This window comes from Apus apus, chromosome 3 (genome assembly GCF_020740795.1).
Source record: "Apus apus isolate bApuApu2 chromosome 3, bApuApu2.pri.cur, whole genome shotgun sequence".
Lineage (NCBI taxonomy): Eukaryota > Metazoa > Chordata > Aves > Apodiformes > Apodidae > Apus > Apus apus.
This window is the reverse complement of record NC_067284.1, coordinates 40182204-40326382: the sequence shown is the minus strand read 5'-3', so window position 1 is coordinate 40326382 and position 144179 is coordinate 40182204. Positions and strand designations below refer to the sequence as shown.

Here is a 144179-nt window from a genome sequence, read left to right as displayed (position 1 = left end):
CCTTGAGAAGTGCTAGAAAGACTACTTCAGGGTTGCACCAACTTTTCGCCTTGTTTTATACAACTAGAAAAGGTAGAAAGGACAAATTGGACAGTCAGTCTTAAGTGTACAGATTTAAACTATGAACCCCTTAATTGAATCTCCATTAATTTGTTTCTGACCTCACCATCTAATTCTCATTGTTAGCCTCTCCTGGCATATGTCAATATGCATGATAAAAAATTGTATGCGGACATTTGCAGATATATCAGGAGGTAACTCTGCCGTAAAGGTTGTAATAAGCTTCTCAATTAAAACAGACATAAATTTCTCTATTTCACACTTTAATGATCAAATGTAATCTTCAAACTTTCTAATAGCTGTTAAATTTTTCTAGAATGTTTTTAAGCTAAAACAAACTGTTCTATTAGTAGCAGAACTAATGAAACTTGCTTTCCTATTGTCATCAGTCCTTGCACAGCAGCCCACATTTGTATATTTTGTCATGCAACCACCACAGCAGGCAGGGTAGTTTGTCTGGAGCTGTGTACATGGATAAAATATTTTTTTTTATTTTTATTTTCCTTGTGTGCTGGATGCTGCCTCTTGGAACAGATTTGGACTGAGCTCTTTCTGATTTTTCATTATTAAGGGGAAAAATAGCATCTTTCTCTTCTCCCTAGAAGTAAATTTCTACCATTAAAAAAACCCAAAGAAACAACAAAACCAAAAAACACTTTAATATACTTAAAGTGTTGTCCCCTTTCAAATGTAAATGTAATCAATGTATTGAGAGAACAACAATAAACAGTATAATTACTTGAGTTTTATTTTTTAGGAAAGGTCACTAAAATCTGATATGCTCTGTAAAATAAATTAATTGAGCAAACACCTGGTTTTGAAGTGCATTGTTAAGGGCATCACTTCACACATAAGCTAAAAAGTTCTAAGAGAAAATCCTTGCTGTATGGAACTTGATGTAATTTTTCTGTTCATCATAAAGTGGAGAGAGTTGGGTACTTTACAAGGACATTCAATTCAGCTGGTTTTAACATTGTGGAACATCATCTTTGTAATGGAACTATCTGACTATCTTGCTTCTGGCTCAAAAGGGGTCTGTGTTGAATTATGCAGATACTGACATTTAGTCAAACAAACCCTTCCACAGCCATCTATCATCTGCTGCTTGCTTCATATATAAAAAAAATAATAAAATTCCCATCTTCATGCTTTAGGCTTGATCCAGAAAGTTAAGAGTTACAAATCTGTTATGGTTAGGGCCAAAGATGAGTTCTGAATTTGGGAGATATAGTTGGGGCACTGTTTGAGAATGGATCTGCAAGTGAAGTTTTATCCCTGTTTAAGCTGATGGGATTTTACTGTAGATAATTTTGTTGAGAGGAATTAATGTGAAATGGGTAATGCAGCTGTGAGCTCCCTGTCTGTGTTAGGGTTGCATGATGCTTGGTAGTCCTTTCTAGCTCAGGTTGGTGGGGCAGCATCAGTGGTTATTCTGTCTTATCTGTTTTTAAGTGGAAACTTAACCAACTTTTTACACAGTAAGGTATTCTCATAGTTCTTCTCTAACTGTCTAATTGAGTGTTCTTCCAAAACACTCTGAAAGGTGAGAAAAGACTTTACAGTGTCTGTTATCTCTTATTTCCTGTGGCTTAGAGAGCCCAAAATGACCTATCAAAATTAAGGAAAATTGACAATGTGAAATTTCCATTTGACTGTCTAGGTTTGTGTTTTACAAAGCCAAATTCTAGGAAAGAATCACTTATTAAAAAAAAATGCATAAAATCTTATTTTCTGTGACATTTGAGGCAAAATAGGGATGTAATTGACCTGAAGGAGTTACTTTTATTTCACACTTCGATTCTGGGTTCTTGATTTGACAAGGAAGGATTTTAAATTAACTGGGTTATAAAATTACAGTGGTATTTCATTTTTTATGGGGATAATTATTAATTTACAATGATAATATTTGCAAATAAACCAGATGCTAACACCCTTCCTTTCTGCTAATGAGTGCTGTCTTCCAGAATAGTAACACTTGGGTTTTTTTTTGTTTGGTCATGTATCCATGTCCTGTACTGTCTCCTGTCGTGTTATGTCCCACCTACACCTCTCCCACCCCGCTTGCCCCCCAAATTTAGTAATAACTGAAGAGAAGTTACAGAAGTTTATCCCAGTTGCTTGTTGAAACGACAGGTGAGAGGGGTTGTGGTCTGCACCAAGGTGATGAGGGGGCAGCTGTCACATCAGGTGCTTGGCAGCACAGACAGCACCAAGCCACAGAGGTATGTATGTTCTTGCAACTTTGGTTTCCCTGAGTAATGTGTTTCTGTCTGAAACAGTGACTCTTCTGTTTCAGAGAACAATTTGTGCTGCAGTAGCTACTTAAAAGCAAGAATCAGTACATGCAAAGTAAACTGATAAGGAAACCAAAGATTCAAAAACCAGAAAGATGAAAGAATTAGTTTTTCCTGAGGCCTCTACTCTGTGAAATATGAGTGTTGGAACAACTGCCTCAGACTTGTTGCAATTAGCTTCCAACAATTTATAAATACACAGTGTTATGTAGGGAGTTGCTATTTTTTCTGTGAGTTTTTGTTTCTCGAAACAATACAGCAATTAGTACTGGTATAATCGGAATCCAAACCACTGAATATTGAAACCTTTACTATCCAAAGTATAATGTGCTTGAACTTAAGCAAGTAGAGCATGTGGTGCAAAACTGTTATTACCCCTAAAAGACTTCCTACTGGCTTAAAGTCTCATCTTCTTTATAAACTTCAGTGCTTCACTGCTAACAATAAAAAGCTAAGTTAGACTTTCAGAAAAGGTAACTGAATACAGGTGATATATTTATATATACAGAAGAAGATCCAAACATGGATCCTGAAGGGAAGTTTTAAACTTTTTTTTTTTTTTTTTTTTTTTTTTTAAGATATCCAAAGTTAGAACTTCAAACAACAGTGATAATGAGATTCATGGTGCATGACATCTGATGATAAGGATCCTGTCTGTTCATTCATGTGTGACAGGTCACTGACTGACAGAAATTCACTAAGATCAGTAACCAGTATTTGATAGGCATGTCTGATCAAGGTGGTATAAATTATTGATGTGAAGATGTTAAGAAATCAACAATTACCACTTCTTTGGTTAGCTTGTTTCAAGCACTATCCATCTTCTGATTTAAAATATTCTTTCTTTTTACTTGGTATGTTCTTCCAGACTATAACAACATTGAATGCTTGCAGCACAAATAAAGTAAAGGATCTTTCTCAAAGTCATTAGTAGAAAAGAGAGTAGGATATATGGAATTTTTGAGGGCTAGGTCTGCATGGATGTAGCATATCTTTATTGCAAAACAAGGCATCAAAACTTGACCCTGAATTGTGGCACTGAAAGAGTGTGCAAATACCTAAACAAGTTGTTTTTTGAAAGAGTTTTGAAATGTTCTTATGCAATTTTTAGATGATACCACATTGGAAATCCTTTTTCTTTTAGTGTAGATATACCTTTTTGTGTGTGGACTAAGAAATATTTTGCCTCTAGTTCTAACACAGTATTGCATGTTCTAATGTTTTTACCAGTGTTAAAAAAGTGTGCCTGATTCCCAGCTGGATCAAAGGAATCCTTATCAAAATCACTAGAACCATCTGATCTCACAGAGAACTAAAACCATTCAATTTGAAAATCTGGCTGAGAGTTTAACCTGGTGAATTGTTTCATTTTCTTCTTTTGAGACTTCAATTTTTATCTGATTACTTCTGTCTATCTTATCCTCTAAGTGTAGTAGAACCTCTCGGAAAAAAAAAAAAAAAAAAAAAAGGCAGCAAAAAAACAAAGGAAAAAAGCACCAAAACAACAAAAAACCAACAACTCCAACACTGTTTATGTGAAAATATTTTTTTGTTCAGATTAATTTCACAGAGTGATTTATTGTCTTCTAGTTCTGATTATGATAACACTTATGTGGGAAAGGGGACAACTGATTTAATATAGCTGAACACAGCTGTATGACTCAGTGCTATTTGAAAAGGAGGCACAAGCACTTGACCAGTATAAAAAAAGGAATGTAGTTAATGTGTGTTGGATCCCAGCTTCACTGAAGGTTCTGAGCAGGAAAGGACTTTTGCTTTTATTCATGCTATGGAAGTTAGACAGGAGAGGACTGAACTGTTACATGAATCAGCAGATGAAATGAGCTTTGTTAGAGTGTTACCATTTTTTTCCAGCATGTGCTTAGCATGTGCTCAGCTACTGTCAGAAAATTCTTACTAGTAGTTAACAATTTAGAGATTAGACAAATGATCTATTTGAAATCCATCAGACAAGCGAGATCACCTTTCACAAGGAATTTAAAGCCTATTGTTTTACTTGATGAACAGTCAAATACGAAGTATTAGAAGGTGTATTCATAGAACTAATATTTATAACATATACACATATAATTTTATTGATACAGGAATCAGGATCAAGAAAAAAATACCATTGTTTATTTTCTACAGTATATACTTCCTGTTCTAGATTTTCTACCTCCTCCATGCAAACATGGACATATTGGTGTACGCTAAATAGATGGCCTGGAACAAGTTTTATTTGAGCCTGTGTGGTATTACTGCCACGCATTTTTTTGCTCTAATGTTGTGTTGGACTTATTAAAAAATGTGTGTCATGTGAGGGGCCAGCCCTCAGGACCTATACTTGCTGGAACTGGTGTTGAAACCCCATTGTAACCCCTAAACAAAGTCTAATTTTCATCCCAAAATGCCTGACTGAGGGGATGGAGACTGCACTGATGGTCTGCATATGGCTGCATATGGCCTGAGGCTGCATGTGCAGTGATTTAGATAAGGATCAGGGGGCAGAGGTCCACACACTTGCTCATCCTTGAGGAACAAGAAATCTAGGCCTACAAAACAGGGGGCTGCAATGGTGGGCTTCGGGAGCCTCACTAACAGCAACTCTCCCCCCGTTGGCTGGCCCAACGCTGGATCCAGGACTGGATCTATTTTCTATTATCTATCTCTCTAAATTCTTCTCCTGCTCTCTCTCTTTCTACCTTCCTAACATCATTAACTAATGCAAGGCCTAACCATGATTTTTTTCTCAGGTTGTGCAGCTTAAACATATATGTATTGTACTCTTATGATCTAATTGTTAGCCTTTATGATTGTGCCGCCTAAGATAATAATTGAAGAATTCATATTCTTTCTATAGCTTTAAGTATACCTAATATTCAAATCCAGACTTTAAGTGTCATTTCACCTTAATCTGATCAAGGGTTATCAGACAGTCGAGCATTTCCTCAGACTGTGACATTTTAATCACTCTCCCTGGAAGGTCCTGGTCTGAGACAAAGGTTGGATCCAGCCGCACTGAGGCTCCTCTCTGAGAAGCAGTTCAGAAAGCAAGGGGGTCCAGTCTGAATCTCCCTGGGTTGTCCTACTCGGATCGTGACAGTATCACAATTGACAATGAGCTAATACTTCAAAGAAATTTAATTAGGTAAGTAGTAATGTAACTATGGGAATATAAGGAGTTAAAAATTTTGAAATAATATTTATTTACAGTAGCACTGGAAAGGTCCCCTCATATATTGCCTTGCCTTATTGTTTAGGCTAGCAAACAGTACACTGAAATTTTGTTGTGAAATAACAAGCCAGATGATTAATTCAGAATCAATTCTTCATAACATCTTTTTTCCCACTACTGTAAAGTTCAATATGTGTGCTTTCAGGACATTTTTTGCATGGTCCTAAAGAACTCTTAATGCACTGAATCAGAGAACCTTTAAAAAATATCCTATCCCCATTTTTAAGATGCTGAGTAAGCAGCCATTTTGGAGAAGTATCTGCAAATGGTGTTCATGTAGAGCTTCTCTTGTTTCCTAAAAGACTATGATTCAGAAGAATTCTTGGAAGTTGTGTAAGTCATCATTATACCTGATATCCTCACGAACAAAGTAAAATAGAAGTAAATATAAGTTAAAAATATTAGTAAATAATAGCATTTTGCCCTCTGTTAAACCAGAAATTTGGTTATTTGGTGTTTACATTTTTCTGTGTGTGCCTGTGAATGTGTATCTGTGTATCTCCATTTATTTTACACTCAGTGTTTGAATTGTGGGCAGGATTCTTATAGGCCTTGGTCTACTCCCCTTTAAGGAACTCTAACCTTGGTAATTATGATGAACAGACTCCCTAGCTCTGGTCCTGTTTGTTTGCCAGCTGAACTGTATATCCTGGAAGTCCTTGTAGGGCCATATTCCTGAATTCCCACCATGCTACTTCAGATTTTACCAAAGGACCAGGCAAGCACAGAAGGATTAAACCATCGTTAACACTGGTAGTATATTCATATTTCTGAAGCCAGCTTTGATGAGGTAATGTGCGTTATCAACCTGAAAATCCCGGTGCTTGTTTCCACCAAGATGAGTGGAGTGGTCTTTGAAACAAGATTTCAGTGACGCTTGTAGTTGTGTGTCCAGATCAATACACGAAGCACACATGCTACCATGTTTATTTATTTTTTTTTCACCAAAAAAGAAAAGTGTTGCTAAGCTCTTGGCAGGTAAAAGAGATAGGGCAGCTGCTCTGTAAAGCTGGGATTCTAGCTCAAACATTTTGCTTCTCTCTTTAATACTCTCCTCTCAAAATGAACAACAGGAATTTGCCATCTATGAGGTGTATGCGACTGTGGGAAGGGATTTACACCTGGACCTCAAAAAGTAAGCTATTCCTTGCATAATTGCAGTTCCTAGGCTTGTATTATGGACTACAATGGTCTGCAAATAAGCAGCTAAACCGTGTATTTCCTAATGGGTGCAGCTGCAAAACCAACTAGGTATTAAGCTGGGCAGCAGGTATTCCTAGGTGACAGCGTGTGTGTCCACCTTCTTTTGTGTGACCCTAGGCTAATCATTTTACCTCACTGCATCCGTGCTTAGAATGTGGGTAATATATTACATACTCCCTTTCCTAATAATGTTGCTTGGAGAAATAATTACCCAGAGTGTACACAGAGTTCTGGAAATATAAAATTCTGTGTGAATGCACAGATGGTATTTTATTCCTAATCTAGAGAGACAGCTGTGTTTCTTACTATGCTACTTCGTTACTTATTATCAACAATTCAACAACATGAGTAATACACTAGAAAATGTTTAGGTAAATACCAAAGGGACTGTTACAAGGGAAAAGACAAAAATGACTGCAAAATCATTAGTTGGAAAGGATTTTATAACTTATTGCAAATAACGGAAAAGGTTAATCTACAAATTACAAATAATAAGGTACTGAATATTGCTTCTAATTTAGTAACAGATTTTTCAGTCTGGGATGTTAGACAATAACAATTCCTGCTTTCACTGCTAAGAAACAGATTGTTCTTCTCATGCATTCAAGCTATAAAATTGCCCTTTGTATAGCACAGGTTAAGCAGTTTTGTGGTTTCGAGGGCTCCATAAATCTTTCAAGCCAAAGTGCTGATGAGTTAGGGTCCTTACACGATTGTCTTAAAGGGACTGCCTGTTGCTCACTGTAGTTCTTCCATTACACTGAGAATTAAAGATTAAGGAAGCTTGTTTAAAGAATGCTTACTGCTGTTTTTTAGCACAGAGTACTAATTTTCCATTGTGAAAAGGTTTAAAAGTACTGTGATTCTTCATCATTTCAGGGTCTACAGTGAAATAAACTCTTGTGAGACGACAAAGGAATTTGGGGACACTTCTGGAACAGCATTAAAGGGCCCATAAAGTAATCAAGAGTGGCAGCTATATACAAGACTGACTGGGAACTGTAAAGGAGAGTGAGAATAATCTGTTATTCTCACATGGAGCATCAGGAGTTATTAACAATGCAATGGTGTCTTAACTCCCCAAAGATGCATCAATGAAAGAATGGAAAAGAAGCCTGAGATATCTTATTTAGCTAAAGGTATAAAAGAAATCCTTTTATAAGGAATTCTGTTTTTTTTGCAAGCTGAGTAATTTCAGAAAAAGGAGCAATATGTCCACAGGCACAGGTTTCCCTGCTTGTCTACAGCTTTGCTGAGAGGCTAGAGAGGGGCCATTGTCAGCTTTTTTTCTAGACTTCTTTCCCCAGGTCTGCTAGGGACTTAGAGCCGAGAAGATCCTCATTCTCAGATTCTGCTGTTCCCATATACCATTTCAGGAGGTAGTTTAATGTTTTACATTACTCTTCAGAAAAAAGAAAAGTAAAAACTTCATCTATATTATATTTTTCAAAGTTTAAATTAAAGGCAGCAAGAGAGATATGTTTAGAACCATTTCAGAAATTTTAACATTTTGCTCTTGCATTTCCTATCCTTGAACTTTTACTGACAAAATAATTTTGTCTTTTATCACCCCACACCAATAAAGCTAGTCAGGCATACAGGAAATTGTCATGCTACTCAGATAATTGATTCCTTAGATCAGGGCAGTTGAACTGAAGGATGCTTTGGCTGTCTTTTTAGGTTTTTTTCCCTGGAATTTTCTGATTTTCCTCTGGAATACCTTAGTTTCTATTAAATTAAACACAGCTCTAAAGCTTTTTGTGTCTACTTTGTTTCTGTCAATGTTCATCATCTGTTGATAAAGACCTGTTCACTAGTTTCAACAGGTGTTCTAAGAAATTTCTGCTTCTTTTTAAGGTTTACTGAGCCACTTGCAAATTAATTCGACAGTCTGATTTCTCCTTGTGTATCCCAATTCTTGATTCTTATTTTGACAATTTTTTACAGAACCTTAGTTGAAAAGAAAAATATAGAATGATTTTATATTTAGACATATCAGGACAGGTTCTCTAAAATAGAGGAAACAGGGCTTGTGGACATGTTGCTTGTCTTTTTCTTCCAGAAGGCTTTTCTTTTTGATTTAGCCCTAAGATGTGATTTAAGTTGGACAGCTGAAATGCTTTAAATCAGCTGCTTCATTTAAATGCCACACTCTGGAAATTCTGACAACATCCAAAAGACAGAGCCTTTTTGGCCTGAAAGCTAGCACGTAATATTTTATTTGTTGGCCCAGTAAAAAAGGTATTGCATTATCTACCTTGTCAGTACATCCTGACATTCACAGTGCTTGGCCTTTACCCTGGGACTCATAAAACACCCTTGGTAAATTACTTATGAAAAGGCTGCGTAGACAACAGGCACAATGACAGTAGCATATCTCTCTTCCCTACCTAATTCTGATAGAAGAGACAGTGTGTTTAGTTTTTCCAGCATGAGCTTTTTCAGAACAATTACAGTAATTGAATCTAGTAATAGACACTTTTGGGGCTTTGCAGAACTATAGCAATGTCATAAAATAGCATTGTTTTCTGTCTTCAGTCTCCTGCAACAGCCCCCTCCTCTTCCCACAGAGAATATAGACTAAGATAATAGCTTTTGTATCATTTAAGGGGTTAGTCGTTAAAGTGCACATCAGATCAGCTTTTTTAAGTGCATATTGGCTTCCTTCTGCATTTTAAGACAAAATCAGAGATTCAGCATCATCCAGACTGTGTTTTCAAAGCTATTCCTTGACACTTGGAGTTTCAAAATGGAAATCTTGTCCAAAAGTCGGCTCGAGTGAAACAAAGGTTTCTATAGGAGAGTAGAGTTTGACCATGAGGAAGGTAGAGCTCACCTGCTGCTGGGCCAACGCAGGGCAGGAATAGTCTGAACTGGTCAGCATCTTTCACTATGGAAAACCCAAATCCTGGCCCCACTAAAATAAAACATCATGCAGACATTCCTCTGGAAAGTGGATGAAGGAGTGGACATTGTTTATGCAGCTGATGGTCTATACATTCAGAGACTGTGGAAAATGCTTGAATGCTACAGTGAAAAGTATTTCTGGAGGTCTGTGGAGGTGTTTCATTATAGGCTTAAGAACCTATGTAGATTTGAACTGATATATGGAACTACTCCAACCTCATCCCTGAAGATTTATGCTCTAACCTGCAAAGTCTGACTGTATAGAATTATATAAAAGAAAATTCATTAGCTGCTAAGTAATCATACATTTCCTTAGGTTAGAAAGCATAGTTCTCCTAGGGAAAAATATCTACCTTTTTATTGTTTCAGGTTTTTAAGGATACGTATGGATGACAAACTTGTTATTCAGAAGTCACTAATATTCTAGGAAAATATTTATGGCATGTTTTGTGGGGGTTGGTTTGTTTGTTTTTCTGAAGAGGCTTTTGTTCATTTCCCCCCTCTACATATTTTAATTAAACAAACAAAAATTGTGCAGAACAACTTGTCTTGTGTCCACAGAGGCTGGCTGAGTAGGAATTCTGTGGGCCTTTCAGGTTGGAAATGCAAAATATACATTATTCTTTTAATACCCAAATGTTCATCTAAATTACACAGTTCAGTCTATAAAATAAGACAAGGGCTGTGTAAATTATTTGTATGTACTAAAGTTCTGGAATATTGAATTTTAGGAAGAAGTATGTATAAGGGATCTGGGTGTTGAAAGGAATGAGAATTACTGAAAAGTGGTACTCAGAAAACATGACAGAGTGAATTATTATAACAGTTATTTGAAATAGTCTCTTTAGGTCCTACAGAGACATTTATGACCTTTCAAAAAACTTCTGATCTAATTGAGCTTTGTAGGTTGGAAAGTGAAACTCCTTAAAAAGGGTACCTGTAATCTATGAATGAAAGTATTTGAATACAAAAGGTTGCATTTGGATTGTGACTTTCCTTTTATCTTCTCTTTCTGGTCTTTCAGGCCTTGCCCAAGAACTGTGCAAGGATGCAGGATGAATCACAACATAGTAACTTATTTTTAATGTGAATGCAGGTACTATGTTTTGTGCTAAAGCCTTGGACTTAAGTGAAAATACTACACAGAAAGTCCAAGCCTGCAATAAGCAGTGATTATAAAATATACTTCTACTTGCCTCTTCTTCAGCCCAATTTGTTTTCCACCTCTTGCAAATGGAGGGGACAGTCTCAGCTGATCTCTAAGAGAGAAGTAAAATATTAGCTGTTACTCCTGTTTCCTTGGTGCAAGTAATGTTCTAGGGAGAATTCCTATATGTTGTTTAGTAGACCAAAATGTTAGGGAAGAATGTTTCTTGCAGAAAGTTTTGTCAAGAAAAAAAATCCTTAACTGTACTGCATAAAATGCCTCTCTCTGGTAAGCTGCTGGGAAATATTCACTATTTGGGGGGAAAAAAAAAAAAAAAGCAGCTTTCTAATACATTGTTTTGTTTTGTTTTCCCCTGGAAATACTTGCACTTATCTGAAAGGTCTTTGCATTAATTTAGTAGAGTAGTCCAACCTTTCTGATACCTGAGTAGGAATAAGAACAAGTTATGTGCAGAATGAGTGCTCTTCTCATATAGGATTTCTGCTAGTGTTGGGATTAAAAAATCAGTAGAAGTTTGAGCATTGATTGCCATTTTACGTTATTACATTTAACTGATTTAACAGTTGCATGTTAAAGCTCTTCTGTTCCAAGTTCATGTATCTATAAATATATTTTAAAAAGAAGGTTACATGTGCAAAATGCAGCCAAGGTGAGAATGAGTGATGGTAGGTTATCAGCTTACTGTGAATCGGTGGCTTTCTCTTATGCTAGAATAAGTATGGTCCACGGATGCAAGAGCAGGAATCTATAAATGAGATGTCCACAATGGAGCACAATGAAAATTTGGAAAGGGTTTAATAAAGAAATTAGGTGATTTTAGCTCTTAGAGAAAGAAAAAATTAAAAAAAATTAAAAAGGGGGAGGGGAAGAAAAAAAAACAGCAGCAATTAAAAACCACTTATGACTCTTTCTCAGTAAGAGATCCAAGAAACCCAGACAACTTATTGTTTACTTTAAAGCAACTTAAAAGGTGAATTGAATCGGTTACAGCACAGAGGTTGGGATTGCTGTTGGGACTGCTACTGGGATTTCTGAAAGTGAGGAATTAACTCAAGTAGCAGAAAAATGCAAATCACTAAGAAGGGCTGACTTCAACCAAGTATGTTTCCATAACAAGGAATATACTTCTATTTTTCACTATTCCTAAGGATGGCAATTCAATATGGGCATCAAGCAGCATGACAATCCTTTATTACTTGAGCCTAATGTCTGTCTATATATAGATCAAACAGAAGTTATGGGTTGGGTTAAATGTGTGGCTTGTTATAGGGAAAGTCAGTAGTTGATCATAAATTATTTGTTTGTCCTGGAAATTTGAGAGTTTTCTGTAAAAGCAGTTTTCTTATTAGCACTTTAATCCATATTTCCAAGGAAAACAACTTTTTCCTTTCATCTTCAATATACACAGCTACATTTCTTTAAAGCATTTATGTTGTCTTTTTTGGAATGCTCTCGATCACACACACATCCTAATTCCCTCAAAATTATTCATCCATCCATCTATCCATCCATCCATCCATCCATCCTTCTAATTAGTGCCTTTAGAGATAGGAGTGTATTCTGTGTATTACTAGGTGGATTTGGGATGGATTGGGAATCAAATTGCACGGCTCTTTGACTGTGCACCAGTTTGTTCCTTGGGGCAGAAATGAGAAAGTTCGTAAAGAGACAAGTAAACAGTTGCCTGAATGTCCAAATCCAGTGTTATGTTCCCCTTACCAGACATTTGCAGTCAGGGTATTTTATGTCACATCTACTACTTTGATCTAGGGTAACAGTAAGCAGATCTTTTTTTCTATTCATATTAACTTTTGTTGGCCAGATGTGAAAGTAAATGTATCATAGTCCAAATCTTAGCTATTACCATGGAACAGAATGTGAACCTTGGCGGGCGGGGGGGTTGGGACTGTGTAATCACAACGCAGAGCATGTGGACTGACAAGCGATGCTAACACAGGGCCTGTTGTCCTCTTATTCCACATTTTGTCCATTCAGATACAGATATAGATGCCTGTTTGTTTGTCATTGACTAAGCAGGGCAAGATCATATCCTACAATTGATGCATTTATTATTCAACTGCAACAACAAAAATGGAGACCACGCACTTCTGTTTAAGTGGATTTGTGTCACACTCGGTATCAAAGATTTCATCTTAGCAAAAACATTGCCAGACTTCTATACACAGCCAGTATGTGTAAGTCCATCAGTGAAGGCAGTGAGGGCTTGGCAGTTCACAGATTAAGTGACAGCTGAAACACAGTATGTATATCATAATTTAATTTAGCTCCTGACTGATGAGATTTGGCTAGTTGTCCTTTCCTTCCAAGCTGAAAATCTTTTAAGTGCATTTAAAATAGAAGAAAACTTCTGACTTTATTTCTGACTGAAAACCAATAGGAAAGAATAGTTTTTGAAGTGGTAAGAAAAAAACAGTCTGTGTCATCTTTATTCACCCTAGTAGGATAAATTTCTTGCAGATCTATGCATTACATACACAGAGACTGAACATTGGTTCCAAAAGAAACTTGATGCAATGACTAAGTCGGCTTCACTTCTTTACAATGCTATTATCATCTGGGTTTATGCCCTCATTAGTCAAATCAGAAATGCCACATAATTCTAAAGTTATGCTGTCTCTTCCCCAAAAAACAGGAGGAAATTACTTGTTTTTATAATGAAATATCATTTGTGACATGGACTGTGCTTTCTAGGTGTGGCCTGAAACAATTTTCATAGTGGTATAAATCTCCTGTATTTTTGAGAGTAAGGGAACTAGAGGCCAAATACACTACATCTTTTCAGCTGAATTCAATTTGTGATTCTAGAATGGAGACTAGGCCTTTACTAATAAATCTTGTAGTTAGGCTAAGAACAGAAAAAATAAGCCCTTTCGTCTTCTTGCTACTCATTTCAGGTACTGAAATGTGGAGTTTGTACTTGTGCAAAGGTGAAGAGCAGCACTTCAGGATTCCTTGAATACCCTATACTTTTTAATGGCCTTTTAAAAATCCTGTTCTGAGTGGTTTCTTAAATTGTAACCTATTTCAGCTTTTATCTAGCACTTCTACCTTTACTCCACGCTAATCCTCACTGTGATAGCCAGAGACTGTCTGCATTTTATATCTATTTTTCCTGTGAAGACAGGTAGTATTTTTGTTTTGCTTTGTTTTTTAACAAAGGCTTCACATTTTTTGTTAGAATACTGAGGTATTTACTGGCTTATGCATGTTTACATTGCTTATTGCTAAAACCAGGGTCCAAGTTTAATCCTCATTCTAGGAGCACATCCTTAAATGGCTTAATTTTTGTAGCTGCAGAAACTTTGGTGAAGGACTGACCACTTTATGTCAACAGAACATTGTCTCTGCTCAGATTTAATGTTCCATCCATCTTGCTGGGAGTTTTCTCATGTCTTCTTGAAGGAAGAATGGAATTATAGGAAAGAGACAATATTCTCCGAAACTGTAAATCTTTCTAGGATTGATTTTGGAGGGAGAAGGAGATGGGGTGACAAAGGTATAATGGTTTGTATGGGTTGAGATATCTGGCCATAATAGGCAGATGAAAAAAGAATTAATTTCTGTGCAGTAACATATATTCCTTCAGGAAGGATCTTTCTCACACAAAGGTGGCATCTCTGTGAGTTTGTAACGTGTCCAGACTACATGTACTGAAGTGGGTAAGGAAACTGGGGAGGAATTGCTCTTAGCCCTACCTGCCACCTGTATTCTGCCCACAGATTTGGCCCTGTGAGGACAGTGGGAGCTCAATTCGCTACAAAAAGGCGAATGAACTGAATTGAAGTCAGTAAAGGGTGATTTCCTCATCAAAGTGTGCTAGCCTGAACAGAAAAGCATCAGTATTCAGTATGAGCTGACAACAGGTTTAAAAGATGTAGTATAACCACCACTGCCAGGAGACAGCATAGGCAAATCATTCCTTGTCAGCTGTTGTAGAATAGAAATTCCATTGTCCCAAAAGGCTGTCTTGAAATAGAACTTTGTACCTGTGCTTTGTGCTTTATAAAGAGTTGTGGTGCTTGAAGATGGCTGAATCAAAAGTGCTGGGTTGTTTTTTTGTTTGGTTTTTTGTTTGTTTGTGTTTGTTTGTTTGTTTGTTTGTTTGTTTTTCCCATACATATCTGAGAAAGTGGGAGAAGTTTTAGTACAGTAATACTTGCTAACAGCAGTTGTTGAAGGTGTCAGCATACTCTAATGCCTAGAGCAGAAAGGAACAACTTAAACAGCCCCAGACAAAGCTTTCAAATGGGCTCCAGGATACCCAATAAGCTCTGTATTGAGGGTTGCTCTTGATTTTACTAAAGGAAGAAAAGAACGAAAGGAAATATTTTCTCAGCAAGTGTCTTTCTGGGTTGACCTTATAAATGTCATACTCTCCAGACTCTGCTGAATGAATAGCGAGGGGATCAACACTGAAAGAGAAACAATTTTGCTTAGTTGAGAACCATGAATGTTACAGAATTATGTGAGGCATGTAGAAAGTTGCATAGTTTCTTGAATGGAGAAACATAGGTCAGGACCCTATTTCATCAGGTCTGTTTTTACATCTAACTAGCTTTTAAGAGTACAACAGCCTAGAATTTGAAACCCACAACCACCTCATAGTGCTGTGCTACTGTAGAACATCATTTTTGCATAAGTGATGTAGACTGAGATGAGCATTGCAAATTTGGGAAAGGTCTCAGCTATACAAAATTCAGATTCTGAAATAGTGGTTCATGAAGATTTTTTAAAGCCTAGGAGTCTTTTTACTTTTGCACAGAATCAGTTCTTGTAATGACAGAAACAGTGATCCATAATTTAACTTCATTGTTATTACAGAAATAAATCACAACATCCTTAATAATAATGAAAAAAGGCACGATTACTTGTTCATCCTAAGATCAAAAAAATGCACAGAAATTTTCACTTTTCACTTCTGTTAGAATTGAGGAGGGGAAATTTTAAAATTTTTGAGACTTTTATCCATGTATTGTAAAGGTTTCCACGTGTGCTGCTGATGTTAAGAATCATAACTTTGATTTACACAAATGTAAGCTTTATATATTTGGTAAAGACCAGTTTGATTCTGAGCGAGGATAAAGAAGGTTGATCTAACAAAAGCCAGTTATGTTCACAGCAAATAACAGACAATTTGTAAATGAAAGCTACCTGAAGCGTGCCATCAGGTCCTACGTGAACCAGAAAAACAGTATGAACTCCTCTGCTTTTTTGACTGTCTGCATTATTTTTTGCAGACAACTCAATTCATCAGTGGTGACATTCTCTAAGAAGAGTCTCACTGCCTGTCAGTCCTGCATTAAAAAAACCTGTTGTTCAAGACCACAATGTCAGGCAAAATGGACATATGCTATTTTAATCCTATCTCAAAGATTGAGCTTCTGATAATGGCTGTTACTTTCTTAAAAGGGATTATGTTTCAGGCATTTCTGAGAGCACAAAAAATTATCCTGAGTACCTCAAAGAGGCTAAGGCACCCAGTCAATCTCTATCAGTTGAAGAATGATCAATTCTTGTAATCAACAAGAACCAGATGTCAATTTTCCCTGACACACTGCACATCCAGCATTGATTTATTGCTCATGAAGTCCCTACTAGGCATCCTCACAAAAGAGTAGACCATTTTATTCTACATCACGGTGTGTAGTAAACTCAAGTAGGGTGACATTAAAAAGCCTGGGATGAACTAACCATCTGGGACCTTCAAAAATAAAAATAGAAACCTCTTGGCACAGCTGACCTTGGTCTGGGTGCAGGTATGCCATGCTAATGTCTGATTCAGAGCTTAAGATTGAATTAGAGCTAATCATTGCAAACAGCATTGCAAGGCAGAGTGAACAAAGAGTGACATTCAAATAACGCAAAATAAATTTGTGCTAAATAAGGAAAGATTGAATGAGTGGCTGGCTTTTTATTATTTTGAAATTAAAGTTTTGGGCTTGTTACTGACCTATTGCTAAAGCCAGTACCATTAAAGTGGAACTAGAACGTTAAAACCCTAAGTATTTCTTGCTGATGATTCAGGCTTAATGTACCTTTAATTAAATTTATTGGAACAAGTGCTTTGCTTTTCTTGGAAAGGTGAAAAAATGTTGATAATGATCCATTGCTAATTTAGGGATTGCATTTTTGTAACAATCAATGCAATTAGTGAAGGTTGCATGGATAGTTTGAAGTAAGATGAAATGTTAGAGCTTTGAAATGTTTTCTGTAATCTTTTTACATGTGTAACTCTTAGCAGGCTGCTAAAATTGGAAGGATAGTGATAACAGTAAGATGATTACTTCTTTTTGTTAATTTTCTCAGTGCTTTCCCTGCAGCAAGTACTGCCAATAGAATTTAAAAAGAAAAAAAAATTAACAACGGGAAACCAAAAGCATCTTTATTCTTTCTACTTCATTGCTGAGCAAGTGAATGATATGGCACTAAATCTTAACTTTTACTTATAAAGAAAGGTGGAAAACCAAAAAGTGAATTATCAGTGTGGTTGAAGTTGATGGGAAAACTACCTTGACTTCATCAGAGGCCAGTGTGAAATCAGAATGAACTCTAAATGGCTGAAAGTTCAGTTCTGGCAATAGATACTGAAAGCATGGCTGGCTGGCTGACATACCTCAGCATGTCACTAGTGCCTATTCACTTGTGTTTAACCTGCAATCACAGCAATAGTGGCAGGGCAGTGGGCTTGGGTGGAATCTGCTCCAGAGGAGGTATATCCCCCTCATTTGCTATTTGTGTCGGACAGTGGGGAATGGAAAGCAGAAGAAAAATGGAGGAATTGAAACCTTCATCTGTATTTTCTTTTTTTTTCTAAGAGGGAAGAAGGTATATAATGCTTAATGGGTGGTAGTAGACTCCTTATGTGGTCTAACAGAAGAATGTATCTTTTTCTATTCAAGAATATAACTGGGGAAGTTATACCACTGCTCTGATATCCATGGGGAAAGAGAAAAAATTGCTAGGCATACTGCTAGTGCAAAGGAGCTTCTCTTCTCATTAAAGTCTCCCCCATGCTGGCAAATAGTGCCATTTGCTGCTACTCAGTGTTATTTCAATACCTGACATGATACATCAACAGGGAGAGAAACCTCGTGAACTGTGAGCACTGGGGTATGGCAAGGAATGGTGGTAATGACTGCCTTGGGGCTGTGTTTGTAGACAGCACTGAGGTCTGCTGTGGTATACCCACTGTTGCTTTACTTAAGACAGAAGACTTTGTACCAATAAGATACCTTTAAAGCAGAAGAATTGGTATCCAATAAGATACATTTTTTAAGATACTTTTATTTTTTTCCAGACTAGATATTATTGCCAAATAATCTCAGTAACAGGGTGTGTCCTCCTCTGAAACACCCATTTGGTTAAGATTACTGAGTGGTTTGTGAAAGAAATACCAATGCCACATTTGCTTTCCAGGTACTCTTTGGTCAGAGAAATCAGATGTTGCTGAATGTCATTAACTGCTCATGAACTGGGAAAGTTTTTAGCTTTGGGATTCTGCATGATTATATATGACAATATACATTATTACAAATACATGCTCATTAAAGTGAACTATAGTGAATCTGTTTTTCAAAAATGCATAAAGTAGCCTCCAGAATGAGTAAAGAAACCTTGTAAGTTCCTATTTACAGCCATGCATGGTGAGAAGGAGAGGGCTTGGACCAGCGGCAGAAGTACACCTAAGTGCATTCTGCTGATGTAGCAACAAACATTGCTAACCAAAACATCTCAAAACTAGTTTTACTTTCCAAACAGAATACTACACATGTATGAGCAGCCATTTCAGGAAGAGAGGAGTGTTATAAACTGAAAAGAACCAAATTAAAACACATACTAATAAAGCTGACATACATATTTATAATGAGTGGTTGAGGAAATGTTATGTATAAGGATTCTTTCAATGAATCACTGCTATACAGAATGAATTTTCAGCTGCTCTGTAACAACCATGTATACCAGCAATCCATAAGGTGTGCTGAAGTCGACAGAAACCACCTCAGAGGAAAAGTAATTTAAAATCGTTAAGGATGTCAAATGATAATCCTGGGATGATAACAAAAGCCTTGAAAGTATAGACCACAGAGAGACCCTCAGACTACAAACACAGATTACTACTTATTGATCAGTCTGGATGCAACTTGGAGATAAACTAGTTTTAGAGTATAACAAAAACCATATTGTTTGGCTTACCTCTGTTGATTGAAGGCACTGCTGAAAACAGGAATCTCCTGCCGGAATAAAATGTATGTTGTGAAAAATAGTAAGGCTAAACAGCAAATTTCTGCTAAATCTTTTGCCAAGCACTGTATGCAGGGTTCAGGTAGCATTAACATTAATAGAATTGCGTATTAGTCTGTGAAAATTTACTGCAACTCATTATATAGGTGGAGGTGTCTTTAGATAGTTTTTGCAAGACTGCAAGACAAATTGCTGCATTCACTGTTACCTAACAGAAATTAACATGCAGAATTGATCAGTCTGATATCATCTAGCTTAGTAATAATAAACATGCAACTATCATCACTGAAGAAAAATTAATCTGAGTATTTGGTTAAGATTTGTTTGATTATGCTCTGATCAATTAGTTTGCTTATATGTCTTTAAGGACTGGTTATTAAATCTGAATGCAACAGGACTTCGGGAAGTGCTTCAGAGTTCAAAATGTCAGTGTGTTGCCCTTCTTTACACAGGCTTTCCCTGAGGTGATGCCATTTTGTCTGCTCTGCCGCGCCCTGCAGTGGGGCGGTTGGAACTGGCTGTGTTCAGCACGTGGCATCTCCAGCTGCTCTGCAGCCTCCCATCTGGCACCCAGGCACCTGCACCCAGTACAGACACAAAAAGAGATGTTGGAAGGAACAAAGATGAAAACAAGAACTTTTAGCATACGCTGTAGCAGAGGGGAGGAAAAGTAGGCAGAAAAAAAATGTAGTATTTATTTATACGGGTATTTGGAAGGGGTGGCCAAAATATTCTCACGGCTTTTGTTCTTGATGTGGTTTCCACAGTGGGCTACTGGAATGCCTTCCTTGCTGCTTTCCAGTTTTTGAAATAGTAGCTTTGAATGCTGAGTTTTGGCAAAGGTTCAGAAAGACATTTAATTAAAAACTAAGGTATTTTATGTTTCAGTGATCTGCTTGAAACTCAGCAGGCTGGAACCTATGTGGGAAGCAGCATATGCTGTCATGGAGCCCCTTACAAATTGGGGCCTCAAGCAGCCTGCAGCTCTGCACTCTCATGCCTGGATCCTAGAGGTTAAGCAGAAAAAGAATGAGCAGAAATGATACACAAGTAAGTGTTTATCTAAGTGTTAATTGTTGTGGTTTAGCCCCAGCTGGCAACTAAGGACCACACAGCTGCTCTCTCACTTCCCCTGCAGTGAGGGGGAGAGGATGAGGGAGAGAAATGGAAGAGTAAAACTGAGAAGACTCGTGGGTTGAGATAAAGACAGTTAAAGCAAAAGCTGTGCGAGCAAGCAAAGCAAAACAAGGAATTCATTCACTGCTTCCCGTCAGCAGGTGGGTGTTTAGCCATCTCTGGGAAAGCTGGGCTCCCTTGGGCCTGACAGTTACTTAGGAAGACAACTGTCATAACTGTGAATGTCTCCCCTTCCTTCTTCTTCTTCCTCCAGCTGTATATGCTGAGCCTGGCCTCCTATGGTGTGGAATATCCTTTTGGCCAATTGGGGTCAGCTGTCCTGGCTATGCACCCTCCCAGCTCCTTGTGCACTTACATGTAGCAAACTATGGGAAGTTGAAAAGTCCTTGATTCCTTAGCAACAACTAAAACCATCAGTATATTATCAACATTCTTCTCATATTAAACCCCGTACTAAATCCAAAACACAATGCTATTCTAGCTACTAAGAAGAAAATTATCTCTATTCCACCTGAAACCAGGACGATAATATAATACTGGGTGCGTCATTAGTTACAAAGCTTACATCAGAGAACTCTGGCCTATAATAAATGAATCTCTATTGCTTTAAATTGCAGGTATTCATGAGCCTACTGCAGCCCTGATGTTATGTGCAAAATGAGCTTGAGGGCAACTGAGGCAATACAAACTAGGATCAGTGCCATATGCACAAGCACTACAGTAAAAGAGGTAAAGTTGAAAAAGTAACCATAGTAAACACAGGAAGAGTGTTATCAGTGGCCTTAGGCTGTGTTGGGGGGAAAAGGTCCTTAGAGGTTCTTTACAAATGTTACACATTTAGTGGTATAAATTTTATTTTACAGTCTGCTTTTGTACACAGGCAGGCTGGGATTGCACCCAAGAGTCAGGTATTACATGGTATACATTTAGGAATTATAGAAGAGCTAAATGTAAATTCTAGAGTTATAGTAAATGCAAAATCTCCCTATCTTTAATTTCAGGGGTTGAAGTGTTTACGGGGTTAGATCAGAGATCCGCAGTGATTGTACAATATCAAAGACAGTTTAACCAAGGGATTCATAGGTATTTGTGTCTTAATTATTTTGGTACTGTGGAAAGTGTCCTTTTTTATAAAGTTAACACAATCAAGAAGTATAAAAACCTGTCTTCTATTTGCATTAGACTGTTATGTGGAACAGAAAATCAAAGCTATATCAGAAGAGAATAAAATCATTGTCTATCCCCATGTTTATTTATTCTTAATGATTGGAGGGCTTTTTTGTTTGTTTGTTTGTTTGTTTTTCTTTCACTTCTTCCTTCTCCAATTAACTTTTGGTGTTTACTGGGAAATTTGACAAACTAAGACTTTTTTAATTAATTCATCTGTAATTCCCTTTTTGCAAATATCTCATCTACGTAAGTGTTTTGCTTTCAGACTAATATACAACAAGGAAGATATTCCCTATCAAATTGGGCATGGGCTTAAACCCTACTTTTCTGGATGAAGTGGGTTATTTTATTTTTTTTTTCCAGTCTGAAATCCTTCTCTTTGATGAGTGGCCCATGCTGCTTAAGAGCTTTTGTACCTTTCGTCTCTAGACCAGGTGGAGTGCTACATTGCTGCATTGAAGAGCAGGTTTTCTTCAGCTGTGTTCCCTATTCACACAGAAATAAATGGCTCTTGCAGAGTCACAGCAAAGTAGAGTTGGGAGATGGAGTTAGTCACAATTGGGAAACAGTCTGAAAGGAAGCAGTCTCCTGAATGAATACTTCCCTACTGCATGTGGTTAATTAAAATCAGTTACTACCTTCTGCTTTTCAAAAAGCAGTTGAGATAGATTATTGGTGGCTTGTGGATAAAACCTGAAGAAGAATGTATATTGAAAAGCAGTGACCTATTTGCAGGTAGATTTTGGATGGCAATGTACCGGTGATGTCTATCTGAAACTGACTGTGAATGATCAAATATTTGAAAGAAATGCAGAAGATTCTTAGGATACACAACCATAGTTGGCAGTAGGACATCTGAACACCAGTTTTAAAGCTGTAGATCCTTCAAAAATGTGAAAAATATCTTCAGAAGGATTTAAGTACATATGGTGATATAAATGCCTATACAAAGAATTGAATGCCAAATATTAAGTGTTCCAAACTTCTAAACAGGTATGTTTCTTGAAGCTAGTTTCCAGGTTTTGTTAACTGCTGTAGTGCTGCTGGAATACATTTACCTAAAGGAATGTGTAGAGCTGGGACTTCCAGGTGATATTTTGTATCTGTTTTTTGATTAAAACCTGGAACTATTTAAGCGCTTTCATATAATAAGAAGCTGTTTAGAACTTGCAAGTGTCCTGGTGAGATTGGAACTGGCTAGGCTGGCATGGAGATGTGCAATTACATACTAACTCAAAGGTGATTGGTCACTCTTGCCTGGAAGCTGTATGGACATACCATGAGCACATGTGCATCCATGTCTCTAATGGTGTTACAAGTACTTTCTTGTTTGCTTCTGATGAGGTTGTGAGCACTTCCAGAGCAGTCAGGTGTAAGGTAAGTCAAACAGTATTTTTTAAATACTTGCCATGGGTTTATGGAAAACTCTTCACTGCAAGATGTTTCAATAGAGCTGCCTGAGGCCACTGGCAGGTTTAACAAAATGTTTCTGTCAAGAAATTGTCAGCAGTGTAAACAGAGGACAACACTGCACAGAAGACACCATTTTACAGTAGGGTGAAAGCTCTGCTGATTTTGTATACCTGTTGGGGCTGATTTATGTTGCAAGAGGATGATACTTTAATATCCATTGGAACTGCAATTTTAAATTCAGACGATCTCTGTTGTGCTCTGATTATTTCAAGAAGGGCCTTTCTTTCCAGCTCCATGCTGACATACTAATTTGATAGTTATTTCTTTTCTAATTTCTTAGTCTCAGAACAAATGTTTACACTTCTTCTAATTGTTTTTTTATTATTACATTTACTGCTTTATATTCTAGTTTCTCTCTGTACCTTAAGTAGCTTGCTGCCAGTGCAGCATCTTTGCTACACCACTGTGCACACAGTGTTCACTGGGTGCATTTACATAATGAGCTAATCTTTGTTGGCTGATTACTTTGTGGAAAGTATTGAACATTTAACTGATAATAATTGCAATCTATCAAACTGCACAGTCACCTCACAAATCATCACAGTATGTTTGCTAAAACCTCTGTTGAATTTTATGAGCTCTCACTGTCCATATTGACAACTGACTAGAAACTGCCTAATATTCAGATCTATCAGAAGAAAGCCTGGGATCTTTTCCGGTCAGTTGCTCTGGAATTAATAAAAGCAAGAGATTTCTAAAAAAAACCCCAAACCTGTTCTTTGTTAAAGTCTAGGTTGTATCTTAATATAATATTAGTTTGAGGCCAACAGAGAAAAAGTATATACTAAGGTACTGTTTTAAATTGGCTGCTCTGCCTTGTTGTTCACTGATATTTCTAAGATTTTGTTTGCAATCAGAACACCTAAAGCTTTAATGTATTTGGCCAGGTTAAAAAACTCTGAAGTTACATATTAAATTAACCATCACATCTAGCCTAAATTCCTCAATCTACCTTTTTGCAGAAAAATTACTTTCTGTATTCAGAGATGAAACTCTTGAAGTTGAATTTACAAACAACCTAATATAATCTCAATGAATTTGTCACTGGGATTAAATAAAAGACAGATACATGTACATTGGCCTCTACTACAGGGCAGACTGTCATGTTTTTTTAAAGTGGTAATTTGCAGCTAGGTCCCTTGACCTTTGTGAGCAGTACATTATTTTTGTGACATTGACTTCTTCATAAACATAGACCATGAGACTGTTATTGTAAGTCAAGGAATTTTTTATACCTTCCTGTCCCATGCCCTGAAATGTTTTGAAATTGCAATAGAAATGTTTAGTACAAATACTAAGGAGGAGGCTCTTTCCTGAAAATCTTGCAGGAGATAAAGTGGAGAGAGACCAAGTATTATTATCCATGTTGGACAGTTGTGGATCTGCAGGATTGCTGCATACCACTGCCTATGAAGAGGGATGTAAAGTCAGGAACTAAACACGTTTTGTCTTCAGTGTCTACTGACAAAAGACCTTTGAAGGTGTATATGTGGAATTTCCCGTATTGCTCATACTTTTAAGTAACTAACACTCAGTCAGAGACTATATTTTGAACGTTCACTTTGGGAAAAGCTTCTAGACAGAAGCTGTTAGGAGTTGTGACAACTTTTAAGTAGTAGCAGGCTGAGCAAAGCCTTGTGCAAGCAGCCCACGGCTGCAGTCAGGGTAGCTGGAGAAGTGCTAAACCTGGCTGATCCACAAAAAACATTGTGAGACCCCAAAAACATTAAGAATTGACTGTCTTGTTATCAACCTGGAATTTGCAAGTATTAGTTCAAGTACGTCTTTCAGATACTGGTTTTGATTGAAGATCACAAATTAAAATTAATTCCTCATCATATACTGTGGCAGACATTGTATAACTTTGTTATTGGCTTTTTCAAAAATGTAAGTGGTGGGTGTACAAGAACTGTAGGAGTAGACACTGGCAACTGTGACAGATGGTGGAGGAAAAGCAAAGTTCAATCAACACGCTGAAGTGAAAGCTATGTGGCAAAGAATATTTACTGTGGGTCTCGGCTAGAATTTTCCCAAAGGAAAACATTTGCTGGGATGTAGGTGCCAAGCTTGTTTTCTTGGTCAGAATAGGAGAGAACACTTGACTTTTTCTACTTTCTTGCCCATTCATACCTTCTGAAAGGCTCGTTTGAAATACTAGGTTCTGACATGGACTCCTCTGCTCTTTAAAGGCAAGTCAAACTGGCTACTTACAGTCCAGATCATGCTATACCATAAAGTATGTTAATGTATTTTTATACATCTTTCAAAATTCGTCTTCAATATCTCAAGTTTGTAGTAGAAATATGTCCATGTGGGGGGAAAAGAAACTATTCTTACATTGGAGTTTTGGCAGTTTCACCTTCTCTACGATAACAAATGACAGTTTAACTGTACATGACACAAGTGGAGGAGAGAGGTTTCCATGTGTGCACTATTACTCATGTTACAGGTTCAGCTTGCAACACTCATGGGGCTTCTGCTTCCCATCTAAGCATCTTGAAAAAAAAAAAACCCAAAACGAAACACCACAAAATAAGATGATGCATTAAAACAACTTATGCTGTTTTAATGATATAAACCATCTAGTGGGAGGATCTAGTAAGAATCAGAGTGGTGCAAGCTGTGGGAGTATTTAACATAGGAACAGGGATTATAGAAAGTAGCTGGTTGTTACATTGTTTTAGCTGCATGTAAGAGCATGTCCTGGAAGTTCTTGATTACTGCCTTTCTCCAAGGATTATTATATTTTAATTAACTAATTGTTATTTTGGGGGGCAGTGCTGATGGAGAAGATGGCTATTTTTATGGAAGGCATTTAAGAATGCTTCCTGCTCTGAAAGAATCACTGTGCTCTTGGAAAATAATTGATGAAATCTCATGTCAAAATTCTGTTGCAGCAAAAAATTTCCATTATTATTCACAACAGATAATGAGCTATCAGCTTGCAGGTGGAAGATGATACTGTGTTCCTCAGCACAGCATGCTAGTATTGCATGATATTGTCAACAGCTGTTTAAAGCTCTAGCCTCACAGATGAAAAGCAGCTGGCAGTAAGAATAGCCAGAGTGGTTGTCTGCAGCAGCATTGCAGAATAAATCCAGGATACCCAGTGCACTGAGATTCTCCCACTTACTGCAATTCAGGCTGCTTTGGAAGCTTCAAGTCTACTGCATGTTGAAGGTGAAGGCATTTTTCTTGATATAAAATTAGTTTCTTTAAGGGATTTTCTCTATCAGGAAGCTGTTTGGCTATAAGTGATTTGGCTGATAATTCATTAAATTTAATGTTCATGGAAATCTGAAAGGGTTGAGGGATATAGAGGCCATGGTTTCCCCTTATCTCCAGGATCTGTACAAAATGAATTTCCTACAAGTATCTAAATTATTCCAAAGTGATTTAGACAGATGGTCAAACTGTCTTCATGGGTCTGTAATTTCTCTCAGAAGGAATTTCTTGCCAAAATTGTATTTCTTCCAAAGCTTGGTTTTCTGTTTTCTAGCAAGAGGCTTTTCTTTGTTGCTTTAGAGCTGGAGAAAATAACATTATAACTAAAACCCATCCTGAATCAAAATGGGCAATAAGTTCTTTTGGACCTGAAAGCTTCACCTAGAAGGTCCACGACAGAATTTCTGACAGTATATTTCACTGTTCACAACATTAGGTTTTACAAACCAATAAAATACTGATCTGGAAAAAAATACTTGCAGTTTGCCTTCTACGTGAAAATTGTGCTGCAGGAGGTAGTCTTAAAATTGTACCTTATCTACACCATCAAGACTTTGGAGGAAAGGGAAGTTCAAATAGATGAATGCAAATATGAGACAAGGATTATTTTTTTTTTTATCACTTTTACTGCTTTCCTTGAAATTTCATCTACTCTAGAGAACTGCTGACAAATGGATTTTGGTATTAGGCTCCTTCCCTTTTTCAATTAATGATTATCAACATGGTGAGACCTTCAGCCTCCTGGTTTTATTAGGAATATTGCTTACTTTCAGCAGCAACCTTACCAGCAGCTGTGATGCAAAGGAATGCTGCAGAACAAATGGATTGATGTGCTGGCTTATGAATGTCTATATTAATTTAACATTTTAAAAGTCAAGTCCATTTTTAAAGCAAATAATTCCCACCTGATGGTTGAGTCTGATATTATGATAGGCTTTGTGTGACAGCACAGGAGCTACCAAGAGGAGGTGAAATATTTTTAGAGGGTAAACACTGATACATTTCAAATGGTTAATTTCTCTTGGAGTTGTTTTTTTGTGTGTGTGTGTTTCTTTTAAAATCTACTGTGGAAAAGCCTGCTTTCCCTGTTCACCAGTCTAAGCAAATTTGGTGTGGTCTTTCTCATTCTATTTCTGAGCAGGAAACTGACTTGATGAAATGTTAGTCAAGTGTCAGTTCCCAATTTAACCCCATCTAAAGAATTTTTCAGACAATATTGATACCTTGATATTGATGTGTATCACTGCATTAATGTTATGCTTTAACACCTCTTTTTTGTGATGAAATGGAATCAAACAGCATTATGCTCTGGAGTTGCGAAGGGTTTTTTTAATTTACTCATGATTTGGTATCAGAGCAACAGTGAAGGTGTTTTTTCCCTGTTACTCTGCTGAGTATCCAAAACTTTTTGAACCAGTTCTTGTTAGGTGAAGAAATAAAGCTGGTACCTCATTCACAATCTGAAATTGAAATATTTGCTGTGCTTTAGATTAAATTTTGAACAGAAGTGAAATCTGAAAGGACATGGTCTGTGTATCTGGAAAGAGTATTTTAAATTATTGGAAACCAGGCTGAATAATCTTGCTTTGAAGCAAGAGTCATACCTCTTCCTACCTATGTGTAATCAGTTACTAAGCAAAATGCCAGAAGAGGTGTCATGAATATTCTCCACTGATTTGCAGAAGCGGTAGAAACATTGCAGCTCTCCAGAAGCCTTCCTTCCAGGAAATAAATACTGGTTACTTCTTCAGACAAAAGTATAATATTATGTGTAAAAAAAATTTTTATTTTCTATCTGCTCAAACTACTCAGAATTTTATCTTCAGTTCTACGCCAATATGGTATATAAGAATATGTTATAATTTGAAAGGGAAAAGGTATGCTGTCATTACCATCTATTCTTTAATTCTATATGCAATTTTTTGCAGTTCCATCTCAGATTTATCCATCTCTAACTCCTTGTGTTAGTTTTGTTTGTTTTGTGGAGGTAGTGGTGTTTTTTTTTTTTGTCTGGGTTTTTTTTTTTATGATTTGCCTAAAATACATCAAAGAGAACTGGAAAAGATCATAACCCATTAATACTAACTAAATTTTTATTTTTTGAAAAATATATTTAGGGGACAGAAAGGTCATATATCACAAAGTTAACTCTCTGTATCTTTTGGGCTGTGAAACTTCGAATAAAATATTTTAGAATGGCATGTGCTCTAGAATAACATCTCAAAAATTCAGGTCATGACTGAAAATATTGATCTGGTAATTTATTATTTTAAAGTACCTTTGTTTGACCGGGTAGTTATCTTAATTGTAAAAAGACAACCTCTTCCAGTCTGTTTCCATAGCTCCTGACTCCTAGCTCTCACACATTGTTGTTGGCAATGTGCTTTTCTTCTTTGTGAGGTGGGGTAGAAGACATTTCTCTAGATTAAAGAGATGCTGTCAGAAATCTCTTCTCCCCATGGGCAATCACAGTGAAAAAATAATCTTCTAGCACTTTCACCTAACAGTCTTCCCTTGAATGGACTAATTAGACTATGCCTCGTAGATCCTTAACTGTATGATTGTTATTTAGTATGACACATAGCTTTTTTCTCAGCCTTCTAGTTTTTACACATGCTTGCTGGAAATGCTGAGAATGGAATAGAAGATTATTTACTTAATAGCCTCTGATGTTGTTAACAGAGGAACATAGTCTCTTAATTTACAAATTAGGATTTCTTTCGTAGCCATAACTCATAAATTTCTCTGTTGCCAGAGCATGGGATTCTTTTGGATAGCAAATTTACTTGTCTTTGTCACTGTTCCTTCATAACAAATTCCTTCATGTGGAAAACATGATGTTTGGCCTCTATTGAGATATAAGTGGTCATTGGCTGTATCAAAATGCATGCCTTCTAATTTTCCCACTTCATCAACTGACCCAGACCCATTTCCACCACGTATTTATCCCAGTCTTTACATACCTCTCCATCAGTTTTATGGTCATCTGGAAATGTTCTGAGAGAGGATGTTACAGTTCTACCCATGTAAACTGGTTTTGTTGCAGTTTCTGCTGATCCCAATTCCTGTCAGGTGTGCAGCCCTGATGTGTGGATAAGCCTGATGAACCTGTCTGTTTCCTTGGGAAATGCAGCCTAAAGTAATTGCTTCTAGTAGCTGATTTTCAGTAATGTACCTCTTTTCTAAAAGGCTGACAGACTCCCATTTTCCTTCCTTGGGAAGCTGCTGCTGTAACTCGCTAGTGAGTTAAGAAGCTGCTGGAATCTGAGCATCACTCTTAGTAGGGACAGAGAACACACTCTACCTGTGCTAATTCAATTCTTTTTTGCCATCCTTGACACATCATCCCCATATCAAAAATGCAAAAGGACTGAACTGAATACATGTTCATTACTGTTGCCACCTGGATAAGCAATAAAGGGTGATTCTCATGCCAGAGATGATGAAATGCAAAGATAGGCAACGAAGCATTGTGTCACCACTGCATGATAAGACACCACAGCTTTGCCAGTAGTCTGGCATTTTCTGACTTCCTTCTGAATGTCAACTCAGCAGTGCTTCTGCTTTTGTTCTGTATTTTGACCTCTTGTCATTAATGATAATACGTAGTACTGAATTTCAGCCTATTTACTGGGGTCATTTAAGGTTAATCAAACTTAGCTCCTTTTGAAATCTCTGGAATATTGCTATGGAATAGCTAGAAGTTCTTGTAGGCCCCCTTTCAGGTATTATTGACGGCACCACTCAGCTTGGTGTCATTGGCAAACTGGATGAGGGTGCTCTCAATGCCACTTTCAACATTGTTACTGAGGATATTTAACAACACTGGTCCCAGTACAGACCCCTGAGGGACACCACTTGTCACTGCTTTCCACCTGGAAATCAAGCCATTGACCACTACCCTCTGGATGCGACCATCCAGCCAATTCCTTATCCCCTGAGCAGTGCACCCATCAAACATGCAGCTCTTCAACTTGGAGAGAAGGATGTTGTGGGGACTGTGTCAAAGGCCTTCCAGAAGTCCAGACAAATGACATCCATAGGTCTTTCCTTGTTCACTGATGCAGTCACTCCATTGTAGAAAGCCACTAGGTTGGTTAGGCAGAATCTGCCCCCAGTAAAGCCACGGTGGCTGTCCTGAATCACCTCCCTCTCCTCCATGGGCCTTAGCATGTCTTCTAGGAGGATCTGTTCCATGTTCTTCCCAGGCACAGAGGTGAGGCTGACAGGTCAGTAGTTTCCAGGGTCTTCTTTCCTACCCTTTTTAAAAATGGGCATAGTATTTCCTTTCTTCCAGTCACCAGGGATTTCAGCTGACTGATGCCAAAGCTGCATCAACCAGTTCCTTCATGGCTCTGGGTTGCACCTCATCAGATCTCATGTGTACGTTCACATTCCTCAGATGGTTGCAAACCTTGTCTTTGCTTATGGTGAATGGGAGGGACTTTATCTCTCTGGTCTCTATCCTGTGGGCCATCAACTTGAGAGCGGTGAGTTTTTACTAGATGACCACTGTTGCTCATCGTTGAGGGGCTTTCTTTAAACTTTCTTTTCTGGTTTACGTACCTGTAGAAGCCCTTCTTGTTTTTCTATACTTCCCTCTTGATTTTCCTTACTTAAAGACAACACACAATAGGTATAGAGAAGATGAAATTGCATATCTGTTGACCTAGTGATTATTTGAGTTGGACATCTTAAAGAAGTGGAAAAGAGCTTTTAGAGTGCAACTATTTAACTTTAATCTATTTTTTCCCTACCAGATCCAGCAGACTCATGTTCCTCATGGGTCAGGAAGACTGGAAAATATTTGGACCAGTAGTGTTTAACATTTTGTTGGAGATGTGGACAGCAGAATTGAGTGCAGTCTCAGAAAGTTTGCTGATGACACCAAACTGTGTGGTGTGGTTGACACCCTGGAGGGAAGGGAGGTCATCTAGAGCACTTGACAGGCTTGAGAGGTGGGCCAATGCCAACCCCATGAAGCTCAAAAAGGTCAAGTGCAAGATCCTGCACACGGACCAGGCCAATCGCAAGCACAAACACAGGCTGGGTGGAGAATGGATTGAGAACAGCCCTAAGGAAAAGCACTTCAGGGTGTTGGCTGATGAGAAGCTCAACATGAACAAGAAATGTGCACTTGCAGGCCAGAAAGCCAAATGTATCCTGGGCTGCATCAAAAGAAGTGTCACCATCAGGTCAAGGGAGGTGATTCTCTCCCTGTATTTAGCTCTCGTAAGACCCTGCCTGGAGTATTGCATCCAGTTGTGGAGCGCCCAACACAAGAAAGACGGGGAGCTTTTGGAGTAAGTCCCGAGAAGAGCCATGAAGATGATCAAAGGGCTGGAGCAGCTCTCCTATGAAGACAGGCTAAGAGAGTTGGGAATGTTCAGCCTGGAGAAAGGAGACCTTACAGTGGCCTTCCAGTACCTGAAGGGTCCTGTTTCAGGACTTCTGACTGCTTATTTTGAGGGTGTCGCATCTTCCTACAACTGGCTTCTCAGTTGTTCCAAGATTTCCCCCCCCCCTTTAATTTAGGTACAAGGAAACATTTGTTAGACTTTAGTGCTTTGACTGTCACTCAGGATTGGGAACAATGAGATAGCCTGACAGGTGACTACAATCAAGATGGAAAGCCAGAGAAAAGGAGCTGGAAGAGGCAAACAGAAAAATACAAATAGTTTTTAGTGATCAAAAATGTCTATATCTCAATAGACTTTAATACCCTGAAAGAAAAGAGGCAGCTGAGTGAAGGGAGAAATTAGTATACAAAACAGCAATCTTCCACCAGAGGTAATATAACATGTGAGCATGTCTTCAAAGATCTGTTGCTAAAATGGTCGGGTTTTTTTAGATTGTCATTGATCCAAAGGTGCCATTGGTTTCCCTGACTACAGTTGCTTCAAGATCTGTTTCAGTCTACTTGGAACATGTGGGAAACTGTTCTTTTCTTCCCCTGGCTTGCGACAGAACATATCAATGTTCTGTTTCTGTCATAGGGCACAATGAAATTTTGTATTATTGTCAGGTATTAAGGTTTAGCATTTACAGAGTTTTCATGCACTAATTAATCATCTCAGCACATACATGGACTGCATGAAATTGTAGCTGTATTGCAGATGGGGAACCTGCAGCCGATTGAATTGCTGGAGGCAATGCAGAAAGTGCTTTTGTCAGTAGCAACACCTGGCAGTCAGGCTATTTGCTTTATATTTGTATTCGACTCATCTTTTTGCTTGTTGTGTACTGTACCTCTTTGCATTGATTTGATGCAATTTTGATTCAAGTAATTGATATTAAGGGTCAGCTCTGCAATGCCTCTGTCTTCTTTGTGGGAGGATGAGGAATGCAAAGTGGCAGCTAGCTAGCTGGCAAGAGTCCCTGGGTTACTGAAATGCCTAGCACAGGAGCTAATTTTCCTGACAAATATTTGCCACTGATAAAATAAGTGATGACTTCATAATTGTGAGCTAAATAAACCATGGTCTCTTTAAAAATGTATAGAACTTGTAGGAACGCAATATGTATTAGTGTTCTAGTGTTATTCACCATCTGGATGTTTGAAATCCATTACTTTCAGATTTATGTTTAAAAAAAAGGTATTTATTTATTTATTTATTTTTAAGACTACTTGTAAGGCTAAAGGAACAGATTTTATGGAGTCAGCATTTTTTTAACCCTGGTGTCACGCAAATACTTGGTTCCATCAGTTCTTGTCATAATTCTTTCCTCATACGTGCCAGCCTCTTTTATTAATGTGAGTCAACACAGTTTACAAAGGTCCATCTTTTTAATTTTCTTTTTTCTTTTTTAATTTTTTCTAGACAGGAAAAAAGCTAAACCCACAAACTTAAATGCAGTCAGGAAAATAGAAATCAGTGTCAAAACCTTTGTCAGTGCTTGCTCTTACAGAAATTTCACTGCAGGTTCTAATATATTTTATAATTTGAATTTGTGCATATGCTCACACATTCATTTTATCTAGTGTAGTTGTTTTTCAGGAACTTTACAGTAACATTACATTTGTCTCATGAGAATATGGCAATGATACTGGACAAGTGTAAATTCAACACTTGTGGGTTTTATAGGTATTCTGAGAGAATACCTAAGCTCTGAACAGAAGATGCCAACAAAACACAGGAGTGAGGAAAAAAACCAACCTTGCAAAATGAATACTATGGGGAATGCCTGAGGGAGCCAGGAGAGGAAGCTTGTCTGGCACTGAGTAGGATGTAACAAACAGACCACAATTTTTTCCTCTTCCATTTCAAGACATTAGTATGACACGTTTGAGACCAATTTTTAATAACTGATTTTAGATTTGCTTTCCACATGACTGTGAATTTCTGCAGTGAGCTACCATGGTAAATGTCTACTTTTCATCTAACCTCATCCCATCCTTACAGCAAATGGGATGCTGCACTCCTCAAGAAAACAATATTCCTTTTGAAACTGGGAATTTCAGTCACAAATTTTGAATTTTACCTATGCTGCACTGCTTTTAGAAAATACCTAGCAGCTTTAATTCTTGCATTGATGATGAAAGGCAAACAGAGATGAAGCTTATTATTTTTTCTGAATGAAACCAGAATCTTTAAAAATGATCATTTTCCAGAGATACAAAGAGCAGGCAAAGAGATGTTTTATGACATAAAATTATTTATTTTATTTTAAAAATAGACAGGAATATCAATCGTTTTTCATTACATGTATTGGAGCACGCCATTTTATCTACCTTATCCACCAAGTCAGAGCAGCTATGTACAGGGAATTTGTTTTTCATTTGCTGAATTGTCATGCACTTGAATACAAACTTAGTAATTTTTTTCCTAAGAAAAATAATTTTGTCAGATCCTAGCAAAACATGAAGTTTTAGAACTGTGCTACAAGGAGATGAAAACAACACAGTGAGTTGGGGAAGGTTCAAGGCATTGTAAGGAAGACTTATGGTCTAAGCAAGACACCTCAGCAACCTACAGGTGGGTTCTGAAGCTGCCTTCTGCTAACAGAAAATGAGGCTGCACTTACAGCTGCCTGGGAAAATGTGGTATTTCAGGTCACTGAAGTCCTTTTGCAAAAACTATATTCTGAAAACCCTCCTTACTTATTTTACTGTAGGTACATTTACACAGCTTGATTTATTTTAGGTGAGATTGATTTATCAATCAACCAGCATCCTTTTAAAGGATGTAACCAAAAGTGGAAAATAAAGAGCTTGTTTGTCTCATCTATTTATTCTGCACTTTTATGTTCCTCATGTCTTTCAGCAGCATAGGTCTGTAGATTGCCTCCAAGCCTCCCATGTATTCTAAATAATCGCTTACTCGAAATCCATGGAGTGCTTCTTCCTGCACAAATACACAATGAAAACATTTATTAGATAGGTAAAAAGATGTGTAATTCAAATTTAAGGAATGCACATTTTGTTCTGCTTGTCTCAGCCTGGGTGTTTCAAATTGACACACTTTATTATATTTCATTTAGAAACAAAGAAATAGGAATATCTGCTTCCAGCAGATTAATATACAGTATTTTTCGTTAATTTAACAGTACTATGTTAAATCTTTTGTCTGTTTATGTTGTAGGTGACAACATATAAATTTTGTTCTATAAATTACATAAACTATCTCAATAATGCTATCAAGACAAAGTAGTTTTTAAGCTACATTGACCAAAACCAGGTCAAACAAAACAATTCACTCAATAGACTGCGTACCAAATATTTTCAAGAAAATTGACTGAGCTGATATATTATTCGTATTTAAGAATATGTAAGTTAGACGCAAACTAGTCAGAACACTGTTGTTAGGACAAACTAAAAGGCTGTAGCACAACGATCCATCTCTCAGTATGCCTGCCTCAGTTTCCTTCTATTCAACTGCTTTTTGTCTTTCAGTTCTGTAGGTCCAGGCCTGAAGTGAAAGATTCTCATGAGAAGGGAAAAGGCCTAGCAAAGCCTGATCTAGTAATAACCTTGAAAGGTAAAAACAGAGGCCAAGTTGACATATATAACACCAGTTGCTCTCTGGTGTTGAAGAACACAAAGCCCAGCCACAGCTAGACCTGAAACAGAGATAACGTAAGAACAAACAGATAAACAACAGAGTTTGCTTGGTGGAATCCAGGCCTTCATCACTAATTCTACTGTTTTCCTTTTATTCTCCAATGAGAGATGTTAGCAGTATGGCTAATGGTTAAATGACAGCAGTCAATACACTTTATTCTATAAAAGCCTGGCCCCAGGATTTGTGTCCATTTTTTTCCTGGAGGTTGCTGGACCTTCTCCCTCTGCTGGGGATGCCTGCCAGAGAGACCGATCCTCAACAATTATGATTCACCCAGGGACATCCAGCTGTGGCCTGGCAAGGGTGAGAAATATTACTCTTTCACTATTTTATTTAGCAAACTTTAAGTAATCTTCATTATTAAGTTTAAGACTGTAGAATCCTTTAAAGGGGATAATTAATATTCTAGGCCTAGTATAGAATTAGATAAGTAAGTTGCCGGCATTTTAGCGGTTAACCTTTGTTGTTTAAGTAGTAAAATTCACTGCTAATATACCCTTTGCATCCAAACTGCACTTCCGTTCCTATCTCCCAATTCCCCTATGCTTCTGCTGTACTTGTGCATCACATCCAATTGTAAAGACCCTGCCATTATATGCAATAAATCTTGATTACTGCATATATACATTTTGTCTGTCATCTGTTCTGTCTGGGACAAAGGGAGATATATAATTCTCAAAAAAATGTTGACTGGATGAAAAAAACAAACAAAAAAAAAAAGAGAAAAAAGCAAAAACATCTTTGGGACAAAGAGTCAAATATTTGTATCTATTCATGACTGCATCTATACCTAAGCAGTGCCCTCCAAAAATAATCCTGTAACCAAATGTTATTTGTAATATGGCAGAGAATATTAAAATGACAGGTTGGTTTTACAGTAATTGTGTCTGTTCAAAAAGGCAGCTCACTGAGCTTTGTGCCACATCTCTTCAAGCTTCAGTAGGAGACCACTGTGTGCAACCGCCTTTCTGGAGATCATCTAGTTTAATGAGATTGGAGCCATGTAGAGAGAACTGAATCAAATGTCGTCTTGACTTAATATGGTTACTTCTTTGCTTATAAAGGGAACTGATCAGTACAAAATGCTGGAAAGCTATTCCCTGGGAAATACTATACCACAGATTCCTGCCACTAAGTAAACAGAACTAAAGTATTCTTTCCCTCACTTAAAATCAATACATGAAATTCAGTAAAAGCTTCAGATTAAGTAACATATTTCAGTATTGAGAGCTTTGCTTCCCTACGGCAATTGAAAAATTAAAAAAGAAACCCTTACTTTGAGAAAAACCTGGAGATCTTGGGCTTCAGTGTGCTTCAGGATGTCATGCTGTAGGTGTCTGAACACAGAAATACACATATATATTTGATAATCGGGACCAAGGAAAGTACATATTGCAATGTAGTGACAGATCTCACTCCAGTCCATGTAATTCCAGAAACACTGAGTTATCCATTGCAGACAAATCTAATGAGAGTGAAATTACATATAATTAAATTGCTGTAAACAGTCAGTCATAATTGATGAGCTTTATGTTTTAACTTTCTATACTACAGTTTTTCCTATAACATTACCCTACTTAGAAAAATAAGAGAAAGTATGTAGGAAGACCAGAATCACCATTTTTTAAATCACAACCTCTGAATAGGCTTCCAGTGAGTTAAGCTAAACACCACACCTCTGTGTGCATATGTCTGTGCATCTCACTTATCTCAGTATATTCTGGCATCTCCTAAGCTTGAGACATAAAACTCAAAGTCCAATGAAAGTGAAGGTGATTTTTCAAGGTGTTTTTTTTTAAATGTCACCTAAAGGGTAACGAGAGAAATGAAGGTGTGTTAAATGGGGATTTTTCTTTAAATTAAAGTAGTTCTTTGCCTTATAAATGAATGTTAGGCTCATCCCTAAGATAGGTTTTCATTTAATGAAGGGAGTATGGAACACGCTTAATGACTCCTTTTTCCAGTTCTAAATCACAATATATAAAGATGTGTACAGAACATTTCATTTAGTTCTAGACCACAAATCTTCCATTAATCAGCCCTTAAAAGTGTTTAAAATTATGCAGCAGCAGAAGTACCAAGTTTCTAATTACACAGCAGGCATACTCGAGCATTAAATCTGTTTTCAGGTATTTATTGATGCACACAAGCACTTAAATACATCAGAGTTGTTTTCACAGTTCGAGGTTTGTTTGCTTTTAATTCTGCAGTAAAAGTGCAAAGTCACACAGAAGATACAGTGGCACCCATCAGTGGCATTTCAATAACATGTTAAATAAAAAAATTTCCAAAACAAACAAAAAAAAATCTTGCCAGCAGTTTAGAACAATAACTAGTCTACTGCTAATTGAGAGCAAGCAATAAAAAGCATACAGTATAACTTAATGCAAGAATAGCTGAGGACGGAGTGGACTGTCCCCATGTGTTTTTTCACCCCAAAACAGGCACCTTATTACCAGCAATTCATTCCTATGCTGAGATAAAGCCTCATATTTGCCACTCTCTCTTCAATGACCAAATCCCAGGCTGACTATTTTAAGCACACTGTACTACACTGGCATCTTGCTGCCATTAAGAAGCTCCTTAAGCTGCAAATCTTGTGGCAAAAAAGAATTCCGAAGGTGTAAGATAAAAATTATTTTTCTTGCCTTGGAAGAGCAGTAAGCTTTCTTACTGTGGTGAGAGCAAGCTAACTCACGGTTGTGTGAAGCTGTTTCAGTTTCATCATGACTGTAGTCTTTACAAGTAATACTTCATACACAGCATTCCATATTAGCAACAAGTTGTAGTAAGTAGGTAAAATGAAAGCTAATATTATGGTTAAATATTCTTTAGTAACACCTCTTTAATACAAAAGAATAGTATTGTTACCTGATTGCAATAGTTAGGGTAGCTCATATAAAATTAATTTCACTCTAATATCACCTGAACTGCTTCCTATTACACGCCTATCCCAAATTACTCATTTCCCTCCTATGTAAAATTTAGAAAATTATTCCAGGGGATAAGATATTCTACTTCTTTTTAATTATAAATCTGAGGTTTTAGTGTACATTACTTTCATCAAGTTTTCTGCATAGATACTTATCAGATGCAGTACACAGTCATTCTTCTACCAAAGTCAGTTGCTTTCTATTTTCAGACACTCCAAGTCACTGTGCATTCAATATTATCTCTTACCCATTTCATAACTACCACACAAGTGCTGTATAGAAAAAACACAGTAGCTCTTGAACGTCCTTGCCCTTAAAATCCACAATTTCCTGGATTTAAGTTAAAAAGCTGATGATACTCTGATACACTTTTATCAGTTACCTGGGATGGGGTGAAACCAGACATCTGGAAGGCTGAAAAGACAAGTGGCATCTCAGCTTTCAGCAACATTTCAATGTAGTGAGCACTGCAAAAATAGACCGGATGGATACCAGATTCCACTGTAGTAATAGGCAGGTGCACCTGATTAACAACAACATCCTCATCAACAACAACAGAATTGAGGAAAAGGATTACAGATTATAATATGTTATTTTAAAATATCTTGCTGAAAACAATATATAAAAATACACACATTTACTTGTAAGATAAGTCATCCCAGCTATTTTAGAGACAGGAAATAGAACAAACACAAGAGCTGGTACTACCATCAGGAAAAACATGTTACACTGAAAAAAATAAAATTAGGAACTATTACTAAACATATCCTGACTATTCCTTTGAATTAGCAATTTAGTTCTTTATTGCATGTAAGCTTTAATTGTCAAAGAAGGCATGGAGAAATGTTTCTGTTTTAAACAAAAGAACAGAAGGGAAAAAATAGACTAACTTCTGTTGGGGCTTTTTTTTTTTTCTGCTTACTGATGGATAGAGTGGAACTTCTATGGTATTGAAGCCAGTTACATGCTTCTTAGACCCAGAGTTCTCTAATAAGGACTACAGATGTTTTATAGTTCATATTAAAAATATTCAAAACAATAAGATAAAGTACAAAGTCAATCTCAAAGGGTTTTATTTTAGATGACCCCTAATGAAAGATGGAAGTGATGTTTTCTATACTATAGACGTGAGCCAAAATACCAATAATTTAAAATTGTCATGCATTCTGTATTTGGGCAATAATGATTTAAAACTAATAGTTTTAGTAAAAAAGTCAGAAGGATGGACTTGCACACTGTAATAATTAAAAAAAGGCCATTCAACCGTATTGCAGCCTTCACACAGAATTTCATGCCACTAACAAAGTTTCTTTTCCTGCCAGCTTTAAAATTCAGTAACATTGCCTTAATATCAGTCCACTTGTTATTTCATTACTTTTAAACAACCAGTTGAGCAACTGTCAAATCTGTATTTTTTGAGAAAAATATTAAGGGTCTCATATTCACTTAGAGGGCTTTAATAAAAATTTAATGCATTAAAAAAACCCCACCCAAAACTAAGGAAATTGATAAAGTCTCCCTTAGAAACTTTCAAAGGTGTCTTTCAAGAAAGAAATGGCTTTTAAATCCTTACAGATATGTGCAGTCTTGGTAGCCAGAGAAATGCTGAGACAAGAAGACGTGAGAACTGCTGAAGAAACATCAGTGTTTTCTCCTCATCCCCTGCCATCATGAGGAAGACAGAAGACGCAAACCAGTCATAGCCAGCACAGCGCTCCTGCAAGCAGCCTGCACGAGAAGGTTAAGGAACGTGGGCAGATCTCCTCCTCACTACCCTGCAGGAACTGCAGCCCTTCTCTTCCCCAGGCCCATGCATGCAGAGGCAAGAGCTGGTTTGTTAAAGAGTTGGGACAAGGGGAATATAGAACCACAGAAGGTCACTTCTTGAGGCATGGCTGCCTCTCAAACTGAATGAAGATAAACTATATAAGCTATTTTCCTATACACTACGTTTTTTTTTCCAGTTCATAAGTAGTCAAGCCAAATCAACAAAAGTCAACAAAAAACAAGTAAATGCAAAAAAACCTGCACAAAAACCAGTGTGCTTATAGTACAAGAAAGAAGACAACGGAGAAAGAAAACACGAGTTGTGAGGAATGTTGAAAAAAGCAAAGTAAAATAAAAGCTTCAAAAACGAGATTAAGCATAAAGAGATTAAGTGTATTTTAATGCTGATATGTAAGTCTAACACCTGAAGAAGATGGCAAAGCTTGATGGAAAGAGGTATCAGTTTTCTTGTTTTAAAAAAGTTAGCTATTAGATCTAAACGAGTCAGAAGTCAAAACATTCTTGTTGATCAGATTACAGCCATATAATACTACATGGGCAATACCATTACCCCTGTTGGTATTGTGGGAGTGCCACAAATACTAATGTTCAGAGGTAAATTGCTGCAGACTCTTTAACACATACAGAAAGATGTGATCCTACCCCCAAACAGTTTATGGCAGAAATGAATCAGACTTACAAATTCAGCAAAGTATGGGAACAAAAGAATGAGGATTATCTTGAGGGCACTGAGTGTGCATTTTAACTTTTTTTTTTTTTTTTTTTTTTTTTTTTCCAGTGTTTACTGCACACCTATGCCACCAGCAAAAAGCAAGATTTGGGAATTAAAATTGACAGAAAATTCCATTGCCACTTTTAAGCAACAGAATTTATGACATTCAGAAAGGATACAAAGTGAGGATACCACAGTTCTTTGCTGTTGTTTCAGGAATTTCTCACAATTCATTAACACAAAGCACAGCCCCTTTTCAGCATGTTCTTTTAGTAAGTTTAGGTATTTTCCGTACCTAGTACAAAAAGTTAAAAACCAAAACTGTTTAAAAGGTTAAATGTTATTTTTAATTCCTAAAAAGTAAGAACTTGTATTTAATAGCCCTGTGAACATTAAGCTACCATAGCTTTGCTAATCACAAACACTGTATTTTAGATATAAGTATAAATGGTGTAATAAAAGCTATTATGCTTTGCCTAGGAAGGATACATGCCAAACATTTGCTACTCAGTATTGCAATTTCTCACCTCCATTCCTTCGAGTTCAATTTTAGACACTGTGGTGGGGAGGAGCAAGTTGTCAAACACACGACTTGTTCCATTCCCGTACATTATTTAGAATTTCATCTAAACATATTTTGTGAGCAATTAGTAGCATCAGAATTCAAATATTAATCATAAAGATAACAGCTTGTGGAAGTACAGACACACTAGCACTTCCTTCACCTCTGTTCTGCAAATTACCAGCCAAATGAAATGTTTAAATGGCATATAACTAAGCTTAGCTAAACAGTACCATTTAGAGAAGTAATGTGAGCAAAACAAGATGTATAAGTCAGGATAATGTAATTTCATGGTAAATCTTACTAAAAAGTTACAATTAGCCTTTACAATAATAAAGGATAATAACCTATATAATCTGTAAAGATAATTTAATTATGTGCTAATACCTTTTTCATTTTCAAAGTTTGAATTAATTTTCTTAAAGATGATATTTAGATTTAAATGGTATAAAAGCACTGAATTGATGGATTAAATATCATTAAAGTCATCCCATGAAAATCAAACAAATTCTAGAAATACACTAGGGAAATATTTTAATACCATGTACCTGACTGTCATTTCAACACCAAGTTGCTGCACAGATGAAAGGCTTTCGTTCTTCGCATCTGCATTTGTGGCTAAAACAAAAGAAAAAATGCAATAAAGTACTATGATAAATATGATTTTAACTGAATACTAATGCAAAGCCTCCTTTATGCATGAACACCAACTCTAGGGAACTGTGTCTTATTTGAAATGAGTTTGTAAAGGAAGCATGAAGAACCTGCATTACTTATACACATTTATTTTTTAATTAAAATCACTTTCTATATAGGAAAACATTCACTTTTAGCATGGTTATCAGCTTTACAGAAAAATGTAAACAATCTTTTTTAGACTCATTTCTTAATAGAGCTTTATCCCTTCTTCTCTTCTAGCCAAGAAGTGAGACGAAGCAGCATGTTCTGATCTACTTCCTTCCATTCCAATGGTGGCCTTAAAGTCTCCTAGCTGTAAACCAACCTTACTAACAAAAATTTTGATATGAATGTCAGAAAACTTGATAACTGATGGATTTAAAAAATCCTGTATTTCTATGCATTTTTCTTTCACATAGCAATAAATACCTCAATTTATGCATTTGTTTAAATTAAAAGACAACAGAAGTTAAAGTATCTTTTGCACTGTATACAAGCAACAAAATATTTGAAAGAATACATGCAAAACCACAGGGCATTTCAGTTAAAACCCCATAGAAATGAGTTAAACAGGCCATATCTTCTTACAGCCCCTGTTCCAAGTTAACTGTTTATTCCAGTTGCAATTACCACACCAACAGTAAATTCATTTTCATGTTCCTGTGAAGGCAAGAGGCATACTTATATCCTAGAAACCATGACGGAAGCCAAACCAGGGGAAATTTGAAAGAGCTGGTTATGACTAATAGCCAATATAGTCCTGCAATGACCATACTTAAAGGCAGGCGAGAGGAAAGCAGTATAATGTCTAAGCCAGAAGGAAGCCCTTGCCTCCATTTTGAGGTGGTCCTGCCTGGGGGTGACAACGAAGCTGGTGCCTCAGGCCAGCAGGCGTGCAATGAGGAGCTGCTGTATCACAAAGCACAATCTGAGCCCAGCTTCCATTCTGCAGCAGTTACAGCAAGGACTGAATGCTCATTTCCCATTAATGTTGAAAGAACACAACTGTTCTCATTGATTCTCATTGCCTTTTCTTCTCTGTTGCAATAATTTCTTAGTTGCTGAAAAGGATTTTCTTATCTGTTTTCCTTTTTCTATTTTCCCCAGTATTGTGAAAGAAGATAAAATTACCATAGAGTTTGGATTGAATAAGTTCTATATTACACTGTACCTCATCGAGGCAAAACTCTTGCTTTGTACACCAGTGTATTTCATGTAATTATAGCTCTATACACTAGATACTCCAGTTGATGCCAATCCATAACTCACAATGGGAACACACAAAATGGTTCTTTGTCCAGGGTCAAAAGTTTTGATTTTTCATTTTGTTTACCAATTAACAGACTGGGAAGACTAGGCTTTAGAAAATGATAAAGTAATTTAGAATACACAGAGGTCCACTTTCCTACTGATTAAAAACTGGTCCTAGAGCATTAAATGCTCAATAAAGCTTTGAAAGATGTTACAAATAATAAGTAGAATATTGAAATACTGCATATTGCAATCCATGGATAAGAAGTTGAGTAATAAACTTGCAGGATTATGTTGTGACTGCGCTATTGTAATGATGTTCACACTTTTCTGATTTAATACACTGAATTTAATTTTCTACAAAACTCATTTGACAGATATCTATCAATACACCTGATATAACTAACTGAAACACAATGGGTTTCATAACAAAAGTCACCAGCAGATCAATTTTCTAAATAAGGATGCCATTTATCCTCAAACAAAGGACAGCACACTTCTCTAAACTGTGAATTAGGTAACAACATGATACAGCACTGTGGCTCTTACTAAAATAAATGGAAAACATAAATTGGCAGCTTCCTTTTTTGTTTCCTAAAACAAACAAACAAACAAAACCTATGTTGAACAGGAATTTTACATTTATTTCTTTAAAAAAAGTAAAACAGAGTAAAATGGAAATTAAGCCAAAATTAAATTAGTGACTATCAGAATTCTCAAGGAGCTGACTTACAATTTAAAAAGAAAAACATTATAATAGAAAGTTGACTTTTTATCTCATTCTAAAATGCCTTAAAAGCTCACAGCAGTAAGCATGTATCTCATCCTGCTCATTTGGGTTAGAGTAAGGTTTGAACCTATGCCACCAGGTGGGTACAAGTAAGAGTTAACCGTTTTTAACAGCCCCTGGGGCAAGGTTAACCTTCTATTAGTTAATCTCTTTTAACAAACCAGTCAGTGAGATTAGCCTCTTTAATTTTCTGCGTGGCACTCAGGAGTAATGACCATTACCCAGAAGGTTTAAACAAAACAACTTTATTTAAAGCTGAGCAAGATTACAGAGCCTGTCAAAACCCACAATATTACTCTCAAAGCAACAGGTTACTACTAGCAAAACTTAGCAAGATTAGAAACGATGTTATCCTTCTGTGCTGAGAACAAGGGGTGAGAGAGAGAAAGAGAGGATAAAAAAGACAGCACCCTTGGATCCAGCGACTATCTCATCATGACATTATGGTCTTGGGATAGTGGGCATGCAAAGCAAGTGTTCTGAGTCTTTTATGCCACCTGGGCCCACCTCTCTTGGTTGAGGCTTGGCCTCCTTTGCGCAGACTCAACATTGGGCTTTAGTATGTTCTGGAGATGAGTCGGTAGGGAATGGGGGTCTAGGTGGTTGCTCCCCAACAGGGTTGACTGAGCAATGTTCCTTATATCCACACGTGCTCTGCCCTTAAACAGGAAAGTGGTCTTTTGTAACGTGGTACTCTGCCTCCACAGGGCTCCTCTTGCTTGCTCCTTGTTCAATACGGACAGTGTCCCATTTATCAGGGTGGCTAACGAATGAGGGGCTTCACTTGCACAAATACAGAGAACACTGTCCAGATGGTAATCAAACAAGGACCCCACACACATACACAGCACAATGTCCAGTTTGTCAAAGCATCTGTTTTGAGACAATTATTCTTTTCAGGACTATACAGCATGGACTACTTTTAGGTGTAAAATATATATTTCTTTAGCGTTTTTTAGCCATACAACAGCTTTTTGAATTTGCAACCTACCATAAACACTTTGGATAAGCTAATCAGAAATATTGGTGTACTTGTTCTCAAATGTTTTTTTAAATCCACTATTTAGTACAATCTTGTTAATTCAAAAGAGAAAATGCTTCCTTTGAAACACCAAGGATAGTAAGCTCTTAATTGTTAGTCACAACTTTCAGCAAACAAACAAAACACTACACACGAAAACTTACAGAATATTATAATTTTCTACAATAAAGAATTAATTCTTTTATGATTTGGTAATCTTCCTCCTGTTTCCAACCATTCTATCTCTAAATCAAATTCAGTGTTCTGCAGACAACTAAAAAGAGAGAACTAGGATCTCTGCTGCTTTATTAGGGAGAGCAATGAGAGTTGGGAGCAGGGGAAAAAAAAAAAGGCAGAGAGGGCTCAGTGAGAAACTTGTCCCATCCGGCTCAGTTAGCCTAAATCTGGATTCCTAGGTAAGGCATGCTACACTGCCATTGCCTAACTAAATCTTCCTCTTAAAAGAGAAGCAATCCTGGGCATCCTGGATAGTTCCAGATTCAGATCAGGTAATCCTGGGGAGAGGTAGGGATTAACTTCTGCCTATAAACTCCTTCCTTATTTATTTATTGCAGAACAAAACCTAGTGACAGAAAAGAATTTGAAGGTTTTCATCTAGTGTCAATAGGAAGAGATGGGCTGTTTGTCTTCTGTGGTGTTTACCTTCCAGGTCTTCCTGTAAAACTCCGAGCTCTCATAAATGTCAAAAAGGATTAGGAGGGATTGGGAAGAAGAGGATGAGGGGAAGATGGGGAGCAATTCCTTAAGCAATCTTATTGTTTCCTTGCTTCAAGGTCACACCAATCATTTGTACTAACTCTGATCATGCCCATTTCAAGCATCTCAGTGTGCAGTATTTCCCAAAATGCTTTGTAGTATTCAGGACCACAAAACCAGACATCTCACAAATCATGATTTGCAAAGACAATTCCACATTATTATTGAACTCAATCTATAGCTACAAACACTTCAGAGTAAGATAACTGGCATCACAGTCCAGGAGTATTCTTTCTGATCAGACTAGACTTCAATCAACTTTACAACTCATGAAACATTGCTTTCTTATTAGTTTTCCCTTCTTCAGCATGAAGAAGCTTTTATGTGCTTAAGAAAATGGGTGAATACCCTTCCTCCTCCTTCCCTTTCAGCCCAATATGGGGTTGTAATCCTGTATTTCTCATTTGCCACTCCTTCTGATCAGCTCTATAACAGAAGCTTCCCGTTGCCTTTTCTTAAATTTCTCAGTTCATTACCCAATCCACTTGATCCTTAGAAGATTCAGAGCTCATTAAATGGTAGAAAATTCTCATGAGATTTTGTTTTTGAAGAAGTAAGCTGTAGAAAGAAGGAATGCACCATGACATTTGAGTTTTACATCTAAAACCTGAAATCCCTGAGGCTCCATCCCTTTGGCAGTACATGGATGAGCTGTTTCGGAGATAAAATCCAGTGGAAATATAGTCCTCAACTGCAAGGTCGTCTGCACCACCAGATCTACCAAAAAAACCCAGTTCATGATAAAAGGTTCTAGCATTCCAAGTTTGGGCAGTCTGCAACAGATTGTGAAGATAAACTAAGACTTCCGGACACCCACATGTTAGATGACTCTGGTGTTATATGACTATCTGATTAGATAACTCTGGTGCCTCCAGCACAAGAAAGGTGTGGACCTGTTGGAATATGTCCAGAGAAGGGCCACAAAAAATGATCCAAGGGCTGGAGCACCACTCTTTTGAAGACAGGCTGAGGGAGCTGGGGTTGTTCAGCCTGAAAAAGAGGAGGCTTCAGGGAGACCTCATAGTGGCCTTCCAGTACCTGAAGGGGGCCTACAGGAAAGCTGGGAAGGGTCTTTTTACAGGGGCTTGCAGTAAGAGGACAAGGGATAATGGTTTTAAGCTGATATAAGAGAGATTTAGGTTAGAGATCAGGTGTAAATTCTTCAGTGTAAGGGTGGTGAAACACTGGAACAGGCTGCCCAGAGATGTTGTGGCCCAGAGATGTAAGGGCTCCATCCCTGGAGGTGTTCAAGGGCAGGTTGGATGGGGCTCTGAGCAGCCTGTTCTAGAGGGAGGTGTCCCTGCCCATGCAGGGGAGTTGGAACTTGATGATCTTTAAGGTCCCTTCCAACTCCAAAAATTCTGTGATTCTGTGACTCTGCAAATGGAATCCTTTAAGAAATGGGTTTGTTAGAACTTTGAGAAAACAAACACATTTCCACAAAGCAGTTATGCTGCAATGAACTAGAATTTACTAACAGGAAGAGCAAGTGGCAATTTTAGGAACTTCATATCCCTAATGAGTAATGCCTATTTTACTCCTATAGCAAATTTCAGTTTCTGTCATCCTGTTGCCTGTTACAACTAGCATCAATGATTTGGTTTTCAATTTATTTATTTTAAGAAGAAAGAAAGAAAAATAGGAGCAAACTAGAAAGCATTACTTATAGGACAGGGGAAAAGACATTAGCATTTAAGGTACATATTGATTGTTATTTTATTAATCTGAGCTCAGAACACAGCAGTAGCATTGCTGCTAGCTGAAAGTAAACTTCAAGTAAGATTTGTGTTAGTGTTTATAATTAAACACTGCAACTGCACAGTGGTTTATCAGATATTTTTCCTTCTCTCTTATATTGAGAATGATAACAGCCTAAACTAATTTGATTTTTCCATATTTCAAATTTTATAATAGACTGAAATCTTGAGGGATTTCACAGCAGATGGATGACCATGTTATTCTAATTACAATTACCTATGGGTTTAGAAAACTGTCATTTTTTAAGATAATCCATTTCTCATTTTAAGAAACATGATAAACACTGAATATCTATGCATTGTACTAGATCCACTTTCATGAAAATTGTGGCATCTTCTCCTTTTAATTAAATAACTATTAGAAACTGTTTTTCAGTTCCTTAGACCCAAATTTATTCAAGAGAATGGTGGAAACATACCAAGTGCATGTTTGGCTTACTTAGATGTACAGCTAGAAAGAAGCATCCGCAATACAGTTTGCCTTCTAACAACTCATTACTTAATTCAGAAAACTGTCTCTACTGTAACAGTGATTTTAGAATTTAGCTTAGATAATGCTTACACACACATATATGGAAAAGATATTGTGAATTAACATGGCATTTAATAATTATTTTTTCTCCTTGGAGAGATTCCAACCCTTCACATACATTAGCAGAAAACCCTGGGAAATGTACACAAATCTGATCAATCATTAGTCAATCAGTGAGAAACCTAATTTTAAGTAAATAAGTTCTGATAGAGATTTAAGTTACTATGTTATCTTTGTTGTTTCTGTAACTATTATTTGGAATTTTCTGTTCTGAAAAATTAATTTAATGTCTGCGATTCTCACAGGATTTTCAAACCTAGTGTTCCTTCAAAGTTGGCAGTAAATTTTAGATAAATAATGTAGTGTTGTTGCCACCTCCACCTAACCAATGGCTCATGGCAAAATCAATGAAGCAGAAGATTCAGGTTCACCCTTTCCTTTAAATCCTAGCTTTGAACAAAAGGTTGAGAAGAATGGATTAAAATTAAGGTACTCTACATCTAAGTGAACAGAGTATGGACTACCACGTCCCTTCATTTGAGTTTTTCCACTCAGATGGAAGTACTTAGCTGCTATGACTAAGAAATGGGATGCTGTCTTTGCTGGGCAAAGCATCCACCTGGAGGTTGCCCAGTTAGACACCTGTTCCTCCTCTAGTTAGTTTTTGCCCTGTTCAAACCAAGCAGTTTTTCCTGGTTTTTTATTAGGAAACACTAGGATAACCTTGCAAAGTTAGGTCTGTGGGCTATACTGTTCTCCAAATTAATGTGAGACAGGCATTCCCCAAGACAGAAAACAAAACTACACCTGGGCCTTCCATACCATTGGAGAATGTGAGAGATCTTGAACTGCACCTAAAGAGATGTACAGAGAGGAGCAAGAAGGGCAGTCTAGGTGTCAAATAAATCATCTACATCATGAACGCATTATGTGGGCTTTTCAAGGAACTATTGAAATCATAATATGAATTGAGAAGTGTTAGAAATATGTCAATAGCATGTCCATTAAGAGATCTTTGTTGCTCATTATGCCTCCTGAAAAAATTGAAAAATAAATGACAAACTAATGCGGGACAAGAAAAAAACTTTCAAGGGTCTTTAAAGAAAAATAAAAGAGTGACAGAAGGACCTGTCACTTCAGCAACTCTCTTCATTAAGCAAAGATAGATGTTCTCAAATAAAATTAAGAGTATTCCATTAGCAAGCTCTCAGAAGGTAAAGGCCACTACATAAAAGGAAGAGATCCTCTAAATTACTAAAGGGGTTTTTATGCTTTGAAACTTCAAAAGCAAGTCTGAAATCTCCAAGGACACTATATTTGCATTGTATGGATGTAAGAATAACATATCAGTATGAATAACAGACACTCCGCAAAGCAGGCTTGGTTCTTCAGAGTTAGTGGCAGAATAAGCACTCTAAACGACTGAACTACAACCTAAGAGAAAAGGCCTGGACAGACAATAAAGAATGAAAATGCATTTTCTGGCAGGTATTAACAATGCTCCTAAATCTTCTAATTTTGCAAGTGCTTCAAAATACTAAAATGTATTACTTTACACTCAGAATAAATGAACTTTATCATTCATCCATTATTCTTGGCCGTAAGCATGCCATATGTAAAAAACTAACAATCAGATTACTCTGTCAACAAAAGCAGTTCTTTAATATGTATCCTTTAATGCACTATAAATTGTGTATTTTTGTGTTTATTATATGCTATGAGGCTTTCAAAAGGTGGGCCAAATTGCTTACACCATTTTAAATGTTAATGCCACTAGCTTTTCAAATAATTTCATAATAGGTGTCATCAAATACTTTGAATCATACCCTCACCTGTTCTGCATCTCCATCTTTCCATTACACATACAGAAATGCGAAAGCCCATTATTAATAATTATCTGTACTGTTTACTCAAGCACATCATCTTTTTCTCCAACATGAGGTAATTCTCATTTGTTAGGAAATGAATTTATGAGCTCTTAAATAACATTTTAAAACACCTCCAAAATGCTACAGACACATTTAAAAGTAAAGTAATTTAAATATGAAGAGGCTGGATGGCAATAAATTATTAGGAAACTGACCTTTATAGCTTCCTGTGCTGAAATAACAATCCAAGTGGCTTTCAGAAAGATGTGACACGAACTTTTCAATTAATTCTGCCAATACTGCAAGAAGTAAAAACCCATTAAAACATTAGAGGCAATGAACAAAATGTGGAAGTATATTACCTAACAAAATAACAATATGTGAGAAACTAAAGTTATTTGAATTCCTGCACATTTATTCAGGTTTTAATGGGGGAACAATTCAAAGCATGCATTATATTTTGCATTCTTAACACCATTCCTAACTTAAATTAAATTTTAATAGCTTTACTGCGAATACATTCCCTGTAAATCGAAATAGAATCGTGTATTATCTTTATATCTTCCAAGGATTACTTCAGAATTTGTTACACGGTTCCAATAATATGAAATGAAAATTAATTATAATTATACTACAACATCTTGCCATATTTGTCTGTGTATGTAGACAGAAAATAAAAATAAACTCAAAAAAACAACCAAACAAAACCACAACAAACAACAAAAAAACTACATCACCCTAAAACAATGCTAGCAAAAGTAAATTCAATTTTAAGGGCTGTTTCAAATATGTTGATATAAAACCACCGATGCCATACAAGATTAAAAATATTCAATTAAACTTAAGCAATAGGGGCATTTCTTTTGCGAAATTCTGTATTTTATGATGCCTATAACGTTCTTATTCAGTTCTCACCATGGAACTTTTAGTCTGCAGATACTGCATAGATAAGTCAGATGTTGACATCTGGTCATTATGCAGGAAATTGTAACTCCCATCTTAACAGGATGTTAGCCAGGAAGTTAACAAGAACTCCTAATGACAAATCATTAGCAAAAACGGACCCTGATTCCTCAGTTCTGGAAGTCTGAGGCTCCTGCAACTGAGCATGCTACCACCTTACAGGTTTAAATAAAGGATACAAAGAAGCCTTTTACACACACTGCATGGAGGAAGCCCCTACTGAAATAACCCATACTGAGAATAAAGATAGCAACAATGAACATTTTTAATAATTGTTATCCTAAAACAGCTGCTGTTGTAATAACAAACAGGATTTAAAGAATAGGGATAAAACCTTTTCACAATAATTCAAAGCAAGGAAGTGTATTTAGAGAGTAACAAGAGCTGCTACCCATGGGATTTCCTGCTTTAAGTCTGCATGCTACCATTCCCTTGGCAGCACCTCAGTCATGGTCCCAGATTCCTGCAGATAGCTCCATACACCCACAGGAAGTTTTAGACCAAATAATTCCACCACACCATTTTAGCACATAGCTGTAGGAACAGCTGTAGCCGCAAAAGTGTGGCATAACAATCCGTGGTGGAGGTGGCAATGGAGGAAGCCAGAAAACCCTTGAACTAGCCTTGCTGACAGGAAAACTAACACAGGAGATTGCAGTGCAAGCTCTTAGTGAGTGAGGAAGAGGAAGACAGAACCTCCACCCACAGTCTCGGCATATTATCCCAGAAAAATAATTATTAAAAAGATATCATAAAGACAATTGCTATATAAAATACTGACATTTTCTTTTTTTTCTTGATTAGGTGTCTAAAACATTTAGAGAAATTAATATACTTTTCATGAATACCAAAAAAAGCTTTTAAAAGGTTGAGATTTGTTAACACTATGTTGATGGGTAAGCAAAAGGGGAAATTAAGTTCACTACAACAAAACACAGATCCACATTTAAGAGTAGCCAACTCCAACAATAACAAAATTAATTTTGCACTGCAAAGGACTATTACATTAAAAAAAAAATTATACGCGTAATTTATATCCTTATGCATTTTTATGGAGAGAAGAAACTGCTAATTAAACATAACATAGCTATTTTTAATCACAGTTAATAAACCACAGAGGGCTAGCAGAAAGCAATTCATTTTATAGAAGAGTAACAGTTTATTTGTTTTGTGAGAAAAAACAGAATAAACAATCTCGCTAATCTTCATTATTATGCTTAGTAGATATAACAAATATAACAAATATTTGTGTAAAATGAGAAAAGGTTTCTATACCTGGAGCTGTAGATAGCAAAAAGCAGAAATTAAACATAAAATTTGTAACCAGCTAGATGTTTACTGTATGACTATTAGTATGATGATTACTGAAACATGCCAGACTATAATAGCAATCACGAACTCTATTAAAAAGACAAAAATACCACCTACTTTAGGAAATTTAAAACCAAGTCAGAACATTGTGAATTTCTTATCTTTTTGTTGGAAGGCATCCACATGCTTGACCTAGCAGTCAAATATTTCAGCTCAGTGCTTGAGCTAATGGGAGAAGTGACAGCTCAATGCCTAAGCAACTTTTTGAAACTCAAGCACTAAATTGATTCCTGCCATTTGAAAGTATTTATCTAAGTGCCTACCACGATCTTCAAAAAGCTTTTAATCAAGTTTGAGAGAGGATGACACACATGAGAGTTTATCAAAACATATTTGGTTAATACACAAATCAAAAGTTTTCACAGGACATTGTTTCTTCCAAAAGAATGCCCATGCAAAATGACAAGTACTTACTTTTGTCTTTTAATACCAAATCATTTTGCTGTCATGTGGACACTCTCTGAAAATCTTTATAAAGATGGAAACCAGATCAATGACTTTCATTTAACTGGAAAAAATCGTTGGACAGTTGGTATTGTAAAAGCCCACAGGGTCATGCAGAGGTTATGTACAGAGACACAGATGAGTTGTTGTGGCCTACGTACTCAGTGAAAATGTTGATTTTCTTAAATTATGGTAGCTGTATTAACACTGAAGTTTTTTAGAGATTGGCAATTACCTAATGCAAATTAATACACACATCCAAAATAAAGAGAATGTTAATTTAGGAGTGTGTAATTATATACAAAATAAATGAAAGGGCTTTGAAATTCCCTAAACGATTGCAGTATGCTCATGAAACAGCTGAATTCCTGTAGGATGTTTTCTCCTTGAAGAACTACTGTACAAAAGGAAGGTAATTGAAATGGCTTCTAAACTGCATATGAACACTGATTAAAAGAATTAATCTGATTAAAACTGTTTTAACAGGTAACCACCATGAGACGTTATCTAATTCCCACTCTGAGAAGTTTTTTTTTTAAAAAAAAAAAAAAAAGTCAAAAACTGTGAAAAGCATCTGATTTTTTTTTAGATCCTCTAATGTAACTAGTGTTACTGGATCATATTCTATACCAGCTCAAAGGTATAGACTTACTTGACTTGTGTTAGAGGTTAAAAATTCGAGATTGAAAATTCTGGACAGCTGACTTCTTTATAAGAGTAGTGGCAGAAATGTTCAACTCCATCAACCATACTTCAGTTTAATGTATCTATGAAAAACACAGTTGGCAATTCCATCCTTAATGGCAACAATACAGAGGACTTTTTTTGAATTCCTAAGATGATGGGATAGACTTTTAATTATTGTACACTGAAATGGCAAAGGAACAACCTCCATTTCATTTAAAAGAAGAAAATAAGGTAATAAAAATACTGACAGTACTTCCCTTAGAGATAAAGGTTTCATCTCTTATAGCAATATATAGATCTCTTCTTTCTTAATGCCTTTCAAACCCTAATGTTATTATCTTCACAGACATGCACACGCATTCACATGCGCTTACACTTTTTACAGGAAGTTGCTTTAGAAGTTGTTCCAAGAAGGTTTGGGGGACAGAAGAAGGAAGGTTTGATCTACAATTGTTCTTCCTGCGTAACATGACAGACCCACTGTTCTGCTCTAATTCTCAAACGAGCCTCCTTGAAATCAAGTAAGGACATACAAAGGTAAACATTTTTATATTTTTTTTATTATTATTATTATTATTATAAAAACCAATTCTGTGAATGCAGTATTTTTAAATTGGTCATACTAATAAAAATGAGAGCAGACCACAGGTAGAATCTAGACCTAGCTGAGTGATCTTCAAGGCAGAACATCTGGTCCATATATAAAAAGACCAAGTTGAGCTTAGAGAATCTATGCTCTTCTTGCAGGGAACAGGCTCCTCTGAGGATCAGCTCAGAATAGAACAGTTCCCTGATTTGTCTTTTTGAAATCACAGCCTAGAGAATTTTCTCTCACACGCTTAACAAGTGAGCCTATGGAATACTACATAGTCAAATTTTTAGCTTGACCTAATGAAGACTGAAATTTAAACAATTTTGTTCTTAAAAGAAGAAATATCATCCTAGTAATGGCTCTAAAAATGAAGTATTTAATTTTCTTTGAATTCAGAAGATCCTTTTCATCAAAAACTGAAGACCTACTGTCTTTACTTCTATATGTAGGCAGAGTGGTGACAACTGAGATACTCTCCTTGTTGAGATTCTAGTACCTGTGAAGTATACCTTGATATAAGCCACATTTACAATGCCTGATTAGGCTATTTTGCTGAAACTGCCAGAGTTCAGCATTTTTTACCCTGAATAAAAAAAAACATGACCACACAAACAACAGTCATACATACTGAAAATATCCATCTTCTTGGATCTTTATCTGATTGGCAAAGTTCAAGACTTACTTTCAACTTTTTGAAGCAACTGCTAAAGGCCATAGCACAGAAATGTCACAAACAATGACACTACCTCAAAGGATCATAGTATTTTTCATCACCATGTTTTGACAGAGCTACTTCAGACGATGTGGAGCACATAAAGCATTAATGGATTGCAAAACACTGTGTTGGCCATAACCACTGTTTCATCAACCATTCTGTTTGTAAAAAATGAAGAAAAATCCTATGTTTTCCAGTAAGAGCTAAAATCCAATTTCAAGAGCTGCTGTTTTTCATGTCTTTGAAGTCATCAGTAGTTGCTGAGTCTAAAAGAGTAAGTGCCTGAAGTTAAAAATTAGCTTAAAAAAGAAATATGCTTCTCACATGTATTTGATTGTTTGTTTGTTTAAGAGAGAACAATTTGGAGTTAAATTAATAGGCCCTAAGGAATAATCATAATCTAAGTCCATGTTACTGAAGGAGATATGCCTTGGAAACTGAATGACTTCACTGAGCTAGTAACTTTAGCTGAGTTTACTATTCCTATCCAGATATGGATATAAAGTTTGAGGAGAACAATTTGGACTTGGGGACCAATTATGAAAGGAAGAATGTTAGTATATAATTACATAATCTCTGCAACACCCTCAATTTCTGTTGCTTAAGAGTTTAAAGTCTCCTAGGAGAGGAGAGGAGTAAAGGCATTGAATCTGCCGAGACATATGCAAAGACGCTGAACAACAAGCACCTATATCCTAAGCATTCACAGTTCTGTGGCACCTTTACAGAAGGAATGACTAGAACAAGACCCTTGACCAAGCTTACTGTGCTTGGAAACCAGAATGTAGAAGCTGGTTGACTACAATATGATTTGCTTTTAGATGACCAAGAAAAATCCCACACTTTCAGTCCTTTCACACTAAAAGCCATACAGGCCTAAGGAAGATTCGTGTTTCTCTTTAGCAGCTCAATAAAGCAATTCAAAACTGGATCTTGATGTTTGACTACAGACATTACTTTAAAGCTACAGTCAGACCTGATGCTTAGCCAAGAAAACACCAATCTAGGGATGAAGACGGAAAAGTTTGCAGGTTCTATAGATTTGGCACCTGGTAATCCTGACAACAGATCACAAAGTATCTTTTTGTGATCAATCAATACACTACACAGTCATTAAAACCAACATTGTCTTTGCTGATTAAGTTCTGTTTCAATTGATGTTAATGTTAGTTAGGAAAGGCCCAGTACAGGAAGCATACGAATGCATCTTTGTTCTTTAATCCTTGGAGTTTGTTCCATCTGTAAGTAAAGTTTTGATTTCTTGGGATCTGGACTGAAGCCTTTCAGCCCTCTTAAACTTAGGGGAGCTTCACATGCTGCAAAAGACAGCAGCATAGCTGATGTTGCCTTAAACCACGCAGCTGCTTCTGAAACACCTCTATGCAGCATTTGAACAGCTCTGCACCCACCTTACATTACCAGTACTTACACTTAGTTTATAATGCTACTATCCTTTTATTTTGTATTTTTATGTATTTATTTAGTGCGTCATTATGCTATTCTGTCTCTGTTTTCATACTTTACTTCTCTGTAGTTTGTGACAGCACTTGAGGAACTCCCTGTGATGCTTAGCAATTCCATTAATACCTTCTTGCTGATTTTTACTCCCAGTTCTATCTCCATTGGAACCAGCTATGCAGAAGCGAGAATAATCTTTTGTTTTGGATTAACAAATCGTAATGTCTCTCTATAATTCCTCATTATAGCTTCTAGAACCTCCAGTAAAGTTACAAAAAAACAGCCTATGCAGGTTTTGAGGCTGTGTATGGATAGCTAAAAAGCACAAAAGGAAAGACCATTATTTTTCTTTGTAAGCCACCTACTTTAAATGCATGTTCTCTTTATTTTGTAAAATACGCTTTTTCAACAAATCACTATTTTTAGATGCAGAAGACAGAATACAAAATTTCAACAAAAATTTCATGTAGTCCAAAAAGAGATCAGCCCAGAAAATATGCTGCATTCTAACAAAATTGGTTTTACAAAGATTCAATCATTGGTGCTTCACAATATATAACATCCAAAAAACCTTGCATTGAACTACTACATCAGTCATGCAAGAAAAGTAAGTATACAATTTTGATAGAAAAATGTAGATTTCACAGAGTCATCCTAGTTGGAAGGGACCTTGAACATCATGAAGTCCAACCATAACCTAAATCCCCCTAACATAACCTAATTTATCCATTCAGTGCTTAAATCATGTTGCTAAGCACTATATCTATATTTCTTTTAAACACTCCCAGGGATGGTGACTCCACCACTTCCCTGGGCAGCCTGTTCCACTGTCTGAACACTCTTTCAGTAAAGAAATTCTGTCTAATATCCAGTCTAAACCTGCCTTGGTGCAGCTTCAGGCCATTTCCTTTTATCCTGTCATTATTCACTTGAGAGAAGAGGCCAACTCCCACCTCCCTACCACCTCCTTTCAGGCAGTTGTAGAGAGCAATGCGGTCTCCCCTCAGCCTCATCTTCTTCAAACTAAACAATCCCAAATCCCTCAGCCTCTCCTCATAGGGTTTATTCTCCAGCTTGGTAGCTTGGTAGCTCTTCTCTGGACATACTCCAGCAACTCGACATCCTTCTTTTTAACTGCTACTCTTAAATTTATTATACTGGCAGAAGCTCATACAAAATACATTGTTTCTGAATGGTTACGAATCTTATTTGTTCACCTGTTTCACAAAGCTGTCTGAATACATGGATCTGTGAATGTGTACAATATAATGTACATTGTATGTGGATATATGCATGATATACAAATAAATATTCTGTCTACACACAGATTCTTCCAAATTGTAGGTCAAAGCTCTGACTAATTTACAATCACCCAACACTATAAACTCAAGCTTGTTTCAAACAAGCAATAAGAACAGAAAGGTCTGAGAATGTAGAAACATTCAACAATTATTTCCTTTAACCACATTATACAAATGACAAATTTCTTATTAACTATTTTAATATTAAATCAGTTCCTGTATAAATTACTTTCTTAAGGCTTCCAAAAGCATCCTGTAGCTTTTATATTGCTATATAATTTATCATGAAAGTCCAGTCTCTTATATAAAACACATGCTGGGGCACTTTGATCCCATGTAGAAGACACTTCATCTGTCTTCACTGTCATTTGTATCAATTGCCTACCTAAAAAATTTACAGAGAAACCTTTGGCATCTGAAAACACAAAGTTAAGAGTGTGTACTGACCATCTGACCATAAGCAGAATTCTTATGCAAATGGAGCCAGCAGTTTCTAAAAACACCTAGCTTCTCTATTGCTACACAAATTTATATGATAGGTGAATTATTATGCTTGATTTCTGATTATTTATGTCATACGGGTGATCACCCTTTTTGTTTTGGCTGGTTTGTTATTTGAACTGATCTGTACCACTGATCCTGCATGAGCACACTCTTTACTAGAAAATACATATGAAAATGAAGAACTGCATGAGTAGGTTTTTTGATGTTTAGCATGGCTTTATTCTGAATTTTTTTACTGCAATTGGCCATTAATATAATTTCCCAACCTGTCTTAAAGTCATTCACGGATGTCTGGGAAATGTCTGTTTTCTCTCAGACTCTTTTCAATTTTCTCAGAATCTCAACAATGGACTGCTTAGAGATCTGCTACAAAGACTTATATTTGAGCCTTTTTTTGTGTCAAATTTCACTGAAAACAGCCAAGACAGAAAGACAACAGCAATAAAGAGGGAAAATTAGGACATGAAGCACAAGCACTGCTGTTTTAGGAAAATCCCATTGAAATAGTTTTGATAATCAGCACAAAATCAGAGACTCCTTTTATAGATATCCTAATCCTCAACAAAAGTTTAAAGAACAGTTTCTTACTAGTGACCTTTTGTTTGCTTGCTTTAACTCAGTAAGCCATACTCACTTGTTCCACTGATGATATCTGGTCTGGCTTTCATGACTTTGCAGAACTGTTTTCTAAAGATTTCTTTCCACCCAGTGTGCTTCTCTGGTGTTTTTAAAAGAGATAAGAGCTTGTCAAGATCTTTATCTAGAAGAAATGAAAAAATAGTGTTATCCTATAATGATAATCTTGGCTCTTTTATTTTTCTTTCTTTCTTTTAAACTTACTACGTAAGTAGTTACTAGTTACAGAATTCCACAGACACAAGTCAATGCATTAAGAAACTAGAAACCATTGCAACAAAGAAGAAAGTCAGACACAGCTGAGCGCCCTGTCATTGCTTGGAAATTTTGGCAGAACTCATACCTTAGGAAGAATAAATAAATAATCCCTTAGCCTGCAGCAGTTAAGACTGGAGAAGTAGTCTTAAAGCTGATGACATTCTGCTTTATACAGAACATTCATTCTACTTACTGCTAGGTTCTGAACATTTAAGACATTACTGAGGCACATTTTATAACTCCTCGAAAGTTATTACTCATCTGTCCTCGTAATGGTAAGAATTGGAAAGACATTTTAAAGAAAGTAGCTTGGTATTGCCATGTAATTTCACCACTCTGAGAATCTAAAATAGAAGAGCTAGGCAAAGATCCTCCACTGAGTATCATCGGTTTAATGACAAACCGTCAGGTGGCAGCACTGTTTTGTAGAACATGAAATGAAGCATAAGACAGAAACATAACAGTGTTCCATAGAAAATTTCTGCTTCTTTCTGTAACCAGGTTTCCTTCAGATGCTTCTACTATGGAGATATATTATGGCATATATGTTTATGCCTTCAGGTTGCTAGGCATACCTATCAAGTTAATTTTACAAAACTTCACTGGGCTGCCCATGCTATGTGAATTCTTACAATAGGTGTGATGATAATCTCCAGCTATTCCCAAATTTAGCACAAGGACTTAAAATAGCAACAAAACATTACACTAGAAGTGTACTTTTGCTGTCACTGAAATGTCACCTTGCAAGTTTTGTGTTAATACTTAGAGAAACTTAGAATTTAAAATTGAGCCTTCTGAAGAATCTAGGTGCACCCAACAGGCTTCAGCCCAGGGCTACAGGCTCTTTGTTGGTGGTGACAGAGGTGTCAACAATGTCATTCAGCCATCGTCTAACTTCTGAACACTTGACTTTTCAGCTGAGCATTATTAAGACGCAGTTTTTCAGTACAGTTGTTCTAAGTGAGGCACGATTGTACTACCAGTTTTTCATTTTATGTTCAGCTTGCTTATCAAATTTGCAGAACAGTTTACAAAAAGATGTTTATAAAAAGATTCCTTTTAAATGCAAAGAAAGAATTTCAAAGATTGCTCCTTAGGAAGACATGCCCTCAAAATTAAAATTCCCATTGATGCAATGACAGAAGGACAGTAAGTATGTTCTCTTTTCTCTTGGCTAAAAGTGACATCTTTTCTCCCTTGATTTTCTACTAAGTTAGTGGAAATGACACATACTTTACCAATTTTCTAGAATAAAATATCACAGGCTGAGGCAGTAAATTTCACAACTAGCTGAGTCTCACAGAGGTTTGAAAACAGAACTATAGCAACAAATGTAGAACATGTTTAATCATACATGCAAATGTTGTCTTTCAACAATACGATGCCTGTGCTTAAAAGCTTTAAAATTTTTGCTTTAAATCTTCTGCAACCAAAATGTCTATCTTAGAATTCACACTCAAAAGTGAGTATTAGCAAGCTGCCATTACACATGATGACACGGCACTCTGAATAATATAATATATACAAGGTAGCAAATCAAAAAGGAAATAATTTCTAACCATATGCAAGATTTGTTAAAGAATGTACACATATTGTGAAGGGAACACGACAAGGCAACTTGATTCCCAGAGTACTTGATGCTGCTACAAATTATTTTCTAGTCAACTGCAGGTGGCATCTGTAATAAGGTAAATACACGTGCACTCACTCCAGCTGTGTGCAATCTCTCTGCTATGGGGTCATGCAGTTCACATCATTATTAAAGGATTGTAGCCTATACTAAAGCTACTAACTAATTAATAAGGTGATTAAAGTTCTTTATACCATACAAACTCCCCTTTGCTCTACTCCTACATTTTTTTGGGGGGAAAAAAACCCAAAATAAACAAACAAACCAACCCCACAACACCACCACAAAAAAACCACTACAGAAATGGCTTTTTTGAATACTTGTTGTTACTTTCATTTCTTTAGAATGTTTCAGTATTCAGTTTTCCAATAAAATTTGTTTCCACAAACAAAATACTATTTTCAAATTAACTTATTCTTTTACGTTGATTAGAATATTTCCAACAGAATTAAGATATTGCATAAAATGTATCTTAAGCTGGTCCAAAGACCTTAATGATTTATAATCAGTAAATTGCATCCCTGTCACTGCAATTTATTGTATGATACATAATATTTTTTAAAAGTGGATTACAGTAACTTAATTATAATTACTATTCCAAAATTACATTAAATTCCTTTGTCAAATAACTAATCCTCAGTTAGAATCTTTACAAATAAGATGCACTGATGCTTAAAACAGCTTACCTGAGTATGAAAATTTAATATGAAGAAGGATTTATTTTTACAGCATTATCAGTAGGATTTCTAGTTCGTCCTCTGACTTTCACTGATATTTCTGTAACAGGTGAAGGCTGAAAAAAATCTTAGAACTGCAAAGCAACACTCCTCTACAAGTTAAGTAGCTATTTTACTTCCTAAAGGACTGCAGTAATTTAGTGTGGCAGACGAGGATCAGAGACTACAAGATGAGATTTAATCAATGTACCAGAGACCAGAGTGAAACTTTGCTTCCTCTGAAAGTAATAAAACTACTAAAAAAAAATAATATCCCAATAATTTCAATAAAGTAGTACTTCATGACTATTAATCTCTGCTGTCTCCTCCTAGCATCTGGATTTGACTCTTATTTTTCTTTGCTCAGTTTATCTCTCTGATATTCTTCCTTCCTTGCGAGTTTTACAAAATTAATTTCTTACTTTGATATTGCTGAAAGGCGCACTTATCTAGCAGCATCACTGCATGCAAAATGGTATTGTTTAAACACGTAACCTTTTACAATGTTAATTTATGCTCCCAGGAAATAAAGATTACAGTATTACAGTCTTTTCTGAAATTTTGCTAAAGACCACAGACCACTATAATTGTTTTAAGGCTCCTCTGGGAAGGTAGTCTTTAACAAAAAAGGAACTTAAGTAACTTCAAATATGTACCACATATAACTAATGCAGATATGTGTATGCAACTCTGCAAAAATATGAAGAAGAAACAAAATCCAGGAATAAATACTTTCACTAAAATACGAACCACCTACTTACCACAACTGCCAAGTCAATACTTAATTGCCATTTCTGTCATCAGAATAGAGACAGGCAAGCAATCTACTGAATACAGTAACTGGTTTTTATATAACCAATGGATGTTTGTTTTCCACCAGTCAAGGAGGATACAAGACTTAGGACCCTCAGATAGTTCACAGGAACATTCAGACTCCAGTAACAGGGAAACAAGCTTAAGATCCCCACCTTAAGACTCTATAGGACATTCATGTACTTAATATATGCATTACATACTGTAACTGGTATCATATTGTGGCAACTTACAGTATCTTATTTTCTTCTAGCTAAACCATTTTCTTCTCTCGACAGCTTGTCATTCAACACAGAGTATCACTTCCTCCAGCAGTTCATCACAGCACAAAAAGGAGAAACTTGGTGGATTTTTTGAATGAAAATTGGTTCCCAAAACCTCATGATACCAAATTAATGCCAGCTCACTCTCATAAGTTAGTAGGCAACTATAACTTGTCCAAGAGCATCACCATATAGCTGGTACTCCAAATACCACACAGTCCTGTTACTAAAGGTGGGTTTTGCCACTATCACTAGAGTTGTTTTACACACAGGTCAATGACAAAAAAGAGAAGTCCTGCTCTTCTTTTCTTTTCTGATACGTCACTAAATGGCTTCCTTAGTTATTCTAGATTAATGGCTTGAATTATTTTGTTGGGGTTTTTTTCTGGAAGAAATGCCAGACCTGCTGAAGGAGATGAAGGACAGAAAATGAGGGAACAGAATATTAACAAAAAGCCCCAGCAATAGAAAGAAAAGTGAGGAAGGAAATGAGTAAGACCTTCCTCTTCTGATGATAGTAAGCTTTTAAATATGCCCAATCATAACAAGAAATCATACCTTAACAGTGAGATTGAAGAGATGCTTATGTAAATTTAAATAATCTCCTCCCCCTCTATTCTGCCTTGGTGAAGCTGCATCTGGAATATTGTGTCCAGTTCTGGGCCCCTCAGTTCAAAAAGGACAGGAAACTACTGGAAAGAGTCCAGAGCAGAGCCACAAAGGTGATTAAGGGAGTGGAACATCTCCCTTATGAGGAAAGGCTGAGGGAGCTGGGTCTCCTTAGCTTGGAGGAGACTGAGGGGTGACCTCATCAATGTTTATAAATACGTGAAGGGTGTGTCAGGAGGACAGAGCCAGGCTTTTTTCAGCGACGTCCAGTGACAGGACAAGGGGCAATGGGTACAAACTGGAATATAGGAGGTTCCACATAAACATCAGAAAAAACTTCTTTACTGTGAGAGTGACAGAGCACTGGAACAGGCTGCCCAGAGAAGTTGTAGAGTCTCCTTCACTGGAGACATTCAAAACCTGCCTGGACACGTTCCTGTGTGATGTGCTCCAGGTGATCCTGCCTGGCAGGGGGGTTGGACTAGATGATTTTTTGAGGTCCCTTCCAATCCCTAAGATTCTGTGATTCTGTGAATCTGCGAGAGGCCTGCCTTCTTCCTAATATGCAGTTATATTTTGCCACCCCATCCTTTCCTTTGTGCTAGCACTTACTGCTTTGTGCAGCCTTGTCAAAAGAAAATTACCACATTACTTGTTTAGGAAGCTATGGAATAACCAAGTTATCTGCAAGTATGAAATCTTAAATCACCACACCATAACTTTCTTTCAGTTTAAACTGATCTCACTCCCAAGAAGTTGCTGCTTTAGAATTCTTCACATAATTCTTAAACTACCTTTTGTGTTGAAAGTGAAAATTCATAGATGTTTTAGAAAAGGTCAGAAATGACACAACCCTTTTCTCATCTGGTTATGTTTTGAGATAAAAGTGGGGGTTTTGTGACTAAGAAACTAAGACCTGTAAATTGACATGTATCTTATTCAAAATCTACATTTATAGATAAATAATGACCTCACTATATTGTATTTGACAGCTACATGAAAATAAATCCATATAAAGATATATATTTTAGGAAAGCCCATGTATATTTCTAATTTATTTCTCTTTCATTAATTAAGTGGACTGCTTAAAGAGTGGAAGACAATAGGTTCACACATGAATACTGAGCAGGACAAGTCAAGGAAGGGCAAGTGATTAAGACATTTATGTGAAATTATAAGGGATAACAGGAACATTAATATAGCTGGCTCTTTGACAGAGAAAGTTTAAAAAAAATACTAAAGAGAGCCTCTGCTAGTTTCCAGCAGATATAAAAAAAAAAAACAACACATGGCTGAAAAGAAATCTGACTAAAAAAAAACAAACAAAAAAACTCCACCAAAACCAAACCACAAAACAGAAACATGGCAGTATTGTTCCCATTTAAGGTAAGAGTATAAAGCACTCAGAGCAGTAGCTAAGAAAAAACACCAAAAGACTGTAAGAGCATTATCACAGAAGATTTCTGGTAGCAATTCTGGATTGTATGAGTCAGGAAGAGAGTAAGATTAATGATTTATGGGATGCCTATGTATATGAAAATGCTAAGCAGTGAATGCATTATTTCAGGACAATTACGGACACTGTTCTTCAGCCACACTCATCACCAACTGTAACAACTGCAGATCTAGAAGAAAAGGAAAACAGACCTTCTCTGCAAACAGAGGAGTGAATATTACAGTTTAATACAGTTCTAAATAGTTTAACTTTTAATAACCTACAGTGTACTTAACATTACAAGTAAAAAACCCATTATTTTAATAGTTGTATCCTGAGCAACATAGAACTGTATCACTTTTTGAAAACCACTTAATATTTCTTCCTCAAATTATCTTAATGTAATAATAATTAAACAAATAAGACAAAAGAAAAGCAACAGGGTATCTTGCTGCAGTGTAAAAAGTTGGAAGTGGCGTAATTAATTTCTATTTGTAAATAATTATCTACATAATTATTTGAAACTTTTTGATCTATTTATTTAATATAACTTACACAATCTGAAAGCTTCAGTCTGGAAAATGAGCTATTCAGTTTGGTGGAAGAATTTTTTTTTAAAATGAGAACTGAAATTCAACAAATTCAATGTTTTGTTTTCCTTTTTTTCATACAGCAAAACACAAAGTATCTTGTTTGACTTTAAAAGGTTCCATTAATTTTTCAGTTATGTAGTATTCTACTTCAGTTCCCTTTAATATAAAACATGCCATTTTAAATAAAAATATTTTAATACTTCACCAAACACATTTGCAAACCTTTGAAACTTCACTGCAGCACATTTTCTGTTAAGTCAAGAAGTTTTACCCTAGGTTTCATAGCTGGTTGTCATCCACAAAACCGACAATCTCCATTCCATTATCCCACTTGTTAATGATGAGCAAAAGAACAGCTCTCAACAAGAGAACAGAGAGGTTCTGAGGGGCACAACAAAATATGCCTTTCCAACCCAAGAGCAATGCTGACTGCCTTCTTCAAGTCATACAACATACAACAACTGGGCATCCACTTCATAGGGACTTGATGGTTTTCTTACAAAAACTTCCTTGGAAGCCTTGAACAGTGTCACCAAAGTTAAGATCCAGAAACTCCCTTTTTTTCTTTTATAATTACATGGCCTTTCCTCTTGTCAGAGACAGAAACAATTTTTTTTTTCCGTTTTTTTCTAGATACTTATTAACACTCTTATGTATTCTACAGTTAAAGCAGAATTTATGTAACTTTTGAAAATCTCTATCTGCTAAGGAAATTCACAAGTAATTTCTAGTAAGTACATATCAAGGATACAGTAAACATGAACAAATACAAATAATTATTTTCTATAAAGCATCATCCTTTTGCATTGTCTATGCAAATTAAAACCTTGTAACAGTTTCTCTGTATGAATTAAACTGTTTTGCCTAGATAGCTCTTCAAAGCACTCTTGAGTCAGCCCACATTCCAAATTGATGCTCAGTGTGGAAACCAACTATCCTAAATGCTATTTCACACACCACCAAGCTTTGTAAACACAGGGATCTGAATCAGGAAAAGAGTTTACAAAAAATACGTAGCTTAACCATACTGTCTTGCTTCAGTTAGTAGAGAGATGATATAAATACAACTCATGAGTCACCCACCTGAGACGGAGCCAAAAGGTTAATCTTGAAGTTTGCATAAGAATTAGATTACTAAACAGAGCTTTGCAGATTGACAGTTGCACATAGCCAGACAAGCAAAACCAAACAAACTTATTTAGCTACAAATGCAGCCAACAACAAAAAAAATCCTGAAGTACTTAAGAAACTGTAATCTGGGGAATGAGGGTGGAGAGTGAGGAGGAAGGAAAAACAAATAAAAAAATCAACACAGATGCTTGTTTTACACTTATTGCATGCTTTGTATGTACCTTGCTTGAATTCAGATTTCCTAGGAATTTCTGAAAGATAGCACCTTGGCAAAGGAAATGATGAAAACATAGGCCAAGGATATGGATCATTGCCCTAGAAACAGGACCAGAAAGAAATTAATTAGGAGAAGAATTAATAACATTTGATCAATTAACACACAGGTAAAGTTCCCACAATTATTGCCTATGCACCAAAATTATGCCTGATAATGTGAAAAAAATTAAAGGACAAAAAACCAAAAATCATTTGACCCAGAATTTTTTTCAAGTACATACAACTGACAGTTTTGATTTTACAGTTCTTTTTTTCAACCAAAAAGGAAAATGCCATTTTTATAAAAATAAAAATAATTTAAAAAACAACAAACAAAATAAAACAAAAAACTGTATTTCCAATTTTATACATTGATCTAGCTGTCTTTGTTGCGCAAACACTAATCTCCATTTTATCTGTATGAGGCTGACAGCCAGGGAAAAGCAGAACATATAAAGGAGCTTCTTAACAAACACTGTATTGCATCAATGAACCTCCAAGTATTAGATACTGCAGATGAAAACTGAAGCATGGAAAAAATATCAAATTAAACCCAGATATAATAAACGTAAAGGAAAGAAAGAAAATACAGAAATACATCAGGAAAAAAAAAAAACAGACAAATTGCATTCACTTTTATAGCAGCAAAAGTAACATTAAAATGGAGGAATATAAACATCTCATCTAAATGTGATGTATCCGAGGCACATGCTAATTCCCAGATAGTAGGAACAATGTATTTTTTCAATGTATAGCTTCTTAAAAATTATATCCCTTTATAAAGATAAAGGTGGAATGGTATTTCTTAATGTTTAATAATTTTCCACATGCTGAAATACCAATAAAATCATTCAAAGAGTTATGGAAACAGAAACCTTTAAACTTTCAATTCTAACCTTATCTAGTACTCTCAAAGGCAAAATCCTTTCCTGTGGTCCTCCAATCAGATTTATCCTTACAAGAACATGGTTTCTCTCCACCGAAAGACCATCAATTATAAAATTTCTGGAAAAACAAAACAAAAAAAACAATCCTAAAAACTCCAAAATACAGAACAACTTTGATTTATTCACTATGTAATTCAGAAAACTTTCATGAGTAAGGATACCTGGAGAGACATATCAGAGTTAAAACACAACCTTGAAAAAGGCATAAGGAAATAAACAGAAATATTAAGTACTTGAGATGTCTGCAAGCATTGTCCTAACTTCGTACTTTCCTATTTAAAGCTGATTGTAAACATCTGAGGAATGACTGGTCACAAAACAGTGGAAAACTTTGCAACCTTTGCTTATGTCCACATGCTGAGTGATTAGGGCGACAGTTAATGGACCATCAAAATTTGCTCCTTCTTTGGCCCACCAAATTTCTGTTGTCAAAAATAAGCAGAGTTATTCCTAGCAGCACACAGCCAACTTGCTGTCTGAAATCACTGTGGTACAAATTTTTTTTAAAGAAATAAAAATCAATTTTTATACATTAAGCTTCTTACAACTTCTTTCTTGGTAATGAAATAGTAGGTTTCATCCTCAAACAGTCTATAACAATTATCTATATATGCTGAGATTTCACCCATACTGATTCATTTACACTCTGTACTGGTCCTATATAGCAAATAGTAAGAGAAAGGTTTTCAAATTCAGCATGAGAGAAAGGTCAAAAAATCTGTGACTAAAATTACTGCCCATTTCTGTCCCAAAAATACACTTTTCTTTTTGGAAGGATGCACTGTGCAATTTTATTTAGAAATCAGCAATGGAAAGTCACAGAAGCTGGAGAGCTAAGTTATAAATATATTTTTTACAATCCCCAGAAAACCAAGTACTGATGATGCCTTTAATTCATAAACATTTTAAAATATCACAATGTTATATTATATACATAACATTATTAAAGAATTAAATAAAAATAAAAAGGCATATTTAGCTCGACAAATTTTGAACTTTTTTTTTTTAATAACTTCAGATTACCACAAATAAAAATGGGGAAAATATTTGGGTCTTATTTTTTATTAGTAAGCACTTTTGAGGTAGGCATGGGAGACAGAAGAAGACAGTTGTGTCTTTTCATAAGTTAAGGTTGATGACAAACCTGCACGTAGGTAAGCTTATGCACATTAGAAGTCAAACTGAGTGGAGCATTGGTATGTTAAAAGTGACAAAGTTATTCATGTGTTTGTTCTCAGGAGAAAAGTTTGATAGTTAAAATAACATTTACGTCAATCGCTTCTTACCCGGATCCTTCTGAAGTTTCTGTGACATTTTCCTCCTGAGCAGTTAGTAAAACTTCTGACACCTTATACTGAGTCTCCAAGAGTAAAAGGGTATTGAGCTCACAGCATAGCACATTTAACAACCTGCAGAGGGACACATTGAAATGATAGCACATTACTCAGAAATCCAGTAATGCAGAGTAAGACAAAGGCAAAGATGTTTATGAGATCTCAAAATGGTAAGAAAAAAAATGAATCTAATCTAATCAAACAAAAACTTGGAAGTGTCTGAAAAATACTCAGACAGAACTGGGTCAAGAACACTTTTACATCCCTTTTAGCCACTCCAGTGGCACAGCCTTGAACAAACAGGGAATGGTAACCAGCAGATTTTTCTTGTGCACTGAACAATCAGAGAAAATGTTCACTGGTTACCTCAGTCTGCTTTTGATTTTATATTACAGAATAACAAAAGTGACACAGGCTTAGTAAGATATCCCCTGTGAAATGTGAAGAAATTATACAGTAATAGGACTGGCAAGGCAACTCAGAATGAGGTTGTCTGAAGTGCTGGGAAAGGACAGAGACAAAAATAATTTTTCCTTTAGGAAACAGGCTCTTAAGCAGTCCTGTGCAATCACATTCATCACAGTTCAAAAGCAATAAAAGATTTAACGTGTAACAAAACCGAAAAAATCTGCTGTGTTTTGCGTTTGGTTTTGTTTCTGTTTCTTTTTTTTATTTTATTTCAGAGAAACACAAACAATGGTAAATGAAGCTAATAATCACAAGAGCATGACAGCACATTAAATACAATTGGTTTTTATACCCTCAGGGCAAATTAACAGGGAAAGTACTCCAAATATGTATCATATAAAACCTGACACAGGGCAAGCCAACTCGCACTACTTTTTCCGTGTTGCTGTTTAAACTACTCTATCCACTTAAACACAGCAACAGAATAATTTCATTGAAATTAGAGAATACATATTGTTTGAAATCTGTAGTGTGTTAGTCAATGCTTATTTTCTTCTATGTAATTCCCAATAAAAATTTGCAAGCCATTAACATCTCCAAATTCACACAATGGTGGCCACGGCTTAAATAGTACCACTGACAGTCTGTCTTTTTCTTTCTTTTTTTCTGTTGCTTTTTAAATAGAACTTAACTTGAAGAGGACCTAAACTGAGCACATTATTTTGATTTAACTATTTACTGACATTGATTCATTCTCGGTACTTTTCTAAATCACAGAAGAAATGACGCTCAACTACAGTATTTTATTATTATATAGAAAAAAGAAAACCACAAAAAAGGCACTGACTCCATTATGAAGATGGACCATTTCTTCTGTTAAGTATGATGACTTTAAATAGCAAAAGAACATATTTCCAGCAGTTCAGAACCACTTGGGAACAGACTGATGCCTGAGAATGCTGTATAACATCTCCTTTGGTATACAAAGCAGAGCAAAAAAAAGTAAAGCAAACCATAAGCAAATAAAATTAAGTAGGTGGGACAGCAGTAGGATAAATGACAACACTTATGAGATCTAATAGGAGCATATGCTACTAGGGCATTCAAGTCAAATTTTCATCTACTTGGAAAATGCCATCACCAAAGCACAGATACTTGGCAAATGGTAATATTCCATTGCTTAACCTTCCAAAATCATAAATGCATAGAATGAAGTTTGAAGAAAAAAAAATTCACATGTTATAGTGTGTATATTTGTGCACATACTTGAATATGGCTGTGAAGCTTTTCTTCGTTTTTAATTGCATTTGGAACCTAAAAATTGGATCAGACCACCCAGCTCAATAACATATATAAGGAAGGAGTGCATGTTTATGAAAAGGTATAAATCTTGACAGATGTAATACAATAAAATTAAAGCATAACTTTTTGACTTATGTTTTAAAACTTTGTTTTTAAAGCAGAAGATAGAATCACCAGCCATGCTGCTCAGAAATATGCTTTGATGCAAGGTCTTACACCTGAGAAGGAATAACTCCATGGAACAGTACAGGCTGCTGACTGACCAATTGAAAGGAGCTTTGGAGACAAGGACCTGGGTGTCCTGGTGGACAACAGGTTGAAAATGAGACAGCAATATGCCTTTGAAGGCCAACAGCATGCTGGGCTGTGCAAGGAAGAGTGCTGCCAGAATGTCAGGTGAGGAACCCTGTCCCTTTATCAGTACTAGTGAGGTGAATCACTGGAACAAATTGCTCAGAGATGCTGCAGGATTGCCAGCCCAGGAGATATTCTAAAACAGACTAGGCACAACTAGAGCTCTCTCTACCTGAACCCCCTCAGAGCGCAGCAGATGGACTACACAATCTTCAGTCTCCCTTTCAATCCCCATTCTACAGTTCTGTGAAAACTACTACTATGATATACGATATAAAGGACAAGAAACTGCAATACAGATAAACGGTTGTCGGAAGACACATAGCAATTTAAAATAAATTAAGAAAAATGCAAAATACATCTCACAGATGTGAAAATACAGTAGTAGTTAGTACCTTTGCTTCTCGTTTCCTGTCCTACGGCACCCCTGTCATTCTTGGAGGGTGCTCCCTAGATTCTACACCCTCGACTATAATTTCACAACCAATAATTCACTATATAAATCTCTAGTCTGAAAGAAGGCATGTTAACTCGCACTTGTGTACCTATGTAAACTGACTAGCTCCTTGGTTTTGGTAGGGGGAACCATAATTACTTCTTTCATTATGGCAGAACAGAAGGTCCTTCATGGGATATAAAACAGCTAGCAAACATTCTAGCTGTTAAAAAAAACCTTGTTAACTTTTTATGTTGCCTTTCTAAATGTGATCACCTGAAAATGAGATAATTAAATCACGTCTGAATTTTCTGAGTTGCTAAAAACACCCATTATGGGGATAGTTTCTTATCATGTTTCTCAGTATTTTTTTACGCGTTCCTTTTAAGAACACAAAATAATATGACATTCCCTGCACTCCTGTTTTTTCTGTTGTCTTTTCTTTCCCAACTTCAAACCATACTTCTCTCAAACACCACCTTCATGACAGTAAACACACTTCCAGTTTTCTGCAGTTCCCATACGTTCCCATAGAATATGCTTCAGTAGTTTCATAGAATAAGTTCTTCCCAAAGCCAATCTGCTTGTTCTCACTTCAAGGATACCTGTGAATGCTCAGCAGGCAATGAAAGATGCAAGATGCTGTTTTCGGATACAGCGGTTGTAATAGTTTGTGGTGGTCGACACCAGGCAGCAACTAAGCACCCACTCAGCTTTTCACTCACTTCCACCTCCCACAAGCAGACCAATGCCCAGCCAGTCTCTTAGCAATGGCTAATTGGAAGACCTAGCCCTCATCCCCACTGCTTTTATTGCTGAGCATGGTATTATACAGCATGGAACATCCCTCTGGTCAATTTGGGTCAGGTGTCCCAGCTGCATTCATTCCCAGCCTCTTGCACACCCCCAGCATCCTTCCTGGGGAGCGGGGAAAAAAAGAAAAAAAGCCCCATTTCTGAGCAGGGCTTGCACAGTGTCATCCAAAACACTGGTATGTCATCAATACTGTTTTAGTCACAGATGCCAAACAGCGCCATGTGGGCTATTATGAAGAAAATTAACTCTGTCCTAGCCAGTACCTAAGGAAGGAAGGAAAAGAAGATAAAATTTCATGCTATAAGCAGGAGTCCATCTACCACAGAAAAAAAAAAAAAAAAAGGAACATAAGCATATCCAAAGTAACCTGTAGTGCAATCCCAGCAACACTTGTGTTCAGGCAGTGTGCAATGGCTAACCAAACCTGAAATACCTGCATCTATGCTGTCTATCAGGTTGATGTGCACCCAAAATGGTGGGCTAAACTGGTCTTTACTGAAAGGTTTTCTTTTGGCTTACAGATACTGCCTTCCACAGATACCAGCATGACTGACTCAGGCCAGTGCAAAAATAGGATCACAAACAAGGACTGGAACCTCTTTGCAGCAGCAGGACCTCTTTCTTGCTAAATTAGTATGTATACCAGCACAGAAACCCAACGCAAAACTTTCATTAAATAATTCCAGTGTTATCATCGGGGACAGCCTCAAAACATTTTGAGTAACCACCAAAGCTTCAATGACAACACTCATCCAAACAGTGAGTGGCAATACCTAGTCAGTATTAGAATACACAAGGAGCACTTGGAAGCTTCATCTATGCAAAGCCTTGCATGTTGCCTTTGCAGACTGAACAAAGGGCATTAGTAATGAGCAGAGAACATGCCTCTGCATGTGGTCTTCTGAAAGAATCAAGGCTTTTAAATGTTCCACTGAAGGCAACGCTCATAATGGTTTTTAAACATATAAGATCTTCTGGATACAAAGTATTTATCAATACCTGAGTTACACCTCCAATGCCTGGGGTCCTGGAAGCTACTACCTCAGGCCTGTAATGTTCCTCCCAGTAAAAAAACCTCAAGGACTTAGGTACTCCTGAGTGTTTTCCACATTAAAAGATTTTCAAAAGAGCACCTACAGCACTTTAGCTACCCAATGTACTAACAAATCACATGCACTGTGATTGCTAATGGTAAAGGAGTTTCCCTAGTTAAACAAAAAATGCATTTCATGAGCATCACTTGACATTCTAGAGGACTCAGAAGACAAGCATTTTAATTTCCCTTAGGAAAGTAAAGAAGAAAAAAAAATATCAACAAATAAGCAACATAATCCTATCACAGGATCTGCTGTTACTATTTTATTAAGTATAAGTTATTTTAAATTAATAAACCTAACAGGCTTCTATTAACACATAAACTAACAAAATAAATTAATTAACTGTATAACTACATGATGTGGAAGCATGTCAACATAATAATCCTGTTGCAAATCCCATCACTATTAATGTAGACTCTGTCCTCTTTTACCTTTTGATTATTAAACAGGGGTCAAAGATTTACAGGACACATTCACTCTTCCTTCACACACACCCAGCATACCCACTTGGAAGGAAGACACTTTTTTTCCAAAGAACTATCACTTGCTAAACAGGAGACACAGTATAAAATGGTCATTAATTAGTCATTAACTCAATCCATTCTCCTTATTTAATTGAAAAAGGCTTGGTAGAAAGTAACTGGAGGATTACATGCTGCCATTGGAAGAACACCAATCTGGTAGATTTGGAGGAAGAACTAAATACCACCAGGCTTAATTCCTCCCCTTTTTACCACACTCTTCTATCCCCTCAAGAAGAGGAACTCTATGACCATGGCTTTCTTCCACTCACAAAGAGGTAAGGATGTTGAATGCCACAATACATGACAGGAGAAGGGTTTCTTCAGAACATTCAGCCAATAGCACTGTAACCAAGAGTAGATGTACCAGCCAGTTACTCAAATGTGAGTGATCAAAAAGATTCAAAAGTGACATTAAACAATGGTGCTCATGAGCTATGACGGTATACTTAAAACAAAGATGTGTGTAAAGCAAGAGGGTTGTTGTTGTTTCTGCCTGGGAGAAAAACTAATAAAAGGAATGCTATGTTTCTCAAGGGGAGATGAATTTGTTTAGATTAAATCTATAATGAATGAGATTTTAAAGAATTATACACAAAGATTTCAAAAAAAGTTTTTTCTAATTATAAAGTTCATTAATAAAGAGAGGATAAATCTAAATAGCATGTTGACCGGAAGAAAAAGAACAATCAAATTCTTATCTTCTACTTCTTCAAAAATAAGATAGTTAATGCTCTTTCAGTTGTGTTGCAATTATTAAAATACCACATTCTCTCAAGTAATAATACACAGAATATAAATACCATTAAGGGAACAAATTATTTCATAAGCTGAAGCTGCCGCATTATTAAAATGCAATTATGTAGAGAGGGTATGTTTACAATGCAGATGAAAGCACAATGGAAAAAAATGCATTCTATGGTATGGTAGAAATATTTATTATCTGTATTTCTTAAACCCAGAAAGTTGTCTCTTGCCTATCATGTTTGTTCACCTCCTAGATCCTGTGGGATTTAATTCATTCACCTGGATTTCACTGCAGTGTACTAGATGAAATTTTTACTAATACCTACTGCTTTGAGGCAAATTTCAAGACGCTGATGGATTTTTATGTCAATATAGTATAAGCCATTTAAATTCTCTTTCCTAAACCTTCCTCTTAGTAGTTTTGCAGGCCAACAGAAATAGATACAATGCATTTTTATCAACTTCTGCACACATTCAGCAAGTAAAAAAACGAGTGTTATAAGAAAAAAAAATAACCATGATATTTTAAATGACAAAAAAATGTGACTTAACAATGTCAAAATATTTATTATACATATCTGATAATAACAAGCCAATATTCTGTAGCAGGCTTCTCTGTAGCTCTACAATCCTGAGGCTGTTATTAATGAACATGTGACTTAGACATTTACAATTTTCTATAATTCCACAGAACCACAATTGTATTTAAAAGATTCACACAGAGCACTATAATAAATATGCCTTTTCAGCCTTCCCTTACACAGGGAAATCTGTTTTTCATTGCTGTGAAAATTATGATTCTACAAAATACATTACCTTTGGATATCTCTAATGCTAAGGAAGCACAGTAAGCACAGACTGCCTTTTAAATTAAACAGTTCCAATTTGCATATCTGAAGGAAAAGCATTTTACTCTCAGAGTTTTCCAGGTATTTTCTTGCAGAAAGCCAAATTCTTTAACACAGTGCTGTCCCAGTTGCTTGACACCTACTAGGGCAGGTGTTTCAGTGAACAAGTGTGACTAACAAAGATTCTTTTCATTCAGAATTCACATAACAAGAGATCTTCTAGCTTCATAATATTTAGGAGTTTTATTGATTTACAGCCAAATTAAGCCACTGGGGAAAAAGAAGGAAAAAAAAAACAAAACCCAAACAAAATAAATTTTAGTAGCCTATGTATATAAGATAGCCAAAGAAATAAATGAGATTTTTTCCCCTCTTTAAAGCAGTCAGATGCCTACTGATGCCAAATTATCACACATCCACAAAAAAAAGGGGGGGGTGTGTGTATGTGTGTAATTCCAGGAACAATATATGCTACAAATGTATGCTGTTACATGAGGGCAATTTTTACAAACCTGCCTGTAGACCAACTCTGATCCCCTCCCAATGCCCACAGTCTATGACTAATCCCAGTTATGCTGCTTCTCCTGTTATTTTTTATGCAAGCCAACACTGACAGTGTATCTGTGAATTTATTTTTGGACTATTGATACTTTTTAGGGACAAGGGGTTGGTTATCAAAAGGTAAAAATCCAGATAACACAGTGTCACTAACCTTCACAAAAACTCAGATTCTGAAAAGAGAGAACAGCAATATGTAAATGCCTGAATAATGCTTTAGGCAGAGGCTTTGAAAATATTTAATGCATATATTTTCTTGGCAAGCTGTAAAAACTCACAACACTCGCTGTACTGAAATACTAGATAAGTTGCCTTGGTACCATGTAATTCATCACTCTGAAAGAAAAAGTATGTTGCCACAGTTTACTCAATCCCTTAGTTAAAATAAGTAAGAGAGATTCAAAGAGTTTGGCGTCGAGAGGCAGGTGGTTAATAACTCCAGTGTCACATTTTTATGGAACTAGTCTTTCTCACATCCAGTAATTTAAAATATCATTTTCTCTGATACATTTGTATCAAATAAATAAAGCTGATGATTAAATTAAACAAAATTATCTGTCTTTAATGTGTTAAAAATTTATTTATTTGATTTCTTTGACTACTGCTGTGAACTTGCTTTCTCTAGAATTTTTGAATTGATGGTAGTTTAAATTCAGAATCTTCTACAATAGAAAGACTAAAGAGAATTTCTGCATCAGTTCTTGGGCATCCTGTATAAAGAGTAGCTGAGACAGCCTTTGGTGTTCTTTTATCAACTAATATTGGCTGACTGAAAGACTTCCTGCTTCTAAATAAGTACAAATCTTCTTTGAAGTTGAACATTGAAGTGACAGTTTGAAAATCTTTCTATACGCAAGCTGGAAACTGTTTATAGACTTCCACTTTTCTATTCTTATTTCCAACATCTTGCCTGAAGTTGCCTTTTAATAATTAGTAATTTATTATTTTTTTTAATGAGTCGAGAAGGACCTTCAAGTGATTAAATCTCATCCTACAGACACGCAACAGCTGCAATTAAAGGAATACCAGATTGGTGTCTGTGAAACTACAGAAAGAGAATCCTAGGCCAAGATACTTCCAAGTTAAGAATTACAAAAAAACAGATTCGCACTAGGCTAGAGTTTACTGTGTAATGAGAGTATTTTATCTTGACCACATAGGACCTAGTCTGTATGAATGCAGTCTAGGCAGCATTCTTTATAGAAGGAGAGATATTGGCTAAGCAAAACCATAACTAGCTTCCCTATATTTTTTCCCTTTTGTTTTCTACTGCACGCACATGACTTTTCTGAGCAGGCAAGCTTGAAAAGAAGAGTTGACAGCAGAGCCTCTGCAAGACTGTCCTTCCAAGTAATTGTTCACTATTCATACTTATTCAAAATGAAAACAATCATCCACCAGAAAATGTGATATTAGATTAAAACCAAATAGATCCATCTGTGCTTCTTGGATTAAAAAGTCTGTGGAAATACCTATATATTGTTAATGTCCTTATGTAGTTACATGTCTAGTGACTGAAGGCCAGTATACACACTCAGAAAAATGCAGTTCTAAATTGCAGAAGTTGCTTAACATGCAAGTAAGCTAATTTGTAACTCTTCTGAACAACAGGAGTGGATTACAGGACCTTAGAGTGTAACCTGTAAGTTGAACAGATATGAAGTTCAGCTCTGGGTGAGCCACAATGACACCTGACCAAACAATAAAGTATGTGGATGTGCAGATCTGTGAATTATTAAATTATTAAATAATTATTTGTTTGGCTGTACTATTAGTATTAGATCAAGCAGAAAGAAATGTTTCTAGACTTTAGATTCACCAAAATAATTGAGTCACATACCTGTTTGTCTTTCCAATGTTGCAGTTATAAATATTTTTTTATTATTTCTACATAATAATGAAGTGAAATGTAGATTTTGCTTCCCTGATTTACTTCTAAATTTTCAGATCTTTTAAGCATCTGATACTATTTGACCTAAATGCTGCTGAATTGGTATTCTTGATTAATTTAGTCAAGGAGCAAACCAGTTACAGAAGGCAAGGTTCACTTTACAGAACACAGATATCTGCAGTCAGCAGCACTCACAGAAAAGTTCATGGAACTTGCTTTCAAAAAGTATTTAAATGACTGCTTCCCATTTTCAGATAAAATAGTCTAGGGTTTCTTGAAAGCCTTAATACTGTGAATAACACAGTAAGCAAGACACATTCCAGAATAATCCAGAATTCTGGTAGCTTTTTAATAGGGACCTTGAAAGAACTATGTAATAATAAAAATTATCTTTGTGCAGACCAATTGTAGTCATAATAAAAGGCTTCAATGTCCTAATTCTCTATTATTTGCAAAAAAACTTTTGTACACCAAGCCCCACATGCTCATGAAAAGCCATTTAAACAACAAGAAAACACAGTCTGTGGTATACACAGGCCCATATTAAAATCATTAGACTTGTATCTTCCTTTCTTTTATAGGAAAGGGAAAGAAAGGCAGGGGGGAAGAGAAAAGGGTTTTTGAACAATCAAAAAAAAAAAACCACAACAAAAAACACACACACACAAAAGACTAGATGCTGAAAACAAAGTTGAACATGAGGTCCCTTAGTACCACTGAGATTCCAAGAGTCCCTGCAGAACAGGAAGCCTCTATTGAAAATCCCATTTAAATGTTGGTTGGCTTTTTTCTATTTTTTTGCTGTTTGTTGTGGGTTTTTTTAAGTTCCCTTTCTCTGATTGCTGCTTAATTATTAAGATATCTACCACTTTTATAAGTAGCATTGAAAGTCCACATTGAAAGCACAACTTAACCTTTTCTTGAAATCTGGCAGTTTCACTGGATTTTCACCTATTTCTTGACTGTCAGGGTCCAGCAGAAAATGCCATTACTACAGTGAATTCTGAAGCTCATCTTGTCTTTGTAACAACACAGCTTCTTTTACGTGATTATAGCTGAGCTTGTTACATTGCTCATGTGTGGTTATGTGTAGTTCCGTGGCTTCACAGGGCATAGGCCTTGTTAAAAATATTGTAAGCATTCAATACAACTTCAACAGGTGATCCATGTATTTGTGTACCAGTCTCTGTTTTATGGCATGGGAGTCAACTGCTTCCACAACCAGATTGCATAATTAATTTTTGCTTATACCTTACAAGGGTTCCTAGTATCATTGTAAGATAAATCTGTTATCTTACAAAAGGTAGAACGCAATCTAAAACAAAACAATTACTGTAAACTGTAAAACATCTCACTTTTCCTTATCCCTAATGAAATCAATGGGAGTTCCATCAAGCTTTTTATGGAGTCAGTATAATGCTAAATGAAGAATCATATTTTTCAAACAGTATTTCTTATTTTTATTCTTCCAAAAAAGTATTTCCAATTTATGTGACACAATCATATATCTCTGAACTTCAAATTCTGCCACTGTTCATCTCCTCAATGCTCATCCTTATCAGCAAATGATACTGCAATTTATGGTTATTCATAATTTTACTGTGTTATCAAAGTGCAAATACAGCTGCAGAAAGCTAATGTTGCAGTACTTGATCAATTGGGCTATATCTCACCCAAGCAAGGTTATAAAAGTTTTCCACACTATGAAGTACAATGTAGATCTTTCATTTCAATTGCACAAAATACATTCACAAAAAAATAAAGTTAATTCAAGGATCTGGCAAACAAGAAAAAATGCAGACACTAACATGTAATATTACAAACCATGAGCATAAGAGTGTGAGCATACTTTAGGTGTTTCTTCAGGTACTAGAAATATTTGTGATTAAATGGTAATGTCCTTCTCAAAATAATTTTTGGTGAAATAGGTGATAATGAAACCAAAACATGAAAAAAAATACATACAGGGAGACTAGATAAACCAAACTGATATAAACATGGTAAAAATTACTTTGCTTATTTTATTATTTCAGTGCAGTTTTTGTTTTATGCACGACAATGTAAGTACCACGTGTACTTTTGAATCAACTGGGCAAAATAACAACATGCAATTTCTGCTTATCATATTACAATATATCCATTTACAGGTAATAAGATTAGACTCTGCTATTCTCTGCTAATTTTTCATTTAATCTTCTTATGTCAAAAAAGGGGGGATTTCACCTTCACGCATAATAAAACCCAAACAATGTTATCTTATCAGAAGCAACACATCCAAGCATGTTATATCCTATTTAGTTAATGTGACCAGAGAATAAAAAATGAGCATCTTACCTCAGACCAAAGATATGTGATTGTTCGTAATTGAATAAGGAATGAATTTTAGCTTCCGAATTCAAAATTATAAGTCTGTCAATAATATCCTGCCAAAGGAAAATAAATACAAAAAACTCATGTATTATTTTATATTTTATGCACACAATAGTTTCATTGGGATGTTTACTATAAAATTAAACCTGTTATTAAAACACACATTAAAATGATTTCTGTAGGTAGAGGTGCTTTCCACCATAAAAGTCAATGGCAAAAAGAAAGCATACCGAGGCTGAGGGGGGGGAAATTCCCAGTTAAAAAAAAATATAATCACTGAACATACAAGAAGATCCTAGCGTATCACGTATCCTAATTCTTATTTAGTATTAAACCACAGCAAAAATGTTAAACTGTTTGCTGTATATTTGAAATGTGTACACATCAATTTTAATGAAACGAACAGCAAATCCTTCAGCAGAATACTCTAACACTGGTTAGTTATTCTCAATGTAGCAAGACCTGGCTTGAATGTTGCAGCTTACATCTTTCATCCTACAGCATCTCATGTAACAAACAAGGACCTGTGACAGCTCCCCAGTTCTTCCACAAATCCAACCTAATAATCTCCCCCTCTGGTTCACTGCTTACCCAAACTGATTCCGAAGAAATAACTTCATTAAAAGACCTAAAAATACATTAAAACATTCACTGATGTTATGGTGTCAGTTTACTGTGTTAACTACAAAGTCCTTATAGGCTTTATATAAACTGGATTAAACCCAAACTTTTTTCCACATTTAAGCATAGTCCCAGAGACCACAGAGGGTTATTTAACTGGTTAAATCAGTAAGTCATTTCAATATGATATGAGAGAAATTAGGACTCAAACTTTCATGAAATCAACCGAAGATCTGGTTTTCAACAGGCAAAAGTTAAATACCATAAGCGAAAGTCACAGTAGTAAAAAAAAAATAATAAAAAAACCTAGAACTTGTCACAGTAAACTGTCTTTATAAAATACACTCTCATTTAAAATACAGTGGAACCACATTTTCCCTCTTAGGTTTTTTGGGCAGTAGGGGAGAGTGCCATGAAGAACACTTGTTCCACATAGTATATTCACATAAAACAGTTCAACTTAGATGTCAAGGCTGTTTATAAAATTGGTAATGAAAGCAACTGATTTGTTTGGAGTTAAAGGCTATTTAGATACTTGCACATATAAAGAGTTAAATGCCAAGGGATATTTCCCTGGCAACAACCTCCTCTCATCTTAAACATCAAAGCTTGGAGCCTTCACAAAAGTAGAAAGAGCAGGTGCAGAGAGAGGACTACTGAGAAAGCAGACCAAGCTCTAATTCAGGATATTAGGAAGGATGATAATGAACAAGGCCCAACACAAAGTCTGATCAGAATAATGTGCAGATAGATCTGCACTGCTCAACTACAGAACATACCTTAAATATTACAGGTAGGATGCCATCTACTTTGAATATCTTAAATATATCATCTAAATTTAAGATTCTTTATAATCACTGAAAGGGAAAGAAAAAAAAAAAAGCAAAAAAGCATTTCACCTGCTCTAACATGTCTTTCAAAGCTACAGATCTGGAGGGTACCTTCCAAGCTAGATTCCCTTCCATATGTGCACTGCAGAACCTCTCAAAGGAATAGCAGAGGCAGGCAGAAGGACCCTGATTCATCTGATCCATTTTATAAAACATTTTTATAAGACAAACAGAGTAAAAAAAAAAAAAATAATAATCTGACATTTATCAAGACAAATTTTCCTAAGGGCACAAAATAAAAACCTGATGAGTCAAGTTACAAGTAAAAAAGGCCAACTGATAATCTGTTCAGTGAATGATACAGCTAGTTAAGCCAAAGATACAAAGAAGGAAAAATAATGTTTAAATCCTGTGTATTTAAGAAATAGAGGGCATAGAAAGAGGATTAAGTTCTGTACATTATCAAATATAGTTTGGCATAAATATTACAAGTCAGATTATCTGGCAATGTAACATGATTCCAAAATACAATAAAATGAAGCCCAGGAAGCAATTCTGTCTTCTAAGCCAATCTTCTAGTGGCACCAAAACTGCTTTTACTTTGCTTTCTAACTACAGTTACACCTGGTAAAATCTTTTATCTTTAGCTCTCTGCAATCACTGCCCAAAAATGTGTCTATAACAAATCTAAATTTCTGCTCAAGCCTAGAAGTTTTCTGAGTCAGACTAAGTCATTTTATGTTAAAATAATGTTAACCGACTATCTCCCTTCTGTTAACTACATAGAAACAGAGCATGGTTTGGGTTGGAAGGGACCTTAAAGATTATCTAGCTCCAACGCCCCTGCATGGGCAGGGACACTTTCCACTAGACCAGGTTGCTCAGAGCCCCATCAAGTCTGTTCTTGAACATGTTCAGGGAGGGGGCATCCACAGATTCCCTGGGCAACCTATTCCAGTGTTTCAGCATCCTCACAGTGAAGAATTTCTTCCTAATGTCTAACCTAAGTCTACCATCTTCCAGTTTGAAACCATTACCTGTTGCTCTCTCACTACATGCTGTTGCCAAAAGCTTTCTTGTAGGTACCCCCAGGTACTGGAAGTACTGGACATCAGTAATCTTGGATGTCTATTTTGGGCTTATAGAATCCATTGTTGCACAGTAGTTAAGTGAGACAAACCCCAGCCAAAACATCTGTAACTGTTAGGCTGGATAACAGAAAAAGGTTGTTCACCCAGAAGGTGGTTGAGCACTGGAACAAGCTCCCCAGGGAACTGGTCACAGCACCAAGCCTGCCTGAGTTCAGAAGCATTCAGATGATGCTCTCAGGCACATGGTGTGATTCTTGGGGTGGCCTACACAGGGACAAGAGTCGGACTCGATGATCCTGATGGGTCCCTTCCAACTCAGCATATTCTGATTCTATGATCAGTATCGTTATTTCTGGAAAACTATGTAATTCCATGAAAATGTTGAAGTGCCTCAAAAGCCAAAACAACATAGGCTTTCAAAAGTAACAAAAATAATAATTTAAGATCTACCCCAGTCTGAAAGCTCTCAAATATGCACCACCTTCGAAGTACATCTACCGTGTTCCCAGTGCCTCAGAAAACTTCATGACTGAACAGAACTGTCCTTCAGTGGACACACAAGCATCGAGTGGATTGGAAAAATTAAACTTCCCATTTCCTCCTGATCATCAAAACAGTATTACAAAAAAAGAACTACAAAAACCCATTCCAAACTTAAGCTATGGTGATACAATGTTTAAACAACTTATAATACCACCAGTACAGAGCTTGTGCTAAACACGTTAACAGCAATTCTGTGCGTGAGCTCATTAGAAAAAAGTCTGATTCTAACTGCCACTCAAGGCCACAGATTAAATTTGCTCTTGTCTTACAGATGAGAAAAAAACCTAATGGATTGCAGTTGCATAAACTAATTTGAAATAATACTAAATACAAAAATAGTAATACTATTTTTCTTAGGACTGGAATATGCCTTAATCAGTAACTTTTCCAATTAGCGATTTTTTTTCTGTGTGCATCATCTGTGCTATTAAAAAAGCCTGAGGTTTTTTGTTTGTTTGTTTGTTTTAATTTTTGTGTAAATCCACAGATACTGTGATAGAGCAGTAGTACATAAAATACTAGTACAGATATCTTCCAGCATGTAGCTGCATGCACACACAGAGGGGGATTATATTTGGTTGTTTTTTTAATGTAAAAACACATTTATAACACAAGGTAGGAAAGATGATCTTTAAAGTAGGCATCACATTCTATATTACCTTTAGGATTTAAAAATGAAAATTTAGGTTAACATGAAGTGATGTGTGCATATACTGCCCTCATGCTGTATATAATAACATTTCAACATTTTTCAGTAAGAAGAAAAACCTTATTCTCTTATTACAACAGCATTTTATCAGGAAAAACATCTTCACAGAAGTATTTATTTTTCTTTCAAAATAAAAACTATACTTACACTAATATCTGTAGGTACTTCCCGGAGTGAATACATTGGTTTATTTGGTATATCTTGTTTATTAAGGAGCTCAAAAACTGCAGGGTAAGTGAGCAAGTTTACCAGAGACAGAAAAGACTAGAGAAAGACAAAAAAGGAAGACAAAAGATAATGCTGATGAGTTAAGTATAACAAAGTAAATGTTAACAATTATTTGCCATTTACTTTAAGTTTGTTTTTATCTTTATCTGTAGGCTGAACTTGACACAAATAGAGCAGCCCAAAACAAGACTGCAAAACCTGGCAGGTGCCTATGTAATCTAAAAGGGCAGTAGTGTCTCTGAAATATTAATTATCTAACAGATTTTACAAGTAATTTCAAAAATTTCAATATTTTCATTATTACATAATTCTAAATTCTAAGACACAGCATACTCTAAAACACGTAACTCTGGTCTTTCTACAGTAATCAGAGACAAGAACTGATGACAGGATTTTTGTCAGGCTTTTTATTTATTATTTTGTATTGAGCTTAGTGGACCCTTGGAGTTGTGACTTGCTGTGCAACACAAGAATCCTGTCAGTCAGTCATCATTTGACTAGGATATTACACTAATTTTGCCTCACATGCCAAGAAGCAGGTATAGTCACAATAAATATTTACAGACATGTATGTATCACACTACTTGAAATAAAGCACTGTTTTTTTCCATGGCAATACATAAGATAAAGTAATTTCTCACATTCTGACAGCTTTGGTCAATAGGGTCAACTGGTGCAGATTTGGGTTGGGTTATCCTCATGTCGTCTTTTCCACACTCCAAAAGAGCCCATAATTCAGTTAAAAGTGCCTTTATAAAGCCTAAAACAAATTTTTATTCTAATCATAAGAATGACAAGAATACCAGAAAAACAATTTTCATATTAAAAAACATTCTACACCACAATTCTAACTCAGATTCTTAAAATTATCTATGTTGTGGGCTGAAATCTCACAAGACAGACCGTCTGAAGGTGACCCTCCCTTCTATTCTCAATCCTTTACTCAAACTACTTTTCTGCAGCAGTCTGCTTATATTCAATCTAAAACATACTGTTTGCAAAGACTATTTAATACTAGAGTAGGATGATATTTATGTATCTTCCATGTAAATGAGCTGCTGACCTTCTTTAAGAAGTTATCTGCTACAGATCAAGGTTAAGGTTGGAATGGTTAAGGTTGGAGAGGACTTTAAAGACCATCAAGGCTTAGCTAGTATTGGCTCTGTGGTTTTAAAAAAGAGAGATTTACTGTAACTCATGAATAAATAAAGACACATAGCAAAGAAAATCTAACGACTAAAAAAATCTCTTTAAGAGAAGCATTACTAGCTGAATTTTAAAAGTTTAATATTAAAGTAGAAGAGGAAAGATAGCCATTTAACTCTGAAATCTCCAAATATAAGTTTACAGGCTAAATACAAACTTAACACACACTACACTATATGCTCTCAGGGTTGAAAAATCAGTGCTGATTGGTTTTGGTCTACCATTTGTCTTTGATGCCAAGTGCCAGAAGCAGCATCCTGGCTGAGAACATTACACAGGACAGATGGGGTACTCCTCAGGTAGGTCTCCCTGCTTTCTGAAAGATCCCAGATGCATAAATAATAACCAATAACAATCAGTTTCCTTGACTGGCAGAAATTGCCTGCCTTTCTGACAGTCTTTCAGTCAAGTCATTTTTATTACACATCAGCCACTTCTAGATACTCAGAATATTTATAACTTCTGGATCTCATTGACTGCCACAGTAACTTACATGGTAGCTTTACTTAATTGATAAGGTTTTAGTTTTAACAAAACCACCTAGACCGCTGGGTGGTATGGCAACAGTGGAGTTGTCTGAGAACAAACCTGAAAGAACTTTATGGTATAGGGTTGACATATGAAAACAATCTTCAACTCAGACAATTTAAATTCCATTTCACAATTGTGTAAGAGCACCAACATCATTCAGGCATTTGCAGTTTCTAACTCTTTGAACAGTCAGTAACCATGGAACAGTACAAATTACAGAAATCAACAGGTACTAATTCTGATCTGTAGATCACTAAGAAGCCGTTGCAAATTGTTACCAACTTGTTATGTAACAGATGTAAATGTATTCATGCACATACAGGAATCTTCTGGAAAACCAAACAAATGAAGTAAAGATTTTGCATCATTTAAGGGGGAAAAAAACCCAACCAAACAACAAAAAAAAACCCAAGCAAACAAACAAAACACCAACAAAGTCCTGCAGCAAGGTAAATGAATGGCTTAAAAGTTGTAAAGAATATATTTCCATCAAGAAGAAATCAATAGCCAATTAAGTAGCCTTTGCTACTGCTGCATAATTATTCCATTTGGTTGGTCTTTTTAAATATCTTTCTCACTATCCTTTTCTAATATTCAAGACCGCAGCATGTAACCATTTAAAATATAATCATTCTTTAAATTACCTGAACTCTGTAATGCTACTGCACCTGTTGGTGTTGTTGCCATTTGTGTAACAATCACTCTGTTACCGAATTCTTCACAGTCATTTGTCTGTTAGTACCAAACAGGAAAGCACCTTGTTATTCAGAGGGCATGAAACTCTCAAACAATCTCTTAAATATCGATCTTTCCTACAGTTGTTTACAGAAATTTAATCCACTGTATATTTATCCTTGAATAGTTCATAAATATTATCCTCTACAAACTTACTAGGGTCAGATTCCAAAACAAACACCTTTATCAAGTATCTTATCTAAATTTAAATGCAAAATACTATGGTTGAGACATGCAACATCAACAAAGAATTAAAACATTAGTATTATTTTTCCGACACACACACATTTTGTAGGATGTCTGCAATGTTTTTTTTTCTCCTAAAATGCATATTACTGATTTTTTGTTACATCTCAAGTATTATCTAGCATTCTAGATTTCAACACCACCCACCAACTTGGTTTAGAAAAATCTGCACTTGGCAGAAGAAATATTTTGCCTGTCATTTCAAACTTAGAAGTAAAAATTCAGAAAAACTAAATATATGCCTGACATTCTGACGATAAGTAACACCCAACAAACTTTAAATCAGGGTGGCACCAATATCAAAGATGACGAGCTCCATTTTAAACTAATTTTTTGCAAAAATTAAGTGAAAAAATGCTTTCTGGATTTAGTTTCTTACTATGTTCCTTCTTCTTTCTTTTATTATAGTCATTAAAAGAAATAAAAAGTGTACAGACTCTGTAATGCTTACCTGGAGTTTTTTTGATAGACTGCTGAACATAAAATTAACACAATCATTCATGGCACCTGTACTATGAAGTAGAAATAGTCCTTTGGGCGTGGCAGAAAAATTTAGCAAAGCATCTAACAAAGTCTCTTCCCATAACAAACTGCAAAGGTAGCAAAACAATCATTAAGAAAGATATGTAAAAAAGCAAGGGAAAAAAGAAAAACTACTATTTCTAGCTTTGGAAAAAAAAATAAACCAGCACTTCATTCACTGGATTCTACATTTACTCTATTTGTTTACTCCATCTTACTTGCAATAAAGCATTTGGAAAACTTACAATATACATTAGACTGCATTTTGTACAAACATTCAAACTCAGGCTAGCAAAATTAAGTTAGGTAAGACCACAATACAGAAAGATACGTAATGGGAAACCCACAAGACCCATGACATCCTTAAGCATACTTATGACTTACTATCTGACTCCAAACAATTTTCAGGTGTTAATATGGCAGTTACAAATTGGCAAAGCCAGCACAGAATTTTTCACCAGTGTAAAAGCACTATGAGAAACTAACAAAGACTCATGTTTGAGGAGATAAAGGCTCCTGCTAGAAATCAGTACAGAATTATGAAAATAAGGTGTTATATATACACAATAGTTTCACATACTAACAGCAATACATGGAAAAATATTTTTTTTACAGACATGGCAGGAAGAACAGCAATTTCAAGAATAAAATATGATACTGTCTGCCCTATAAAAAACACTATGCCCTAAAAAGAAAATTGAAACAATTACATCATCTTTGACTAGGTACCATCCCTGCAGCTGTCACTACTCTCCAGAGATTTTGTTTCTCTAAAAGCATTTCCCTACTGGATTCTCATCTCTCTCTCTCTCCCCCTCCCCTTTCCCATTTTTGATTCCTATCACAAGCAAGCAGCATGCAGCTTTTCTCATAGCAGTCAACCATTACCCCAAACTCTAATCACTTTTCCTGCTGAATCCCTGCCATGTCATGTTCAGAAGCCAAAATTTCACCCAGAAATGTACCAGCATATCTTGTTCCGTAGTTAAATGAAATAATCTAGATGCTAGGAGCAAACTGTAACGTATGTCAGTGGTAGCAATTAGCTACAGCCTCTTCTGCCAGAGCTCTGCATCCCTTGCTTTCTTTTCACCACTAGATTTGAACTGCTATAACCACTTCACATGCCAACGCTACAGACTAAAGTAATAATGGCTATTTTGCAAATTATACATAAAATTTATGGTAAAGTATAAACAAGAATCTACTTAACTAAATTAGTTCTGCACTAACAACTACATGATCCTAAATTTTCAGGCTTGCAAATATTTATATATTTCTCACCTTAATGCAGACAAACATCCATAAAGGCACATCAAGTTTTAGCATAAAAGGAAGGATGCTTTTCACTTAATATGTATCAGGCTTTCAGCCAGAACACTGCCAATCTTGCTATGTAGTATTTTGAACATGTAGATACCAGTCAGAACAGCATTTTAAATTAACACATCAAAGCCATAAGATAAACTCTGACAGCTATTTTGTTTTATGCTTTCTAACTCACATTTTCCTCAAGCCAATTTCTGTAGTCAGAGAGATTCAACTATAAGTCAATTTCATATAGATTAAACAACTCCGTAAAACAAGAAAATCCTTAAAGGTCAAGATAATTTTGTAACTCCGAGACCTATGTCAGGATGACTTCTCTCCCTCTATTTACCCGTATGTTTCTGGCAAAAAACACAGGGTTATAAGATGACTCAACTGTGGATGAAGTAGCAGTGTGTGTTCATACTTGTGCATGTGTATAAATCATCAACTTACATGTTTTTTGACTCCAGACTTATTGATGAAGTTGAGTTAGCACCAGTTACAGGAGTGGGTACTCTTTCTGAAAGCAAACTTGTCTGAGAAATAAAATAAAAAACAAACAACAAACAAATAAATACCTCCTTACCATTTCTTTACACCATTTTTAAACTCCAGATCTTGCTTGTTTTCTTGTTATTTATGAAAAAAAAGAAAAATTGTTCATATTGTAGTCTAGCATTTGGCATAGCTTTCAGAAAAGCTTATTTTTTTTATTTCTTCCTGGATTATAAACCACTTCAAAGATAAAACATTTTCTAAAAGTTTATTAAAATTCTGAAAACAAAAAGACCCTTCTTTTTCCTCTTTAAATGGAGACTCCCAGAGTAAAAAAATCTGAATTAAAAAAAAACAAAATCAGAAGGCAACTCTTTACACTCCACTTCTGTCACAGTTAATGGAAATAACAGATTCTGGAGTCAACAACTAAATATTAAATGTATTAAGTAATTCTGCCGAATTTTATTTATTTGTATATTATATAAATGTATCTATATCAGTCAGGATATAAAATATATTATATTTAATATATATTATTAGAGACATTAATATATATATTTATATTTGATCAAGTTTCTCATCTAAATGATTGGTATGACAAACACTGCATATTTAAGATGAATTACTAAGTTGCTTTATGTTTCTAGGGATAAAAAGCATATTGCATCATTCAAATGCAAGTAAACAGTAATTAATTTACTCTCTTATAAAAACAATCTAATAAATCCACTGAAGATTATTCTATTAAATTGGACTGTTGTTCTGGATCTGTTAACTTCTCCTTTTGTACAAATTTTGTCTCAGAATCCCAAAAGAATCTGGGAACATTATTTCTCCATCACTCTTAGAACTCCAGCAGCTGTGTAAGATAGGACGAAACAAACTGCCAGGCTATCTACTAAAAACCTGTCACTATTGCTTGGATAGAGTCCACCAAAGTCAACTGTTTTGCTATACTTTAAATGGTGGAATATTATATAAATTGCAGATGCTTTAAAATTGAACAATGACAGAAGATAATTTAAAAAGTAATCAAGATGGTAGATTTGAAAATGTCACTTTCTTGTCAATTCTTGAAGTCATTAATTCCACTTCAGTCTCAATTTGACCTCCAAAGTTGATGGGAAGAAATGGCAATTTGTCAGTTAAATATGTCATGATTATTTTTTTTTAATTCGACCATTGAGCCTACTTATCTTGTATGTGTCAAAACAAGTTGCCTAAATGATGTTCTATAACATGATAAAGGATTTTAATGTGTACATAAGTCTTCTGTGCACATGCAAATGTTGTGGTGCTTTAGAGCAAATTAACTGGAAATGCCCATCAAAAGCATTTAACATTCTGCCTGGGATAAAAATGAAATAGAGTAAGAGCTTAGTTCAAGTAAGACTAACTAGTTACATATTACAAAAGTGCCAAAAGACAGATTGTTAAACTACGTAAATTACAGCATGACTCAAGTGAATGAAACACCCTAATTCAGTAAAATCTTACCAGTTCTCAATGCAAGTAACATAACTTTCAAAACCAACATGCTTTGATGAGAAACAGTTTACTGTGATAAAATTATGATTGTAAGCAATATATTTTATTTTCAGTCAAAATGGATGCTTTCATGATTAATGTTCACATATAAAAGCAATGAGAAATACCTATAAACTGGTGATTTAAGTCTCTTCTATTCATGTTCTATCTTCCTTACATTTTCTGCCTCATTTTACATTGTAACAGTACTTTTAGTTTTTCTTATCAGAAAAAAAGCCTACAGCATTTGACAGGAAGAATAGCTGTTGGGTTCTCTTTCCCTTGCATTCAATCTTTCTCCTAATCCCTCGCCTCTAAAATAATCTTGTAGTTTTTTGCCCTTTTTTTTTCCAGCTTGGTCTGATCCTTCTTTAAGAAAATACTTCACAATCACTGGAAGAAAAAAAAAAAAAAAAAAAAAAGAGATTGTTCCACTTTTCCATATAAAGTGAAGCAACACACCTAAATTTTGGTTTTCCACTAAGAGCTCTAATACCTATATTTTAAATAGGCTTTCAGCTTATTTGGAAGCTGAAGCTCTGTATGTCACCCTTATCTAAATGCTGCTGCTATTACTGTAATGACACAAACATTTGTTTCAATTTTGCTTCACTGTGAACTTTTTAAAAACCGCCTTGTAGTTCTGCTGTCATTTTGCCATCTTCACTAATTTTTATAGTAATAGAGAAGAATTCTTACTCTGCATACTCTGAAGTACAGACTACACTTCATAAAACACCCAAGTATACAGGTAAGACAGGAATATTGTCTGGCACTTCTCCTTATAGTCTCTTGAGACTCTCTGGCATAAGTTGCATCTAACTATTTAAGTCAAATATTTGGAATCTCCCTTGAAGGAGAAGACCAGATCTGTGATGGACAATGACTATCATGACATCAGGCAATCTCTAGCACCACGTGTAGAAAGGAAGTGATCTATAACTGGTAGGTGTTCCAGTGCATCTTTAGAGTCCTTGGTTTAATCTTAAGGCACAGAACTCTCTTAAGTTTCTGCCGGGTTCTCACACAGACAAAAATTTGAAAAGTAGAATTTCAATTTTAGAACAGTTCAAAGCTGCTTTGAACTGTTGTAAAATATAAGCAGCCTGAAACAAAGAACTATTACATAACCTGAAACTCTTACAGCAAAGATTTCTTCCAATCTTCCCAATTCTAAACAAGATTTACCTTTTTCCAGGCCTCTCCTATTGATTCATGCAAGCCATAGGGAATTAGCATTTGCAGTCCTTCACAATTTCTGTATATCTGACGACATACAAAAATGAAAGCTCCTTTAACAACTGGCAAAGTCTCAGATCCAGATAAAAGAGAAATGTTGTCATGAAGAAGTTTCTTTGTAAACTGAACAATGACATGAACAGCTGTAGGACTAGAAATAAAATAACACTTTAAAAATGTTGCTTTGTAGTCATCAATAAGCCTTGAAACAAATCCTCTAAGTAAACTTATTTACATTTTTCTAGGGGAAAAGAAACTATGGAAAAAAACTATGACCCATTATGGAGAGGGGTTACATAACTTGTAACACTAGTCAGAAGAAACATACAGCAAGTGATTTTACTTTGGCTACGGGTCTACAGGAAAAGTAATAAGACAATAAATTTAGCTTCTGTTTAATCAATGTTAAGGATATTACTAAAAGGCAAAATTTGTTCTTCTTCCTATCTTGTACTCTCCTTCTTAACTCTTTTAGGCTTGCAATGGAAAGGGCAACTCCTTCTCCAAAGCACTTTTACATCTAACCTCCCTTAAAAACATATGCAACTTCTTAGATCCCTCCACCTAGAAGACATACATTCCATAACATTTTTATGACCTGCAGCTTTGATATTTTTTAAAGGCTAGTCTTGATTTTACTGCCCTGTTTCAAGATTTAGCACCAGCTAACAATACACTACCCACAGGATCACACAGATCCTAAGTTAGGTACCATGTTAAGAATGCCAGCTTCTCATACAAATTCTGTCTCTATTAGATATACTGAAAAGTGAATGGTAGATTAAATATGTTCTTTCAATAAAGCAGGTTGATTTTTAATACTTATTCTAAAAACAGAAAACAGAAGAGAGGTCTTTGGCTTGAGCAGCAGGACTATGAATATAATGGAACTACACTCAAAAAAATGAAAGCTCTGACATGAATAAGAAAAACAAGTAAATTATTGAGATGTCCCTTAATAAAAGTATTTATTTAAGTTTTCATTTCACCCAGTTATACACTTAAATGTCTCCTTAATACATTTTCTAAAACACCACTTTACTTGATAATCATACATTTTAAACCAAACATAAGCATACCATGTTACAGACAAATGAAGGGAAAACAAATCTCAGAAGACTAATGTAATCCATTGAAGTATCACTAATGATATTTGTTAAAGCACTCTTACCTGTCTTTAGCAAGTTTTTCATTTTCTCCATAAAGAAGAAGAGAAAGACCACCATCTACAGCTGCAATCCTTGCCAAAATATCAGCTACGTCTATTAAGGTGTTTTCAAGACAGTTTATATGCACCTTTTTGGAAGAAAAAAAAAAAAGTTCTCAATTCAATGCTTTTGTGAGAGCTGTTCATTCAAGTCAGGCTTATGTATGCAGAACCTGAAGGTCACCTTTCTGATGATTGCTCAATGGCTTAAACAAAATAGGTAAACAGCCTGTGTTCAAATGCCATCACATAGAAATCTTCATTACAAATGACCATAATTGTCACTTTTAATGATTTAATGATTATGGCTGAAGTTCAGTGACAGCACAGATATAGAGAACAGTCATTTCTAAACCCCTTTTCTCTTTTCCCACCATGAATGTGGAAAGGCTCCTCCATTGCTGCATTTGCATTGGCAACAATTTGGCTAGAAGTAGAATTTTGGCTCTCAAGATCTTCTGTGTCCACCTCACTTCTAGGCTGCAGTAGGTCAAAACCGCTTTGGAATTCTGAGAAAATTATTCCTCGCTGCAGCAAAGCAAAAGTCATCTGCCAATTCCTTATTCACTTTAGAGCACCATGTAGGCTCAATTATGCTGTTATCAAGCATACTTTAACATTCAACAGTGGGATTCAGACTGTTGGGTCTGGTACCACCACTAATGAACGTACTACCTGAATTAATGCTGAATTGGTCACTGCTCATTACTAAGTGAGGACAATATTCCAATAGAAAACAAGCAGAACATGGGTACTTCATCAAGAACCTGCCAGGGAGCAGCAAGAGGAGGATTACTGTTCTGGTAATGCTTGTTAAGTATCTAGTATGTCAGAATGGGGAATAAAGCAGCACTCTCCTGAAGCTGAAGTTCACTGCTTAAATCTTTTCCACTCTTCCTTAATTCAGCTAGGACAGCTGGACTCACAAGTGAAATTATTTTTTAAAATGCTATGCAATCCAACTCCAGCTTCTTCTCTCACAGGTAGCTCTATATTTTATATAATGTACAGAAGAAGAATAAATAGTCTTCCTACTTTAAAATTTAAGGAATTTACTATTAATGCTGGTGGTCAAAGTAACCCAAGAGAAAATAACATTTCTACTTTGTTTTTTTTTTTGTATTACTGAAAATTTAAACTAAGACCTGACCTTTTATTTTTAGGTTACTGGGAATCATTGTTCAGGATTCTAAGAAATGAACATACTGTGCTGTCACAGCTTTTTCAAGAGTGTTATTATGATGATTCCCTTGTGCAAAACCAAAATCAACCTAAAAACACCTACTTTTTTCATTTAAAATGTGAATGCAATGTTCTGCACCAGCTATGCTTCAGCAGCAATTCAGAGGCTAGACAGCCCAAAAAGGTCAATACTGCTGCCCACAAACCGATTCTTCTGAGAACTCCTGCTTACAGCCACAGAGCTTCTCCTTCCTTCTCTCCTACAGATTCACAATACTACTCAGCTTAAAAGGCAGTAAGGCTTTCACTTACCTAAGTGAAGGCAGAGCTCAAATGTAAAATAACAGAGCTGTGTTTGCTCATTAGGCCCACTATAAAACCAAAGAGCCCCAAACGCAGCTCCAGTGCTACCCAACCCCAGCAGAAGAAAGATATGTGACAGGCATGGTCCAGTATTACAGTCCAACATTAGAATTTCTGGGTGTTTAAGAAGTGCCAGTGGTTCGGTTGGGAAGAAAAAAACAGTTCAAATTCTTGCAAAAGAGGAAGAGGGTCAACTCTGACATGGTTTAGCTTTTCTAGCTATGATTTGCCAGAAGCAATACAAAATCTGCACCTCCATTAGAACAAATATGACCTATACCAGATTCATAACACATAAGCAAACTACTACAGCTACTGTGCATTAAATATTCCAGACCATGTCTTCTTTCCTTAAACAGACTAGTTACTAAGTCACAGGAAGGTTTACAATGTGTTAGGAGTTCAGCTAACTATGAGAGACAGCTGAGCATGCCAGGAAACAAACCAACCAACCAACAAAAAAGAAGAACTGTTAAACTTGAGTCTGTTGGTTTTTTTACTAATAATGTATATAATAAAGAAGAGAGACAGCTGTATATGTTTTAGAATACCATGTGACCACAGAGATTGCCTGGGGGATTACAGAGGCCTCCATCACAGCAAATCAATGAAATCAAAGCCTAAGTACTGTTTTTAAAGTTGACTATCAGTGTTCAAAGCATATGCAGGCTCAGTCATTCTTTGTACATGAAAAAAATTTCCACTACATTTTTGTAATGCAGAGTAAAAACAAGACAATTTCAGTGTTCATCTTCCAAAAGCATCCGAAAGCCTTATAAATGTAGAAGTAATGCTACTGTACCCAGAAGGGATGAATTTTTGACGTGACCAAATTTCTGCAGGACTGTGGTTGTTAGCTTTAGAGAAATACACATTTTAAAATATTTACTTGGAAACTGTTTACACTTTTGAAATAGCATTGGAATATTTTTGTATAGGCAAAAATATTATCAGGAATGAAATGTTTTCTGAAAATCAACAAACTGCATGGAGAAAATAATCAGGAGCATACTGAAAAAAAAAATAATTCAATTTTAAGAACCTAGATGAGGTATTCAAGTTAGGAACCCAGCTTGTATGTCCAAGCACAAGTCTCAGGAAGTAAATTCAACCCAAAAACAAACTTCCTTTTTACCAAAATCAGAAAATAGTAATTTTTAATGATGAATGACGTATTTTACCTATACTGTCTATTAAGAATAATTAACTTCAGGTTGCCAGATGAATTTAGAAAGGGATAAAAGTAGGCTGTCTTTAAAATAACATGTAGAGCAAATGAGCATCCAAAAGACAAATAAAAACACTGGAAGAAAAAATAAATGTTAAGCAATGTGATGTTTCCAAAGGAATGGTCTCACTACACCATAATTTTTGCTACTCTTCACAAGACTTCAAGAAATCTAAGTTTGTCAGACCAATCACCATGACAGCTGACATTATTTAAGGCATACTGTAATAGCTAAAGTAGAAAATACTACAGAAGTTACCATGTGACAAAATAAATCTTTTACATAGAAAATACAGAAAAAGAATGTAATTCTATGCATTTAAAAATTATTTGAAAGATTACTACAAACCTCTGTGCCACTCAGTAAGCTTTGAACAGGATGAAGTAGAGCATCTATCACTGCATCTTTATATAAACATTCAGCAGCACGTTCTGTCTGATCACAAAAAACTTGCAGAATCTCCATAACAAGACTTGTTGGAGAATAACTGTCTGGTGAACACAAGAAGTATTTGTTTATATGTTAACTTACAGAAACATATCTATGTAGCTGCTCATGTAGATGCTTCTGAATTATAATTTTGTTAAGTACTGATTTAACACAGGTAGAGGAAAAGGTAAGAGAGGAAGGGAAGAAAAAAAAATCTGCACAAACAGCAGACCCAAATTAAAAAACTGCAAAAGAAGTCACCACATGCCTTACTATAATTATATATATTAGCATATATTAAAAACAAATATTTACCTGTATGTGCTGCCAAAGCTGTCTTTGGGTAACTTGGAGAGTAATAAATAAGCCGAGTAAATAATACCAACAAATCGGTTACGGATATACTATCTATTAAAAACACACAAAAAACAAGAGGAAAGTACTCAGCAAATAAAACTGCAACGTTAATTAAAAAAAAAAAAAAAGATTTTGTCAACATATGTAAACAATGCTTTGCTTTATTGAAGAAAAGAAGGTATGCACAACTGATAGAGCAAAGGACATGCATGTACCTGGGGACTATACCAAAGTATTTAATGATCAACTTATAAGGCTTGATCTTGCTCCTAATTCAGCCAATTGCAATTCTACCATGTCTTTCACTGAAACCAATGGCAGCCAAAGTTTGAGAATGGTGAATACATGTGGCTGTAGGAAAATGCACTACCTTGCTATTGGATTAAGTGAAACAACTAGAAATGAGACAAGCTGTCAGACAGCAAACATAGCCAAATGCAGTTTGGGAACTATTCCTGCAAGTTTCATGTAATTATGTTAATATTTCAGACAACTTGTGTGGAAAGGGTTGCTATTTATGAAGCTGAGAAAGACACTATTATGAACACAGATGGTGAGACTGTTATTTTTGTAGGGGACAGAAAAAAAGCAACCATCACCAATAGATAATGCTTGAATGGTGCTATACAGATAATTCTTAAAATGACAAAAGCACTTGATTTGTGTTTCTTCCTCACAACAGTCCTACATTGGATCTATTAAGTTCTCATTCTCAAACTAAAGGGACAAAATACCTTTAAAAGACAAGTTTCAGAATTAGTATCCAGTCATGTTTTGAATTCTACACTGAATGAATAGAGATACTAATGTAATGGAACACTACAATTACTCTCATTCACTTGAATTTGCCAACTCTGCACAATGTATCACTATACGCATATTCCTCTGGATGTTCAAGGGCTTTTTCCACGTGTCTTCTGTCCTTATTAACACCCCTGTTTCACAGGTACCGACTTCCTCTACCATTGCTTTACCATAATTGTATTAATAGGTTAAGCTCAGAGCAATTGTTTTCAATTTTAAATTAGCTTGAAATACTGATTTTGTTTCACACTTGAAAAACTGTTTTGGTTCCTGGACATGTCTCTCTTCCAACAAATTCCATCACTGGGTCTGACAAAAAGATGTTAAACAAACCTAGAAAGACTGATTCACTTAAACAATCTTCCTTCAACATCAAATTAATATACTCATCACAAGAGTGATGCCACAACCATCGAAGAGTAAGAAACTGTGTTGATGTCCAAAACTACCTATACCATCTTTTAAGAAATGTTTCCAGGCACAGAAATGTTGAAGAAAGTATTGTCCTATTGTGTCCACAATATTGCACTGGAAATGTGTATCAAGTATGAGTAAGGTGTTGCCCAACAGGTTCCATTTTCCTCAGCTCTCCTCTTACCTTTTTTATTTTTCAGCTGTACTGGAAAGAGATTTCGGCCTTGTTTATAGATCAACAATCTTCCTAAAAGGCACAGTGAATGAACAAAATAGACATACTGCAATTCTGGTCCAGTGTAAGAAAAGTTCTGCTTATCACCTTTAACAATAAAACAAAAAAATTAGAACTTGACTCTTTTAGTTTACTCTAAAGTACCTAGCGACTACCCATCACGTTAATAGACCATTTTGTTTATAAAGACAGACAGCTTAAGCAACCAACCACTACTATTAGTTTTGTCTAAGAAGACAGCTATGTACAATTTTGGGAAGAAAAAGAACAGATAGAATGTCTTCCTCTTGAGACAGTATACTCAAAGACCTAGAGAACGTGGATGTACGTGCACATAATGCAAGACATACGAAGAAACTCACTACAATAATGCTGGGAGAAGTCATTGGCTCTGGAATTTCTCTTAACTCCTGCCTTGCAAAATTCAAAATAATCAAAACATTGCTGAACAGCTGCATTAATCTGTGGGGGGAAAAAAACACAAAATTATAAAATAGCCAGTATTTTACAATCAAGTCACTCCCTCTTGTATCCAAGTACTGTCCTTTAACACAAAAACCTAAATATCCACTATGCTGCAATTACTTAATGTTTCAGTGCCTTGTAAGGGTTAGGAAGAAAATTTTCACAGGGCTATTAAAACACATTGCCATTATTATTACATTATCACGCTACCAGAAGCATTTAGACAATCTATGAGAAGAGCACAGAGAACATGCAAGCATTTTGAGAAGTGAATGGCAATCTGTGATTTCCATACTGTCCTTACTATAGAAGATTTTCATTTTCCACACATAAAAAACTTAAGTCTTGAACACACTTAATAAACTGTAAGTTTGGTTGTTGGGTGCTGTCAGTGCTACTACCGTTCTTTCCAGAAATGCTATATCATCATAACAGCATTACCAACTAATCAATGTATATTCAAGTTAAAAAAATGTCAGCATGGATTTAGAAATTAATCATAACATTAACAAAGCAATACATTTAGATTTATTACAGTTTGGAGCTGCTAAGATTTATTCATAGCTGTAAGTAAAATATATATATAAAATAAGAAAAATACTTAATTGGATGTTTACTATATGCTTATAAAGTAGATTAGACTACCCTGCTAATAAGCTTCCTGTTCTAAATCTTTTGTCACATGAAACACGCTTTAATCTATATTCTATGCATACAGATAAACAAGACCAAAGTCTTCTACAGTTGTCTGTATCATCTTAACTTCTTAAGTCTCACATCTTAACTTTTTCAGTTACATATATTTTACATTATATTTCATTCATATTACAAGATTTTACAAAACTTAGCCAAAGTTGTCTCTATGAATGGATCCCATATCTACATTGCTCTTACTAAAAACAATGAAACTCATCCCAGTGATCTGCCCAAACAGAATATGTGATAGGATTAACACCTCCATTAATACAGATGTTGTTCCAGTACAATTTATTTTGCTGATATTTGAATCCTTAAAACTTAACACAATGGTGGTTTTTTAATCTCTTCTCATAAAAAATCCAAATTCAGCCCAGAGGTTTCGTATTTTTTCATTCACCATTTTCTATTTTTATACATTGTCAGAAATAATTCTAAATACAAATGCAATGAAGAAAATATATAATCCTAATTAAATATCTGCTATAAAATGTTCAAATTTCCCCTTACTCAGAGCTGGTCACATACTCATTTTTGCTTAAATTAATCACTGTTATATGCAAAGAGAAATGAAAAAAACAAATTAAAATCAAAAAGGTTCATCTAGCTACCAACATGGAACAGCTCTGACAAAAGGAAAAAAAACTCCACAATGTGTAAAGCAAGAACAAGTTCCAAGTAAATTTTTCTTGAGTAATACTTACCAAAGATTTATATTTCTTTTCCAAAAGCCTAAGTACCACTGTTCTGCTGTAATATGCATGCTAAAACGACAAAGACTTAATGTCAACTTCAAGCAAGTAAGTTCTATTTTTCAAATAAAAAAAGAGAAGTTATCTCTGATTTTGTTCTATTAGAGATCCTGTGCACAGGATCAATACATATTCAATGTATTGAACTTCAGCTTGTGTAAACCAGTATTATCCTCAACTGAGCCTTTATTTGCAGTACAGTTAAGAAGACCAAAAAAATTATGTAATTACAACAATGTGAAGCAGAACATGTAACAAACAGAAAAACAGTAACTACACTGAAATGCTAGACTACATGTTTTGACATTTTCATGTGAATCCCAAATTATGTGTTTATACATGGTAAGGTGCAAAAAAACCTCTAATGTCTACTAGAGGTTAGCAATTTCTGTGCAGCATATCATATATAACTGTACTTCCATGCTCATCACTCTTCCAGAAAATTACCTGCATGTTTTGACAACTATCAGTCAATCATGACAAAGGGACTGAAGTCCCAAAGGGCAGTAAGTTCTCAGAAATTTTATGAAAACTAACAACTGAATAGAAACGGAATAAAGGGTAAAGGATATAAATGCCTAAAGAAACCCCAGATTTCCTTAATTACAGAGCTCATTATAGGTTGTTATCAAGTCACAATAGGTATGTGATAATAACAGTCATAAATCAAACTTTTCAAAATACTTGTCAGACATTAAAAAGTTAAAGGTCGTTGGATTGGGTATTTTCGCTTACCATCCACTTTTTAAACCACATTGCTTTAATATCTAACAGAGCCAAGAAATAGACTGGATTCAAAAAATCTGAAGTGGTAGGCTGATTAGGCTCATGTTTTACTGATAAAAGTGACAAGGTACTCTCTACTACTTCTTCCATGTACCTTAAAGACACAAACAGGAAAAAAAATGAACAGAAAACAAAAATCACTTAAATCTTTCCACCAGTAATACTCAGGAAAAAAATTCTGGTAAAATCTCACTGTTCAGATAAATCATAAATATCAAATGTTTAACGTGATCTTGTAAGGATATTAATTCCTTCCATTACCATGAATAAAATTAGTAACAATATACATTGTGTATTCTTCTACATTATTACATATTTTTACATTTGTTACTTTGTAAAACATCCACATTTTTTTCTTAAAAACTACTTAGAACCCTTCAAAAACTTAGCAAGCACCTTAATAGGACCCATGACTACTCCTATGCAACTCCCACATTTGTCTCTTCCCACCCTTTTTTATATTTCTCCCTTATCACTGACCAATCATCTGTGTATCCTGTAATCAAACTTTTGCTAAAATTATATGCATCTAGTAATATATCAAAATTAATTTTTAAAAAGTGACAGGTTTGTGAAGGTTACATACTTTTCTGGATGACGGATCCAGGAAGAGGGAGCTTCCTTTTGATACTCATTTAAAAGGCGGACCTGAAAACATAATTATTACAGTTAAAAGTAAATAATGCATGATGTTTCAGTAATGACAAAAAAGGCATGAAAAGTTCATTTATACCTTTTTAAGTAAACGATTTATGTCTGTGTTAGATACATCCAGACCAGTTGAAATACAAAGAGAGTATTCTCCAGAAAGAAAGTACAGCTCCAGGTGTCTTGCTAAAAAAAAAAAAACAGAGGGGAAAAAAACAACCTTACCTCCATTATAATAGTGGCAAAACAAACTATTATACAGCTTAATTTTATTTTATAGAATGTTTATATATTTTCAGCAAGTATATGACTTATGAAGTCTTAAATCCAAGTAAACGCACATACCTAAACTTGTATAAACTTCTCTTGTCATATTAAATGGAGAAGAAGAAAAGGCTTTTGCATAGAACCTAAGAATTTTCTCCTAAGGGAGAAAAAGCAACAAATGTATTAAATAGTTGTCTAACTGTGTATTAATAATGTCAATAATCAATATGTAGTGGCATTACTCTTAATAGAACATATTGCTCAGATATCCAAAGAAGTGAAGTAGACTTTTTTAAAAACATGCAGTTTGGGACCACAAAAACCTTCAAAGGAAATTTTACTGAAATACTTTAACTGACAGGACCAAAGAGAAACTGCAAAACAAAGAAGCAGATCAGGGAATATTACTGTACTTTTCCACGAACATTAATGTATATATTTATTTGAAAATAATTTTTAAATAAAAAAAAATTAAAGGGTTTAATTGGCATAATAAATACTGAAAAACCAGCAACTGCCTTTTTTTTTAATCCCCTCAACAGTGCCTGTGGAATATTAGTGTGCAACATTTCCTCATAACTGTGGAACTTACAACTGACTTAAATAGGCAATACCAGCATGACATTTTTCAGAAGTTTTGTCAAATTTTTTTTATGTCTGTTTGCTAAGACATTCAAACCTCTTTATTCCCTTCAAAAGATATGTAAATAAGGACTCAAGTCTCTAAAAATCCTACTGAAATCCTGTTGTAATACTTCAAATCAAGATCTATCAGAATCATATAGTTCTTTTACTTAAAAAAGTTTATCTGATACATCCACAAGTAATAAAAATATCTTAGGACCCTGCTGGACTACTCTTAATACATGTGTAACTTCTTAGCCCTCTCTAGTACTCTTTGCTAAGGCTACACATCTGATAACTAAACACGTTAGCTTACATTAATTAATTAATTACTAAACACTAGCTTACACTGAATGCTGCATCAGGATCTGACAGAGACATCGTCAGATGTTTACGCAGTTGTGGCCAACTCTCAGAGCTCAGTATATCAGAGGGAGGGGCACAGCACAGTGTCTGCAATGCTTCCTGGCGAACCTGAAGAGGACAAAAAGAAAAACACCACAAATCTGTTCACAGCAACCCCTCAAATACGTAATTTACAATATAATTTGGAGAAAGGAAGGAACAGGATTGGGCTGTAGAACACATAAGGAAATCAAAAATACTTGTGTTTTCATGGTGATTTAGACAAAACACTGCATCACTGAGAAAACAAACAAAAAAACCTATTTGAAGCAGCAACAAAACCATCTTTTACAGTTCTTCAATACTGGATGCAAGGATTATGTTCATTTTCTGCTGGGATTAAAATTATTTTTTTAACAGGGAATATCAGAAACTATCCACAAATACTACTTGTGCCTAGCAGCTCTCTAAAAAATCAGTAAGGGAAACTGGAACTAGTTACAAACACTATGTCCTACTGCTGAATTTTCATCAGCATTCTAAGCTATGTAATTTCAAAAAACTTTTTTTGTTCTGTTTTTAGACAACTGTAATCCCTAGAAATTTATGTCATTTTACTGCAATAAACTGTAGGAAATTTTACCAGCTTCCGATTTTTTACCTGTTTTTCTAAGAAAACTTTATCACAATGTATATTCCAGTTCTCATCTACTATGCCTTTTTCAACTGCCAGACAATCTCAAACAAACCTTTCTGAGACAGCACTCTCAAAATTATGTTTCTCCAACCCTCAAAAATACCAGCAGCTGGTGCTGACTGGTGGTTAGAGACCCAAATTAGTACTGCCACTGGCAGGATGGCAAACCTAACTTGCACTTTATATACTCCATCTGGCAGCAGCTTGTTGGCAAATCAGCAGCCACCTCTCTCTTCTGACAGGGATAGCACAAAGGATAACACAGAAGTTACCAGGAAGGGCAAGGGGCACATGTACAGGAAGACAATTATTTCTCACAGAACCACTTTTTTCAAACTAAAAATGCCCATCTCTAGCACAGATACTCCTAACAAAACAAAAAAAAAACACCACAAAATTATACTTGCTGTAACACTAGCTTTTGAAAGAGATGGGTTATGAGCAGTGAAATACTGCACTACAGAGCAGCTGCTGCACTGAAGCTAAGATACATGAAAGAAAAAAGACAAAGTTCCACATAGGTACATATAAACTCTTACATACATACAGTATTTTTTCCAATAAGCCATATACATTAATTTTTATTAATATTTTGTTTCTTCTTGGAAACTTACTTCCTTAGGCTGAATAGGGTCAAGCCTTTCTACAAGCAGCTGCAACTGTTCTTGACTCATAAATGTATAACTCTGTAATACACATTATAGCATGATCATTAGAATATTTTATTAAACTGAACAGCAGAAGATTACAATCATCAGTCTTTCTGATATCTAATTTACTTTTAATAATTAGAACTTCAACATTTATACTAATTTAACATTAAAGTCAACATTCTAAATGGTTTCTACTGTTTGCCTGAAGTTAAATTGATGGCAACAAGTTCTCATTACATATTTGGCTTTACTTTACTTAAAAGTTTCCCGTATCTTCAGAAAAGCCCTTATAATAATCAATTCCATAAATAATACAGCATAGTGCAGTAGTCTGAAAATGAACTGCATATTACTTGGCTCCTAAAGTAAAATCACAATAAGTCACACAATGTATTGCTTTTACCTTTATTTTCTCTTTTTTCTATGCAGTATTGCCATGGGTACTTTAGAGCATATGGACATCATATTAATCTCATCTAGCATACATTGTCTAATGTTTAGACAGCAACTATAAGCTTAGTACTTCAGAGTGAAAGAAAGTTAATTTGGTTTAGGATGTATCGAAGATAGGAAGGGTTATTCTAGGGCTGCTTCCCAGTAACCACTGACAGAAACCTAACAATTTTGCAGTAGTATGCTTGTTTTGTAACAGAGAGAGAAAACACACTGTACTTGGTTGAATGAGGAGTCACTGTCAGAACAGTTGTCTGTATAATAGCCACTCTGACGTTCTTTCTTTGTTTTATTATCCAGCTCATTACTATGTATCCGATCTTCTTCAAACTTGTTAATCAGAGATTCTACCACAACCATCATGACATTCTTCAAGGCATGCATCATATCCCTGTACCTTCAAATAAAGAGGATTTTAATATTAAAGAGCATAAAAATCAGTTTGTTTTTTTTTTTTAAATCACTAAATTATAACTGAGTGTGACATAATACTGGTTGGACCCAAACTCACTGAATTTAGATAAATGAAAACAGAATGTAAATCCAACATGAGTACCTTAAATGTATCAGATAATTTTATTTTTTAAATTATAATAAAATTCCTTTTGCCCTTCTAAAACCATTCAATGAAATACAACTAACATAATCCTGTTCTGGGAAGTTCTTAAGAAGGAACATTCTTAAGAAGGAACAATGTGAATCCACCCAAAGGCAGAGAAAACAGGCCAGTTCTCATCCTGGTTACTGTTTGTGTTTCTTCAAATTCAACATCTATTTTTTTCTTCTGCTATAAGCCTCAAGCAGAACCACTACAAGAGAACACATCAGCCTGACTCAAGATTTTGAGTACAAGTCATGCACACGAAGTAATTTGCCTTAAACAAAACCAGGGTTTTTGTAAGCTACATAAATTGAAGAATAATAATATCCACAAGGAAGAAATTAAAAAGAAAAGCTGCTTCAGAAAAGCATCCTATTGTAAAATGTTGATATTCTATTTCAAATTATTTTTTACCTAAGGCAACTATTACTTATTTTACAGTCACCAAATATACAAATTACCATATTGTGCTTTAATATCCTCCTACCTCTCAAATTAGAAATATAAGATACAGACATATGTAGTTCAATGGAGCTTCTTCTACCAACTTTAACAAGAACCTGATTCTCAAAATAAAAAAGACACAAACAGCATAATTTGAAAAAACAGTCACCCTAACATCTATTTTCTGGTGGAAATAAAAGCCACGTGTAGTTGATTAAATTCCTTAATACATATTTCTCCATAAATACCTTTAAGCATACTACCTATCAAAGAAAATTAGTAATTACAAGGAACAATACTGGAACCCTGAATAATCCTGAAATGCTATCAGAACCATCATGGTGAGACCAAAGAATGCTTGATCAGAGTTCAGAATGTTTGTGGACAGGTAAGAAGAAAAGGACCCTATAAAAGTGTGGTTCACAAAATGTAATTTTCTGTACTTCTAGGTAAGAAACCTTCTGAAAACAAAGAGAAAATAAAATCTTATAGAACAGAAACATACAGTATTTTTAATCCCTTTCTTACTGAGGACACATAGTAAATAATAGGCACCATGATAAAATGCTAGTTCCACTAAACGCAGATAGAGATGAAATTCAGATGGTGCAATAAAAATGCATCTGAAGTCATGTATAAAATTGTTTTAGTGGCTAGAACATATAAGAATGAGACGAAGAATGACAAATTGCAATGTAGGTAGGAATATCAGAATTGCTTACCACTGATTTTTGAAAGCAAAGCATCACTTTTGTTACCCAAAAAGGAGAAAGGAAGACACAGACGAAGAAAATAAACTGTGGAATACACGTATTTACTCACTCCTTTGATTCACGGGTCTTCTTAGTAACATGTTGGACAAGTGTATCATAGCCAGATACTTCACCCTGACTTTGAGCAGTAGTACACTTTTCTGTTTCTTCTTCAATCACAGATCCCACCGTATTATTTATATATTGCCTAAGGTATTTCACAAACTCATAGCTGCAGCAAAAACACAAAATTAAAATGTAACATATTTACTTGAGCTCACCATTAAATATCTTCAACATTATATTAACATTAGCTATCTTCTCTCCCACCAGAACTTTTAATTTAAGGTAAGGGCTTATGACTTGAAGAGAAATAAACCTCAATAGTGAAAAACAACCAACCAACCAAAAAAAACCAACAAAAAAAAAACACAACAAAGTTTGTTTTTCTTTGATATGGTAGCTATTAGCATATTCCAGGAAGAAACAATAACAAATAGTTTCTATCTTCTCTTTATGCTTCTTCTAAATGTAAAAATCTGCACATATAAGCAGCTAAAGTTTAGACAAAAATCATAGAATATAAACATCTTAAATGAAAACTTTTCCAAAGGAACCTTATTTGGAGCATCCCGACTGTAGCACTGTGTTATGGCATATTCATCTGGTATTATTATTTATGCAGTGCACATACAAAAACGAGAAGAAACACAGAAAGCACAGTTTATAAATTCTACCAATGAGTATGTCTCAGGCTTAACACAGTCTATTTAATGACAGGATGCAGAAGATCTCACTCAGTCAAGTAGACAAACTAGCTGTCTGTGATTACATGTCCATGTTACATTAAGGGAATTTGTATTTATTTTTTTATTAGATAATACAAAGGTTTTAAACAAAGGAATAATCAGATGGGGATTTCAAATAAAAGACCCTCATTTAGTCCTCAGACTCTATTAATTGTAGAAATTGTTAAAACGTAGTGTGCAGGATATATAAACATTTTTTCTGTTAGTCTTCTGATTTGTATAATGGACAAGGCAAACAGAAACACACAAAAAAGCAATCATGCATACACAGTAGATGCACCATTATACTTTCATTAAATCAAATGCAGATGCACAACTACTTTGTGTCAATTTGGATAAAGAGAGTGAGAAAAATTCAAACTGAAAAGTCAGTTCACCATGTAGGTACAGTCCAAAGCTATAAAATAAAAATGTAAATAAAAGCAACTGTTACAACAGGCAGCAGTTTTTGCTTCGATCTGAAAAATAAATGCCTACTTTCAAGATATTAAAACCAAAACAAAACCACAGTGTCTTGTATCACTATACCTAGTTCCTCATTGGACTGCCTACCTCAGGTTCCATCAGGTGTAACAGACTTTTTTTTTCCCCACTTATTTAGACTCCTACATCACTCTTCTCAATGAAAGTAGAAGAAATACATCTCAAGAAAGATGCAAACAGACATTTGTCTTCAAAGCCAGCTTTTTACTTAATTATTTTCAATGATGAAACCGCACACAACACTCCATTGAATGAAATCTTTCATAAAAATTCCTTTCAGTTGTTTTATGACAGTAACATTTCCAGGGTATTGTTTCAAACTGAAATTTGGCAATCACGTCGTTACTCATGCCACTAAGTTTATGCCTGCCTGATGTCTCAGCCTTGATCTTCTGCATCATTTTTCCAGCTTAAAAATATTTTGTAACAAATACGTGTTTCAGAAACAATAGAACTACTTCTTCACATGCAGAATCAAGTCAGACTGATCTGGTTCATAGAATGATAGGGGTTGGAAGGGACCTCTGAAGATCAATGAGTCCAATCCCCCTGCTGCAGCAGGAACACCTAGGGCAGATCAGACCCAAATGCATCCAGATGGGTCTTGAAAGTCTCCAGAGAAGGAGGCTCCATAACCTCTCTGGGCAGCCTGTCCCAGTGCTCTGTCACCCTCACAGTAAAGAAGTTTTCCTCATATTGAGGTGGAACTTCCTGCATTGTAGCTTGGTGCAGTTTCCCCTTATCCCTTGGTCTTACAACAGAAGCACCAAGAAAAAAAAAAGTGCTAAAAAAACTCTATGACTCTAATTTAATGAAAAAATAATAATAAAAAAAAATGCTACTTATGTTGTTAAAAATCCTGATTTCTACTACTGCACACAGCTTTTGATATTAATTCAATTTTCCTGTTTATTTGTTTTCTCAGGACCCTGTGTTTCTGCCTTCTCTACACTGAAGTGTGAACTAAGGTCTCCAAATCTGCTAAGATTATTGAGACAAAATGACCATAAGGCACAAACAGTGCTGATAAAAATGTTGAGCTGAACTAGTGTATTGTACAATCCAAAAGCATACACTACTAATAAAGGAGCTTCCAGTCTGGATGGACAGGTTAAGGATCAAGGAGAAAGTTTCTTAATGGCATCACTAATAATTCACCATATGACCTCTAACCTTCAATGAAAACCAATCTATACAGCCATGGGTATTGAACAAGACTAGAGTACCTCTAGAAATATTCCAGCGCCAGAGAGTGATATTCACATTCTATATTTAAAGCAACAGTTGATTTTCCATTAAACGCAAGTTCAAACTTTACTCATTAAAATAAAGGATCACCAATTTTTTGAGATGCCAGAAAGAGTGATGGGTGGCATGGTTTCACTGTCCTAACAGGGAAAGCTATGTACACACAGTTTCTACCAGTTGTAGACTTTACTCCCTCATCCTAGGTATCCTCTTAGTAAGCCCTCAGCAGAAATATTGACAGAAATATTTTTTTTTAGTTGTTTGGGGTTTTTTTAACTGTAACATAAAAATGTTTTCCTTTCAAAATTAGATCTAATTTTAAACTTTGATATCTGTGTAGCTAACTTTTTTTTTTTACTCTCATGCTTGTCATCTGCTAACCTGGTGCTCAAAATTCACAAGGCTACCAACAAAAGTGTTATCTGATACAATTTGTAATACAAATCAAAATTGAGTTAAAACATATTCTAAAGCATTAAACGTCTTCATAAGACACAAAAACATCAAAGTTTTAAAGTTACAGTGAAATTTTAGATAACCCAAGCTCTATTTTAATTACTTTTTCCTAACTTCTACCACTGACAAAGCAATGCTAAACATCAGCATATTTAAGAGCATGTATATAGTGTCATTTCTGAGAAAAAATAAAATAAAAAAAAAAATGGCAGGGAACCAGCTTTCTCAAAGAGTCAGGACACAGAACTATGATCTTTATTTGAAAGTATTCAAGATAATTTCAGCTTGATATTCTTTTAACTTGTCATAAATCCATGCTAAAAATCTGTGTAGTAAAAACCCCTAACAGCTGAGAATATCATGAAAAGGGAAGCATAGACTCCAGAAATGTAGGTTGGATGTAAGTGAGGTCACACTGTCAAGTCTGATTTTTAAAAAAACTGTGCTGGGGATACCTTCCTGCTTTATTCAAAACATAAATTAAAAGAACCACTACCTGCTAAGATATATAAGGGTTCAATAATACAAGCCAGACAGAACAATCAATATGGAAGCCTGCTATGCTTCTGAAAACCCACCTTATTTTGAATAACAAAATTATATTGTCTAGCAGGTATCAAAACCACTGACAGCCTTCAGTGAGGATTTCTTCTAGCTTCTGTTTCCATGTGTACTTAGTACATTACATGTACACAGGCATCAGAGTTGGCTAAGTTAGGTAGCTTTTTAAGTTCCTCTCTCACAAACAGCTCACAATTTCTCATTACAGTAAAAATAATGTATTATTAAGAGTGCAGGGAAAAAAAAACACAAAAATTGAAAAATTAATTTTATTCTCTATATTAGCAACTTTTGAAAGCTGATTAGTGACAGGGGAAAAAAAATAAACAAATATATATATTAAAAAATCCATACACATTCACACAGCAATTTAAATCATAAACATTTCCCAAGAATAATATAGTTCAACATGGTTCACCTCCTTCAAAATATTAGAAATAGCAAAAAAAAAAAAAAATTTTACTTGTGAAAATTCTCATCTGTTTCCTCCAAATGCAAGAGAATCTCTTCTGCACATTCTACTGATGGGGCCCCAGTGATTTTCTCCTTCACACTCTGCAGCAACTGCCTAAGCATAGACTGTAACAGAGCTTCATCTTCGCTTGTAAAGTGAGACATCTGTGTAATGCAAACATAAAAAGTAACATGCTTTCTTAGTTTTGGGTTTTTTCCTCCCCTCAAGATGGTGAGAAAAACATAAACCTCTTACATTGCCACTTTTTTCCTGTTAATCAACAACATGATGTTATGCTATCAAAATACATGACCACCGACAGGAAACAATTCATAAGGCTTATCTTCAGATAAATTAGAATAAATATTTTTTTATAAACTTCCTATTAGTTCAGTATTCTTAAACATCATTTTGTATTACGAAAATCCTGACTATTCCTGTTCATTTTTGCTTGAGGACTTGCCTATCAAATAGGCAAAAGAGTACATAATATTTTTTTTCTTACAGATGTAATTACCATATCTTAATGAGAAACCTCCATAAGTCTCTCAGCTTCTTCTCAGCCACAGCACTATTAAGTTTTGATTTTTGGATCCCTGTTGCTGTATCCATGATTGAAGGTGCTGGCAGTTTTTGCAAGAAACAGGGACCAGGTGTGATTGTCAGAACTGTTTAATTTCCCTGGGGTAATCAACTGCAGTGACCTGACAGACTCCTGCCAATTTAACACTTCAACTACTGGGAAAAACTGGCAAACATGCCAGTGAGAATTTGCAATGAGAAGCTGCAAATATGTGTCAAGTCCAGAAGACAATGTCACAGCAGTTTAGTTTTCAAGGTTGCAAAAAACCCTGAATCTCCATTTCTATCTTGATTAATTAATTAACCTAAATGAATGGCTTAAAAGTTCTTTATATGCCAAGGAATACTTTCAACCCCCAGTGGAAGTTCTAGCCTATATATTTCTAGTATTTTGCCTAAGAATGTTTTAGAGACCTTTGATTTTTTTTTTTTTAAGTCAATCAATGATTCTCTGAGCACCTGTGCATAAACAATATGCACACTTGGTAGAGACAATATAATAAATCATTTCTTCAGACTTAAACAGTATTAACTAACAAAAAAATCAAAGCCAGATGGCACCAGCTGGAAGAGTTACACTTTAGGAAAGGTAACCGTTCCTGGAGCTAGCACCAGTTTTCTGTGGGAAGTAGCACAGATGCTGGACATTTTATTTTGCCCAAACACAATTCAACATGAACTCAAGGATCTCACGAGAAACAGCATTAAAATATTTATATTTTTAAAAATTTTATATTAAGTCCCTGATTTGCATCCCTCTTTCTTGTACTCCTGGGATCAAAGTCAATGCATTTTTAGGTCTATATTAAGCCATTATCATTAGTCTTGTATTTTGACCTTAACATTGCATTATCTTAATCCTTTGCAAAAAACTTCACTTGGCATTTTGGTATCACTAGGCATTTTAAAGTGTATGTATCTGGATACTGGTTGGCAAGCAGTGCAAAGCCTCCACTCCAGTTACTCGTAAAGGCAAATTATAAGAATAATGCAGTTTCACGTCCAGTTTGCTTTGAAAAATCATATTTGACTTATACAGTCACTAACAGACATACCTGACCTAAAATTAATATGGATTTGTTGTGGGTGGGGTTTTGCTTGGGTTTTTTCTTACCACCCGTATCCCCCATTCAGCTGCCACGCAAATTTTAAATTATCACTTCACCCCAAGCCCAGTTTTGATGCTCAAATTCATTTTCCTGGCACTGTCGAACAACTGCAATTCCTACCCCGTAACCCACGGGATGACTCCCGAAGGGGCCTGTCGGAGCCAGCGTGTGCCCTTGCACGAGCCTGGGACTGCGCAAGGTTTTGAACCGATTAATTCTAGAAACAAAGCAATCATAGCAGGCAACAGAAACACGAGCAGGGCGATGATTCCTACCCACACCCCCACACCCCCCTCTGGATTTTTATGGTCAGTCGTCTCAATTGCGTATCACTTCTTGGCAGTAACCAGATTTCTAACGACAGGCACTCGTCTTTTTAAAAGCGTCAGAAGAGGCTAAGCCTGACCAGGTCCTTCTCTCACGCTGTCACCAAAAGCACAGACGGGCTTTGCCAGCACACACCGGCCGCCCTTGCCCCCAGGTACCGGGTTCGCACCGCGGCTGCCGGCGCCGCCCTCCACCTCCCACCCCCCGAGGCCCCGGAGCTCTTCCCGGCACCCACGCCACGCCACACCCGGCCCGGCCCGGCCCGGCTCCCCGCGCTCCCAGTTCCGCCCAGCCCCAGGACCCGGGGCCCCCTGAGATACGGAGAAGGGCGGCCCCCGCCGGCTTTCTACCCGCGCCCCGCGCCGCCCCGGCCGGCGGGAATCACCTCCAGGCGGCTGCCCCCCCCGCGGCAGCGGCGGCCCGTAGCAACCGGCGGCGCCCGGTCTCGCAGGGCCCGTAGCAACATCGCGAGAGGCCAGCGGGACGGGGCAGGGCTGGGCCGCCTCAGCCTGACGCCTGCTCCCCGCTGCCGGCTGCTGCCGTCGCCGCGGCCGCCGAGGCGCTTTCGCTCTCTCAGTCCACCCCGAGGCGGGGGTCTAGGCCTTCGCTGGCTCCGCGCCCCGGCCCCCCTGCCAGCCGCCCTCCATCGCCGCAGGCTTCCCTGGCCGTGGCGGGGCGAGCGCCGAAGCCGGAACGGCAACAGGCCGGCAGCCCCAGGAGGTTCTCTGACAACTGTTTCGGCCATGAAACGGCCTTCTTATTACTGCGCGGCTTAGCCACGTTGTTTAGAATGAAGGTGCCGAAGAACAGCTGTGACCTAGGAAGGTACTGGTTTGCACTTCGCCTGCTTTTACTCAGCAGCTGTGGTGAAGTACCCTGCACTCAGGCGATGGCAAGGGAAGCCCCACGGCTTGGGTAACTGCGATACGTGTATCAATAAGGGTCTTCCCCACGGGAACATTCATTAAATACTGAGCCGCAGCTACCTCGGCTTTCCCAGTCTGCAGGTGGGTGTGTCAGGGCACATCTCTGTCCAGCCCCCAGCCTGCCGTGGTGCTGAGGTTTTCATGGAAATCGAAGGAATACATTCATGCTGTTACTTCCAATATGCATCATCAAGAGAGCAGATTGTCTCAATAAATAAAAATAGGAATGAGAGGATATTTTCCAGTGCTCCTTAACTCTCCATCCCCTCCTCAAATGGAAGAAATACTACAAAAAGAGCAAATAGGATTCTTTCTATTCAACAAACAGAGGCATAACAGAAAACAGTGAAAGCATTTTGTTATCAAATAATTTACCATTAGCTATAACAAGCATAAATTAGTTATAATAAACACTCATAGTGATGTTTGACAGTGCTGCCATTTAAGGTAGCACACTGTACATTTTTATCCTTTACTTCTTATGTCAGTAATGCTTATCATCCATGACAAAGTGTTCCTGTAAGTGAATCTGTAGCCCCTTCAGTTAATAGAGCTCTTCCTAAAGGTAAAGATCCTCTCTCTGACAGTAGAACTACTAGCACAACCTGGGGCCAAGCATGTAAAATACAGTGTTTCTACTGAAAAATGATGGTTCAAGTATTGAAACAGAAATCTGTCTTTCTGTTTACTTTGTTAGAAACAAGATTTTTAATAGTAGCAATCGATCGGGGGAACATTTAATGCTGTTCTCTTCAGTGCATTGAAGGGGCCAGTGCCCTCAGGTACCCACAAAACAACAACTGGAACAATTGCCTGCTGATTGCTACTTGCAAAGAATCGTGGGTAGACTCACCAGAGTCCTGTGAGCTCAGCCATGCACTCTTCACATCTAAGTGAACTGTTTGGAAGAGGTTACAAGTGGCAGAGTTTACTCTTGGCCAAGCTCCTCTTTCACAGGCAATAGAGAGGTTTGCTTTTCTGTCCCCATCCCAACTGAGAAGTGCTGCACTGTGGTACAATACTTCTGATTCCTCTGTCACTTCACAAACTCTGATTCAAGAGACAGCACCTCAATTTCATGGCTGGTATGAAGTAATGAAATCCAATATACATAACATTGAGCATTCCTCGTCCTAACTTCAAACTCTCCTGTTTTAGCATGCCTTTCCTATCTTATGAAACACCTTATAAGACAAATTGCAGTTGTAGTGGCATCACAGGAAGATGTACTCATGGTGCCTGTGGTGCTTTGAAATCTTTCCATTTATTTCTACTCTTTCCCTCTTTCTGTGTTTCGTTCAGCTTCTTTTGCTGCGTGTTTTGCAGCAATTGGAACCTGAAGCCCTTTCTCCTGAGCCGAGCTGGAAAATCTCAGATGCCATTTGGCATGATCATTAGGGTGCATCCAGGCAGATACTTTCTGAGAGTGATAATCCAGAGTAAGCAACACTATTCTGAAGTGCATTATGTTTATGTGGATGGATGTCAGTCACATGAGAAAGGTTGCAATCACTGTGGGATTGCTCATGCACATTTCACACCAGTGAAATTCCACTGTCTCTTAGACAAAGGCATCCTTTTCAACAACAAAAATTTCAGATGTTCTGTCCCAATTGTAAAAACAGGAAACCCTCAGGCTCCCAACCCTAGCTCAGGAGGATATGAGATACAAACAAGTCTTTTTACGATTTCAGTGTTCATAGAAAGTCATAGTGCTGACTTCTATAATTCTAGAAACTTAGAGGAAACAGTAAATGGATCAGTTCTTAGAATGTGTAGGATATAAGGTAAGCAAAGTCTGAAATAATGAAATATTATAGGGATGTGACTCATTCAAATATTAGAGAGAAGTTTAATTTTTGTACTTGATGATCGATAGGATTATTTCCCCATACCTTGAATGTGTCCCAAAATTCAAATTACTAGTTTATTCCAAATTTTTGATAATTTAAAATGTTCCTGCAGTGTCTCCAATATGGCAGTTCAGAACGGAGGAAACCATGTGCCGCAAAGAAATACTCTTTACAGCTAATGTTAGAAATGGGACCATCTGGTCTTAATGCTAATATCATTACACTAGGGACATATCTTTTCTCCTCCCTTTCTGCTCTGTTCTGCCTTGCCCTCTTTTCCTTCATTGTAACTGTCCACAAGACCTCCCTTTTGTGGATGGCACACAGAAGTCTGGAGAGATTTTGAGTTTATGTAGTTATGTAGCATTAGTGTCTCCGAGAACGTTTAACTTAGACTTTCAGCAATTTGTAAGTAGGACCTTTGTTTTAGCAAACTGTAAGCGTCGTAGTATCTAATAGAATCACTTACATGGCCAATATATCTTGAAATCTCACTTCATGCTTTCATTGACTGATACAGTTTTCAAAGGTATATATACCAAAGAACTAAATGGGAGGCGAAACAACACTTGATTAAAAAAAAAAAAACAACAAACAAAATGAAACAAAAAACCCCAACACAAACAAACAAACAAACAAAAAACCAAAAAACAACCCAACTTTCTATATGCCGTTCCAGAGCTAAATTAAGACTGGAGGGAGCCAGGATATCTCCACTTCAGAGTTTCCCGAGCTAGGACTAAGATGGATGTCAGGAAAGGAGAAATAAGTGTGAAATCTGGCTCTGGAGATAATACAAGAAGCCTACCCCACCTTTCTGAATGCTCTGACATTCCTTAAGCAGTGCTTGAGCCCCCAGATAAAAGGTGAAGACAGTTCATCAACCCTTTTAGGATAATTATGGCATTTGTTGCCTTTTCACATCACTAATCATGGGAGTTTCCCAAATTTGGAGGAACAATGAACATGTTTTGAGAGTTCATTAGATCATAATCTAATCATAAACATAAAAAAGCAAACAGCTTTAAATATTATTGCTGATGGGAAATTCTTTTAAAATAATCTCCAAAGGAAATTTTCTATTTTGGAGACCGTCTGTCCTCCCTGTGCACTCTGGGGAAATACTAACCCATTCCTAGATGTTTCCATTAAAATATACAATAAGGAATAGATGCATAAATGGGCATGAGGGTCACAGACTGGATCACTTCATACTACGAGCTCCACTTGGAAGGCATATGTTAAAAACAACTATGCAGAATTTACATTGGTTTCATTACAAAACTATCATGTCTTCAGTCTAAAGTTCCATCAGAGGAGTCATACCTTACTAATGAGCTAAGCCTCCATAAACCACATGTAAGCTAATATTTCATAGAGGCTGAAGTTCTCCACTGCTATTCTTGATTTCTTTTGCTTGAGAAAAAGACATGAGAGGAAATCAGTAAGTCTTGCACAACATTGTAAAGCACCAACTCAGAACCATCCTGCCCAACAGCAATTGGGAATATTATTGATTTAAAAAATTAACTTAGTGAATATACAGACTCTGATTTTTCTATCTGTATTTTATGATGCAGTTTTCAATAGGCTCTCTGTGTGTGGTTGTAAAAGTAACTACTGGAACTGACATTCAGTATGGGCGATTAAATCTACACTACAATGCTAAGTAACTGCCTCAATGAATCAAAGACAAAATAAGCTTCAATAACTATAAATATCCAAATGCCAATAGAATTATTTGCTGATCCACAAATCTTTCTTGGTGAAACTTCAATGAACTATGGATATATGTGTCACTGGCTCTGATTTGCCTTAGGCAAATCTCTTAATATTGGACTTATTTCTTTATTGGAAATTTGAGGATAATAAAATAGTCTTTATCTGCCATTTTGAAAATTAATGTCACAGAAGTACAATATCATAATCAATTAGCATAAGAAATGCCTGATTTATTTGCCATTTCTTTTCTAATTAATATTTAGGTCTTTTTTTATCATGTGTATCCTGAAGGTGGCAGCAATATTCAAGAGTTTTGTGAATGTCTGACTTTTGAACTTATTGACCTGGAATATGGCTTTTCTTTCAATGTAAATGTAAATGTATTTGTATTTATGCCTATTTATAATATGCTAAAATCAAACTTTGATGGCAGAGATGTTGTACTTGTGGACATATAATGTAAAATATCACCATGAAGTATGAAGAAAATATGTTGATTCTGGGTTTTGGGGATTTCTTCTGCTTTTGTCTAGTAAAAATTCAGAAGCTAGGAGAATAAACAAACCCAAGTTCTGGTACTGCTGTCCCAGAAAGGCCAATTTTGAGGAAGGGAATTTTGTAGCTGCCAAAGGAGGTGCAAAAATGAGGCAGAGGCTTCCTGCGTTTGTTTTAAATCTAATCTCCCCACCTAAATGTGCATGGAGCTCAAAAGCTATGATTCTTAATTATGCTAGCAGAGTTTATTACATTGTGCTTTCTAAGGAGTCTGCTCAGCAAACCTGGTGGCCTTTTTTTAGTTGCACATGAAGACTGCTGTGCCTTAAGATTTTCTGTCTTGTCATCCCCACTTACTGTCTGTCCTACCTTGCAAACCAGGTCTTTGATATCCCAAAGTTGAATATTTTTATAACTGCTTGATTTTATGCTCATCTTTTGTGCAGTATTGCTGAAGTAAATTCCTTCAGATTTCTTCCCAAGGTTAGCATTCCTGCACCCATCAGACTGATATTTCAGAATACATTCATCAGCTCTTCTGAGTTGCTGATAGTCTGTTGCAGACACCGACTGCTATTCCTTTTTGTCTTAGTGTCCCTAAAATATGTCATTGCAAGCACTTCCTTTATTATACAACCTGTACGATAAACCCTGTGTAAGTGTTTTTTTCCTGTTTGAGTGACCACACCTTCACTATCCTCTGTTCTCCATCTGTCTTATGAAAATTGTATCCATCCAGATATACTACAGCTCGCCTTACCCAATGGCTTATCCTGCTGTAGTTCTAAATCCCGCTGTCAAACACATTGTGATTTCCTCCCTCCTGCACCATCACACCAAGCGCTTTCTATCAATATTTGCAAGGAGTCAAATACTTCTGGCATTTGCTAGGTAAGCTGTTGTTTTATGTTCTTTTGTTAATATAAGTCATTGTCTTGTTTTTGAAGGGTTTATTCTAGAAGTACAGATTAATCTAGTCAGATACATTGCACAGATAACTTTGTTCTCTTCATTTTTGGAATGCTGTAAAATGCTTGAGAAGTAAGTAATCATCCTCTTTCTTTCTCATTTGAAGATACACTCTTGCAAGACTTGCCTAGGACAACAGAATTTGGCCCATACTTTGCCATGCTTTAATTCTCTGTGTACTTTCAGCAACATGGGCTGTGTTCTTTGTTTTTAAAATATTTTGTGTCCTAGCAAAGTGTGACCTCCTCAAACATCAAAGTGATGTTTTAAAGAAATACTGAAAGCATTGCTTGGTAACAACATTGTTTGTTTAAATTCCAAAAAGCACTTTTTAAACTTTTTAATTTATTTCAGTTAGGTAATCTTTGGGATCCCAACACAGTTTTACATCTGAGAAAAGTTTTTGGAGCGTCTCTGAACAAATACTGTGTCTGGAGTAAAGAAAGATGGATGAAGAAAAACACCAGTCCTGAATGTCTTCACACACAAAAAAAATGGTCTTTTAATGAAAACTGATTTTAATATTGTTGTGTAACAGAATCTGTTGTGCAATTGAATCTTACTGTAAGACACAGACATCCCTTATGATAATAAATCTCATTTATTTGGAGAAGTACAAAGATATGTGTCACAGTTTTGTATTACTGAAGTCAATATGCCACCCTCATCTCTGGTATAATTCCGGTGAATTTTTATGTTAAGAGTGAATGTGATTCAGTAAGTCTGCAAATACATTTCTCTGACATGAATAATAGTATCTACATTACAAACAGAATACTTAATATTTTCATTGACATTTATTTCAGTGCTCTCATGGCGTGAGTAAAATTCCAAAGAGACATGGTTTTAGCAGTCTTAACTCATTTCAGCAAGGAATGAGACAAATACTTCTATATCTTGATACACCCTCACAGTAAGTGCTACAAATTTTGTAATGCATATTTTATTTCAGACTAAATCATTGTCACTGGCAGATATTGGCAAATAAATAAAATATTAGCCATGAATTACTTTATTTTAGTATTTTGAGAAAAAAAGTAATTTTCACGAAAGCCATATGGCTTGCAGCAAAATGAAGAAATCTATCCTTGGACCATAACAGAAACAATCATGGCTCTTTGCCAATGCTTTAGGATGCAAAAGTGCAAAGCTACATTTGGTTGGACAGGTTTTGCCTCCCATTGATCAGGACTTTGAATGCTATAGCCTATTTGACATGAAGTGTCCTCATTCTTTAAACTTCTAGCTGTAAAATGAGAAGAAAATTGAACAGCCTGCAAAAAATATATCCCACTCTTATTCTGTTCAGAAAACTCATCTCTCCAGTTGTTTTTTAAGGGAACCACTTCCTCCATCCAGGCAACTGCACTTACGCATACCGCTTTGGGGCAATGACCAAAAGACCACATACATGAACTCCCTGATCTCCTGAGTCATAGGTCTGTTTAAATCCACAAGGTGAGACTCAGGTCCCTTGATTGAGAATGTATCTTTTTTCCAGGCTTGTCAATGTTCTTGTTTACTGCCTCAGACTTCCACTGTACAACTTGGAGCTGCTGAGGTGAAAAAGAGCTGTGATTCTGTAGTGGGAGAAGTCAGCTAATGATGGGGATCAGAACTTCATAACCTGGCTTTGTAGTCAATGAAAATTCAAGCATTTCCTATTTTGATAAGGCTGACTGTAATCTACAGTCCTTTCCCATAATGAATATCTGATCTGTAAAATGGGGTTTGTGAACTTGTAATTAATTGATTGAAGACTGATTATTCTGCTTGGAATTCTTGGAATGCTCTTATAGCAATGCAAAGTATGCTAATAATGTGTTAATTACTATTTTAAAGTCCGTTTTCATAGGATTGTAGAATGGTTTGGATTGGAAGGGATCTTTAAAGATGATCTAGTTCCAACCCCTAGGCATGGGCAGGCACACCTCCCACTAGATCAGGTTGTTCAAAGCCCCATCCAGCCTGGCCTTGAACTCTTCTAGGGAGGTCACATCCACCACTGCCCCATGCAACATGTTCCAGTGTCTCACCACCTTCACAGTAAATAATTTCTTCCTAATATCTAATCTAAATCTACCTTCTTACAGCTTAAGCCATTATGCCTCATGGTATCTCTACAAGCCCTTGCAAGCAGTCCCTGCCCAGCTTTCCTGTGTGTCCATTCTGGTACTGGAAGGCCATGGTAAGGTCTCCTGTGAGCCTTCTCCAGGCTGAACAAGCCCAACTTTCTCAGCCTGTCGTCGTACAAGAGGGGCTTCAGCCCTCTGATCATCTTTGTGGCCCTCCTCTGGACTCACTCCAACAGCTCCATGACCTTCTTATGTTGACTGGACACAATACTCCAGATGGGGTCTCATGAGAGTGGAGCAGATGGGGAGAATCACCTCCCCAGACCTGCTGACTACACTCTTTTGATGCAGCCCAGGACATGTTTGGCTTTCAAGGCTACAAGTGCACATTGGCAGCTCATATTCAGCTTTTGGTACACTCTTTGTGCTTAACTGGGGCTCCTGGCCTTGCTCTAGCAAATAATGTGGTAACTGAAGGAAAAAGAATCCTTGTGGATGTAGACTCTAAGCAGGTATATGTTGATTAACTTGATTTATGCTGATGGATCTATGTTAAATTACTCTGGTGCAGGAGTCACCCCCTGTTTTAAGGAGGATATACTGACAGCTGAGTAGTTCTCAGCAAAGTTCTCAAAAAAACTTTAAAATACATTCCTGCTTGGTTTTCAGCATAATTTTGCTAGCTACTCTGAAGCTTTATAGTGTTTATAGCACTAAATAATTGCAATGCCATTGTGTTTCATACTCTTTATTTTATTGCTTATGCACCATATGGTACTGATGTGTATTGTATTGCATATAACTCAATACAATAAACATAGCATTACAAAAGAGAGTTGCTACATATTTATTATTACAGGTAGGCTACCTACTGTGAGGAAAATAATATAAAAATATAGGGAAATTATTATTCCCTTTCTTCCTACTTTTTATTCAAGAAATAACCCATGGTAATTTAGGTGCAATTTTCATGACATTTTATATGATCATAGATCATGGTACAAAACAGTAAATAAGCTCTGCTAGAACTTTTATCGTTTTTACACCTGACTTTTAAAATTAGCTTGTGTTTGTAATGCTTTGCCTCAGAGGTTACTTGAAGATCAGTCCTGAGGGTTATTGCACATTCTTGGTTATTTCTGAAGGCAATGGATGCCAAGACTCTCACTTTGCATAACTGTGTAATTTATTCTTTCTTTTATTCACCCATATGTAAATTTTTTTGCATTTTAACCAGGACACTCCAATTTCTATCCACCAGTAACTGAAATACTTAGCTAAGCTTCTTGAGATGATGAGCTGTCCTCTGCAGGTCACTGTAATTACATACAGAAATATACTGCATGGCTCTTATTTGGTGGACTTGATTCCAGAATGGGACCCGATATCCAAAATGGACCATTGGAACAGCATTTTTTTAGGCAATGCATGGAAAGGTTCAGTATCCCACAGCCTTCGGCTCATTCTAACTAATTTTTTTGCCTTCCACTAATATACTAAGCAAGGAAGATGCAGGTAGAAAATAAAGAATGAGGGACTGTCCCTCAAATCCTGATCTGGAGCTTAGGTGCCTTATTCAGGGCTGCAGGTACATGCTTCTTTCTACTCTTGGTATCCAGAGCCCATATTCTCTCCTGAGGGTAAATGCCCATCAAGACCATCTGAATAAGCTAGGCAAAGCTCCTGGTGTCTTTTCAGAGTGTGCCCTAGCTATGTCCAAGGATAGATGAGCAATGGTATATCTGTGTATCAGGCATCCTCCAGCCTGAGGCACTCCAAACCTTTCTCTGACAGAAAAGTGCCTATCAGCAGTCTGTCAGGGGAGCCCTGCAGGGAGGGGAAGGAAATTTCCCAAAGCAGTGCTAAATTCCTGCAGCTGAAAAGCTCAAACAGGGATGGAGCTTGACTGTGGTGGTGAGGTTAAGTATTGATACGGGAATGTTGGTACTTTTATTACTCTTAATTCAAGTGACTGTTTAATATAAAATGCATGATCAGTCCCGACAGTAGAGACAGTCCCATCATTTCACTTCCACCCAAGTCCCCCAGTGGCTCTGCAGAGCCCTCTCTCTTTGGCAGATCCTGACCTCCTTCACAAACCCTCAGCATAAAAAGGAAAGTCCTGCTCAGCCTAACCTGCTCCTCACCAACTATAAAACCCTCCTAGGAGCCAGTTTGTGTTGAATTCCCAGTTGATAGAGGTGAGCTAGAGAGAATCAGTGAGCACTGTGACACTGAAATGGAAAGAGGTGTGCAGGTATTTGGGGATCTTCAGAGCCAAACAGGGGGCTGCATTCTAATTTTCAGTTTGGGCTATAAAGTTTACCAAGTCCTTTTTATACTAGAGTTCTTTCTGAAGCTGATCCTAAATGTTTTCCTTTTTTCAAATGTGCCTTTTTCTCTACTTGATTCTCTCTATATCAATGACAGTTCTTATACCAATTTCTGATGCCTAGGATAAATTAATAAGGATAGGATGTAGAAGATGTGTTATATCTTTATGTAAGCATAGCCCTCTTTCATGTTGTCACTTATTTTGTATAAATGAAAGGCTTTTTATCAGACAGATGTTACTGCAAATTACAGCCTACATGGGGTACAGAAGGGAGCGAAAGGCAATCTGGATCAAACGTACAAGGAACTGCTTATATACACTGTATTTTATAAGCTTTATCTGAAAGAGAGGCAGCCTGTAGGGAAATTTCAGTAAGCCTTTCACATAATCTGTCTGTCAAAGATGATTTGTGTGTTATTTAATAAGTTAGCAGAACCTGCTGTCTCCCAGTGCTACCTACCACTTGTATCAGAGTACCAAAGCCTTGATTCATAACATTATGTAGATACATTTGTCCTGGATAATTTTTCCAATGTCAGTAACACTGCTTTGTCTTAACACTCTTCACTGTTTAACAACAACACAAGACCAATCAAGCTACTTCACCTGAATCCTTCTCATCTTTGCTTTTATGCTAGTGTAACTCAAATACCAGGGAGAAATCAGATCCATCTACCCCAGTGTTAGTGGCCCAGTCATGCTTGGTACTACAAAAGCATGTGCCACAGGTCCCATGGAAGGAGGCTCCAGCTTCCTGAAATCATTACTATTCAGCCTGCGCAACTGTGTTCCCCCTGGAATTTTAAACAGAAACACTACAGTGACTCATTGGGAACAAGTGAAGCTGTTCAGGTGCTGATTATTCCAGCAGAGCCTGAGCAAATTAATTAATAATTAGGTGTGAAATTAATGTACACCTTCTGTTTTCCCTAGTACTTTTCCCATGTTGCTAATTTGTTTCTGCACCACCAAGGGACAAAGTACATTTCATAGAATCATAGAATTGTTTGAGTTGGAAGGAACCTTGAAGATCATCTAGTTCCACCCCCCCTGCATGGGCAGGGATGCCTCCCACTAGGTCAGGTTGCTCAGAGCCCCATCCAACCTGGCCTTGAACACTTCCAGGGATGGGGCTTCCACAACTTCCCTGGGCAACCTGTTCCAGTGTTTCACCACCCACACACTGAAAAATGCCTTTATATTATACTATATAGATACACAGCACGTTACTTCATGATTTCTTATTCTGTACGTTTGCATTTCAAATGCATTTTTTGAAGGTGTTTATGTGGGATGCACTAACTGAAAAATGGTGTGAGCTGGTGTTAGGGCTGCAGTATTGTGTATAATATAGTAATGTCTTGTTGGAGGGATTATGTATGTTTCTGTACGTTAAGCAGATATTACACAGAGGGAGTGTTTGGTGAAACTCTACAATGAGAAATACATCCATGAATTTAGGTGGATCTGATGGCCTCCATATGAGCACTTAATTATATAATGCACCAAAATGCAGCATGAATGTTACAGACATTTCAAGGAAATGATAGTTTTGACTGTCACCTGCAGAATAGAGTATGGGAAGATCTCTTGGAAATCTGAGGTGATGTGAGCAGAAAATTGCATCTTTGTTCTCTTAAAAGGTGAGGTTAGGGACTTTTTGCTCTAACTGGCTATCTCTGGGCCCTTTACTATGTGCAAGACTGTAGATATGCTCAATCTTTATCTCACTGCTCACTCTCTTAACTTAGCCTGTGATTTTTTTTTTCTTTTTTTCCATAGTCTTACTGAGTTCTTTTTGATTGCTCCAGGCTACTCAACAGGGGTGGACATAAGTGTAGCACAAGGCAAATTATGTAAGTGCAGAAACTTCAATAAGAGTAGGCAGAATCAAGTCTCTAATACAACCTGAGTTTAAGAAGCATCCATTACTGTAGGAGCAACACATGGCACATAAGAAGATGAAAGGTTCTTTCCCTTTTCATAGAACAGAAGAGAATAGGAAATCCTTCGTTCCCAAGCAGAGGGATATCCACAGTCCCCTTCCCAGTTTTACCTCTCCCTGCATGTACATGACCTGATAAGGAAGCTTAGCAGTTCTTTATAATATTGCTTTGTTGCTTGTTTTGAATTTGGTGCTATTCAGGGATCTCACTTCAGTTCCTGTCAAGAGTACCATTTTTGTCAACTAGGAACATCAAAATACGAAATTACTTTTGACACACTCTAGCAGACTTTGTAGTAGCTCATTTATAATGCAGATAATTTTCCAAACTGTTCTTATTGTATATGCTAAGCAAATAATCGGAACAAAATTAAGCTAGCCCATCTTGTTCAGAGTAGCCTTCCTGCCAGAATGTTTGCAGAGGAGCTTTTGTGGTCTCCAAGCCTGTTTATTTTATTGATGTACCAAAAGGTGGCACTTTCTTTGGATGCTATTTACCATCAAAAGATCTAGAAATAATCTGAAAGTTAAATAGTTAGGCTACTTGTAAACTGTAGTAGGAATATATGCCAACATTTGGATTTATAAAGGGTAGCATTTGAATATAAATCCAAAGAACAGTTTACTTAAAGATTTTTAAAAGGCTGATTCATCAAAAATCAGTTACAAAAATACATTAGGATTAAATAAAATCTAAATGTTATGGCTGGACTTAAGTGGCTTGATTATACTTTTAAATGTCTGGCACTGTGTTTCCACAGTCCTAATAGACTGAATTTCTATTTCTTCCCAAAACTGTTTCTATTGTTTATTCCATTTGAACAAATATTTGTGCTTGGACTGGCTGGCAGGGGAGAAAGGCAAAATCCTTTCACTGCTGGTGAAAGCCCTGAGCAGCACCAGCCATGTGGAACATGGCCTGTGCCTGGATCGGAGACTGTCCCCTTGACACTAGTTACAGAGTTGGTCCCTAACTGGTGAGGCTACCTCGCAGGAAGACAAATTTTAAGGCTCACTCTGTGCAGTCTTAGGTTGAAACATTAAATCAAGCTCGATATTATTATGGATGTCACCAGTTTTCTGATGCAGATTCTCTGTTTCTTCCTATCTCTTCTCATGATCCCTTTCTAAGGCCAACAATTCTGCTTCACACATGCAGGTAGAATCTGCTGAGTAAGATAGGTCCATTTTTTCCACACCCATATTTAATAATCTTTTCTGATTATGGATCCTTTACTTTAACCAGAGGAAAAAGCTTCTCTTCAGTGTTAACAGGTATGTCTATGGCTGTGTAGAATAACTGTTCATAATTGTATCAGTATTTCCTCACTTCATCAAATTAACCAAACAGTCCTTCATTAATTATTCAGGTTACTATTTGCTTTTCACTTTCCATTTGATTTATTCGCTTGGTTTAGGAATGCAAACTGTCCATCTGTTTAATATTATCGTCTCTTATCTAATATAATAGGTAGGTAGATAGATACAGAGTTTTAAGTTATATTTCTTTTTCCCAGTTTTATCCTATTGAAAAGGAGGAATAAATTTTACTTAACTGACTGGAAATGCTTGCATTCTGCAGTTGCTCTGGGCCTTCAATAGTACAATGTTTGAGGACCTGTGGTATGTCATACGTGGTTTTTCAGTGGCATAATCAGGCATAATGCCTCTGTGAGGCACAAGCTCCATGAAAGAGAATTACGTTAAAATCCCCAAAACTAAACAAGAGGACAGAATGTGTGACTTGCTCCAAATTTTCATTTCCATCATTTGAAGTTGGGGGAAACTGCTGGCCTGAGCTGGAACCCTCCTGGGTGGCTGTGCCCTGCTGTGTGTGTGTGTCACCCCAGGCAGCAATAAAGGGAGGGAGGTGACTGTTCTTCTTTTGACTGCCCACCAGGCACACACCACTTGCCACCACGCTATTTCTTATTATCCATGTTCTGCTTCAGCATTACATCTGATTGCATCAGATCCAGGGATACATCTCTCCGACACCTAGTGGTTACTGCTTTCAGTACATACATGGATGAGAAAAAGAACCAAACGTCATTATCTACTGAAAAACATCAAATGTGAGAACACATCTTTCTTCCCCCTCATTTATCATGTCCTATGTATTCCCCAATATTCCCAGTCTCTGTGTAGTTCAGAGAAGCTTTTGGCTCCTGGCAGCCTTCAAATTCACACTATTACAATATATGCTACTATAGCAGCAGAATACAAGACACTGTATTTCATATATCTGTGATTTGCATTTTTTTCCCCTCATAACTGCCCTGAATGGAAATAGTAAAGTGGGAGAGTTTCATAAGGTACTTGCAGGTTCTTAAATCACTACAACTCTTCTCAGAGCTCTGTGGAAGGGCCACCAGTTTTATTCTTCATTCCACCGTGCCATGCCAGGCTCTTTTTTCTCCCTTTTCTGTGACCTAGCTTCCTATGATCCCTGTTCCCTTTCCTATCAGTTTGGAGCAGAGCCCCAGCATGTATCATTGCATTAGACATGCCTCAGGGGAGAAAGCCCCAAAGTTAGAATCATAGAATCATAGAATGTTAGGTGTTGGATGGGACCTCTGGAGATCATTGAGTCCAACCACTCTGCCACAGCAGGACCACCTAGGGCAGGTCACACAGAAATTCATCCAGATGGGTCTTGAAAGACGCCAGAGAAGGAGACTCCACAACCTCTCTGGGCAGCCTGTCCAGCACACCATAATCTTTACAGTAAAGTTTTACCTCATGTTGAATTGGAACTTCCTGTGTTCTGATTTGCATCCATTGCCCCATGTGCTATCACAGGGCACGACTGAAAAGAGATTGGCCCCTGCTTCTTGACACCCACCCTTCAGATATTTGTATACATTAATAAGATCCCTTCTCAGTCTTCTCTTCTCCAGACTAAACAGCCCCAGGTTTCTCAGCCTTTTCTCATAAGACAGATGTTCCAGTCCCTTAATCATTCTTGTAGCCCTCCATCAGACTCTCTCAAGTAAGTCCCTGTCCCTGTTGAACTGGGGAACCCAGAACTGGACACAGTACTCCAGATGTCGTCTCACTAGGACAGAGTAGAGGGCAAGGAGAACATCCCTCGACCTGCTGGGCACACTCTTCTTAGTTCACCGCAGAATACCATTGGCCTTCTTGGCCACAAGGGCACATTGCTGTCCCATGGATAACTTGTTGTCCACCAGGACTCCAAGGTCCTTCTCCACAGAGCTGCTTTCTAGCAGGTTGGCTCCTAAACTATACTGGTGCATGTTGTTGTTCCTTCCCAGGTGCAGGACTCCACATTTATTCATGTTAAACCTCATTAGGTTCCTCTTTGTCCAGTTCTGCAGTCTGTCCAAATCTTGCTGAGTGGCCTCACAGGCTTCCAATGTATCAGCCAATCCTTGACCTTCATATCATCAGCAAACTTGCTGAGAAGACACTCTGTCCCCTCATCCAGGTTGTTGATGGAGATGTTGAACAGGACTGGACACAGCACTGATCCCTGGGGAACTCCACTAGTTACGGGTCTCCAGCTGGACTCTGCAACATTGATCACTACCCTCTGGGCTCTATTGTTTAGCCAGTTCTCAATCCATCTCACTGTCCACTCTTCTACCCCATACTTCCTGAGCTTGCCCACAAGGATATTATGAGAGGCAGTGTCAAAAGCCTTGCTAAGGCTGAGGTAGGCTACATCCACTGGTCTCCCTGCATCTATCCATTCAGTCACAACATCATAGAAGACTATCAGATTAGTCAAACACCATTTCCTCTTGGTAAATCCGTGCTGGCTACTCCCAATATCCTACTTCTCTACCATGTGCTTAGAGATGACCTCCAGAATGAGCTGCTCCATAATTTTTCCAGGGATGGAGGTGAGGCTGGCTAGTCTGTAGTTTCCTGAATAATCCTTCTTGCCCTTTTTGAAGACTGGGATGACACTGGTTTTCTCCAGTCCTCAGACACCTCTCCTGTTTTCCATGATCTTTAAAAATGATGGAGAGTGGTAGGGGAACAACATCAGCCAGCTCTCTCAACACTCGTGGGTGTATCCCATTGAGGCCCATGAATCTGTATATATTCAGTTTACCTAACTGATCTCTAACCCTGTTCTCTTTGACCAGTGGAGTGTCTTCATTCCTCCATGCTTTCTCTCTTACTTGCAGGGTCTGGTCTTAGGAGTAAAGACTGAAGCAAAGAAGGTATTCAGTAACTGCCTTCTCTGGATCCTCTGTTACCAGGGCTCCCACCTCATTCAGCAGTGGTCCCACAATTTCCCTATTCTTTCTTTTCCCACTGATGTATTTGAAGAAGTCCTTCTTGTTCTCTTTTACTTCCTTTGCGGGTTTAGTTCTAGGAGAGCTTTGGCCTTCCTTGTTTCTTTCCTACATACCCTGACAATATTCCTGTAGTCCTTCCAAGTGACAAGTCCCTTTTTACACAAACTCTAAACTTCCTCTACCTGATTTTTTACTCTAAGGGATGCATCTATCTGGAGCTTGGAGGAAGTGACATTTGAGTTTTAACCAGCTCTCTTGGGCCCCCCTTCCTTCTAGAGTCTTAGCCTATGGGATTCCTGCAAGCAGATCTTTGAAGCGTACAAAGTTAGCCCTCTGAAAGTCCAGAGGGCTATTTATTGCCCTGCTTCTTCCTTGTAAAATACTAAACTCTACCATGTCACGAAGGCTGTCCCCATTATGAACATCCCCAACCAAACCTTCTTTATTTGTTAATACAGGGTCCAGCAGCACATCTCTCCTCACTGGCTCTTCCACCACCTGCATCAGGAAGTTATCATCAATGCACTGCAAGAGCCTTCTGGACTGAGTATGCCTAGCTATGTGGGCTTTCCAACAAATATCAGGGTGATTGAAGTCACCCATGAGCACTAAGGCATGTGATTTAGGGGCTACTTCCAGCTGTCTGTCAGAGGCCTCATCAATATCTTCTTCCTGGTTTGATGGTCTATAGACACCCACAGCAGTTTTGACCACATTTGCGTGTCCCTTAGCTCTTACCCACAAGCTTTCAACATGTTCTTCCTCCCCCTCTGGCTAGACCTCAATGCATTCCAGTTGCCCTAGCACATAAAGAGCAATGATTGTCCATGACTGATTCCAGTCATGGGAGCTGTCCCACCATGTCTCAGTAACTGCAATTATATCATAGCCCTGCAACCTAACACAGGTCTCCAACTCCTACTGCTTATTCCCCATACTGTGTGCATTGGTGTATAACCATTTCAGAGAGGGAGCTGAGCACTTAGTTCTCATTCTTGAGGGGTGGTAGGCCGCCTGATTCTCAAAACTGCTAGCACACTGCCCTACAAGTGCTGGGCTACTACACCCAGGGGCCTCACTAGCATGTCCAGTTACATCCTCCTCCCTCTTCAAACCTAGTTTAAAGCCCCGTCAATCAGCCCCACAACCTCTTGCACAAAGACCCCCTACCCCTTTGAGAAAGATGTTTTCCATGAGATGCCAGCAAGCCTGGTGTGGTATAGGCCATCCTGTTGTTAAAAAAGCCAAAATTGTTGCAGTGACACCAGCTACAGAGCCATTTATTAACAGACTGTATTTGTCTTTTCATTCCAGTGTCATTGCCTGCAACTGGAAGAAGAGATGAAAAGATAACCTGTGTCCCAGAATTCCTCACCACCCACCCCAGTGCTCTAAAGTCTCTTTTGATTGGTCTTATACTACAAGTCTCAGTTTCCTCTCCACCTACATGGAAGATCAATAGTGGGTCCGAGGACCATAGTAAACTAGGAAGTTTCCTAGTGACTTCCTTAACCCAGGCTCTGGGGAGACAGCAGACTTCTCTGTTAGGAGGGTCTACCCGGCATATCAGTCCCCCTGCTCCCCTCAGAAGGGAGTCACCTACAACTATAACCCCTCTTTTCGTCCTTGTGGATGTTGTTGTAATGCAGGGAGTAGGTCTTTCTGACTATGGACACACTTCTGGTGTAGGGTGCCCAATGTCCACATCTTCATTTGGCTGGTCTTTCTCAACCAGACCCTCATATCTATTTTCCAGTGGCATCTGGGGGGGTGAGGAAAGAGTTTATCTGTTGCCACAACCACATCGGCCTCTTGGCCTCTTTCTTGAGAGCTGCTGATTCCCAGTTGCTTTCAGGTCTCCCCACTCTTCCTCGGGCTTCCCTGGCTTCGGGAACCCTCCTGTTCATTTCAATCTAGTGCACTTTTTTAAAGGCACATCACTTACCATTGCCACTGCCTTGCTCCTCATGGTCTGAGTGCTGAGTTGCTGTTTTTCCTTACAAGGCCAGGCCTCCTCCCTAGTTATCTTTTTTCCCTCACCCTAGTTCCCTGGAACATTTGCTGGCTGTTACAGTCAGTGGCAACTTCAGTAACAGTGAGGACTTCCTTCATGACTTGTGTCCTGAGCTATTTGAAACGTAATTACCTTTTTAGTGATAATAAGAATTTTCACTCCCCTTAAAAAAACAAAACAAAACAAAACAAAACAAACAAAAAAATCAAAACAACACAGCTTTTTCTTCTTTTTTCATAAAGGCAGTGGCCAACTGATTCGTACAATCCATCTGCCCTTTTACAATGATGTCTCATGTACCAAATATTACCATGATATGCAACTTCCTTTAGTTTTCATCAAGAAAACCAGAAAACACTCATTCTCACTTTTTATTTATATTTAGCCAAATTTTTCCAGCATTGCTTTATCTTCATTATATTGGGGTTAAGAAGTCTTCAAAAATATCTGTGACTATGGTTACACACTACCCCGCAGTGAATCCTTTGCTAAGTCTGATGTATTTAGCACTTTTAATTGTAGCTTATGATTAGTCCAGCCTTTTGACCATTTCTGTTACCCTTCATTGAACCACTTCTTCATTTAGTAATATTCTTCTGCTTATTGAAGTTACTTTTAATACTCTTAACCTATTAGTGAAGTTATCCATTCAAATTTCAACATTTGACTGGCAAATTGGTGTCACAAAACGGGCATATTACATTAATGCTTTTAATGAACTATCGAAGAAATGACTTTGCCAAGCTTGGAGCTCCTGATTTTCTTCTTGGCATATATGTCCTAACTATGCATACCTGCATATTCATGAGTTCTTGGCTTAACTTTCACAGGAACATTTTCCTCTGTAAATGTTTTTTGCCAGTTCCTTCTGACGTCAAGATACAATTTTGCAGTTTTTACAGCCTTTAATACTAAATCAGAATGCCCTCTGGGGTCTTTCTTCTTAATGACTAGAATCTCATATGGCTGTAAGTACTTGTGTGTCATGGCCTGGATCTGTGCTATAAAGTTACGTCAAATGAAGATAGTACAAAATCTATGCAACTTGACCCACAAATTATGTTTTGTTGGTTGATATTTATAATCCCTTCCTCTCATTTTATTATGAGTTCTTGACTGTGGATCTTTTCTTTTTTAGTATCTCTGCCAACTTATTTTTTCAAAGTGATTTAGTTTAGAAAAATAACCAACAGCATGATCCTTCATCAAGGAGAAAAGAGATGGCTGCAACAATGACAATTTTGCTGTTTTAGACAGCCAAAATTCACATAGTCAAAGAATGGTAATGTGTGTCAAATAAGCCACTTGTTCAGCACTGACTACGAACTGGAGATAGGACAGAAGACATAATTTTTCATGTCACAACAAAATCCTTAAATAATTTATCACATCTGATTTAGATTCCAAGAGAATTGTAAAGAGGATGAGACAAAGGAGATAATAAAACATTTTGGAGAGATCTCTGATATTATCCCATAAGGCAAGGAAATGGTGAACTGTCCCATCTGCTTCTGAATTTTGGAGTTGGATGGGATTCCTGAAGGTGTTGGCATTCAAAAAACCAAAATCAACCTGTCTTTCTTCAGGATATGCTGAGACCTATGCAATTGGAAGCTGAGAAATGACACCAAACGAATGCTGCCTTGTTGCTTTACACAGGGTAAGAAAGCAACACTATGGAGACTAATCACAGAATTGTCAGAGTTGGAAGGGACCTCTAGAGATCATCTAGTCCAACTCCCCTGCTAAAGCAGGATCCCCTGGAGCACATTACACAAGACCACATCCAAGCGGGTCTTCAGTATCTACAGAGAAGGAAGCTCCACAACCACACTTTGCTGATTGTACCTATAGTGCCATGTGCTCTGGAGGCAGTTCATGGAATATAAAATTCTCTCATGGGCAAGTTGAGAAATGCTAAACTCTGAAAAAAGACTGATTTGCTGAAAGAGTATACGAAGTATTATGGACTATCAGAAAGACAAGATGGGAATTGTTACTAAAAATATCATACGACTGCTATATTTACCCATTTACCCCATTCTACCTGAGATGCCAGTTTTAGCAACACAAACTCAATATATATTGACAGGCAGGGATTAACAGTATTAATACCTACAGGAGGTATCTTATTTCTGCATTGATAAATGAGTGCACTTGTGGAGCAGGATGCTCCTAGGATACAGATAGTGTTCAGTTAAGCTGGCTTTATGCATGAGAAAGCCGTTAAGTAAATAAAAAAAATAATTTATATTGTGAGGAAAGATTGTTTATATTGCTGGAAAATGGCAGGTTCTATATCTTGGCCCACCATTTCCATCTAGGATTGTCTGGGGATGAATTTGGCCTCTTATTCTCATGAGGAGAAGCTGCTAATGTGATGCTCTCTGGAGGATGCTGTGGGTTAATAACAAGATTGTGTGGACATTTTCTTAATAAAAAATGCATGTCCAAATGTTGGCAAAAACCTTAGTGTATTTTGGATCATAGAATAATACAACAGGCCAAGTTGGAAGAGACCTCAAAAAGATCATCTGGTCCAATCTTCCATGGAAAAAAGAGCCCAGATGAAATTATCTAATACGCTCTCCAGTCATGTCTTGAAAACTTGCAGTGGTGGGTACTCTACTAATTCCTTGGGGAGGTTGTTCCAGTGTGTGCTAGTTTTGGCTGGGATAGAGTTAATTGTCTTCATAGTAGCCAGTATGAGGCCATGTTTTGGATTTGTGCTGAGAATAATGTTGATAGCACACTGATGTTTTAGTTGTTGCCAAGCAATGCTTACATAAAGCCAAGGAGTTTTAGTTTCTAATACTGCCCTTGTCCACCCAGCTGCTTCTCTAGAAGAAGCTGGAAGGAGACACAGCCAGGACAGCTGACCCAAACTGACCAAAGGGATATTCCATACCACAAGATGTCATGCTCAGTATATAAGTTGGGGGGAATTGGCCAGGGGGTATGATTGGTCCTTGGGGACTGGCTGGGTGTCAGTTGGCAGGTGGTGAGCAGTTGCATCACTTGTGGGTTTTTCCTCTGTTGTTGTTTTTTGTTGTTGTTGTTTGTTTGTTTTGGTGGGATTTTTTTGTTTGTTCATGTGTTTGTGGGAGTTTTGTATGTGTGTCTTTTTTTTGCTGTTTTCCTTATGATTGCAATTTAGTAGTAGGGGAAGCAGCAGGGAGCAAGTGGTTGTGTGGTGCTTAGCTGCTGGCTGGGGTTAAACCACGACACAATGAATGATTGTTCTTAGTATAAAAAAATTATTTCTTATACCAAGATGAACCCTTTCCCAGTACAACTTGTACCCATTGCCTCTTGTCCTCTCCATGTGGCTCATTGTGAAAAGAGAGCCTCCATCTTCTTGGTAGCTACCCTTTAAGTACTGGAAAACTGCAATGAGGTCGTTCCTGAGCTTTCTCTTCTCCAGGGAGAAAGACCTAACTTCTTCAGTCTCTCCTCATAGGCCAGGTTCACCAGCCCTTGAATCATCCCTGTGGTGCTTCTTTAGACCCTCTCCAGTCTGTGTGTGTCTTTTTTGACTTGTGGAGACTAAAACTGGACACAGTATTCCAGGTATGGGCTTGACAAATGCTGAACAAAGTGGGATGGAGTAGAGTGGGATAATCACATCTTATTTCTGCTAATAATGTCCTTGTGGATGCAGCCCAGGATCTGATTTGCCTTTGTTGTTGCAGCAGCTCATGTTCAGCTTGTTGTTCACCAGGACTCCCGGGTCTCTTTCAGCAAGGCTGCTCCCCAGCTACACAGATCCTAGCCTGTACCGGCCTCTTTGGTTATGTTGCCACAGGTGCAGGACCATACACTTGACTTTTTAAAATGCCATACACTTCTTGCTTGTCCACTCTTCCAGCCTGTCCAGGTGTCTCTGTAAGATGGCTTGCCCTTCTGACATGTCTGCCTCACCACCCAGTTTAGTGTCATCAGCAAATTTGGTGATGAAATGCTGAAATGGTAGAAACCATTGATCACCATATAATTCATTGATCATCCTATTATGAGGTTAAGAGCAGATTCCCTAAAATCTTTCTGTGTCACTCTGCCCTATCACAGGTTTATGTTTTTTTTAGCAACTGACATCTCTGAGTGTTCTTTGATTTATCTTTTTGCTGTGTCCCTAAGTTTCATGATAGCTTTGTAAGAACAGTGAATAGAACATGAAGTGCTATATTTTGCATTATGAAGGTAGAGGAAGGTTCCTTCTTCATTTTCCTCATCAGCAATTTGCCTTTCTTAATTTAGGGCAACTTCATTTATGAAATTCATTTGAGAGTAAAGAGCCTACTTAGCAGTCTCTCATTATTTTAATGAGGAGTTTTGATTGTTTGTTTGTTTAATCTGCTTATTTAGAACCCTGCTGGGTATCTTTTCAGTAGTAGCTCTGGGTTATGATAAGGCTCTGATAACCAGCATTTGGAGAAAAGGTCCCTACTAAATATAAGGTTTTGAAACAGGGAAGCTAAATTACCATCTTCCCTGGAGTCCAGATGTTCTGATGATAAGTGTGTTGTGGCCCACAGCAGTTTTCCTAAGAAATAAAAGAAGTTATCACTGAAACATGCCAGGGAGATGATAAAAATTATTTTGAGGCTATAAAGCTTAGAAACCTGAATGATCAGACCAGTTTGGTTTACCCATAGGCAGAAGGTAAAGAGATATGCAGGACTTTTTGTCTGTGTCCTTTTTAAAACCGTCTTCTTGAAAACTTACTAACAGATTACATGGAGACAAAACAGAGGGATGGAGATGTAAACTGAATGGAAAATAAAGTTACTGTCTGGAGATAAAAAAATAAATATTTTCTAACAAAATGTTTGCTGATAGTACTTCTTACTTGGTGCTCCAGAGGTTGTTGGTGTTCATAGAAGGCACTATTGATTTTAAATAAAATGCTATAAAACAGCATCTTTTACAATTTTGTCCATTTTTTTTCCAAAGCCATTGAGCAAATGCACCTTTGGAGACCACAACAATTGACTCTGATTCAGTAAGATAATTCCAGGCATTGAATAGAACCTGTTGGTTCATATACTATCTTTTATAAATTTTCTGTTGTAATTTAAGCCAAATAAAGGCTGTTCTTTAATAAATGCAATGTCAAATATTGCTGAAGCAAATCCTTATTTGTGTTGTCTAATGGCACAGTTGCAGATAGCCTTCAGAGATGTATTTAAGAGCTACTCTCCTCAACTCAACAAAATCTTCCTAACTACAAAGTATTAGGATGCTGCCTATTCTTATCACTAGAAGGAGACTCAGGGAAGTGGGGACGATATATCATGGCTTTTTAACACTTTCCATTATTGACACTGTTACAGCTTTTTTTCTGTAAGATATTTTCATATTATTTTCAGGTGGATTTTGAGGATAAGGAGCATTTACAGTTAATGAAACATTTCTTTTTTTCTGTTAAATTCTGCCAAACTTCTGCTGAGGTGTAAATGCTTGATATTACCATTTCCCTTCTTTCATCCATGCACCACAAGAAAAAAAACTATGCTAGCAAGCTGAAATATTCACTAACCGTGAAGCTCTGTGGCTGGACTGATTCATAAGCCAAAGCAGAGAACAGTTTTCTTTCTAACGCAATCCATGTGTGATGTCAAAATACACTGTTAAAACAGTCCTGCTGCACAACTGCTTCCCTCTTCCCCCCGCCCCAATCCATATATTTCCCTGAAGTATGATATAGAGAGGGAAAAGGAGACAAGAAAATCCAGGTTATTCTTAACCATCTCCCAGGCGCATTTATGGGCAGACTAGGTAATTACAACACCCATTTCATCATATGAAGCTCTATGGGTACAGAGAAGGGAAGGAAGAAAAGCAAGTTATGGCAAAATCAGTTTGGGCAGTGACACACAACCAATAAGTGTCTCAAAACTTAGCAGCTATCTATCTGTTACATATCCTTCCCCTTTAACTGTTCCTGGACCCTCAGTCATTCACCAGGGCTGCATTGCCCCAGGTGTTGTCTACACACAGAACAGAAAGACAGTCCCTGTCACAGTTTACAATCACAGCATAAAAATCACAGGAGAAAGCAAGAAATCATATGCTTAAAATAAATATTGATTTTCTGAGTTGAAATTTGGAAGTGTCAAGTGAACTTTTCCTGCAAAACCAGCTTTCAAACATCTCAGTAGGCATTCATGTTTACTAGGATTGGGTATATACCTCAAACAGAAGTTTAATACACAAAGCAATGTTAAAAGTAGTATTTCCTAACTTTTTCATGTGTAACATTTCAAACCATAGTTCAGGTTTGTTTAACATAGACAGTTAAAAATATGCAAATAAATGTATATGTACAATTCTACTAATAAATGAAACTAAAGGCATTTTTTAAATAATGAATTAATGAATTATGATAATCACTTGTCTTCTGGAGAAAAAAAGAAAAAAGTTTCCCTCAACTATATTCACAGATTTTGACAGTTCTGGTGGAAATTTATAGCCCAAGACTTAAATTCCACTGTCAGGCCATGGACTAAACATCTTATGAAAGAAGTGGAATTTAATGAATGGGATTCCTGAAGTTGTGTGATTAACCAAATTTTGTATCCACTCTGAAGATTTCAAATCTGTCCAGTAGCATAAAATGAAGTGCGATACAATTAATTTGACATGGAAGTTGGAACAATTTTTACAGGAGTCTCCAGGATGCTCCAGTCCCTGGGAATACTGTGGAGCAAGTCCTATTCAAAGACATTTCCAGTCACATGAAGGAAGTGATTGGCAACAGCCTGCATGGATTTTCCAAGGAATAATTATGCCTGACCAACCTTATTGATTTTTCTGTTAAAATGACTAGTTCCATGGACCGGAAAAGGCAGTGGATGTCATTTACCTTGACAGTGGCTCCTGGCATTGTCTTTTAACTAAGCTGGGACATTACAGTGTGGATGGATGGACAGCGAGTTGGCTAAAAGCTGCTTGGGTGCTTGGGCTCAAAGCACAGTGATTAATGGATCGTGTTTACCTGGAGCCTGATGACAGTGGAATCCCACGGGGGTTGGCCTTGGGACCCTTTCTGTGGCAAGGTGCAGCCAGGTCTGACCTCAGCACTGAGTCAGCTGTGGTAGGGCTGGCCCAAGGACCTCCTGAGAATTTTTATGGTATATTCTTTGTACAGCTGTCAATGTCTACATTGTGGAAAGGATATGTTTATAAATCAGTTAAGGCTGAACAATATGTTTCTTACACCTGAAAACGTTAATCTAGTGTGGACTCTAAACAGTTCTTAGAAATTAGGTGGGGGGTTTTTTTAAGTTAAAACTAAAGAAAATAAAATCAAAGTGAAGTATTAATAGATCCACCTACTAATAAAAAAAATCAAACCTGCTAAGTGGCAACTCAATTTACTAAAAATTGAATTTATTCATCAGAATGAGTGCTGAGTCAGAAGAAGTCGTGAAACCAGCTGAATACAAAAAGCCAAATTCAGCATTCAAATGCATTCACACAGCTATCATTGACTGGGAACAGTACTGGCTCAGAGCATGGAAATGAAAAGCCTTTGCCAAGTAAAGAAAAACTGAGCCAAATTTCAGAAACCACATCACAGGAACATTTCCCCACTGTGCCTGTGGTTGTGGTCTGGTGGTCTGCTGAAGTGAGGGAGAATGGAGAAGCATGAAATCAGCCAGATGGATATGTCTGCAGGCACCAAAGAGCAAGAGGGTTGCAGTGTAGTGGCAAGGGGCCTCACTGGCTGTAATTCTTTCTTTAAAAGCTGAGACTCCACTGAAAAAAAAAAAAAGTTTATTAATTCTTTGCAGTCATTTAAAGAATGATGGATGGGCATGCTTTATACAAGTGCTACCCTGCTTGTTGAATCATGGATATACTCCTGAACAGGCATTTTGCTTCACTGCACAGTTTTTTCCTCTCTGCATGAATGACAATAGATAACTTGTGTTATGGGGGAAAATAATTCTATAGACTTTTTTTCACAGTGTTACTGAAGGATGGTTTAAATGGCTTTATTAACAATAAGGAAAACAAAACTAATTTTACATGAAGAAATAACTTACTGTGTAGTAAATTACAAGTTCTTTAATATATCTGAAGATAGGGTTAGTGGTATTACTGTCCATGTATGAACTGAATCAGGCTGTAAAAGTAGTAGGGGGAAAAACCCAAAAAAAGTCAAAGCCTAAATTTGCCTTCAACTTCAGGACAAAACAGTACATCTAAATCAATTATTTAGGTAATGATTAAAATTTTGGGGGGACAGTGGAAGAAGATCCCAAGATAAATTCTTATTCTTAAAAATTACTAAATTATTACTGGATAAGATGGAGTTTATTTCATTCATATTCTCACTGCTTTTTCTAGAGGGCAAAATCTTTTTCAGTTATTTTCAGTAGGACCAGACAGGAATAAAAGTTTCAGTTCTCAGTGCTCCTGAGCAAAACTGCAGGTAGCATGTACCAAGTCTGATGGGCCAGGGGACATGGTGCTGCAGGGAAAGCAGAGCTGTATTTCAGTGCAGTCCACAGCTCTAAGCGCAGTGGCATCCTTTCCTTGCTATTTTTTTCTGTGGGGAAAAACTCAGAGAGTCACTAATGTGAGTCTACCTTAAGCAGCTAAATGTTATCATTTACCCAAAGGATAAAGAAAGTTATTCACAGAAATGCAGCTGTTCACAATCTAACTCCTGAGCGTGTTCTCTAGATGCAAAGTACCTGCAATAGAAACCTGGTCCCAGGAACTAGAGGCAGGATTCCTGCCTTCCTGGCAGGGCTGGAGGGTTTCTCTCTTGGTAATGATGAGTTCTGCCCATCGATGTGCCCAGTACAGCAAACACCATACAGTCATCTTTACTGATGCAAATGCCTGTGGCCACTGATCTGAGTGCAAACAGCAGTTGTTAGGTCTGTGCTGGTACACATGTACTGAGCAGGAAATTAGTGGCAAGAGCAACAGCAGTGGCTCTATCTAGTGGTATACTGAGGTGATAGTGGCAGAAATACTTCGGAAGAATAGGTGTTTCCATTGCATTTGGCTTTTCATTCAGCATGGCAGCATTCTGCCTCACATTCCTAGCTACGCACTGTGCAAGTTTATGCAATTTATGTTTTTTTATTTTCTATTATGTGTATCAGAAATAATGCTTACAGAATTACTATATAATAGTATAACCTTCCTTGCCATTAAATCTTTGGCTTATGTCTGACTGGTATGATTACTAGAATACCATGGTCCATAGAAGAAAACAAGCAGGCAGCTTTACAGTGAGCTATAGCACCCTCAGATCAGAGGGAGTGAATGTGCGAGCTGGCCATGAAGTTCCCACTTCTCCTACCAAGGAGGACATTGCTTGGCAGGGCTGCATACTGCTGTGTAAGTTTAAGGTATGTTAAGATACCATGCTGATATCTTACACAGCGCCTTGCTACGTGAGCTGTGTCTGTGTAGTGGATTTAGTAAAAAGTTGTAGCATCCTTGTCTCTGTCCACTGAGGCTGCTTTTCTGTCCCATAGTACAAATACCATTGTAATGGTATAAACAAATGTGAAACATGAATAATTATGAGGCTGTGTGTTCAATTTTTAAAACCACTAGTGTATTACAGATATGTTATGTATAATAAAATGAAATTGGAGAAAATACTTTTTCCCTGCTAATTAAAAAAAGCTATACAGATACTGTCATTGCAGGTTGGTCTTCTCCAATACAGCTTTTTAATGGTCTTTTCTTTTATTACCTTATGTTTACATGTTGCTTCTAGCTCAGATTTCCTCTTTATACTGAGTTTTCAGCATTGTTCAATGCAATTGTAACCCTTAGGGAAGAGCCAGCCCCCACTGCTCCCTGACAATGTATTTGGAGGACAAAGAGAACAAAACATGAATTATGGCTACACAGTGATTTTTCAATACAAAGAAAGAACAATCTATACGGACCGCGTGACAGGACAGCAATGATTGCATCAAGGACAGAGGAAAGACAGGGAGACAGGGCTTGTGCTTGAATGGTGAGGTAATTTCTGCCACATGGATTTTTTGCAGTGGATGCTTGAGGTAACCAAGGGCTTGACATAAAACACCACCTGATACTTGCTCTTTAAAGCAGTAGTAGTGGCTTCTTAGATCCAACAAGCTACATCGTGATTGTCCTGTTCGTTCTGATCACTTTATAAGTGACTTGACTAACTTATTTGAGTCTGTATATGAAAGAAGGTTCCACTAGCAACAGAAGGGGAACAGTCTTTCAGAACTCCCTCTGCATGAAGACAATAAAATGCTAAGACCAGTTTCCAAAAAATATAGTTGATTTTTGGGGTGCTTAAGCATTTTTCAGGAAACTCAATGGGGCCCGCTTTGTGAGAAACACTGTCTATCCATACCCTGCAGCTCCCTGCATATCTCCTTTGCACACATTGCCGCCAGCCACTGCTGAAAATCTCAGGCTACCTGTTTGCAGCCCTGTTTCTTACTAATATTGACATCAGCTCTGGGTGATGAGAGAAGCCACCAAAAATTAACTTATTAAAAAAGCCATTGCAGCATCACAAGTAAAAACATGCTTTCTGAATAATCACTCCAAATTCAGTTTGTACACCCTTCCTCTCCGACTATTGGCATCTGTTCTGTGAGTGTGCCAGTACATCCTGTGGTGCTTGTCCATAACAGCAGGAAACTGAAAGTTGAAAATTCTATTTAAGGAAGCCAAATAAAGATTTTGCATTCTTCCAGTTTTACATATTTTTTAAAGTAAAGCCACAGTTTAGGGATGACAGAATGCACAGTAAAACCTGCAACCTCTTGCAGACACAGAACAGATGCTTTTTGCTGGAGCAGGAGGAAAGAAAGAGAAAAACCAGCATGAAAGACCAGGAGAAAAAGAGGGAAAGGCTTGGAGTAGCTACAAAGAGGTAAGCTGAAGACAGTGCCAAAGTGAAATTAAAGTTGGCATTATAAATAAATAATGGCATGACCTTCCTGGTAATACAAAGCTGTGAGGCTACTGATGGAATAAACTCATTGCTTTGTGCCATCTGCCTTTGCTGATGGAAACTGTCTTGCTTGATGTAGAGCATAGAACATTCCTGAATATGTTAATAGAATCATAGAGTTGTTTTGGTTGGAAAAGACCTTTAAGATCATCAAGTCCAACAGTTAATGGTTTCTGCTGTCACAGAAACATTTAAATTAGAGAAGGAAATGACCTGTCATCCCAAGTTTAAAAGAATCCTTAATGGCCTCTTGCAGATCTACTGCATTCAAGTAAGTGACCCAGCAGTGCTCTGAGAGCATTGCAAAATGTTATCTGGAAGCATAGATCCTGTTTGTGCCTGCAGGCAGCATACTCAATTTACAGCCAAAGATGAAAGCCCTTTGAAAGTTGGCCCTTAAGGTCATACCCTCTCCTCATGTCTGTCAAGGATTTTAGCCCTGCAAGATATTCCAGGGTGGGTTTCCAGTGCATGCTTGTCTTGTTTAGTTTTCTTTTTGACGTGGTAGAAACAACAACCTTTAGGAGAGTCCAGATAATCAGATTTAGATTTTGTTTAGCCAGTTTAACTGTTCCTATCTTGAAAATAACTCCCAATATGGTTTTATATTTCATTATAGTATCTGATCCTTTCATGCTAAAAAATAACAACAAAGAAGTTGCTAAAGGAATTCAGAGTCCCTGGCATTCTCTTTTCTTTGGAACTTTTCTTTTTCAGTGTAGGTCTTTGCTTGGGCTGTGTGATTTTAACTTTTGAGATTCTAATAATTTGTTTTACTGATTTTTTCTTCGTATCTCTGCAATTCAGGTGTGTGTGTGGGAGGATTAATATTTCTCAGTCCAAAGCAGGGTGGTACTTAGATGGAGCAGAGTCTCTTCTGTTTGAGGTTTTGCTTTATTTCCTAATGACAGTCAGATTACAATATCTTTGGAATTTTTTTCTTTTACCATAGCTGGATCCCTTCTGTGAGGAATGCTTTGGCCTCTCAATCTCACAGGCTTTGTCCTGTGCTTTTCAGTTTGGCACTGCTATAAAACAGCTTTCTCCATAGCAGATAATTTAGCCTTTAAATGTTTGCATACACTTAGCACCTCTCTTCAAAAGCATCACACTGACAGTATTGAACTTTTTCAGTTTAATATTTTGCCACGACTTTCAGCACCTTCAAGGTTCTTTAATTTACCTGTTTTAACTCTGTAAATTCACCAATTTGCATCTTTCTTGTATCACTATTTAGCATCCTGTTAAGTAAATCTGAAGTTATTTAGAAATGTAAACCATAAAACTTGATAAAGTCAGAAGCCTTAATTTGTTTCAAGTATTTACATTAGTGAAGACTGCTAAGTTGAAGTGGAGTATAAACCAGCTAGTTTATAAAATACTGAAGTATATAATTTTAGATTATTCTAGGATCTAAGAATAACAAGGCAAAAATACATTCTTTAACTGAGAAGCTGCTAACTAGAATAAACAGAACAGATTCAGAAGGGTAAATGGGTAGCAGGCATGCATGCAATCTAAAAATGTTTTTTTCTTTATTTCATTTTCTTTATTTTACACTGGTAAATGAGTTCATTAAAAGTAATCCTTCATTTATAGTCTTTTAACTGATGGGAGAATGTGGCTTAAATAAACTTTCAGAATCTCCATCAATATGAATCACATAACTTAGCCCTTTCCCCTGACAGACTGTCTACAACGGAAGTGTGCAAGTGCTCAGAGGCTCTTGCAGCAATCACTAGTTTTTGCTTCACCTCTGTCTACATCTGGGTCATTAATTTACATATCATCTGTGCTGAGAATGAAAGTACAATTAACAATTAATTAACAAATTCTGTTTAGTGAACTCAAAGGAATCTCATAAAATTGTTTCCAGTCCTACCTGGACTTAACAGCGTTAATCTGTTGGATATGTGAAACACACTGCTGTGCAGAATTGGGCTATGCAAAACCATCTTACTTTGTATTTGCTGGTTGTCATTGGCAATGAGGACTGTAAAGCACCCTGCAGGTGTACTGAACAGGCTTAGGAACAATGTTAAGATAAAATGGGAAATAATCCATCTGATAACAAAAATCCAGATTTTACTCTAGAGCAATTAATGTTAGAATCCCTTTGGTTAAGTGTGGCCTTCTTTTGCGATATTACAATGGATATTTTTGGCTTATGGTTTTGAAAGTTGGGGGGCAATGGGAGGGGCACAGTAAGTGGCAAATTCAGTTGTCTAAAAATGGCATTTAGTGTCATTTGAGATGTCCTCAGGCACAGTGTTTTGTATCCAGCTGCTACAGAACAGTGTAGGCATCCTCTTTGTCTTGCATCACACCTGCCAAAAACATGTACATGTCTCAAATGTCCTAGGGCATCTGAAATGGCACTAGATGCCTATTTTAGTCCACTGAATCAGGCCTTCTGTGTTTTTTTCAGGAGAGCTTGAATTTCAGGTGGGTTTAAG

General features: G+C 36.8%; 1 protein-coding gene across 3 annotated transcripts; it reads right to left on the bottom strand.

The window, feature by feature from the left end:
* Positions 1 to 33816: 33816 nt before the first annotated feature.
* TBC1D32 (TBC1 domain family member 32) lies at positions 33817 to 112566 on the bottom strand. 3 transcript variants are annotated; one of them, XM_051613470.1, is made up of 34 exons: positions 112523 to 112566; positions 110129 to 110283; positions 106179 to 106340; positions 104531 to 104708; positions 103820 to 103891; positions 102512 to 102637; positions 101618 to 101696; positions 101358 to 101458; positions 101211 to 101272; positions 100574 to 100718; positions 99791 to 99850; positions 98288 to 98387; positions 97875 to 98012; positions 96431 to 96523; positions 96035 to 96177; positions 92877 to 93001; positions 91655 to 91856; positions 88895 to 88977; positions 87060 to 87198; positions 86272 to 86359; positions 84532 to 84650; positions 83810 to 83926; positions 79833 to 79921; positions 68473 to 68595; positions 67136 to 67244; positions 66206 to 66299; positions 58535 to 58660; positions 50081 to 50164; positions 41740 to 41809; positions 40809 to 40924; positions 39703 to 39857; positions 38512 to 38652; positions 36473 to 36661; positions 33817 to 34479 (listed from the first exon to the last, which is right to left on the bottom strand). In XM_051613470.1, exons 2-34 carry the CDS (start codon positions 110281 to 110283, stop codon positions 34360 to 34362), a joined length of 3903 nt encoding a protein of 1300 aa, XP_051469430.1. In that variant the 5' UTR covers positions 112523 to 112566; the 3' UTR covers positions 33817 to 34359. The 3 variants fall into 3 exon arrangements, with proteins under 3 accessions (XP_051469430.1, XP_051469431.1, XP_051469433.1); XM_051613471.1 differs by lacking the exon at positions 112523 to 112566 and adding an exon at positions 111757 to 111822; XM_051613473.1 differs by lacking the exon at positions 33817 to 34479 and having other exon boundaries at positions 36479 to 36533.
* Between the last annotated feature and the right edge of the window lie 31613 nt (positions 112567 to 144179).

What these genes read in the sequence shown, in the direction of transcription:
- TBC1D32 (XM_051613470.1), bottom strand. Translation starts at nt 110,283, where the DNA reads ATGTCTCACTTTACAAGCGAAGATGAAGCTCTGTTACAGTCTATGCTT. An exon ending in TGTGGTTTAAAAAGTGGATG is followed by an intron (nt 99,851 to 100,573) that starts GTAAGCGAAAAT and finishes TTGTCGTTTTAG; the next exon opens with CATGCATATTACAGCAGAAC. An exon ending in GTCTATCAAAAAAACTCCAG is followed by an intron (nt 86,360 to 87,059) that starts GTAAGCATTACA and finishes TGGTACTAACAG; the next exon opens with ACAAATGACTGTGAAGAATT.